Below are 144,179 nucleotides of genomic sequence, written 5' to 3'. Positions count from 1 at the left end.
AGATCAGGGTGCCTCTGAGGGTAGTCTTCGGGTCGGTGTGGATCTGGAAGTGCAGGTGTTCGGCGGTTGTCAGGGTGTCGTCGGTGTTGGTCGTGATGCGGATGGTGTCCCTGTGGATGATGGCGATGCCTCCTCCCATCTGGTTGGCGGAGCGGTCCCTCCGGGTGATCTTGTATCCCTCTGGGATGGCGATGGCGATGTCGGGCGCTGAAGAGGCGTTCATCCAGGTCTCCGTGAGGAAGGCGACGTCAGGGGCTGTGGTGTCGAGGAGGTTCCAGAGTTCGATGGCGTGTCTGTGGACGGAGCGGGTGTTGAGCAAGATGCACTTGAGGTGGTTGCTGATGGTGTTCGGCTTGGCGGGTGCTGGTGCAGGGCAGGTCCGGATGCAGGAGAACTTGCAGGCGTGGCAGCTGAAGGGTCCGTGGGTGCGTCGTGGGGTGGCTCGGTAGCATCCTGGGATTCGTCCGGTGTTGAGTGCGTTGAGGGTGGCGGCGGTGTACGTCAGGCGGGTGGGCAGGGGTCCTCGAGGGCCAGGGGTCCTGGCACTGGGCGCGGTCCAGGCGCGGACGGGCTTACCTTTGGCGCGCCTTCGGCGCACAATCGGCGCGCCCGCTGCGCGTGACCGCTGCGCGTGACCGCTGCGCGTTCGCACGGTCGCCATATATGGCCAAGTGCGAGGGGGGGCGGAGCAGCTGGGAGGCGGGAGCGGGGAGGGTACAGAATGAAGAAAGGGGCGGGGTTAGCGGCGGTGGCGGGAAGCGGGGAGCGGGGAGGGATGAGACGGGGGCAGCCAAGAAAAAAGCAGGCAAACAGGCAATAGGGGGGACAAAATAACAATTTACAACAGTGTACAATTCAAACAGAAAACAATGGTACAAGGCAGGATAGCGAGCACAGACCACGCCGCTCGATGGCAGGGGGCGTGGTCACGCGGCGGCAGCCGGAGCAGAGAGGCAGGCAGGCGGGGAGGCACACGCAGCAGCTGGTGGCCGTGCGGCGCGGGGGGTGTCCTAAACTAGGTCACACTCACCTGTGTCGCACGGTCGCCATATATGGCCAAGTGCGAGGGGGGGCGGAGCAGCTGGGAGGCGGGAGCGGGGAGGGTACAGAATGAAGAAAGGGGCGGGGTTAGCGGCGGTGGCGGGAAGCGGGGAGCGGGGAGGGATGAGACGGGGCAGCCAAGAAAAAAGCAGGCAAACAGGCAATAGGGGGGACAAAATAACAATTTACAACAGTGCACAATTCAAACAGAAAACAATGGTACAAGGCAGGATAGCGAGCACAGACCACGCCGCTCGATGGCAGGGGGCGTGGTCACGCGGCGGCAGTCGGAGCAGAGAGGCAGGCAGGCGGGGAGGCACACGCAGCAGCTGGTGGCCGTGCGGCGCGGGGGGTGTCCTAAACTAGGTCACACTCACCTGCGTCGCACGGTCGCCATATATGGCCAAGTGCGAGGGGGGGCGGAGCAGCTGGGAGGCAGGAGCGGGGAGGGTACAGAATGAAGAAAGGGGCGGGGTTAGCGGCGGTGGCAGGAAGCGGGGAGCGGGGAGCGGGGAGGGATGAGACGGGGGCAGCCAAGAAAAAAGCAGGCAAACAGGCAATAGGGGGACAAAATAACAATTTACAACAGTGTACAATTCAAACAGAAAACAATGGTACAAGGCAGGATAGCGAGCACAGACCACGCCGCTCGATGGCAGGGGGCGTGGTCACGCGGCGGCAGCCGGAGCAGAGAGGCAGGCAGGCGGGGAGGCACACGCAGCAGCTGGTGGCTGTGCGGCGCGGGGGGTGTCCTAAACTAGGCTAGAAATGGTCTGGTTAAAGCTTCTGCTCGTCTTGTCAGACTTCTCTTCAAATTGCAGGAGTATGATCTGGATATCAAATATATCCAAGGTGGAAGGAATATCCGTGCTGATTGCTTATCTCGCATTCCTTTACCCTGTAATTCTTCTGCTTTAGATGACTGTGATGATGACTGTGTTGTGGGTGTCATTGATGTTGTTATTGCTAGTGGTGGTAAATTGTCACACAAGGATTGGATTCTAGCTATGGAAAAAGACAAAAATATGAAGAAAGTCGATTTTTATGTTAGAAACAAATGCCTACTAGTAAGACTTTGTCCAGTGAACTGAGAACCTTTGCTCAAGTTAGTGAGGAACTTTCTTTTGAAAATGGTGTTTGTATTCGCAACAGTTTGTTTGTTCCTCCTCATTTACTTAAGGACAAAATTGTCTCCATTGCTCTTGAGGGCCATTTGGGCATGTCTGCCACAGCAAAAAAAAATTAAAGAGGTTTACTGGTGGCCAGGGTTGGACGCCATGGTGGAAAATGTTGTGTCTAGGTGTCCCAAATGTATTGTCTCGGATAAAGGTATTGTCTCGGATAAACACTGGAAACTCAACAAAAAACCTTTGTTTCCTGTTCCCTGTTCCCTTTCCTGAGATGCCTTGGGAGAAAATTGCCCTTGATTTTTCTGGACCCTTCAACCTCCTTCCAACTCGGATAAAATATTTGCCAGTTGGTATTGACTACTTTTCTAAGGGGTTGTGTTACTCTATTGTTGAGGTTGCTAACTCTGCTTCTGTCATTTCGTTTTTGGAGAACATCTTTAAGATTGAAAGTGCACCTTGCTCTTTCGTTACTGACAATGGTGTTTCTTTCGTTTCTAAACAAATGTCTGATTTCCTGGAAAAGTTTGACATTAAGCACTACCAGGTTGCCTTGTACAGCCCTTCTGCGAATGGTTTAGTTGAGAGAGACAATCTTATCCTCAAGGAAGGTATTCAAACTGCTGTGGCTGCTAATGTTGATGTTGCTGATTTCTTGCAGGAAAAGGTTTGGGCCTATCTTAACTCACCTTATTCCACCACTGGAGTCACTCCTTTCAAAGCTCTCAGAGGTAGGGAAGCAAGATCAAAGTTGGTTCCTGAATGGTTTTCTAATTTTAATGATGGTTCATCTTTGAATAACAAGAGGTTTTCTAATGTTGATCTTGAGAGTTTTTTGTAAGCAAATCCAACAAAAGGAGTCGATGACTCTAACTCTAGAGTCAAATCTGATAAATTTTTTGTTAATGATTGGGTTCTTATTCAAGAAACCCTTCAAAGTGTCCAGAGGCCAATGTACCTTTTCCTTTCCTGTACGTGTATTGAGGGTTAGTAAACCTTCTTTATTGATAGATGGGAGAGGATGGTGGAACAAGGATAGAGTTGTTAAACTCACTAATGAGCAAGCTAACATTTTCAAACCTATTTTACGATGATAGAGATGAGTACAGTGAATTTTCTTCAGCTTTTGATATGTATACTAGCATCCCCTTGCCACCTCTTGTTTCTGGAGATATTTCTATTGTTCTTCCAGCCTCTGACTGTACTCCAGTTGCATGTGTCCTTGGAAGTTCTTCTTCCACACCAAATCAAGATGTTGGTGTTGGGGAACGGCTTTCTCGTACCCATCGTGCCATCAAGCTGCCATCCAAATTGTTGGACTATGCTTTGGATTAATTGTTTTTTTTCTTTTTCGTTTTTATTGTGGGGAAAGGGGGTGTTGTGGTATGTATTACATGATTACTGTTTGCCTCTGTTTCTTTAATGCCAAACACCTTCCTGTCTCTGGGTTCTGTGCTCTGGAATTTGGAGCTCTGGTTGACGAGCTGAGTTTCAGTTGCTCTCAGCTCGTCTGCCTGCCTGCTGTGTTGCCGTGGGTTCGTCTTACTAAGCCTTTCTTCTACCTAATAAAAGCTTACAACTGAAGGAAACGGTCTAGGATTTATTTACAGCGTAACCCTGTACCATAGTGTGTTTGGGGGGGTGGGGGGGGCAGTTGGCTCTCAGGAAGGTATTCGGGGCAGGTATGATCAGGCCCTGATTACGCTGTGGGACTACATTGTGGTATACACTGCAAAACGCATAACTTATGCTGTGGTCTGATGTAATTAAGCTTTGGGGTATACCTTTCTAAGGTTTATACCCTGTGCGTCACTATGGTGATTTCTACCATGTGCACCCTATGAATGTCTACGAAGGTGCACTGCTACTGAAGTATTATCCTCTGTGGTATGCTGATGATTAGTGTGTATGCCTAATGGGTTCATGCTAAGGATAATGGGACTAGTAGGTACTGGTTGGTTTCCTTACTTGTGAGCTATGATGGTGAGGTGGTGTGCTATAGTGCACAGCTGATAATGTTAGTTACTCCTAACATGGGGTGATAAGTGTATTCCTACAAGAAATTTCTGGTCAGCCTAATGTAATGTTATGACGGTGGCCCGATTGGCCCTGTAATGTATATAATCCCCTATAAAACAATACCTAGTGCCAGGTGGCACAATGTGCATTTGTGATATGCTCTGATGTGTTTTGATGGATAATACAAAGGCTATTTTTTATATAACCTTGTGTGGAGTCTCTTTTGTGGTGTGGCTATTGTGTAGCTGCTGTGTGTGTGTATTGCGCAAACGCTTTACACATTGCCTCTGGGAAAGGCCTGACTGCTCGTGCCAAGTTACCAAGGGGGTGAGCAGGGGTTATCATCAGTGTGTAACTCCCTTGCCCTGACTAGAGTGGTGGTTTCTGCCTGGTTTAGGCGCTTGCCCTAGCCAACCAGAAACCCCATTTCTAACACTAATCTAACAAGCATTTGCAATGAAATAGGCATTTATGTGAGTTTCAGCTATAGACATTGCAAATAACAATGTCTTATTTTTGTTTTAAAAGCTAAATAAAAGGCATTGTCATTTACAATGCCAATAGCTTAAGCTCGCCTAAATGCGAGACCTATTGCACTGCAAATGCTTGTTTTTTCTCTTGCTGTGCATGAAAGTCTGCTGAGGAAAAAAAAACTGGCAGTCCCCAAAACTAAGCGCTGGAGGGCCCGCACCCACCAGCTCAAGTTAAGCACTGCCATTATGCCGTTGGCACAGTAAAGTCTTTTACGTCAGGAGAGCTCAGGCAGGGAGGCATTTCAGAGTTCGGGCCAAGATGGTCAAATATGCCTTCTCGACTGATTATACAAAGTAAACTCAAAACAGTGTCTGAGCTGAGCGGCATGATTTTGAGCCTGTCTACCACATTGCCATGGCAGTGGGCACGTAACTTGCAAATGAGTAATTATGTGTTCTTTGACTATTTGTGCAATGTTTTAACCCGGGTAATCCCCCTGGCGTCTGCCCGAGCCGCTTCACGTAATCTCACACTGCCTCAACTTGACTCCGAACTGCCTTTCAGGTTTGCTGGGAGGTGAGGGGGGGCGAGTTAAGGAAGGGGCGCTTTTGAATGAGGACGCCTCACAACAATTGCAATTATCGCTCTCCTTTACGGGACAGTACTTGAGTTATTTATATATATTTTTTCAAAGTCAGGAAAAGCCACCCTGCGTGGCTTTTCCTGTCCTTGTAAATATGGCCCCTTCTCAAGCAGCACTTTGCGTGAAAGGGGCTATGCATGGGTGTTGCTGTGGGTGTTCCCGCGCAACACCCATGGAACCAGACACATTTCCAGATTTACGAGAAATCGTGAATCTGGGAATGCATCAATTTGCTACGCCACCCAAGAGGTGCGTAGCCAGGCGCCACAAGGAGAAATGTTTTAATTTCTCCTCATTTTTTACTCTTTCAATGCATTCTGCATTCTAAAGCACGCATTGAAAGAGGAAAATGCCTGTAGTGATTGTTTTTGTGCAGGAAGGTGCCCCTTCCTGCACAAAACCCTTCTCCCCATGGCGCAGGCATCCTTGCACAACCTTTTACAACGGTATCAAATACATCGCATACTTTTATAATGCATTGTTTTATCCTAATAACTATCTACATTTTAACCTAACCCCTGTTACGGGATCCTGTGAAAATAGGAGTTTTGGGTGGGGGACTAGCGATACCTCTACTTATTTTTTAATGATACTTTTTAACCCCTTACCTGTACAACGCTCTTCCGTGCTTCTTCTCCTTTGCGCAATTTACCCCAATGAATATATGTCGATACTACGCAAACACATTTTTTTGTTCATGCTTTTTCAACGCCTTCATCATGCTGTCAAACTGGCTTTACTTTACATTTCTCTTTAATAAATACTTTCCTTTTATATTCTTCACAAATACATCATACCACCCTCCTCTCACTTTACATTTACCCGTACCTCTACTAACTTTTAGAATAATCTTTTTTAATCTCTTATTTTTACAATGCTCTTCAGTGCTTCTTCTCCGTTGCGCTATGATCCTCCTTATGACGTTTTTATTACATACGTGCGTCTACGTACTGCATTTTCCCAAAAATAGAAAAAGGACAATTCCCTACAAATCAAGCTATGAAAAACCGTGAGTATATTTTTTTTATTATAAACATTTTTAAATAAATGTTCATCCCTGCAATCGGTAAGGGTGCACTTGGATCAGGCTGAATCTCCTTCTGAGTCACTTTAATTTTTATTCATTGTTCCGCTCCATATGACTTCCCACTTGCCTGCTACTTGTTACCATATATTGTTTTAAAATATGACCAGATGCATTTGCATGGGGAGGGTTTGAGGCCCCGGATTTTAGATTGTATTACCTCTGTGCACAGGCGCAGTTTGCGCATTATTGGCACTTCCCGCAGAGATTTCAGCCGCATGTGGCAGTAGAATCAGATGCGGTCCTCCCGATGCCAGTGCAGGCGATAACTCTTTGTTGGGGGGCACGTGTGACCCGCGGACTGATATAAACCTAGTCCAATGTACAGTGTGGGCTTAGCGTATGCTGGTGGAACGAGCTCAGCTACCCTACCTATATGCTCCTTCACTGCCATTGTTAACGCATCCTTATATTTCTGCGGTGCGTGAGAGGCAGGCTCGCCATGAGCTGGCCAAAGTGGGCATCTTGAGATTGGGGGATCTGTATACGATTGGTCGTTTTAAAACCTACAAGAGGCACAGAAGGGCACTGACCGTGGCTTTATGTTTAGCTTTACCTATGTCCGAGTATGGCAAGCTGTTAAGACTGTATATCCAGACTACCCAGCAGAACCTACTACTCTACGGGCATTGCAGGCAATGCTGGCGGGAGAAGAACGTCACAGACCAATACCTAAACACTATAATGCGTCCTTGCGAGAAAGGGAACAGAGTGATCAGCCCTCCTGTGGTCAATGGCAGACAGCTCTGGGGACCACCCTTTCTTCAGAAGTGTGGACGGCGTGTTGCACCCTGACAGGTCGCCTCACGGCTAATTGTAGCCTCAGAATAATTCCTTTCAAATGTTTACACCAACTATATAATACCCCTGCACAGCTACATAGATACGGCTTGCATGAGACTGCTAATTGCTTGAGGTGTGGAATGTCACACGCAGATTTTTTGCATGTGGCATGGAAGTGCGCGGGCGTGTTTGCCTTTTGGTCTGACTTGACGAACCAACTTACTGATATAATATTGGAACCGGTGCAGTGCGTCCCTGAGATCTGTCTGCTGGGCTACGTAAAGCGCCTCAAGCCCAGTAACAGGCGCATAGTTGCTGTGTCTACCTTGTTTGCCAAGAGAGCTGTGGCGCAATGTTGGGGTGCAAAACATACTCCAACAATAAAAAATGGCTGCGTGAATTGTTGTATTGTAAAACTCAATTATTGGCATCCGAGGAGGAGTTACCTGAAACTTCTCGCCCAAAAGATGTTTGGGCTCTGCTCACAGCATACCTGTTGACCAGGCCGGACTTGCAGTGAACTTGTATATAAGTAATGTCCTCCGTAATGTACTTATTGACTTGCTCCTAATTTGATCTCACTTGCCATCCAGCGTGTATAGTTTTTAATGGGGTCGCCCAATGGGTTTTCACTGGTTGCTTATAATGGTATCTCATTGGGGGAATTTGTCTATGTATAGTGGTGAATTACATATAAACTGTCCAGAATCGGACCTCGGATTCTTCTGCCTAAGGGGGGATGTAGGGTGGGTTGGGTGGGGTTGGTTTACTATTGTTCTATTGTAATAGAATTTGGATCTTTGATGTCATTGCTTTGTTTGAAACTAATAAACACATAAAAAAGTATATATATACGTAACCAGATAACCTCAAACAAATTCTTTCCTTTTACATTATATTCTTTGTGGTTGTCCTTATTCATTGTTCCGCTTCATACTTATTTTTTATTTTTTGTATGTTCTTATATAGCGCTCGATCACCGGGGAGGTATCTCCGCGCTTGCCTTGGGAACCCGTCCTGGCTTTTCCCTGTGAGATAGCCCCTACAGGGCATCCCCAAGGTGAAAGCCAGGCATCCCGCCGCGGGGGCCATTGTGGAGATTAAGCAAGCTTAATGCCCAGAGTTGCAGAGTGTGAACCCATGATTAGGTCAGGCACCGAAGCGAGAATAATCGAGTCCGTGGACATTTGAGCTCAAGACCCTGCCGCGTCGGGAATTGAACCCTGGTCCCGGGTCTGACCTCTGCTTCAGGGTCTGCCTGCTCTAACCAGTGAGCCACACTTCTGTACATGACTTCCCACTTGGCTGCTACTTGTTACTATATATTGTTTTAATATTTGACCAGGTGACCTCAAACAAATTCTTTCCTTTTACATTACATTCTTTGTGTGGTTGTCCTTTTTCCTAAAAAACTGCTTGCAGACAAAACGATCATCCTTTCGACAAATCGATCATCCTTTCGCATGAGAGTTCAACAAGACATTCTGAAATGAGCCAGGTGGCGTACTTAAAAAGTGCTTGCAATAAAACGATCAGCCTGAGAGTTCAATTGTAGCGTACTTACCCGATAATTGCGGAGTAACAGTAATTGCGTTGTAAAAGCATGCGTAAAAAAAATATGCGTTGTAATGATAGCTGCAAAATAAAAGATGCGTTGTAAAAGGCAATTTGTAGCAATATCCGTGTAGTAATGGTAGTTTACCCTACTCTGCACCATGGCATTCTTCGCCACTGACCTTTAACTACTACTTAACACTTTCCGTGCTCATGACGAGCTCAGCTAGTCATGACCATTGGAAAGTTCACACGCAGGGATAATTTCCCCTCTGTGCTGAACATTCCAAAACGGGTGTGGTCGTGACGAGCTCCGCTCGTCATGAGTGCAGCTCCACTGTGCCTCATGACGAGCCGAGCTCATCACAAGCACAGCGGCGCCGCGCGCGGCCCCCTCCCCCCACACAGCAGGTGAAAATGCCCGCAGCGAAGGGGTTAAGCACCCTGAGGGTAAGTCCTGAGGGGTGAAGCAAGTGTTAGGTGAAAGACAGGGAAGGTACACGTGTGTTCCCTGCCCAGGTAGTGAAGAATACCCATGTGTGTTTTCACTACCTAAGAGGTTTGCTTAGGTTAACATGGGGTAATGGGTAAAATTACTTCAAGCTGCAATAGTGGCTTACAATGGAGCAGCCTCATAATGTTTCCTGTCATTTGATTCACAATGACAAACCCTCTCCTGTGGTAAAGAGGGATTTGTCATTAATAGTTTAGAAGTGCCACCTCTAAAAAGAGGGCATTTCTCTGTTCTAAAACTCTTTGTGTGCCTTTTAGTTTGACTCCAGTCCACACTGGAGGCGAGGGAGCACATCTGTGCATTCCCAAAAGACAGCTATAAACATTGGGCATGCAACTGGAACAACAGATGTCTGCCATTTGAGGGCCTGGCTGAATGCAGACTGCAGGGAGAGGTTTACACTTGGCCTCTGGGAAGCCAGATCATGGCCCCACTAAAGATTAAGATCTGGATACATGAACTCATGGCAGACAGGACTTAAATTTTGGGTAGACATCTGTCGTTCAAAGGGAAACCCTCTGAACCACTTCTATCTTCAAAGGCACACTAAAGTATAACTACTGGCGCCATACTCCAGGAGGGCAGAGATGCACATGTGGGGACGTGGGACCAAACATCCTGGAACTGCATGGTGCACACATCCAGAGGATTCTGTTGTGCACAAGGAGGATTACTGCCATTGGAAGAGACCGTGCACACTTCCTGAATAGTGGCTGGCCTGGGCTGACTACCTGCTGCTACGTGGCCCCCTGAAGTGTGCTCTCCAAGAGCTTGTTGGCTTTCCCCCTATTCTCTTGTGGAGGTCTCAGGGATATCACAGACCTCCCAAAAGAGACCCACACCATCTACATGTGACAGCTGGAGAGTGGTGCCCTCTTATGCACCCACATCGTCTGCTGGATCCTAACTGGCAAAACGGTGTGATCGTGGAACTAAGTATTGAGCCTAGAGACCGGATTGCCTTGTGCAGAGCTCCAAAACTACTTCTCTTATCTAAGGAGTGTGGCCCCTGCATCATGGGGCCTCAAAACGTATACGTGTCTTATTGGTGGTGAATGGATTCATAAGCTGTGTGATGCAGCATGGCCCACTTCATCGATTGTGCCTCATATCTCTCATGCGATACGCCGACTGTATGCTCATTGCGTGTGTGAGTTACAGGTTGCGACCCTAGGAGGCAGGGTGTACCCATGATACTGCCTCATTCTACCTCATGCAGCACTACTAAACTTTCGGTTGTGTGTGTGAGTGGAATTTTCTGGTGCATCCCGTGTCAATGCACACTAAGCATTGTGCATTTCCTGGGAGGTATGGAAATTGCAACTCTTCATTGTGTGTGACTGAAACAGCCTGGTGCGCTTTGGATCAACGAGCACTAGGCATTTAGCCTCATTTCCAGGAAGGTACTGAGTTCGCGACTCTTCATTTTATGTGACCGAAATTGGCTGGTGCAGCTCCTATCAACGCACACCAGACATTGTGCCTAATTTCCAGGGAGGTGTGGATCAGGGGATTTGTGTTCTGTTGTGTCTGGATTACCTGGATGCCACTTTGATCAGAGGGTGTCTGACAGTGTGTCTTGTTTTTGCTAGAGGCTCCCCTGCTTCACCCCCAATTAATCGATTGTTCCTTTTGTGCCCTCTGAGTGGTGGATCAACTGCCGTCTCCTCACTTGGCTCGACAACTTCGTATTGCCAGGTAGTATTGCCCTGATCGGGCCTGAGTGGTGAGAGTAATTGACTGGACTGAGGAATGCTTCTGAGAGTGATCAGAAGTGGGTCAAGAGACAGCATGCCCCCCCGTGCTTTGCAGAACTCGGCTTGTGCCAGAAGGCCAATTGTGGAATGCATTTATTGAACGGCTAACACCCTCAGCCCGCTTCTGCTCTGTATACAGTGGGTGAACTTCCCAGGTGGTGGGAAATTCCCAATTTGTCGACTACTGCCAAATGAACCCTGCTACCTACCCCCACCTTCTTCCCTAAGACCCTGAATAAGTGTAACTCCGGCGGAGTATCAGGGTGAGGGTTTATTATCTCCAGCCCGTCGGCGTAGTGTAGTCTGAGTTAGCTGAAAGGTGGAGGAGGGCTTGGGCCAAAGGGTCAGCATTTGTATTAACCGTTGACCTGCTGGATATCAGTTGCTCAGCATTACGGTGCTGTGTGCAAGTGCGCCCCATATAGACCTGCCTAATATCCGTTGCACCGTGTATCGGTACTGAGTGAGTGTGTGGGAGTGACTGCATGAGGACCACCTGTTCTTAATTGCGCCACACAGCGGTGTTGCTTCAGACGTTGATTCCTTGCCAAAAGAATTCTGCGTTTGACATTGGTATTTACCTATGAAGCCTTGGTCCATGGTGCTGGTAAAAAAGGTTGTAATTATCTATGTGTACACATTTCTGATATTGTTGTGATCTGGGTTGCACCCTACAACTGTGGTATTACATTGTAATTATTGCCAGGGTGGGCCTAGTTCTGACAATGTTTCACACCACGTAGGGAGGCTGGGGGGTAAAGTAGGATCTTTCCCAAGTGTGCAAATTACTGATGTCATTTCAACACAGTTGGGCACAGTACTGCTAGTAATATTTCCAAATGTGATTTATGCCCAGAAATACATGATGTTCATGTTGTGTTAATTAATGTGTGTGTTTAATGCAATCTTTATTTACATACACCATGTGTGAAGTCTCTTTTGTGTATTTATTGTGAGTGGTGGGCCAATGCTTTACACATTGCCTCTGTGATAAGACTGACTGCTGAGTGCCAAGCTATCCAAGGGTGAGCGCAGGTTATACAGTGAGTGTAATCACCTACCCCTGATGAGAGTAGTAGGGTCTGCCTGGCTAGGGCATCGCCTCAGCCAACTTAGAAAGTGCCCGTTCCAACAGACTGGTATGCCCAGACATGGGTCCCGTGCTCTCAATACCACCAAATTCAAGCTATTGTGGGTGATGATGGGTGTTACCCCGAAACTGGTCCTAGGATGCTTATTTCTGGTCCAGGGAGGACCTGGCCTGGCAGTTTGGGATGGACTGTTCCCATGGGCTGAATTTCATATAGCTGGATCCAAAGTGGAATGCATAGTGAGCAAAAAAACAATGGATTTAGGCCCCGATCTCTGTACTGGGGGTGAGTGTTTGACATTGTTCAGCATTCCGTCCATCACTTTGTCTTTTTGCAACAATTCTGTATGGCAATGCAGTCTACACTACTTTACTCATAAACAATGCACTCTACATCACTGCACTCTACGCCCATCTACTCAGCACCACTGCAATCTACACCACTCCATTCTACTCCACTGCGCTCTATGCCACTCTACTCTACGCCATTGCACTCTACGCCTCTGCACTCTATGCCTCTCTATTCTACTGTGCACCACTGCTCTCTATGCCACTCCACTACACCACGCTACTCTACCCCAATGCACTCTGCACCATTCTACTCTACACCACTGCACTCAACAACACTCTACTCTACAACACTGCACTCTCCCCCACTGAATTCTACACCACTCTACTCTGCACCCCTGAACTCTATGTCACTGCACTCTACACAACTGCATTCTACTCTGCACCACTCTACTCTAAGCCACTCTACTGCACTCCATGCCAATGTACTCTGTGCCAATACACTCTACGCCACTCTACTCTGCATCACCATACTCTACTCCACCGCGCTCTACCCTGGACCACTCCACTCAACCCTGCACCACTCCCTCTACCCTGCACCTCTTCACTCTTCTCTGAAACAATCTGCTGTACACCACTGCAGTCTGCACCACTCCATTCTATGCCACTGCACTCAATGCCACTGCAGTCTATGCTGTTCTACTCCACTATGTGCTACTATACTCTGTCCCACTGCACTCTAAGCCACTCCGCTCTGCACCACTGCACTCTACACCATTGCACTCTACATCAATTTACTTAAAATCAATCCACTTTACTCTGCTGCACTCTAGGCCAATCTACTCTGCACCACTGCACTCTATACTACAATTCTGTATGCCAGTGCACTCTACACAACTGCACTCTGCGCCACTCTACTCCACACCATTGCATTCTACGTATTTGCAATCTATGTCACTCTATTCTGCTCTATACCACTGTACTCTATGCTACTGCTCTCTACGCCGCTCTGCTCTATGCCACGGCATTCTACGCTAATGCACTGTAAACTAATTCAGTCTACATCACTTTACTGTTCACCATTTCACTGTACGACACTCTACTAAGCAACACTGCACTCTCCTCCACTGAACTCTTTAGCAATCTGTCCTGGACCATTGCAGTCTATGCTATTGCACTCCACTATGCGCCATTCTGCTCTACGCCACTCTGCTGTATTCTGCACCAATGCACTCTTTGCCACTACACTTTAAACTACTGCACTATATGCCCATCTACTCTACACTACTTTAATCTACTCTGCACGACTGCACTCTACGCCACTCTACTCTACATCGCTGTACTCTACCCTGTACCACTCCACTCTACCCTGCTCCACGCCACTTCACTCTAATGTGAAACAATAACCTGTGCTCTATTGCACTCTACTCCACTTAACTCCACTTTGCACAACTCCACTCTTGGACACTCCCCTCCACTCCATGATACTCTACTCTGACACTCCATTAAACTCTATTCCTCCCCATGACACTTTACATCACTCCATTTTCTGTCCCTCCACTCTACGCCCACACTTAATGCCCCTCCACTCGACTCTATGCCGCTTCACTATGACACATTACTCTAGGCTACTCAATTCTATTTCAAGACTGGAGGCTCTAATTATTTTTTCGCTTTCTCTTACTGCAAAAACACAGCAGCCAATGAAAAACTTTTAACATTACATAACCTACGTTTCCCATGATACTCTGCATACAACCACCAATCAAGGTCCAGTAGTCCATATTATAAGAGTGACCTTCGCCATCTTAAGAGCCTCTTTCTTTGCTGCTCTTAGATGAGATACGTGGCTCTTCATTCTATGCTAATTGTGATTGTTCATAACAGTTTTTTCTATATTGGCTTTCTAAGATTGAGCTCCTTCCACGCGCGCTCGAGGCACGAGTGAACGAGCTGTGTGTGAGGTTGTCCGACTTCAGGAATGTTAATAGGCTGTGCGGTTAGGATCAGCAAGCTCACCACATGGTGGTCATTTGCTGCATTAGTGCTTCTCTTCTCCCGTCTCTGAGAGCGTTTGATTTTGGTTCCCCCTTGCTCTTTGGGGCTTAAATAATAGTGAGCACAGGTAGGCTGGGGGGCTCAGTAAAATAATTATTGTTATCATTGTGCATGTGGGGTTGGCTTCCCCCTGAGTGTTCCCTTGTGGATAGACTTGGCCTTTATCCTTCTAACAAGACAAGATATCATTAGTAATGGGAGATTGGGCCCTCTTTGAGGAGGAAGAATATGAGCCCTCTTATGAGGAGCAACAGGGGCCCCATTTTAGAAGATAACTTAGTTGACGATCTGGATTCTTCTGTCCAACAGTCAGTCAATAGGGCAGTTGAGACAGCTGTCCCCATTAAAGTGAATCAGGCTTTAGTCGCTTCCCTTAAACCTATCACTGTGCAATTGGAGAGCTTTGTGACATGCCATGGCCCTAACACCGGATCTCAAGCCAGGGTTTTCTGAGGTACTTCGTAAAAGCTAAAGCCGAGTTTTCCGAATGCCCTCATGCTGATGTTCTGGCTAATATTCCTCAAGGCCTTTTGGGCGACCATGGATACTCGGTCCCCTCTGTTTCCTCAAGTGCGCCTCCGAAGCACAAGGATGGAATATTACTGATACTGACACTACCAATACTGACTCCACCCATTCAGATCATAATAATTCACCCAAGAACAAAATGGCGAAGAAATCTGCCTCAGCCAAACCACATATTTATGATTTGAGCCTCTCCAATCCCTTTACAGTCAATCCTCAAGATATAGTACATCCAAGCTCATCTGACTGGACGCATGTTCCTGAAGTTTCAGAATGCCTTCATGAGAATCTGAGACTTTTGACAAGGAGGTACGTAACCATCTTTGGGCGGAATGTCACAGGCCCGATATCCCTGAAAGTTACCAAGACCCACTGAACTCGACCAGAGCATGTTAACCTTCTTGAATAAAATGGCATAAGTTACTAAGAAGGGTATTGACCGCGCTTGGCGCGGGTGTCAGGATAAGCTCCTGGATTTAACTGGGCTTTGGCGAAGATTTTGGAAATTGCCTTTGTGGCCAAGGAGATGGCCATTCCAGTTGATCCCAATATATCAACTGGCTGGACCCAATGGGCTATATGTCTGTTAGGGAATGCGAATTGTGCTGTGTCAACCGAATGGCAGAAATCACTCCTTATAAGAATGGATTCTAACCTTACTGAACTCGCTTCGACCGAAGGGGGGCCCTTGGGTGAGGGCAATCTATTTGGAGATAAATTTGTCAATGATGTGGGTACCTTTACATCACTGGCTAAAGCTCAATTGAATATCAAACGGTTCCTACAGGCTGGCCTTTTCAATCGGGCCGGGCAAGGCAGGGGCCACTCGCCAGGCTGTTACTACTATCTAGGGCCTCCCAGAGGTGGACACGGTCAAGATAGAGATTAGGACACCACCAGAGATGTCACATTTTCCCCCACCAGACACACATTCTCTAGACGCCGCTTCAACAGAGGCAGCCATAGAGTGGGATTCCAATCCCAAATTTCCGCAGTTAAGACTTCTCGATACTTCAGATATGGCTTTGGGTGGTCGTGTTCAATTCTTCCTTCACAACTGGAGGAGTCTTTCCCATGATGCATGTGTTCTGCAGTCTGTTTAATGGTTTCATCCAGAGTTTTATCAGACTTCTCGACAAGTGTCTCTCCCTCAACAGTTACATTTTTCCCCACAAAAGTCTTCCTTTATCGACGTAGAAGTAGAAGACCTGCTGCAGAAAGATGTGGTGGCGTATTGCGATAACAGCACCCGGGATTTCTGCAGCAATGTCTTCTTGGTTTAAAAACTGGACGTTGGCCACAGGTTGGTTCTGAATTTGAGAGATTTCAATCAGTACACAGCATACATACATTTCAAGATGGAGGCCATCCTCCTTGGCTGGAAAGAGAGACTGACAGCAGGGACAACACTATGGTGTAGCACACTTCTGCCAGAAGTGGGAGGGCTGCACAGATTCCAAGGGTGGAGACTGATTGGAATAGAGCACCTCGGAGATGTCTGGAAAAACCAAATCTACATAACGCTCATTGACATACAAACAAACTTTAATCTACTAGAATCAGAACGTTTCTGACACATTCCGTTGGGACACACAATACACTACCACCTGCCCGCTGGGGACCAACTGCTTGATGCCTCACCACTGGAGGACCAAATACTGATAGAACCTTTGACAAAAAAGGGTATATCGCTAATTTATAAGAAACTAATAAACCATTCCCCCGACCTCCCAGGTCCCTTGAAACTAGCATGAGAAAATGACTTGGTTGAGGCACTGGATGAGGATGAATGGACGGGAGCCCTTCAGGCCCCCCGTGACTTGTCAATCAGAGTGCGATTTGGGTTAATTCAACTCAAGATATTTCACAGAGTATTTTATGTGCCTTATATAGAATAGGAAAGGCAGATTCCTCGCTGTTTAGAAGGGGCTGCATAAGAGAAGGATCTTTCTTTCATACCATCTGGGATTGTCAACAGATTCAGCACTACTGAGCACAAGTTGCAACAGTGATGGCAAAGGTCACAAGTTTGGTGGTCCCTCTGGAACTCAAATAGCTACTCGTAGGAATAAAAGGGGAACAGGATTGGCCTAAGCCCAAAGAGATCTGGCTCAGAGTGGCAACAGGGGTTGCAAAACGAAATATAGCAAGGGCGTGGGGGGCAGTGCATATACCAAAAGTCGAAGACAGGGAGAGGGATCTCGAATGGCATCAAAGGGCAGAGCAAGTAGTCTATGCAGCTAGAGGTAGCCCCAAGAAATGTGAAAGCGTGTGTGGAGACTGGAGAACCTACAGAGAGTAGAAGGTCGGAGACCTGTGTATAGGCAGCAATGCGACATAAGGAGAAAACAAATGTGGAATAGTATGCCGGGACTGGACGGGTTGTAAAAGCAGCGAGTCTGTGAACCTGTATCCCTTGTCAGGGAAGGTAAAGGTGGAGGGTGGCGATACTATGTCACTATTTCTGTATAACAATCTCCTTACGCTGTAACAGCATGATTTGTGAAGCCGATTGATTTGTTACCATTAAAATAAAAAGATTATTAAAAAAATAAAAAAAGATGAAGGCCTTCCATCTTTTAACAGATCTAATACGGAAAGTGGATTGGATGGTCCAGCTCGACCTCAAGGATGCGTATCTCACAGGAGATTTCTTCAATTCCGGTGGAGAGGCAGGTGGTTGAAATATTTGGTCTTTCCTTTTGGGCTTTCTTCGGCGCCGTGGTGTTTAACCAAAGTGATGAAGCCAGTGGTAGCCCATCTCAGGGAGCGGGGAATACACATGATAGTCTATTTAGACGATATTCTCAACATGGCCCAATCCTTGACCAATTTTTACTTAGAGATGACAACTTCTCTCCTGCAGGACTTGGGTTTTGTCAAAACACGCATTATAGTCTATTTGGATGATATTCTCATCATGGCCCAATCCCAATTCTTGTCCAATCTTCACTTACAGATGACAACGTCTCTCCTGCAGTACTTGGGTTTGGTCATCACCAACTCCAAGTCGGTTCTCTGTCCATCTCAGACGAGAGACTTTCTTGGGTTTGTGATTGACTCCCAGTTGGCTCAGCTGAGGCTTCCCAAAAACAAATTGTGCGACATGAAGAAGTAACTGAAATCAGTTCTTTCTCAACCAGTGGTCTCTTTAAGAGTGATTGTCCATTTGGTAGGTCTGTTGGCATCCTCCATCCAAGCCATTTTCCCAGGCTCTTCAATGTCAAAAATTCAACATGTTCAGAAAGGCCTGTCTTATACAGATCAGATTCCCTAGACAGAGGAAGTCAAGGCTGGACAGGCCGTAGTGGGCACCGGCGTTTCCCCGGTGGGCCACCAGGGTGTGGGCCGGATTTGGGCCCCTGGGAGTCTTTTTTGTTACCAGGGTCCTGCAACATCGGCCACCCGTGTAACAAACTTGGCCGAAACTTGCCCTTGCAAACAGCTCTGCCACACCCCCTACTGCCCCCCCCCCACCCCGGGGGGCGGCCAAGCAGTTTGCCGGGCCGGTTTCGGTTCCCAGTCCCGCCCTGGAGGAAGTACGGGAGGAACTCAGCTGGTGGTTGGGACATGTGGATGCCTGGAATGGCTAGGCCATCTTGGATCCCAACCGGAGGTACTAATAGAGTCGGATGCCAGCCAGTGGGGCTGAAGAGCACGCTGCTGCTGAGATATCTCCACTGGCGGAAGGTGGTCTCTCCAAGAATTGTCCCTTCATATCAACTGCATAGAGTGGTTGGCAGGGGCCCTTTATCGATAGAGACCCTTTCCCCATGAAAATATCTTGTTTCATTCTTCTCAGGATGGACAACATATCTGCAGTGGAGTACATCAACAAATTGGGGGGTACAATGTTGTCCCTTTTGGTGTAGATAGCCAAGGACATTTGGCACTATTGCCTGAATCATCTGATATCAATGATAGCGGAGTCCATTCCGGGTCCGTCCAACGATGTGGCGGATTGACACTCCAGGTACCTGACAGATTACAGTGATGGGCAGCTCCATCCGCATCTGTTCTGATGCATACAGACCGTCTGGGGTCCTTGCACGATTGATCTTTTTGCCTCTAGACTGACTCACCGCTAGAGACTTTCTTCAGCTGGTGGTCAGATCTGTTAGCAAAAGCGATGGATGCTTTTTGGCAGGATTGGTCCATGGCTCTGAACTATGCATTTTACCCATTCATTCTCATTCCCAGAGTGGCAATCCAGATCACTCGCCAAATGGCAGCGGTAGTTTTGGTAAGCCCAGTCTTGGGTTCAGATTCTGTTGGAAATGATGTGCGATTATCTCTGGCTCCTGCCTTGGTCGCAGACAATGCTCTGCGGCCCTCATGGAGAAATGCATCATTTGATAATGTCGAGGCATTTGTCCCTAATGGTCTAGAGGCTTTCAGGCAACAGTGGTCATTGCCAGGCATTTCAGACTCTGCTTCGAACTTCATTCAGCAGGCCTGGGCTCCTTCCACAGGAAAAAATATTCCTCAGCGTGGCGATGCTGGATGCATTGGTGCGTAGATGCTGTGGGGGCAGAGTTACCCCATGCTGCAAATTTTCTGTCTGATAAGGCTTCGACTGGTTTGTCTCACAGGTCTGTAAATGACTTTGTCTGCCATTTCTGCAGGGCATGCACAGGTTGATGGTAGGCCGGTAGGTATGCATCCAGTTGTATGTAAACTTTTTAAAGGTACCCAAGTGGCTAACCCTCCCAAGCTAAGTATTCATTTTTGTTGGATGTATCATTGGTACTGGCTCTTTTTGAACAATGGCCGGACAATTCTCCTTTGTCGAGGAAACGGTTGTCAGATAAACTGGCTATTATCTTTTATTTATCCGCCTGTCGATGCACTTCGGATGTGAGTGTTCTGGACTTAACAGCTAGAGTATTTACTCCAGAAGGACTTTCCTTTACCATTACTGGCAGAACAAAAACCTTTTCTCGTTGTATAGAGTACAATGCATTTCCTGCTAATATAAAATTGTGTGTGGTTCAATGCTTGAAAGCTTACAAAGAATGTAATTGTGCTATGCGACCTGAAGGTTCTACACAATTGTTGATTGCTTTGTAAAAGCCATTTTAACCTGTTTCATCTGTCGCAATTGCTAGGTGGTTAAAATTAATCATGGCGGAAGTTGGTATGGATATGCAGGTCTTTGGAGCTCACTCTGTTCGGGGACGAAGGCCTCCAAGTCAATTATGTTGGGTTCTACCATTCAAGATACTATGAAATCGGCTGACTGGTCATCTGAATCTACCTTTAAACAGTATTACTATAAACCTGTGGCTGAAATTACTTCTGTGGCTTTTGATAAGCATTAACCCCAATAATCGGAGCCTCTGGTCCTGAAATAGAATAAAACATTTGCTAGCATTCCCACCAAGAATTTTCAACTCTATTAAGGACACGGAGGCAAGGATTTTCCCGCCCATTATGTAATTATATGATTGTATGACTTGTTGATCCCCCTTAGGTATAGTCTGTGTCTTATGGATTTTACAGGTCTTCTTTTCATTCCAGGTTTGGATCACAAAACAGAATAATCCTATCCAGTATTCATGTCGTGGGTAACACTTCGTGTTCTAGTTCCTGGGTGAGCTGTTGCTCTCATGTTGGATAGCCGTTGGAGTTGGCCGTACAAGTGCTGTTCGTTGTTATCACAGTATGATTGATAGACTGTTCGGAGCAAAGAAAGAGGCTCTTAAGATGGCGATGGTTACTCTTATATGGACCACTGGGCCATGGTTGGTGGTTGTGTGCAGAGTATCATGGGAAATTTATTTTATGTAATGTTAAAACGTTTTTCATTGGCTGCTGTGTTTTGTTTTTGCAGTAAAAGAAAGAGAAGCAATAATCCTCGCCTCTGTGTCTTTAATAGAATTGAAAATTCTTGCAGCGAATGCTAGCAAATTTTTTACTCTACTCCACTCCACGCCACTTAACTCTGACACTTTACTCCATTCTATGCTGCTTAATGCCACTCTACGGCCCATCCACAACACTCTACTCCACTATATACCACTCTACGACACTCTACAGCACTCTACTCCACTCTATGATGCGCTACGCAATTCCCTCTATGCCGCTCCATGCCACTCTACTCCACACCAGTCCACACCATGCCACTCCTCTCTATGACACTCCACTCTACAACACTGTAATCCACTCTAAGACACTCTACAACACTCTAAGACACTATATGCCATTCCATTCTATCACACTACACTACTCTATGCCACTCCCCTCTACAAAAGTCTATTCCACTCTATGTCACTCTACTCTTTGACACTAACCAGCTCCCTCTACGCCACTCCATGTTACTTTACTTTACTCTGTAACACTCTATACCACTCCACTCTACAACACTCTAAGACACTCTACAATAATCTACTCTGCTCTATCCCCCTACACCACTCTACGTTACTTTACTCCACTCTATGCCACTCCACTCTGCTCTACAACACTCTATGCCACTCACTCCACTCGAGGCACCTCAAGTCTATGACACTCTACTCCACTCTAAGTCCTTCTACTCTCTGAAACTCTACTCCCTCCCTGGCACTCTACACCACTCCATGACACTCCACTTCACAACAATCCACTCTGCTTTATGCCACTCTATGCCACTCTACACCATTCTATGCCACTTTGTAACGCTCCACTCTAATCCATGCCACTCTCCGTTATGTCACTAACATTTAGCCATGCTGAACAGTATCCACGCTGGTATATAACATGACTAAAACACATTGGCAAAGCCAAAAGCTCTTGCATAAGTGAGATCTATTGCCTTTGCCAATGACTGTTTCACATTGTTACGGGGCAGCAGAATGAGACCAAACGCTCAGGAATCAGCAAGGATTGCTCAAGAGACTGCAACCATCCTTAACGTAGTAGGGGGTAGTTTGATTTTTTTCCTGATATGCAGGGCTCAGCGTACTTTCATCTTCTACATGCGCTCATTATATGGCCACATTCTAGTCACGACTTCCTGCAATCTGGGACTGATTTGAAAAATGTTGCAATTGCTCATTTTGGCTTAAACCTTGCCCTGCCCAAATGTTGTCCCCTGTAGTGTGCACTGTGCACGTGCTCACTGCGGGACGTTGCCCTCTCCCCATGGTTACCAATACTCATCATGTTGTGTCGTATGTGTTTGTGTGCATATACTCATCCCAGGAAGTAGTCTCCTCTTGGGTGCTCATGCTCAGCTTAGGAAGTTGTCCACAACCTCCCAAAATGGCCGTTTTTGTTGATAATTAGCCAAAGCAGACGGCACATTCCAGTGCTTTGCTGCCTGTGCATTTATGCCCCAAGCAGTTCCCAGCATGCATCAGGATCTTAATACATTAGTATACCATTAAAATACTATCTATATTCCACTACCTGCTAAATAAAAGCAGCCAAACAACTGTTCAGATACCCCTTTCTTCCCAGGAGCCCAGCTGTGTCTCCGAGGTCAGCCGGGATGGGGCTACCCAAGGCGCTGTGTGCAGGGCGCAAGAGCAGGGCCCCACAGGCTCCCGGACGGACAGCCAGCAGATGCCTCTCCCGGGGGCCCTCTAGCAGGCACTTAAATACACGATGCATTCATCGCTGTTGAGCGGGATGACATTTGGCGTTCAATATTCTGTCAGTTTGTTAATTGAAGTAGGCAGAGCCTGGCTTTCCTCACGGGCGACATAACAATGGAAATCTGATCAAGAAAAAGAGGAGACGAGGACTTAGGAGTCCACGAATGCAGCGTTTTACCACAAAGGGTTCTCTAGGCGCTAAAGTAACCACAGCGCTTTCTCAGGACATAGTGATAGCGTGAGGACCTAGAAGCTTTCTTTCTTATTTTGAGCTATCTTTCTCGGAGGGGGACCGTGCAAGAAGTGCGATGTGCTGCATATGTAAACGATGGGACTCTTTTTATGCTTTTTGTAGTCAGTCATGTTGTGCGTTGTCCAGAAGTTAAGAGTTTTTCAAGGATGTGAAAAAGGAACACAGGTGCATATTATCTAGGGTTGGCGATAATTAATGCAGAGCGCATTTTATTATTATTATTCTTAATGCATTTGTTGCGCGCAACAGCTACCCACAAAGGGTTTCCCGGCGCGAGATTTGTAAGGATGTATGAATAAGGTGGATGGAGACGAGAGCCTAGATGTTAAATAGCCAGGTTTTTAGGATTTTGCGGAATTTAAAATAGTTATTTTCGTTGCGTACTGAGAAAGGCAAGGAGTTCCATAACACAGGCCCTTGGTAGCAAAAAAATTTCCTCCCATACGGGACAACTTAATATAACAAACTTTCTTTGTGTAGAGGAATGGAGAGATCAAGGTGGAAGATATGGGCGGACAAGTGAAAGAAGATATTTCGGGGCTTTAGCAGAATTAATTTTGTGCATAAAACAGAGTGCTTTAAATTTGATTCGGTTTTGAACCTTCAACCAATGAAGGTCCCGAAGATATTGGGTGGTAGGGGTGTATCTATGAATATTGCATATTAGTCTGGCCGCTGAATTTTTAATTACCTGTAGTTTACAGGTGGTTGCTTTATTTGAGCCTAAATAAAGGACATTCCCGTAGTCAATCTTTGAGGTGATCAAGGCATTGACTATGGTTTTCTTTGTTGGCTCGGGCAACATCCAGCATATCTTTTTCAACCATTTTAAAATGGCAAAGCACGTGGTTGCGGTTTTTTCAGCTTGCTTGTGCATCTTAAGAGAGTCATCAATGATGACACCTAGATTGCGCGCTTGTGGGACTGGGACAGGAAGCATGCCCATCTCATTTGGCCACTATTGGGGGCCCAACAGGCTTTTGTTTTTGCCTAATATAATAACTTCTGTTTTTTCCCGTTTAATTGGAGAAAGTTGTCCTGCATCCAGCCTGCTATTTTAATTAAACCGTGTTTGAGTGTGGAGGGGGCATCCATGTTCTCAGATGTAAGGGAGAAAATCAACTGTGAGTCATCCGCGTATGAATACATTGTTAGACCCGCTTCTTCTACCACCTTAGCCAAAGGGCTCATATACAAATTAAACAATAGAGGACTCAGTATAGAACCCTGTGGTACACCATGTTCAAAGACATAGGTGTCTGAGCATGCTGTATTAGAAAAGACCTGACACGTCCTTCCAGTCAAAAAGGAGACGAGCCATTCTAATGCTGAACCACAAATGCCTAGAGAGCGAAGCGTATTGATTCAAACAGTATGTGATAGAGAATCAAAGGCGGCACATAAATCCAACAATATAAGGGCCACAGTCTCTCCCTTGTCCAAAAGGCGCTTTGTGCGCTTTTCTTAACCGCATCGCTGCTGCGGCGATTTTTGCGCTGTGCGGCTATTTTCTAATTACCGCGATACATGACGAGCTCAGCTCGTCATCAGCACACGCCACCCGTGGGTGATGACGAGCTGAGCTCGTCATCAGCATCGAAGGGGTTAATCGCCAGCTACTGCTAGAATATCTCACCAAGTTAGCACTGTATTACCAACACTCAGCACTATGGTGATACATATTCCAGCGATAGCAGGCAAATGGCCAAACATCGCCTAAAAACCAGTGATGTCCCTCCCAAAACAGCGATGATCTTGGTGATAAGGCCCTGTTACCTTAACCTCATAATCCACCTCCCATGTTAGGTATGCCTAACACAGGAATTTAGCAGAAGTTAAATTCCTGCGTTAGGCCAGAGGTAGCGCGATTATTATCATCGTTACCCCTCCTTGCTAATATCGCGAAGCTGCCTTCGCGATATTTTCCCATGTTGTTTCTGTCAGCCACGCCTACTTTGCATCTCATTATCGATGCATAGCGAGTGGTGACAGAAACAGGAAATAAATCAAGGATACACACGCTAGCGTGTCCTTGTTTATAATGCGATAGAATTATCGCTGCTTTTTGGCCGAAAACAGCCGCTAAAGCAGCGATAATTCTCTTGATAATATGCCCCATAATTAGTAGGACTGATTTTCTCAAATGATGGAGAAATGAACAGAAAGAGGAAAGCAATCAAGTGGCGGCTCCTCCGCTATGGTGGAGCAGCATCGCCCCACTGCTTTCAAGCAGTATGAGGGGAGAAAACATAAAATTATAATAACGACACACTCCGCCACTTCGGAAACGCAAGGCTGCATCATATTTACAAGAATGTGGTGCAGCCTTGCCTTTCCCCCTGTGATGGCGCTAAGCTTCACAACTTAGCGCCAATGCAGGTAACCTTGCACCAGAGTGCAAGGGTGTCGGTGTGCAGGGGAAGATTGGTTATGAGTAGGAAGGTGTCCCTTGCTGCACATAAACAATCCTAAAATGCCATTTTGCAACTTTCATGTGTTCTGATTCATTCAGTACACATGAAAGTTGCAAAATGGCATTTTTAAAAATGTTTGTTTATCCTTTTCCATGCGTCGGACGGCCCGCGGCCGGCCGACGTCACAGTGGGCGTGTGCGGAGGACGGACGGCCAAACTGCGCATGCGTCATTTTTTTCTGCACCGCGGCAGAATAACCGCTGCGGCGAAGCGGTAAAGTACAGGAAGTGACACCTTCCTGTACATAAACAAACCATGGCATTTTGCATTTTCCATGTGTGCTGCACAAGGCAGCACACATGGAAAAAGCAAAAACGAGGAGAAATAATGCATTTTTTCTCGTTTCGCCACCTTAAGACCAGGGTTTTCCTAGTCTTAATTTTGGCGCTGCCTACAATGTACCCCACCCTTGCACATAGAGGGCAGCGTCAAATACAATGAGTGAAACGCCCACCACAACACCCACTGCACGCCCCTTTCACGCTAAACATAGCGTGAAAGGGTGCCTTATGTACAAGGCAGAGCTAAGCCACGTTAAGTGGCTTAACCCTGTCTTGTACATAAGGCAAGGCTCCTATGGCCACGGGAACGTCCCAAAAAGTGACGTTCCCTTGGGAATAGGTGCTTGTACATATGCCCCAATGTGTTTAACACCAGAAAAATACTAAACCTTGGTCCTTTTTGAGTGACTCTCTATGCTGTGATTCATGACTTCCAGGCCAATAGCTGTGCGCAATGACAGCATGAGAAGTTAAAAGTAAGCATGAGATTTCATTTAAAAAAGTGCACATATGCATTTGTGTTTGTACTATACTGCTAATATTTCCATAGCAGTAAATTATATTATATATTTAGCTGCTTAGTGCTAAAAACCAGACAAGCCTCGGAGTATGAATGCCCAACTATCGCTTAAATGTATGTGGAAATAAACTAGTTGCAACTTGTTTTTTTATGAAACGCAAAATAAATATAGCTACGATGAGTGAAAAATATATATGGATAAATACAAACAGATATGTTTAAAAAAATGACAGCGGGAGCCTTATCAAGAACGAAAAAGTTAATTTGAAGCCCCAGGTAGCCTCACAACGCACTATACAGAGAGGTAAGATCAGAGGAATACACACTTCACACTGAGTGCAACAGAGTATGGAGCAACCATCAATTCTTTCTCCACCCACTGGGAGGGCAACAGGCTGATGAACGAGCACATGCTGATAGTGCTAGCCATAGTCAAAATATCCTTGTAGTAAACTTGTTAATACTGTTTATATCCATATAATAAACGTTAAAGTAATAAATGTATTTTATCTTAGAAATAGGAAGGTTAGATATTTGCTGATGCTGGTAGGGATTCAGACACAACTATGGAAAGAGTAATACAAAATACTCTAGGGCAGATTTACAAGCACTGGTGCATCTCTGCATATTAGCAGAGATGCGTCAACTAAATTGTGTTACGTAAAAAAAGCCTTGCGCCACCATGGAAGCGTCACATTTACAATGTGGCGCAAGGATAGACAGATGCGTGACGCATCTTTTGGCGGAAAGGCAGCACATTGCTGCAGTTGTGTTGTAAGCATGACGCAACTCCAGCAATGCTCAGGAATGCCTATTCCCATTAGGCTGCGTCACTCCTTACGCCTGCTTCAAGCAGGCGCATGGTTTTGACGCAGTGGCGTCGTAAAAGTGACTCTGTGAAATCTTGTAGATTTCACTGTATCACTCTTACGAGGCTTCCTTCTGACGGAACGCCCACCCTGCATATATTATACCTGACGCAGGTATAATGTAGCACAGGGCTTTACAACGTGATGCATGTCCCTAGATGCGTCACGTTATTGCATCATGCCGCATTGTTTACGACACCGATTCTATCACAGAAGTGATGCAACAGCGGCGTAAAGTTGTTGCAAGGGGCTTGTAAATCTGCCCCTAAATCTATCTAGATGGAAGCGTTGGTATTCGCAGCAAGATTCGGACCAGGCTTGCTCATCACTTGAGGTGGATCTGTTTAGAAGGTCTTCCATCAAAGGGCACAAGGAGTGGCGTGCCTAGACCGTTCGCGGCATGTGGCGATTCCTACCTTTGCAGACCCGCGACACTACAGGTAAGAGAGGGGTAGGCCATCGCAACCTCCAACGCCTTGCTACGCCACTGAGCACAACATTCTGAACATAGATAAGAGGTGAATCTACTTTTTATGTTATTTAAAGAAAAAAAGCTATTGTAGGATTTCGGGATGGGTAGTGGTAAAGGGAGGTAAGGGTGACTTAAGGGTTCGGGGGTGAGTAAAGGTAAAAGGAGATGAGGGTGACTTGAGGGTTCAGAGGTGGGTATAGGTAAAGAGAGAGAGGTAAGAGTGGTTTTAGGGCTGGAGTGAGTAGAGACAAAGGGAGGTAAAACTGTCTTTCTGGATATTGGTGGGTAGGAGTAGAGAGAGGTAAGAGTGAATTTAGGGTTTAGGAGTGGATAGGCGTAAAGAGGGGTAAGGATGATTTTAGGGTTAGGTAGAGATACAGGTGAAACCTCAGCCTTTTGAAATCACTGCATGTTCGATGATTATTAAATCATCCTCTAAATTATAAAAATGGTAACCAGCGGCAGTGGTAAATTTTAATTCAGAAAAACACATAGGGCCTTATTTATGAAGGCCTTGCGCCGCTGGTGCGTCACTTTTAACATGGGAAAAAGTGACGCACCGGTGGCGCAAGGCCTTCATAAATAAGGCCCATAGTGTATGACAATAGCTTTAACCAAAGGGAATATGTTTACAGCTTCATGATCTTATAAAGTAACAGTAAGCCAAAAGGTATGTTTCGGACATTGGTCACATGCAAAACGGTTTGTTATTGCTAGCTGTTTGCGTTCAGCTCTTGGCAATACCAGAAAGAGCCAGCTTCAAATCTGATGGTTTTTAAGTGGTCTTGCAAGCAAAAGCAAAAAAAAAACAAAAAAACAAGCAATCCGAGCACAAGCAGCATGGAAGAACACTGAGCAGAAAATCATTCAATACTTGCTCCAGGGAAAAAAACAAACACACAAATCCAAAGTGAAGCCAACAGGCGCGGACCCGTGGTCACCAATGAAAAGAAAGAAAATAAGCTTGTCAATGATCCAACCAATGGTAAGTAGTGGGCAGCAAAAGAGACCCTTTTAGAGTTTTTTTAAGAATTTTATTTTTAGAAAAAAAAGATTGACGCAAATGGTAGCGCATGTGCGGTCTAAAAAACTACCTAAACCAGCGGTGAAACACGTGCTATGTCCAACACCGCATAACGTAATGGAGAAAATCCACCTACGTGGAGCGACATATTCCGTGTCTTTGTGCAAAATAAAATTCACTACCAGAAGACAAAGCAAAACAGGAACTTAACTTTTCCATGTGTGCACAGGCATGTTTACACATACATCAGTTGACACCCCTCCCTAGGCACACTGTATTTGAATGAATACAGCCCGACAGCCCTCTCTCCTCATTTCCTGCCGGCCTCTTTGGATTCACTCCGTGTTGCTGGTGCATGAATTTATAATGCCTTGCAGTAGTGTATGCTGACAGGCTGCACTTCAAGGTATGCTGCACTGCGCTGCAAGCAGCCTCGTGCCCGGCGGAGGGGGCCCTGCAGCATTAATTGTACGGCAGCTCATGCTCGGCAAGGTCGGCTCTGTGGTGTTAACAGAGCTGCAAACCTGGCCTGGGAAAAGGGGAAGGGCAGTCATGCAGTGCTGCAAGCCGGCGTTCGGATGACCTCTATCCTTCTCTATCCTCTCTATCGTCCGGGGCGATATACCCACCAGGCAGCGCAAAGGGGGAGACAGAAGACAACGCCAAGCAAGACTCGGAAAACGGACTTATTTTGAACTATTCGAACTATCCGACTTTTCATACCATTGCAAAGATCGAACTATTGCAGGACAATATTGCTATACCCCTCCCCCCCCCCCCCCCCCTGGCGCCTTCTTTTTCATTCCTTTCTTCTTTTCACTCTCTCCTCTCTCTTTCCTCCACCCATGTATGCTCCGTGTAAATATATATTTTTTTATATACAATAAAAAATTACAGAAATCAAAGAAAAAAAAAAGAAGGGAGCTCTGCAGTGTTGTAAGCCTGACGTCAGAGAGATGGAAAGGCAGCTCTGCAGTGTTGCAAGCCTGACGTCAGAGAGATGGAAGGGCAGCTCTGCAGTGTTGCAAGCCTGACGTCAGAGAGATGGAAGGGCAGCTCTGCAGTGTTGCAAGCCTGACGTCAGAGAGATGGAAGGGCAGTTCGCAAGGCTGCAAGCCTGCCCTCGAAAGTGATTCAGAAAAGGGGGTGGTGATGAACAGAGTGTCTGAATTAAGCAGACCACTCTTACCCAGTCCATAGATCAGGGCTTGATCCATCACCGTTTTTTTAGCTTACTGCACCATCCCAGCTCAGAACTTGGCTATATGCAAATTAGTCTGACCCTGGCCCAGTGCATCATGGGAACAGGGCAGACCAAACTACCAAGCCAATTCTTATACTGGGAAGGAAACAAGCTACCGTGGACCGGTTTCTGGCATTTCAGCCGTCTTCGGCCCGGCTTGCTTGAATCCTGATGGTGCAATGAGCTAGGGACTCACATCTGAGTATACCCTTCCACGCTTATGGTGGACAAAAATGATTCAGAAAAGGGGGTGGTGATGAACAGAGTGTCTGAATTAAGCAGACCACTCTTACCCAGTCCAAAGATCAGGGCTTGATCCATCACCGTTTTTTTAGCTCACTGCACCATCCCAGCTCAGACCTTGGCTATATGCAAATTAGTCTGACCCTGGCCCAGTGCATCATGGGAACAGGGCAGACCAAACTACCAAGCCAATTCTTATACTGGGAAGAAAACAAGCTACCGGGGACCGGTTTCTGGCATTTGAGCCGTCTTCGGCCCGGCTTGCTTGAATCCTGATGGTGCAATGAGCTAGGGACTCACATCTGAGTATACCCTTCCACGCTTATGGTGGACAAAAATGATTCAGAAAAGGGGGTGGTGATGAACAGAGTGTCTGAATTAAGCAGACCACTCTTACCCAGTCCAAAGATCAGGGCTTGATCCATCACCGTTTTTTTTAGCTCACTGCACCATCCCAGCTCAGAACTTGGCTGTAGGAGAGTAGGGTCTGCAATCCTATGATCACCCAGATTTTTTGCTTTTGTTTCACTGGTTTACGACTTTCTCTGGCTGTGGGCCTGCCAATCAGACCCACAGCCTGGCTGTTCTCTTTCTAAATTACGACATGTACCCTAGGTGCATCTACCAATTGGTACTGGGCCACCTTATCAGACCCCGTAACGCAGGGCATAGGTGTACCCAGGGCCGCCAGGGGCTGCAGCATGTATTATGCCACCCCTGGCTGGCCTCCTAAATTTGACACAACTGGCTGCATGACAGCTGGGGCAAAGTCGTGTAATCACCCTTTGCTTTAGGTATAGTAGCTCTATATCTAACCATACAATGGACACCCAAGTTCCTATCAGTCACTCCTATGGCAGGCCTTGACAATCCTGAAGGCAGAGTGCGTGGGCTCGTGTGAACTAGGTTCTGGCCCGAGCCGAGCCCGGTTGCAGCTTGCGGAATCAAGACCCAATGGCTGTTCCATGATAACGCGTACCACATCGGTAACTTCGGTGTCGCGTTATCAAGGCATGTCGAGTAAGGTGTCATACGAATCGGGATGCTGCCCCCTCACCAATTCTGGCGACGAGGTTAGCATTCCGCCCTTCTAGAGGGACACGACATGTACGTAACTGTGAACCCCGGTTAAAGTTAACTAAAGCCTCAGCTCCACAAAATGGATGCTGCCACCACAGACACGAGTCTGACCTCCTGCTGCTGGGAGTCCTTCCAGCGAGGAGAGCTTGGACAAAGGGTTTCCTGTCGAGGGCGGTGTTCGCACCGTCCCAGACAGGGTTTGTGTATTCTGGGTAGGTAGGGCTTTTGCGAGAAGGTGACTGCGGAGTGGCACCCCGGTGCTCACTACGCATCTGCCGGTCAGAACCAGTTCCAGGGGCGCCAGCCCTGGCCTGGGGAAAGTCCGGCAGGGGAGAGGGGTGTAACTACCCCCCTTCCTGGTCCCACCCTTAGGGCAGGACCTAGTCATGTACCCACCCCTTTCTTTAGAATAAAGGCCGGAGCGGGGACCCTTCCAAATTAGATCATCTTTGAATCAAGAACTACTTTCTACGAAAGGACATTCGAGACTCTTCTCAAGATTTCTCCCTTGTGACTAAGGAGTAGTCACCCCGCATCAGCGGGCACCATCTAAGAACTCTGCGGTTTGCTGTAAGTCCTTCCTCAAGGAATCCGACGGCCCAGCTCGACGAGAACCGGCTTCCCTGGCACCTCTGACCTCTACCCACGTCATCAGCTCAGCTGTGATCTGTGGGTGCGACGAGACCTCGAGGGACCGGCCATCATCAAAACCTGCACGCTTTCTTAACCAGCACGACCATCGAAGTAATTCTCTGGTGAGTGCTCTGGGGTCCGAGAAGCCCCGACCCTGAGCCGCTCCAGCACCGAAGTGCAGTCTCCCAGCATCTCCACGATCTGCGTGGGGCCCTTCTGCTCGCTGCTCAGCACGTTGTCTGGTCACTAGCCGCTGGCTTGTGCCCTTCTGTGACGACATCCGACAATCAACACTGCTGGTCTGGTTGCTCCAGACTGGCCCTTGCTTCCATCTTTGCGAGAAGCACCCCGGACCCTCCTGGTCCACTCAAGACGCCATCTTAGGCCCACCACGTGGCCCCGAGATCTGCCAAGGCTTGTTGCCCCATCCTGGGCCCAGCGACGCCGACAGCATCATCCTTCGTGGGACAGCTCGCACCTCCACCATGGTCGCCGACAACGCCTCCTGGTCCGTGAGACTGCAGAGCCTAGCGTCGCCCACTCACCTGGTCGAGGTGACGGCCAACCGGTGCCTTCCTGTACCCTCTGACTACTGGCTAGTAGTACGAACTTGGTCCCCTCTGCTTTCAGGTATCAACGATCTCTGATCCAGGCTTGGATCTCTACGAACTATTCATCACTGGTCGCCGGCCAGCAACTCCTTTTCTTCCGGCTCCTGGCTCGTCAGCGAAGACCCCGACGCCTGTAAGACTTGTGCAGCCACAGCCCTCGTGGCTAGGTAACTCGGCATTTCGGTGCCTGCATAGCCTCTTTACTCTAGGGTCCTGAGTCCCTCGCTTCCGACTTGCCTTATCGGGTCCACCCGAGACCTTAAACTTTCCGTGTCCTCGGACACTTGTTTTAATTGTGCACTTGAAGTATTTTCCTAAGAGATTTGGTTTGTGCTTAGTACCCTGTCCTCATAAAGAGTCCAGGGCTGTTGTGAATCTTAATAAATATCCTGTTTATTTTCATAACACTTGTGTGGTGTCCTTTCACTGGGTGTTCAAGGGGTACATGTGTGGTAAACAGCTGGCTTAACGCGCCCTCTCGAGTCTTTAGCCTTAGACTGCTCGTATCCACGCTACTAGGATAGCTGGTCTATAGGTTGACTTACAACCAAACACCATAAGGGTCGTTGGAACGATACATAGCGGTCGCTAGAATAGCGAACGTTGCATATCGGGCCAACTTCTCACATTGGTGAGCAGCGGTTGGGATTTGAGCTTGCTGTTGTTTTACCACACGTATCCTAAGAATATCTTGTTGAAAGATCACATAAGTACTGTTAGTACATATAACTAAAGCTTAGAATACTCTGAGTTCTACTGAACCAGCTGTTGCAGCTCCTCAAGGCTTAGCACACCTTGGCTGCAACTCTTAGCAAGGGAATAGCAGGTAAACACATAGTGTAGGTAGGTGCATCACTTACACCACACTAGAAACAGTATGTCGGACAAAGGAGGAAACTCTGAGTCTCCCCTTGTGTCAGTTGACCCTCCACAGGTCATTCCTTCAAGATATACTGTGCTGAGCTTCAAGGAGTTAAGACAGGTGTGTCACTCCAGGAAGATCAAGCAGGGGTCTAACCCCACAACGTCCTTTCTGATTGGTCTCTTGGAGACTTATGATGCCAGAAAAGCTGAGACCCGTCTTAGCTCTTCTAATCCAGAAGGAGACATGCCTCCCCCCGAGGGAACCAGAGACGATCCTGACCTCATCCACCTCGCAACTGAGAACGAAGATGTGGAGGATGATGAGGATGAGGATCCCTCTGGGGATGAGGCAGATAAGGGACAGGTAGAAGTCGTTAGACTAAGCAGGTCCAACTTAAGCAAACATGATAGTGGTACTGGGGGACCCCCAGCGCTACTGTCAGGTCCGCTTAACATTGGGAATGGACGAGCCCGATCTCTGTCAAGAGACTCTGGCAGATCCCTTCAAACCAATGGCTCTCACAACTCTTCTCAAAGAGGGATGACGTCCCCTCAGAGGAGAGTGTACGAAGCTAAGGAAAGGGCAGCTAATCTGAGGATTGAAAGGGAAGAACTTGCCCTGGCCAAAGAAAGGCTTGCCTTTGCTAGAGAGCAATAGTTAAGTGGGGTAGTCCCCACTGGTGGCAGCAATGTACCTAGCAATAGGGAAAGGAGTTTTGATACGAAACACCTTGGTAAGATAGTGCCCCCCTTTAAACAAGGGGACGACATCCACAAATGGATAACTGCTTTGGAGAGGGCCTGCACTGTGCAGGGTGTTCCCCAGAGTCAGTGGGCAGCTATCTTGTGGCTCTCCTTTGAAGGAAAAGGAAGAGACAAGCTCCTCACCACAAGGGTAGAGGACGCTAACGATTACCAAGTCTTGAAAAATACACTCGTTGAAGGGTTCGGCCTAACCACTGAGCAGTACAGGGTGCTGTTCAGGGATACCCAGAAAACGCAGTCTCAAGATTGGTCTGACTTTGTCGATTGTGCCACTAAGGCTTTTGAGGGCTGGTTGCTGGGCAGTAAGGTTACTGATTACAAAGGATTGTATAATTTGATGATGAGAGAACAAATTTTAAACAATTGTCAGAACCAGTTGTTGCATCAGCATCTTGTCGACTCGGATCTGACCTCTCCCCAAGAATTGGGAAAGAAGGCAGACAGATGGGTTCGTACAAGAGTTAAACAGAACCAGGGCCAGAATCAAGGTGGTCAGAAGAAAGCAGACCAGAAGGGTAAAGATTCTAAGGGGGAACAAAATGACCAGAAGTCTTCGACAGGTCCCCAACAACCCAAAGAGGGTGGGGGTCAGGCTCCCCAAAAGAAGAAAGAAGGCCAATCCAAAAGATGGTGCCAGTACTGCAAAAGTAAATCTCACTGGTTTAGTGAGTGCACCAAGAAAGGAGGAGGGCAGGCTCCTGCCACTGCAGCCCCTAAGGCACCTGTGCCCCCTAGTACAGCCAGCAGTGGTAGTGCACCTCCCAAGGGTTTAGTAGGGTTAACCCTGGGTTCTGAGGGGCGTGACAACTTAGTTGGCACACTCACTCAGGCTGTCCTTGTCAGTACAGGGGACGTGGACGTGTCCCCTGACGTAAGTCCCAATACTCTGGGCAAATACCGACAGACGCCTTTCATAAATGGAAAGATGGCTCAGGCCTATAGGGACACTTGTGCCAGCATCACCATGGTGACGCCTAACTTTGTGGACCCTGGACAGATCATGCCAGGTACGGAATTCCTGGTGACCAATGCAAGCAATGTCACTACCAATCACAGTATGGCAATTGTAGCTTTCTCCTGGGGAGGGGTAACTGGCCAAAAGAAGGTTGTAGTTAGTTCAGACCTCCCAGTGGATTGTTTGTTGGGCAATGATTTGGAGTCATCACAATGGTCAGAAGTGGAGCACCGGACTCACATGGAAATGTTAGGCTTGCCAGCACATGTGTTCGCTGTGACCAGGTCACAGGTCAGGAAATGCCCCACTGAACAGGTGCTGGATCCTGGAACCACGGACCAGACACCTCCCAAGAAAAAGAGCGGTAGGGTTAAGGCTCCGCCTTCCCCCTTGCCCCAGGTCGTGGATCAAGTCTCAGAGGAGGCTGACCTACAGGAATTGAGGGAAACTGAGCCTAGGGAGTTCGAACTTGATCAAGTTGAATTCTTGGGTTCAGGGGGACCCTCAAGGGAAGACCTGGGGAAGGACCAGTTAGACTGCCCTTCTCTTGAACCCCTCAGACAGCAGGCTGCTGCTGAGGCTGCTGGGAACGCCACAGGTACCCACAAGGTATACTGGGAAGATGGACTCCTGTACACTGAGTCAAGAGACCCCAAGCCTGGCATGACCAGGAGGCTGGTTGTACCCTTGTCTCAGCGTGGTTTCCTACTTACCTTGGCCCACGAGATTCCCTTAGCAGGTCCCTTAGGCCAGACGAAAACGTGGGACAGGCTTGTCTCACACTTTCACTGGCCTCATATGAACGAAGATACCAAGGAGTTTTGCTGCTCCTGTGTCACTTGCCAAGCCAGTGGTAAGTCAGGTGGCACGACAAAGGCCCCCCTTATACCAATGCCTGTGGTGGGGGTGCCCTTTGAACGGGTGGGGATCGACATCGTTGGTCCCATGGAACCACCAACAGCATCAGGGCACAAGTTTATACTGGTGGTAGTGGATCATGCCACCAGGTATCCTGAAGCTATTCCCCTTAGGACCACTACAGCACCTGTTGTGGCAAGAGCCCTAGTTGGAGTATTCTCCAGAGTGGGCTTCCCTAAGGAGGTCGTCTCCGACAGAGGTGCAAACTTTATGTCGAGCTACTTAACTGCTATGTGGAAGGAATGTGGTGTCAACTACAAGTTCACTACGCCCTATCATCCACAATGCAATGGGCTTGTTGAGAGATTCAACAGGACCCTTAAAGGGATGATTCATGGACTATCTGAAAAGCTTCGGCGTAGATGGGACGTCCTGATCCCCTGCCTTTTATTCGCTTACAGAGAAGTCCCACAGAAGGGGGTTGGCTACAGCCCTTTTGAACTTTTGTACGGGCATCCTGTGAGAGGACCCCTATGTTTGGTGAAGGAAGGATGGGAGAGACCTCTCAAAAAGCCTGCAGCCAACATAGTGGACTATGTGCTTGGCCTCCGCTCGCGGATGGCTGAATACATGGAGAAGGCATCTGAAAACCTTAAGGCCAGCCAAGAACTCCAAAAAGCTTGGCATGACCAAAAGGCTGTCTTGACTTTTTACCAGCCCGGTCAGAAGGTGTGGGTGTTGGAGCCAGTGGCCCCAGCAGCACTCAAGGACAAATGGTCCGGGCCCTACACCATCCTGGAGAAAAAGGGAGAGGTCACCTACCTGGTCGACCTGGGAACTCCCCGGAGCCCCCACAGGGTGCTTCATGTCAACAGGCTCAAGGCATATGTCGACAGGAAGGACATGAGTTTGCTCATGGCCCTAGATGAGGGACAGGAGGAGGAGAGTGACCCTCTCCCCGACCTGCTCACTCAGAATCCTGACGATGGTTCGGTAGATGGTGTTGTCTTTTGTGGCAGCCTCTCCGAACATCAACAGAAAGACTGTAAACAGGTTCTTCAGTCTTTCAGACATATGTTTTCTCTAACACCCAGTCAGACCGATTGGTGCACCCATGAGGTTGACACTGGTGACAGCTTGCCCGTCAAGAGTAAAATCTACCGGCAGCCTGATCACGTTAGAGACTGCATCAAGAGTGAAGTGCAGAAAATGTTGGAGCTGGGAGTCATTGAACCCTCGGATAGCCCTTGGGCTAGTCCCGTAGTTCTAGTGCCGAAACCTCACACCCCGGGCGGTAAGAAAGAGATGAGGTTCTGCGTAGACTACAGGGGTCTCAATGCAGTCACTAAGACTGACGCCCACCCAATACCAAGGGCAGACGAGCTTATCGATAGATTGGCTTCGGCCAACTACCTAAGTACGTTTGACCTGACAGCTGGGTATTGGCAAATCAGGTTAGCTGAGGACGCCAAGCCTAAAACCGCATTTTCAACCCCTGGTGGGCATTATCAGTTCGTGGTGATGCCCTTTGGTCTGAAAAATGCGCCTGCCACCTTCCAAAGGTTGGTGAATCAAGTCCTTACTGGGCTGGATGACTTCTGTGCGGCGTATCTTGACGATATTGCTGTCTTTAGCTCCACCTGGGAGGATCACCTGGTCCACCTGCGGAAAGCGTTAGAGGCTCTGCAAGCAGTAGGCCTCACTATCAAGGCCACCAAGTGCCAGATAGGGCAGACACAGGTTGTATACCTGGGCCACCTTGTAGGTGGAGGCCAGGTTCAGCCACTGGAGAGCAAGATACAGTCAATCAGGGACTGGGCTCCTCCAACCACCCAGACTCAGGTTCGAGCTTTCTTGGGCCTGACTGGTTACTATAGGAAGTTTGTCAGGAACTATGGTTCAATTGTGACACCATTAAATGAACTGACAAGTAAGAAAATGCCAAAGAAGGTTCAGTGGACAGCGAGCTGTCAAAAAGCATTCGATGACCTAAAGCAGGCCATGTGCACGGCGCCTATCCTCAAGAGTCCGGACTACTCCAAACCATTCATTGTCCAAACAGATGCTTCTGAGTTGGGTGTGGGAGCTGTACTTTCTCAACTGAATTTTGATGGTCAAGACCAGCCCATTGCTTTTATAAGCAGAAGGCTGACCCCTAGAGAGAAGAATTGGTCAGCTATTGAGAGGGAGGCCTTTGCTGTGGTTTGGGCCCTGAAGAAGCTGAGGCCATACTTGTTTGGCACTCACTTCAAGATTCAGACCGACCATAAGCCCCTCTTATGGCTAAATCAGATGAAGGGTGAAAACCCCAAACTGCTTAGGTGGTCCATTTCCCTACAGGGGATGGACTTTACAGTGGAACATAGACCTGGTACTGATCATGGCAATGCCGATGGGCTCTCCAGATATTTCTACTTAGAACAAGAAGACTCACCTGGTCAAGGTTAGCTTATTGTTCCGACGTTTGGGGGGGGGGGTCATGTAGGAGAGTAGGGTCTGCAATCCTATGATCACCCAGATTTTTTGCTTTTGTTTCACTGGTTTACGACTTTCTCTGGCTGTGGGCCTGCCAATCAGACCCACAGCCTGGCTGTTCTCTTTCTAAATTACGACATGTACCCTAGGTGCATCTACCAATTGGTACTGGGCCACCTTATCAGACCCCGTAACGCAGGGCATAGGTGTACCCAGGGCCGCCAGGGGCTGCAGCATGTATTATGCCACCCCTGGCTGGCCTCCTAAATTTGACACAACTGGCTGCATGACAGCTGGGGCAAAGTCGTGTAATCACCCTTTGCTTTAGGTATAGTAGCTCTATATCTAACCATACAATGGACACCCGAGTTCCTATCAGTCACTCCTATGGCAGGCCTTGACAATCCTGAAGGCAGAGTGCGTGGGCTCGTGTGAACTAGGTTCTGGCCCGAGCCGAGCCCGGTTGCAGCTTGCGGAATCAAGACCCAATGGCTGTTCCATGATAACGCGTACCACATCGGTAACTTCGGTGTCGCGTTATCAAGGCATGTCGAGTAAGGTGTCATACGAATCGGGATGCTGCCCCCTCACCAATTCTGGCGACGAGGTTAGCATTCCGCCCTTCTAGAGGGACACGACATGTACGTAACTGTGAACCCCGGTTAAAGTTAACTAAAGCCTCAGCTCCACAAAATGGATGCTGCCACCACAGACACGAGTCTGACCTCCTGCTGCTGGGAGTCCTTCCAGCGAGGAGAGCTTGGACAAAGGGTTTCCTGTCGAGGGCGGTGTTCGCACCGTCCCAGACAGGGTTTGTGTATTCTGGGTAGGTAGGGCTTTTGCGAGAAGGTGACTGCGGAGTGGCACCCCGGTGCTCACTACGCATCTGCCGGTCAGAACCAGTTCCAGGGGCGCCAGCCCTGGCCTGGGGAAAGTCCGGCAGGGGAGAGGGGTGTAACTACCCCCCTTCCTGGTCCCACCCTTAGGGCAGGACCTAGTCATGTACCCACCCCTTTCTTTAGAATAAAGGCCGGAGCGGGGACCCTTCCAAATTAGATCATCTTTGAATCAAGAACTACTTTCTACGAAAGGACATTCGAGACTCTTCTCAAGATTTCTCCCTTGTGACTAAGGAGTAGTCACCCCGCATCAGCGGGCACCATCTAAGAACTCTGCGGTTTGCTGTAAGTCCTTCCTCAAGGAATCCGACGGCCCAGCTCGACGAGAACCGGCTTCCCTGGCACCTCTGACCTCTACCCACGTCATCAGCTCAGCTGTGATCTGTGGGTGCGACGAGACCTCGAGGGACCGGCCATCATCAAAACCTGCACGCTTTCTTAACCAGCACGACCATCGAAGTAATTCTCTGGTGAGTGCTCTGGGGTCCGAGAAGCCCCGACCCTGAGCCGCTCCAGCACCGAAGTGCAGTCTCCCAGCATCTCCACGATCTGTGTGGGGCCCTTCTGCTCGCTGCTCAGCACGTTGTCTGGTCACTAGCCGCTGGCTTGTGCCCTTCTGTGACGACATCCGACAATCAACACTGCTGGTCTGGTTGCTCCAGACTGGCCCTTGCTTCCATCTTTGCGAGAAGCACCCCGGACCCTCCTGGTCCACTCAAGACGCCATCTTAGGCCCACCACGTGGCCCCGAGATCTGCCAAGGCTTGTTGCCCCATCCTGGGCCCAGCGACGCCGACAGCATCATCCTTCGTGGGACAGCTCGCACCTCCACCGTGGTCGCCGACAACGCCTCCTGGTCCGTGAGACTGCAGAGCCTAGCGTCGCCCACTCACCTGGTCGAGGTGACGGCCAACCGGTGCCTTCCTGGTACCCTCTGACTACTGGCTAGTAGTACGAACTTGGTCCCCTCTGCTTTCAGGTATCAACGATCTCTGATCCAGGCTTGGATCTCTACGAACTATTCATCACTGGTCGCCGGCCAGCAACTCCTTTTCTTCCGGCTCCTGGCTCGTCAGCGAAGACCCCGACGCCTGTAAGACTTGTGCAGCCACAGCCCTCGTGGCTAGGTAACTCGGCATTTCGGTGCCTGCATAGCCTCTTTACTCTAGGGTCCTGAGTCCCTCGCTTCCGACTTGCCTTATCGGGTCCACCCGAGACCTTAAACTTTCCGTGTCCTCGGACACTTGTTTTAATTGTGCACTTGAAGTATTTTCCTAAGAGATTTGGTTTGTGCTTAGTACCCTGTCCTCATAAAGAGTCCAGGGCTGTTGTGAATCTTAATAAATATCCTGTTTATTTTCATAACACTTGTGTGGTGTCCTTTCACTGGGTGTTCAAGGGGTACATGTGTGGTAAACAGCTGGCTTAACGCGCCCTCTCGAGTCTTTAGCCTTAGACTGCTCGTATCCACGCTACTAGGATAGCTGGTCTATAGGTTGACTTACAACCAAACACCATAAGGGTCGTTGGAACGATACATAGCGGTCGCTAGAATAGCGAACGTTGCATATCGGGCCAACTTCTCACATTGGCTATATGCAAATTAGTCTGACCCTGGCCAAGTGCATCATGGGAACAGGGCAGACCAAACTACCAAGCCAATTCTTATACTGGGAAGGAAACAAGCTACCGGGGACCGGTTTCTGGCATTTCAGCCGTCTTCGGCCCGAAAGGGCAGCTCTGCAGTGTTGCAAGCCTGTGCTGGGAAGGGAGGTAGGGTAGCTATCCAGTGTTGCAAGTCTGCCCAGGAAGGGTAGCTCTGCAGTGTTGCAAGCCTGTGCTGGGAAGGGCGGTAGGGTAGCTATCCAGTGTTGCAAGTCTGCCCAGGAAGGGCAGCTCTGCAGTATTGCAAGCCTGTGCTGGGAAGGGAGGTAGGTTAGCTATCCAGTGTTGCAAGCCTGCCCTCGAAAGAGCAGCTCTGCAGTGTTGCAAGCCTGTGCTGGGAAGGGAGGTAGGGTAGCTATCCAGTGTTGCAAGCCTCTCGTCGGAATGGTGTACCTCTGCAGAGTTGCACGTCTGTGCTGAGAAAGGAGGTAGGTTAGCTGTCCAGTGTTGCAAGTCTGCCCAGGAAGGGTAGCTCTGCAGTGTTGCAAGCCTGTGCTAGGAAGGGAGGTAGGGTAGCTATCCAGTGTTGCAAGTCTGCCCAGGAAGGGTAGCTCTGCAGTGTTGCAAGCCTGTGCTGGGAAGGGAGGTAGAGTAGCTATCCAGTCTTTGAAGGGGGTGATGAGTGCGTTTGATCAAATTGTAAATATCCTTAGGCTGAATCCTTGTTCTTGTAATAAGAATCCGGAGTCCAAGCGATGTAGAAAAAATACTTTTATTAAATAAGGTTTAAAACATGAACAGCCGACGCATGTTTCGCCCCCTGTGGCGATTTGCGCCGGGGCTTTTTCAAGGCTATTTACAGTGTCATATATTCGTTTTACAGGTCTTCAGAGAATTAACTTTGTTTTCAAGAACTCTTATTATATGTCAAGTTTCGATTTCTCAGGATATAATCCTCGCTTCTCGTCTACTTCCTCCGCTCGGGAGCGGCCGATCATATGGACACTAAGCACTTTAATTAATTTTTTAATGAATATGAATCTGTTATAGGTAAAATTGAGTCACTTGGTATACAAAGTATGAAGAGACTTTTGTGAATTTACACGCAATGGCATAAACCAACTTCAAACACAATGCACGTGGCCGAGTAACAATTCACCACAGACGTCTATGTAAACTAAAATATACGAGCATAAAATAAAAGAAGCACGAGCTTGAAATAAATTTGAAGTAGACGTTTGTATCCAACCTCGATGTGGGCCAGGATGTAGCGCACAATGACCTTCACAAAATACACCAGATGAATTTCCCAAAACAGACAGTGCACAGACACCGCGTGCACAGTCACCTCACTTTCTATTGGTAGTGCTTGCACTACCTTATCTGCTGGCGGTGCCCTTTCATGCTGGCCTGCTTCTCTGCTGAAAATATATAAACTCTCCTCTGATGGGAAATGAAACATTTCATAACTCTGAGGAGCAACCACAAGAACAGAACAACAACTGCTGCAGCAGCTGCTGGCCTTTCAAAAACAAAACTACTCAGAACTGACGGCAAAAATGTTCAGACTCATAAGGAACAAACGAGGGTTCCTATTTTTCAATACATTTGTTACCTCACAGAACAAGTGCATTCGAATTCGACTTTAAACAATCAGCCTGCGCTTTGGAACACATGATACAGATTGTTTTTGCTGCCGAGCACACGGGGGAACGTTCACATACAAGGCACGTCAGGCTGTGAACAAAGAAACCACATGGCTCTGTGTATTTATTCCAACGGTTTGATGTGCAATGTGCACAGTAGCATTTTTAGTTCACAAAACAAGAATTTGCACTCATCCACCGTTTTACCACATCTAATGTTACACCTAAAAAGTACGATTTCAGGAAGGGTTATTCTGCTTTCAGGGGAAGGAAGTGGGCGTTCCAACCGTACGGCTTTGTTAGCATTCACATACTTGAGAAAGGGACGCTCCCTCACAAGAGTAGAAGTAAACCTAGAGTTGGAAAGGGGTGTACAAATACACAAAATTGGTTGGGATGCAGGAAAAACGGTTACTCCTAGAGGACAAAAACGTAAAACTGCATCTTTTCTAAGCATTTACACTTGCGTGGATGTACACCATGTACTCCGGGAATATTTTGAGTTCTCCCTAAAAATTGTTAATTTACTTTAAATTTTTTTTTTTTTACAACTACCGTAGTAGGTTTACATATATTTGTAATCAGGCCCGGGGCAATGGCCCTGTTACTAGAGTAAAGAAGCTGCGGCTCCATGACCAGGATAAAGAAGGAAAAGATACACAAAAACTGATTTGAATAAAGACTCGTATCTCTAATTTACCCATATCTGTTTAATTCAGAAACACTTGCATGCACTAAGTATCCATGGAGTAACTCATCTAAGACAGTATAAGGAATTCATTAAACAAAGGGCGGGCATCTGAGACCGCGTCAGTTCATATGTTCCATATTTTTTAAAGAAATAATGCCAGAATTTATCCATATATTTAAGAATATTGCATCATAATGCACAATTGAACCACACTTTTGCAGTAAATGTCTGTCTACCAGCTGGTCCACCTCCTTCCCTCCCACAAACACATGCACCCCTCTTAAAGTGTTTTTGCTCATTTACTGCACTCACTTGTCCAGTAACGTCATGATTTTTTTTGAACACCTGGAAGTTTAACTACCTACTGCTCCTGACCAGTACACCCAGTCAAAAAACTGTTCCAGCACCACTATTCAGCTCAGAGTGGCAGATGAGGAGGCTGCATGGAGCATTCTCACCATATGAGGACCCCATGCTACTTCTTCAGATAAGGGTAGGAGCCTCTCTGTTTACAGCAGCCCTTTGCCCCACAGTAGTGATACATTTTAAAAATTTAGTTGGCTAGAATGCTTTTAAAAAGTTCAATTGAAGGTTAGGTCACCAGTCTTTAAAAAGTTGTGTTGCTATTTTCACAACAATTTTTATTTTCTCAACCACTTTATTAATGTTCCTTAAAGTTTAGTCATTAACATTGGAAACTGTGAGGCAGAACTTGATGTGATATTGTTAAAATACCAAATATTGCCCACTCCAGAGCATTTTGATAACTTTATATCTCTGTGTACTGTACACAGGACTGTACAACATGCCTTCACATGCTTCAGATGAGCTGTGCATGTTAGATCTGCTAATCTTTTGCTTAGACGCAGAACCCTTCTACTGGAATAGTCTGTGAGGCCATACTAATGGCAGAACCGCCACTACAGAAACCTCTATCAAATAAAACGACGGTTTCTCCCGGAAGTTATAGGAGGCTCGAGGCAGGCTGGATAAAGCATCCATGTCCATGAATACGGTCTCCACAGCCGGGCACATTTGAGGGCGCCACCGCGTGCTATATGTCTCTGTGAGCTGAGGTCGCCAGTGCTGGACTCGGGAGAACCTTCCAGAACGCCCCGAGAAGTTCATCGCTAATTAGACCATGAGAACGGGCCCTGTCCTCACAGCAGAGACAACGAACAGGAGCCCCAGGGGCCAGCACCAACGCTTCCACAAGATAGGGTAAAGGCAGCAAATAATAACGAAAGGCCTATATATTTCATTATTTCAGTGTATTGGGAGCGCTCCTGCAGGCAAAATTACATTCTGCCTACACAGACAAAATCTACACCTGGGAAGACGCCATGTTCTGCGACAGCTGAGAGGCGGCTCCGGCGTGCCTGGTCTGTAAACGGAGAAAAGCCTGCGAGAAATAAGATATACGGCTTAAGGGGCGAGCTGTGCTCACCTAAGGGGGCTGGATTCCGAATTTACATGACTTCATGACTGGTATGAGAGGCAAAACTGCGTGCAGGGTAATAATGGCATTTATTTTCTTACCAATACAGCATGGTGGTTTGATATATAGCTTGGTATGCAGAACACAGGGAGGGATACCAGGTGACCACATTTCTGTTTGTTTGTGTTACAGCACCCAAGAATCAGTGTCTCTTGCAGTGGCATTTAAAGTGAATTGCCCTGAAGAAATTGCCTGATAGAAACCAAGGCAATGAAACATGTCGGCTGTAAGTAGAGAGTGAATCGATAGGTAGTATTCACTCTCTCCTTTTTTAGTATATGTGTGTTTACTGTTTGCAACAAAGAAAGGAACGAAAGTAAAGTTTATTGTCCTAGTTGCGCAGTGACTTATATGTTAAATGTTACATGTTGTTAGTTGTGTCACATATAAGTTGTGTCCACTGCACCATCCACTGTCTTTTTATTTTTGGGGTTCGAGACACGCTTTTGTTTTAGCTTGATGGCACCAATGATGAGAACAGGGCCATCCTGGTGAGTACCAACCAGGGGTCCCATTGGTGGTGCGCCCGTGAGGTGCCATCTCGCTTTTCACACATTTTTTGTTTGTGCTGTCCTGTTTGTATAGATCAGAGAGGTTGTTGTTTTAAAGAGGCAGTAGATTGAAACATTTTGGATTATCTTGAGATTAAAGAGATCCCTTGGGTAACGAATGTCGACCATTGATGTTTACAGTCCAATAAGTGAATATTGCCACAAGAACTAGGACTGGTGTTGTTGATTTCCAATACGATATACGCCAAGAGACGAAATACACACAGCCAAATGCACCTCGAGGGCTTGGTATGCGCTGGCACATAGAGCACATAAATTACCAGTCTGCGCACAAGCGCTGCCAACGGCGAGACACCCTAAGCTCACAGTAACTCAAGAAAGAAACATTACGGAGATGGGGCTTACCTCTATGGGTCAACTATTCCCCTCATAATACATTCATTAACTGGACAGCCCCCTCTCTATGCATGCACCAACTTCCCCTGATATGTGTATTTAAGACTACGCACAGCACTTAGGTCGCTATACGCTACCTTTCCAGCTGAACCTGAACAATTGAATGCATTACAAATATTACTAACGTCCCCTACTCTGAAAAACCTGGTAACGCGAATATGTAATGCGGCCCAGGATGAGCAGGCTATGAAACCTACAACAGCACTAGGCAGGTGAGAAAAGACATTGGGGGAGCCAATCGAAGAGCAAGACTGGCAATACAGCTGCACACAACTTACGCTCCTCACGTCTAATTGCAACTTACGTAGTATTATACATTTCAAATTCATTCACCAAATATACTACACACCGACCAAACTACATAAACTTGGTCTTAGGGAAACAGACGCTTGCCAGCGGTGCGGTGCTCCAGGAGCAGACTTCTTACATGTCTCATGGGCATGTCCACTATTGCAGACGTACTGGGACAAAGTAACTACCACACTAACTGATATGCTATCGGAACAGATCCCTAACACTCCCTTGACATGCATTTTAGGAGTCAAGAAGCTCAAACATGCCAGGCGCAGGAAATTCCTAGCGGTAACACTACTACTTGCGAAACGACGCATAGCAATGAGATGGGGAAGCAAAAAACCACCCAGGCTTAAAGACTGAATCAGGGACATGACTTATTGCAAAGAAACCCTAGAGACTTATGCAGAAGACATCCCACAAGCTTCAAGACCCAGGGATTTCTGGGAACCACTTACTCAATACTTGCAGGCACATACGGAATCGGAGACATGAACTGCTTCACATTACCAAAGACACTACGGCACCACTCGGCTGAGTGGCACACACAGGGGCTAGGCGGAATGCGTCGAGTACCGACACAACACAGGATGACTGTAGCTATCGCCTGAAGTTTACTAGCTGTTGGCCGGATCTGATATGGAGAAAGTGACCAATGATATGTGTATAGTTAGTATTGTATTTACAAGTGTCATGTGCAACAATACATCTGATCAAATGTACTGTATTATCTGCTATGTACCTGCTGGTTTGGAGGAAAAATAAAATAATTAAAAATATATATATATATATATATATATCTCCAAAGAAATAGCCTGGAGATATCCACGTGTGCATGTCAGTTTCGCCAGCCATGGATGGCCAGCCAAACTGACATGCGCACTTTCAGTGACCACTACTCCTCCTCTACCTGCTGGTCAAGTTGCGACCTGACCCCGCCCTGTCTCAGACTCGGCAGACTCAGCAAACTCTGTCTAGTCAAAGAAAAATAATATGATAACTAAAGTGTTTTATTATCATTTTATTTTTTATTTTCTGCCTTTAAGTAGTGAGGTGATGCTCCTCCGCCACAGCAGAGGAGCCGCCCCTGCTTTACGTACCACAACATGTATTTTGTGAATCATGCCTTGTATCTAAGACCTAGTTCATATGTTCCATATTTTTTAAAGAAAAAATGCCAGAATTTATCCATATATTTAAGAATATTGCATCATAATGCACAATTGAACCACACTTTTGCAGTAAATGTCTGTCTACCAGCTGGTCCACCTCCTTCCCTCCCACAAACACATGCACCCCTCTTAAAGTGTTTTTGCTCATTTACTGCACTCACTTGTCCAGTAACGTCATGATTTTTTTTGAACACCTGGAAGTTTAACTACCTACTGCTCCTGACCAGTACACCCAGTCAAAAAACTGTTCCAGCACCACTATTCAGCTCAGAGTGGCAGATGAGGAGGCTGCATGGAGCATTCTCACCATATGAGGACCCGACCCCATGCTACTTCTTCAGATAAGGGTAGGAGCCTCTCTGTTTACAGCAACCCTTTGCCCCACAGTAGTGATACATTTTAAAAATTTAGTTGGCTAGAATGCTTTTAAAAAGTTCAATTGAAGGTTAGGTCACCAGTCTTTAAAAAGTTGTGTTGCTATTTTCACAACAATTTTTATTTTCTCAACCACTTTATTAATGTTCCTTAAAGTTTAGTCATTAACATTGGAAACTGTGAGGCAGAACTTGATGTGATATTGTTAAAATACCAAATATTGCCCACTCCAGAGCATTTTGATAACTTTATATCTCTGTGTACTGTACACAGGACTGTACAACATGCCTTCACATGCTTCAGATGAGCTGTGCATGTTAGATCTGCTAATCTTTTGCTTAGACGCAGAACCCTTCTACTGGAATAGTCTGTGAGGCCATACTAATGGCAGAACCGCCACTACAGAAACCTCTATCAAATAAAACGACGGTTTCTCCCGGAAGTTATAGGAGGCTCGAGGCAGGCTGGATAAAGCATCCATGTCCATGAATACGGTCTCCACAGCCGGGCACATTTGAGGGCGCCACCGCGTGCTATATGTCTCTGTGAGCTGAGGTCGCCAGTGCTGGACTCGGGAGAACCTTCCAGAACGCCCCGAGAAGTTCATCGCTAATTAGACCATGAGAACGGGCCCTGTCCTCACAGCAGAGACAACGAACAGGAGCCCCAGGGGCCAGCACCAACGCTTCCACAAGATAGGGTAAAGGCAGCAAATAATAACGAAAGGCCTATATATTTCATTATTTCAGTGTATTGGGAGCGCTCCTGCAGGCAAAATTACATTCTGCCTACACAGACAAAATCTACACCCGGGAAGACGCCATGTTCTGCGACAGCTGAGAGGCGGCTCCGGCGTGCCTGGTCTGTAAACGGAGAAAAGCCTGCGAGAAATAAGATATACGGCTTAAGGGGCGAGCTGTTGGGAGTGAAGTGACGCCCCCCATCACTTTCACGATAAGCTGTTCCCGGGACTCCGCATGCTAATGAGTGAAACCGTCATAAATAACCCAGTTACTGCAAATGCTTCTTTCTGAACTGTGCATTAACAAAGCCATCTACTTTTCATAGTTAATGCGTTTTACAGCCGAGCTGTACCCGTGCACATTGTTTTGTGTTACACCTCGTAGCGAAGGGGTGCTCTTAAACGTTCATGTTGTCTTTACCAGCTGCCTCCTTAAAGGACAATGAATGTCATTTCTGGCTTTGATTAAGACATCCTTTCTGCCTCCATAATGAGTGAGGTCTCGCTGGAGTCTCGCAGAACCCCAGACAAGAGTACTGTACCCCAGAGGGGAGTAGAGTACCCCAGAGTTTGTGCTCCAGCGCAGGGGGAAGCACAGAGATGCGACATATTGTTGTAAATATGTTGCATCCATGTGCTCTGAAAGTGACTCAGTGCGGCGTAGCCAAATGGCTTGCAGCCGCATTGAGTCACTTTCCTTGTAAATCTGCCCAAGATATCTGCCATAGAACAAGCAGAGACCTGGGTTTCCAAACCATGAAGCACAAGGACCCTGCTTTGTATGAACTGTGCTGCAAGCAGCCTGCCCTCAAGGCCGGGCCGTTCTATACACTGTGCTAGAAGTAGCCAGCCCTCACGGATGAGCAGTTCTGTTCTATACACTATGCTGTAAGTAGCCTGCCCTCAGGGATGGGCAGAGATGGGCAGTTCTTCTATACACTGTGCTGGAAGTAGCCTGCCCTCAGGGATGGGCAGAGATGGGCAGTTCTTCTATACACTGTGCTGGAAGTAGCCTGCCCTCAGGGATGGGCAGAGATGGGCAGTTCTGTTCTATACACTGTGCTGGAAGTAGCCTGCCCTCAGGGATGGGCAGAGATGGGCAGTTCTGTTCTATACACTGTGCTGGAAGTAGCCTGCCCTCAGGGATGGGCAGAGATGGGCAGTTCTGTTCTATACACTGTGCTGGAAGTAGCCTGCCCTCAGGGATGGGCAGAGATGGGCAGTTCAGTTCTATACACTGTGCTGGAAGTAGCCTGCCCTCAAGGACTGGGAATTCTGCGTGATTCTCGCACCTCAATGTTGCCAATGATTAAGACTAAAGCAGCACAGCTCATCAACTAGTCTCCAAGTCTTCTGGTGAGAGGCAGTTTTGTTATATAATCTGTTGCAATCCGTCAGTCCTCTGGGAGGGAAGGGGTCCTGATGCAAACACTGTGCTTCAAGGAGCCTGGTAGAGGTGAGAAAGCCTTGGAATTTATTGAAAGAGCCGAGCCAGAGCCGGGGTTGGGGTCCAGTTTACCTCTAAATGCCAGAATAAGAGCCAAATAAGGAAAAACATCATCACACTGTGATAGGTGGGAGGATAGCTGGGGCAATAGGGTCCACATGAGCGAGTGGTGGACACTGTGGCAAGTAGTGCACTCTTGGACCTGATACTTGTATGGGAGTGTTTCCGTAAACTTTTTCGATTTTTTTCACCTGGGTTTTGCTGATTTTCCTCTGTGCACTTTCCCACTGTAAATGCATTGTGAAAGTGCGCCCGCCCTTCCTACCCGTGTTGGGGAGTGGCACTGACTCGATGTTCTGAAACTTGGGCCGGTCTGCCAACGCAGGCCGGTGTATGAGCACTGGCATCTATTGTGATTAAACTCATAAGCAGCCTAACATAGCAGGCCACTGTAGGTGCACACCCGCACCCATGGTGCCTGTGACTGTGTGTGCCGGCTGAAATCGCGGGCTACTGTGTGCATACTGATTCCCGTTTAGTTGTTGCAGACTCGGGCGGGCGCCCTTGCACCCCTGTTTTTGGGGACTATGTGTCCAACCTCGGCCTTGAAGCTGAACGGTGCAAAGACCGAGATCATGCTTCTGGGAAACAAATGGACATCCATCCCACCTTCAGTTTGGCCTGACTCCTTTGGCGAAATCCCCGCACCTAAAAAGGAGATCAAAACTCTAGGAGTGTGGTTGGAACCCGACCTAACCATGAAGACGCAGGCGACCAAGACTGCTGGTACGTGCATTGGTCTCTTGCGATCTGTGCGTAAGATTCTTCCCCTTCTCCCCCCGCTATCTAGGAAATTACTGATCCAGGGACTTGTCTTAGCCCGGCTCGATTACAGCAACGCCATCTATCTCGGGGCTCCGGAAAACACCCTGGCCAAACTCCAACGCACCCAAAATGCGGCGGCTAGGCTAATTATGAACCTTCCCCCCAGAGTGTCAGCCAAGCCTGCCCTCAAAGCCCTACACTGGCTTCCTGTCCGCCAGAGAGTAGAATTTAAAGCCCTGTGTACCACCCATAAGCTTATCAATGGAGTTGGCCCAGCCGCACTAAGACACATGGTTATACCATATAAAGCTTCCAGACCCCTTCGCTCTGACGCCGAACATCTGGCCACTGTACCAAAATTCAGGAAGGCTAGAACCGGCGGCCGTCGCTTTGCGGTCAAAGCTTCCAAAGGCTGGAATGCACTCCCTCACGGCCTTCGTCTGGAACCTTCGCACACCCTGTTTCGTAAGAAACTCAAGACCCTTCTGTTTCCCAAATAATCCTTCCCCTCCTTTTCCCCTTTTGGTCTGTACAGATTTATAGCGCGGGGATGCCTACGGGTCACCAGGCGCTCTAGAAATCATAAAATAATAAAATAATAATAATAATAACCTGCCATTTGCAGGTCTGCGTGCACACTAGCACATGTACACCCTGATATAGTGATAAATACTTGTGTGTGTTTCTGCTACCTATGAGGCTTGCTCTTACCATTGGTTAACAAGGGGAAGTAGTTGACATTACTTGGGGCTGTAATAGTGAATTGCAATGGAGCAGCCTCATGATGTTTTCTATCAATGGATTAGCCATGCCAAACCCTGTTCAGTGGTAAAGGGGGTTTTGGCATACCTCGCGTAGAAAGACTTAAAGAATATGGTAATTTCTATGCCCTAAGTGTCTTGTGTGCCATAGTGCATGGCTCAGGTCAACACCAAGTATCGGGGAAGCACATCTGTGCATTCCTCAGTAACAGTCATAAGCCATGGGCATGCACCAGACCTCTGCCATTTGAGGGCCAGAAGGAATAGATTGGAGAGAGAGGTTTTGATACTTAGCCTCTAGGGGCCAGATCATGGCCCCACTAAAGATTGAGATCTACATTTCATGACCCCATGGCAGACATGCCTATGATTTAGGGGAACATTAGTAAACAACTAGGACGGACCTGGCTAGCAGTTTGTCCAATACTGCAGTGCCTGGCACCGCAAGGGTTTCATAGAAGAACCCTCACACACCAACTTAGTTGGTGTCATGTTTCATCATCAGGCTCCCAGCTCAGTAGCCGAATACTACTTAGCTGTGCTGCGACACCTGATTACAGTGGAGCTGTTATTTTTTTTGGTGTGCGTGTGATGAAGTGGTGTATTAAAAATCCCTCTGGGTCTCTACCTGATAATTACTTTATTCCCAGTGGTCCAGGGTATATTATAGCACACGCGCTAAGATGTGCTAATTTATGCTGAGATGACTGACTGTAATTCGTGTCCACCTCTGAAAAATATGTTTGTTTACGAAAATACAACGTTACTCTGGTCCCGGGTAGGAAGAACCTTCTTGTTCCCGTGGAGACCGGATTAGGTGCAGATACGGGTGAGCTCCTAGTAACAAATAGTGAAATAGGGGTTCTCCCCCCCCCCTCCGGGACCAGAGTTTTTTGTATTTGTATTTTTGTAAACAAATGTATTTTTCAAGAGGTGGACGCGAATTACGGTCAGTCCACTCAGCATAAATTAGCGCACCTTAGCGCGTGTGCTATAAAATGCATACACACGTGGCATCACCCACTTTTGCCATTCACTTTTCACTTTTTTACCTACACCACTATTTTAAATTCACTGTGAGAAAGGTCCTGGAGAGAGCCTCACACATTTGTTTACACAGGCTGAAACATGTCGACCTAGCTGATAACTGAGAAGCAACTAATAGTCTTTTTTTTTACTGCCCACGAAGGGGACCAGGTGCTCTCTCTGATTGGTGGCTGGCCTTGGCTGAAGACCTGCTGAAATCTATCGTCCTAAAGTGTGCTCTCCAGGGGCCTGTCAGCAGGCCTCCTGTTTTCTGGAGATCTCAGGGACATCAAAGATCTCCAGTGAAGGACCTACACCATTAAGCTGTGTCATTTGGAGCGCGGTGCCCTCTCGAGAGCCCACATCGGCTACTGAATCTCAACTGGTAGCGCGGTGTGAGCGTGGAAATTAGACATGTGCCTGGAGACTGGATTGTCTAGTGCAGAGCCCCAGAGAACGTGCCCGCATCTCAGGCGTGTGGTTCCTGTACCACAGGGGATCTGACGCTCATAAGCGTCTTGGCGGTGAGCGGATTCACTGGTTGCGGGACTCCGCAGTTCTGTTCTATACACTGTGCTGCATGCACCCTGCCCATGAGGCAGTGGCAGTTCTGTTCTATACACTGTGCTGCATGCAGCCTGCCCTCCTTTGGGGCATAGACAGTTCTGTTATATACACTGTGCTGCATGCAGGGTACGAGTCGGGGGTACATGCGGGTGGATGGCGTCCACCCACTTTTTTCACAGGGTGAAGTCCATTCACTCTGCCAAGAAGTGGGGCCCCACTGAATAATGTGCTGAACTGGTCCAGGTGTCATTTCCAAACATCGGGACACTTTCAGCAGTGCCTGCAAGCTGTCTGCTTTCCATCTGCAACAAGCAACAAAGTGCAGGTGGGGGCGGGGCTTTCTTATTTAAGACTCCTGCTGGGCCCATAACAAAGGTCGAGTTTGAGGGGTCATCAGGCTTCCTTTTGTTCGAATCTCTTGGCTGGGAGCAGTCAGGAGCCTCACACCTGATGCAAATGAAGCAGAGAGGAAACAAAGGTTATCACTTCACATATTCAACTATACTAATATACTGCCCAAATAACTGAATAACATATCTACTACTCAAATTACTTCATATTTATACTATTCTAATTTTCAACACTAATCCTTAATGGGTTCCGTAGTGGCGTGCTATTCGCCAGAAAAGCGCTTCAACACCCATCAGGGATAACAAGTGCTATAGGAATGCTAATCTTTCTTCCCCTTTTATCCCTCCGCTATCCTTCTCACTCCAAGTAACAGACTAATATCCACCACTGAAATTACCTCACATTTTACCATATTAATTAACCACTAATCCTTTATAGGCTTCCTGAATAGCGTGCGTCAACAAGCGATTAATAAATACAAACCTTTGTCCTCCTCTATCCTTCTGCTATCCTTCCAAATCCAAATAACTGACTAACATTTCCACCACTTAAAATGTACTTGCATGTTTCACTACACTAATTCAACACTAATCCTCTATGGGTCCCGGAGTAGCGTGCTACCCGCCGAAAAAGCGCTTTAAGGCCTCGTAAGGGGTAGTAAGCGCTATATAAATGCAATTACAATACAATACAATACATCGAACCTGCTCTCCGAGTGGGAGGAGGGGAGCTCTGCTGTGCTAAATATGTAGAAGGCAGGCTGCACCCAGATTGAGGGGACAGGTCTGTTGTATAAACCGCGCTAGAGAAACGTTGCTGCTAGCATCCTGCACCAGCAGGGAGGGAGGAAGATCAGGGGGGCAGCTCTGCAATTTCACTGCCTCTCCCCTCCTCCCCCGCCCCCTTGCTTGCCTGCTACCTGAGGGACTATCAGACAGAGCTGCAGTACACCTCCCCCCGCCCCACCCTCGGGTCCGGTCTCCTTTCCCTTTCAAAAAGTCAATACATTCATTCTGGAGCCCCGCCCCCGGAGGTCCCTCAGGGGCAGTGAACTGTCTACAGAAGCAGAATTCCCCACCCCCTTGCTGCCTCAGGACTGTAGCTACCCCCTCCCCCCCTCCTGGTCCCAGCGCCCAGCAGGGAAGCAGTGCCACGTCATCACTGGCAGAACAAAGAGCCTGAATAGTGTTCGGCGGACACGCTACTGCGTCATAAATGTGAGGGATATCCAGTTCGGGATATTACACGTGCATTACATCCTCTGCCACGGGTAGTAAAGGTAACTGGGATATCTGGCAGCTTTGTGACGCGGGAACCCGTCTGCAAACCCTAAATCAGGCCAATAGTCTTTACATGGCACTTTGTAACAAGAGATATACAAGATATAGGAGCTATATAATATACGTAAGAAGCGATATTAACGCGTGGTTTCAGTGCTAAATTTGAGTCAGTGGTTGCTGGTGGGGCCCACCGTTAGGGTGACCAGATGTCCCTGTTTTCAGAGGGCTGTCCCTGTGTACCTACTCTTTTATTAATTTTAAATAAATGTCCCAGTTTTGGGAAAAAGTCATGTCCACCTGCAAATCAGAAGTGAAAGGTATGCTTTCCTTTCACGTGCACCTCTAAAGTCTTAAATGATTGAAGTAATGTATTGGTTTCAGTCTGGCAGCACAGGAGGAGGTCCCCAGCCTACTCCCAACAGCAGAGACTGACAGGGGTGGCTCCTTTATTAGGGCGGAGGAGCATCGCCTCACCGTCTTCTCGCAGTGAGACATTGAGAAGCAGAAACATAAAATCGTAAAACGACCATGTTATGTTTCTGCTTCTCGCGCTGCGAGAAAGCAGAAGGGTACAACTGGTTGGGGGCAGGCAGGTCGGGGAGTGGTGGCTTGCCCAATGTTACAGGCCCTGACTGTTTGCCCTCTGGGGTCGGCCAATCAGTCATGCGCACTCTGCCTTTTCTCTATGTAGGCTGCATGCAGCCTACATAGAGAAAATTGCCTCCTCTTAGGCCGTCCCCACCAATCACAATGCTGGCTTTGCATTAACACTGTTCCATCCTGAAGCACACCTTCTATATGCAATCGCACTGTTCCATCCTGAAGCACACCTTCTATATGCAATCACACTGTCCCATCCTGAAGCACACCTTCTATATGCAATCGCACTGTTCCATCCTGAAGCACACCTTCTATATGCAATCGCACTGTTCCATCCTGAAGCACACCTTCTATATGCAATCGCACTGCCCCACCCTGAAGCACACCTTCTATATGCAATTCTATATGCAATCACACTGCCCCACCCTGAAGCACACCTTCTATATGCAATCGCACTGTTCCATCCTGAAGCACACCTTCTTTATGCATTCGCACTGTCCCATCCTGGAGCACACCTTCTATATGCAATCACACTGTCCCATCCTGAAGCACACCTTCTATGTGCAATCGCACTGTCCCATCCTGAAGCACACCTTCTATATGCAATCACACTGCCCCACCCTGAAGCACACCTTCTATATGCAATCGCACTGTCCCATCCTGGAGCACACCTTCTATATGCAATCACACTGTTCCATCCTGAAGCACACCTTCTATATGCAATCGCACTGTCCCATCCTGGAGCACACCTTCTATATGCAATCACACTGCCCCACCCTGAAGCACACCCTCTATATGCAATCACACTGTTCCCTCCTGAAGCACACCTTCTATATACAATCACACTGTTCCATCCTGAAGCACACCTTCTATATGCAATCACACTGTTCCATCCTGAAGCACACCTTCTATATGCAATCGCACTGTCCCATCCTGGAGCACACCTTCTATATGCAATCACACTGTCCCATCCTGGAGCACACCTTCTATATGCAATCACACTGTTCCATCCTGGAGCACACCTTCTATATGCAATCACACTGCCCCACCCTGAAGCACACCTTCTATATGCAATCACACTGCCCCACCCTGAAGCACACCTTCTATATGCAATCACACTGCCCCACCCCGCAGCATACATTTTTCACACTTACACCATCTATTCCCACAGCATACTTTCTCTACACACTGACAGTACCCCCCCACACGATACCTTCACTACATAATGTCTCAGGCTGATCTTGCACAACCCTCTTCTGTACACACTCTTCTCTGCGGATCCCCCTCGCTCTCTACACGCACACAGTCCTGTGCTGCATCACCTTCCTCTCTAGATAATGACAGAGGCCCTACCTCATATCCCCTACACACTCACACCATCCCCCTATGGCATACATTCTCTAGGCACCCTGTCCCATCACACAGCATTCCTTTTATCCAATTTCTTGTAGCATATCTCTACTCACTGACATAGACCCATCTCACAACATACCTTCTCTACACACTGACACAGTCCTATGTTGCATCCTCTCATTCTTTACATAACCACAGTTCCATCACACAACATTCTCTTCTCTGTGCACTCATACATACCTCTGTATCTCCCCTTCCCTCTCTACACACACATTCTATTCTGCACCACCCTCTTCTCTTCACAATAACAGTCCCATACAACAACGTGCCTTCTTTAGACACTCACACAGTACCATCCCACAGCATACCTTCTCCAAATGCTGACTGTTGGAAATGTGCCCTTTCTGCAGGGTCATCACATTTGTTTTGCCTTTTTCCTGAACCAAATTTTTGTTGGCTATAGAACTCTGTGCACTTTGCTATTGCTAACCAACGGTAAAGTGCTTGCGCTCCTCCTTTCAACATGGTGAAACTGGCACACCCCCTACTTGTCATATCTAACTTATCCATAAGCCCCTATATATGGTGCTCAAAGTGTACATAGAGCTGGCAAGGAAAATGTATACAGTGGGCTGCAGCGCTCATTGTGCTACCCACTGCAGTAACAATGCAACCTTGACTGCAGCCCTGTGACCAGTAGCTTAGTTGTGCAGGTTTGAACTTGAAAATAACTTCTTTTGACAGGCCTAAAACCGTCCTTTTAAATATTTATAAGTCACTTCTAAGTAAGCCATAGCATGGGGTTGTATTCTTGTGCCTATGACAAGATGGCATTGTGGGCTGGACCCAAAGACTTCATTAACTTCCAAAAGGGCTACCCTGTCACAGGCAGATATAGCTAATACTCAGATCTGCACCTTTAGTTTATACCTCCAGTCAGACTGGCCACCACATCACGTTGGTCCTCTTGTTGACATCACAGTGTTAGATCCTGCTGAAGTGTCAAGATTTGCTTTACAGGTCTGCTGTTTTTTCCATATGACATTGGGGCAACACTTCAAAGGAGGGAAACAGAAAGCCAGAACAATTTGTGTATATCCACTGGTTGCTGAAAGCTCATCTTTGTCCTGCCAGATTTCTGTCTTGGGGTTTGATGGGGCTACAGAGACTGCCTAAAACTGGATTTTAGTGTTAGCTGTGGGAAGACACGAGAATTACCATAGAACACTTCCAGCATACAGCCCCAGCCTTCAGAGCCCAAGTTTAGTGTGGCCAAGGACTTTGACAATCTTAAAAATGCCCAAAGTGCATGGGATTTGCCCAGGGCACCTTTAGCCCATTGGTTAGGGCTTTCTCAGGGGTCATTTCCACCCACTAGCTCATGCTGGGCATAAATGGGGCATCACTAGGCACCCTCTTCAGAACACTCTTGGACCTACAGGAGGTTAGAAGGAACTGAACCTGCTGCCTGAGACATGAGAATACCCTGAAAGACTGGACCTTCTCTCCAGGACAAAGAAGTGGACTCCAAGGGTCATAAGACCAAACTCCTGTTAAAGCTACAGGGATGCACCAAGCTATCAGAGGCCTTTCCCAACAACTGCACAGCTAACCAGTGGCAAATGGACATGGACGAGACCCTACGGTTGTCCAGTGCCTGCTAATTGCCTCTCTTGAGGTCCCGAAGGACTTTAGAAATGTACTTCTGTGATGGATTGGGACATAGAATTGCAGTCAGAAGGTAAAGTCTTTGACCAAGAAGAACCTGCTTAGTGTATCCGGCCCACACTCCATCACAATCAATATCAAATTGCACCTGGGTCTTGTTCTACAGCAACAATTGATTGTTATTGGCACTTTGTGCGTCTTGGCACTATTGCTACTTAAAACTTTAAAAATCATATCTCTGTTTACCCTTAATGGATGATTGTTATTTTCGTGTCATTTTGTTTACTAAATTCACTCACATTTTCAAATTTATTTTGGGATTTTTATTGTTTTTCATGTTGGCTTTATTGCTGTTTTAGTACTGAATACATATTTTACACATTGGCCCAAGTTAAGTCTGACTGCTCTATGCCATTGCTACAAGGGGGTTGCTCAGATTTATTTAGTGACATTAATGGTTTACTCTGACAAGTATTATGATTATTTCTTAAGGTGGTACCTACTACCCTCAATTATTATTTCTTGAGGTGGGTACCTACTATCCTCAATTAATAACCCAATTTCTTACACCGGCACACTGCTACATGCACGGAGAGTTCCTTCCCGCATCACCCACTTGTTTACACCCTGACAGTCATATTTCCACGGCATAACTTCTCCACACACTGACACGTTCCACCCTGCAGCATATTTTTTCACACGTTCACAAATTCTCATTCCACAGCATCATGTTTCTACACTCTCTCAGCATCCCACCCGCACCATACCTTCCCTAGACTGTCACAATATCCCTTCCTGCAGCGCCTCTTTTTCACATCATTACACACTCCATAGCATGCGTTCTCTACAATAGACACAGTGCTATCGCACAGAATGGATTCCATATACTCACACCCCTCATCGTACAGCAGATATCCATTACACACAGATACAGTCGTACTCCACAGCATACCTTTCCTACACACTCCATGGCCCCACACCACAGCACACCTTCTCTATGCACAGCATCCCCTTCTACACAGGGCCATCCCACAGCATCTCCGAGCTCCGCCAGTCTCCTCCTGCAGCATGCCTTCTCCATACTCACACAGTCCTATGAGGAAGCACACTCTACCTGTCACACCCAGCACTATCCACTCCGCATCCCCTTCTACACAGGGCCATCCCATAGCATCTCCGAGCTCCGCCAGTCTCCTCCTGCAGCATCCCTTCTCCATACTCACACAGTCCTATGAGGAAGCACACTCTACCTGTCCCACCCAGCACTATCCTCTCAGCATCCCCTTGTACACAGGGCCATCCCACAGCATCTCCGAGCTCTGCCAGTCTCCTCCTGCAGCATCCCTTCTCCATACTCACACAGTCCTATGAGGAAGCACACTCTACCTGTCCCACCCAGCACTGTCCAATCATTATCCTCTTGTACACAGGGCCATCCCACAGCATCTCCGAGCTCCGCCAGTCTCCTCCTGCAGCATCCCTTCTCCATACTCACAGAGTCCTATGAGGAAGCTCACTCTACCTGTCACACCCAGCACTATCCACTCAGCATCCCCCTCTACACAGGGCCATCCCACAGCATCTCCGAGCTCCGCCAGTCTCCTCCTGCAGCATCCCTTCTCCATACTCACACAGTCCTATGAGGAAGCACACTCTTCCTGTCCCACCCAGCACTATCCACTCAGCATCCCCTTCCACACAGGGCCATCCCATAGCATCTCCGAGCTCCGCCAGTCTCCTCCTGCAGCATCCCTTCTCCATACTCACACAGTCCTATGAGGAAGCACACTCTACCTGTCACACCCAGCACTATCCTCTCAGCATCCCCTTCCACACAGGGCCATCCCATAGCATCTCCGAGCTCCGCCAGTCTCCTCCTGCAGCATCCCTTCTCCATACTCACAGAGTCCTATGAGGAAGCACACTCTACCTGTCACTCCCAGCACTATCCACTCAGCATCTCCTTCTACACAGGGCCATCCCACAGCATCTCCGAGCTCCGCCAGTCTCCTCCTGCAGCATCCCTTCTCCATACTCACACAGTCCTATGAGGAAGCACACTCTACCTGTCACACCCAGCACTATCCACTCAGCATCCCCTTCTACACAGGGCCATCCCATAGCATCTCTGAGCTCTGCCAGTCTCCTCCTGCAGCATCCCTTCCATACTCACACAGTCCTATGAGGAAGCACACTCTCCCTGTCCCACCCAGCACTATCCACTCAGCATCCCCTTCTACACAGTGCCATCCCACAGCATCTCCGAGCTCCGCCAGTCTCATCCTGCAGCATCCCTTCTCCATACTCACACGGTCCTATTAGGAAGGAAGCACACTCTACCTGTCCCACCCAGCACCATCCACTCAGCATCCCCTTGTACACAGGGCCATCCCACAGCATCTCCGAGCTCCGCCAGTCTCCTCCTGCAGCATCCCTTCTCCATACTCACACAGTCCTATGAGGAAGCACACTCTACCTGTCCCACCCAGCACTATCCACTCAGCATTCCCTTCTACACACGGCCATCCCACAGCATCTCCGAGCTCCGCCAGTCTCCTCCTGCAGCATCCCTTCCATACTCGCACAGTCCTATGAGGAAGCACACTCTACCTGTCACACCCAGCACTATCCACTCAGCATCCCCTTCCACACAGGGCCATCCCACAGCATCTCCGAGCTCCGCCAGTCTCCTCCTGCAGCATCCCTTCTCCATACTCACACAGTCCTATGAGGAAGCTCACTCTACCTGTCACACCCAGCACTGTCCAATCAGCATCCCCTTGTACACAGGGCCATCCCACAGCATCTCCGAACTCTGCCAGTCTCCTCCTGCAGCATCCCTTCTCCATACTCACACAGTCCTATGAGGAAGCACACTCTACCTGTCACACCCAGCACTATCCACTCAGCACTCCCTTCTACACAGGGCCATCCCCCAGCATCTCCGAGCTCCGCCAGTCTCCTCCTGCAGCATCCCTTCTCCATACTCACACAGTCCCATGAGGAAGCACACTCTACCTGTCCCACCCAGCACTATCCACTCAGCATCCCCTTCTACACAGGGCCATCCCACAGCATCACCGAGCTCCGCCAGTCTCCTCCTGCAGCATCCCTTCTCCATACTCACACAGTCCTATGAGGAAGCACACTCTACCTGTCCCACCCAGCACTATCCACTCAGCATCCCCTTCTACACAGGGCCATCCCACAGCATCTCCGAGCTCCGCCAGTCTGCTCCTGCAGCATCCCTTCTCCATACTCACAGAGTCCTATGAGGAAGCTCACTCTACCTGTCACACCCAGCACTATCCACTCAGCACTCCCTTCTACACAGGGCCATCCCACAGCATCTCCGAGCTCCGCCAGTCTCCTCCTGCAGCATCCCTTCTCCATACTCACACAGTCCTATGAGGAAGCACACTCTACCTGTCCCAGCCAGCACTGTCCAATCAGCATCCCCTTGTACACAGGGCCATCCCACAGCATCTCCGAGCTCCGCCAGTCTCCTCCTGCAGCATCCCTTCTCCATACTCACACAGTCCTATGAGGAAGGAAGCACACTCTACCTGTCCCACCCAGCACTATCCACTCAGCATCCCCTTCTACACAGGGCCATCCCACAGCATCTCCGAGCTCCGCCAGTCTCCTCCTGCAGCATCCCTTCTCCATACTCACACAGTCCTATGAGGAAGCACACTCTACCTGTCCCACCCAGCACTATCCTCTCAGCATCCCCTTCTACACAGGGCCATCCCACAGCATCTCCGAGCTCCGCCAGTCTCCTCCTGCAGCATCCCTTCTCCATACTCACACAGTCCTATGAGGAAGCACACTCTACCTGTCACACCCAGCACTATCCACTCAGCACTCCCTTCTACACAGGGCCATCCCACAGCATCTCCGAGCTCCTCCAGTCTCCTCCTGCAGCATCCCTTCTCCATACTCACACAGTCCTATGAGGAAGCACACTCTACCTGTCCCACCCAGCACTATCCACTCAGCATCCCCTTCTACACAGGGCCATCCCACAGCATCTCCGAGCTCCGCCAGTCTCCTCCTGCAGCATCCCTTCTCCATACTCACACAGTCCTATGAGGAAGCACACTCTACCTGTCACACCCAGCACTATCCACTCAGCACTCCCTTCTACACAGGGCCATCCCACAGCATCTCCGAGCTCCTCCAGTCTCCTCCTGCAGCATCCCTTCTCCATACTCACACAGTCCTATGAGGAAGCACACTCTACCTGTCCCACCCAGCACTGTCCACTCAGCATCCCCTTCCACACAGGGCCATCCCACAGCATCTCCGAGCTCCTCCAGTCTCCTCCTGCAGCATCCCTTCTCCATACCACACAGTCCTATGAAGAAGCACACTCTACCTGTCACACCCAGCACTATCCACTCAGCATTCCCTTCTACACAGGGCCATCCCACAGCATCTCCGAACTCCTCCAGTCTCCTCCTGCAGCATCCCTTCTCCATACTGACGTAAATATATAATTTACTCTCTTAATTACGCGTAGTTTCCATCTAACTGATGGCAGGGGACAGAGCTTGCAACGCACCAACCGGCGCGTGAGGTGGGGGAGGGGTCCCTATTCGGGCGCCAAAATGACGTAAATATATAATTTACTCTCTTAATTTCTATGCAAGTAAGTACTTAATCAATAATAACTCAAATCGGAAAGAAAGAACCAGAGTCCGTGGTGTTAGAGTTCTTAGGGGTTTTATTCCTCAAAAAGGAATGGTCAGGACCATAATATCATGTTCTTCCCACCGCAGGGGTGGAAGAAGGGATAGAGCGCTGCATTTTATTGACAGTACATAGCTTATATACTTAATTCATGTCATAGGAAACAGTATAGTAGGCGTAACAGCTGAGAGAAGACAAGATAACAGTATACACGTGTTACTAGTACGTAATCAGAAGGCGTGGACTAGGCGTGAACTGGAGGTGTGTGCTAGAAACGTCACAGATGGGTGTCACAAAGGGGTGGCACTAACAGAAATGTTGCAATGTCAGCAGAAATCGGAAGCTTGGATGCGCGCGCAGCTGCATGACGTGTGATAGACGTGAAACTGGAGGGGTGCAGGGGACTTGACATTTACACTGACGGAAAGAGACAGAAGTCTGGCATGTCAGGTCAACTTGTACTTCTATCATATCTGATATCTGATGTTTAGGAACCATATTATCTGGACGGAAAGGTCTCTAGGGCAGGAGCTATTCTATACTAACTGTGGATGCGTGTATAAGCGCCTAAGTGTCTGCATGAGAAGCGTGGGGGCACGGGGCCTTCCATGGAAGCATGGAAACAGAAGCTATGAATTACTTGCACTGAGACAGGTCGGCCCTTTGGCTCTGCAGCTGGGGAGGATGTTTACTGAAGCTAGTAGGCAGGAATGCATTTTCGAAGAGCGGAACAGATAACTCGAAGGTTATAGTCAGTCTTGGCAGAAAGCAGGCTGAACTGAGCGCGAGGGGCCGCGCTGGAAGTAAGTCAGAGTTCACGGGTACAGAGGCAGCCTGGGCTGAGGCTGTCAGAGTCAGAAGCCAGAAAAGAGGCTCGATGGCAGAAATTCAGGGCCTACTTTGCCAGAGCAGGAAAACATGTAAAGTACACTACAAAAAGACGTTGGCATAGCATACTTAGGAACGGGTTATTTAATCCATTCAGGGTGGATCTGAAAGAGGACAAGTTAACGTTGGACGCAAATGTATTTGCGTCTTCATAGCTGACACAGGAGGGAAGTTACATGCTCTTTAAGCTGGTACATGGAGTCGGTGGGGTACGCGCTAGGGAACACAACTTGACCATAAAATTTATATTTCCTCATTCCCTCCTTGTTCCCTACGGACCCTTCATGATATATCGATCCTCATGAATCGATCAGTTTGTTCTTGTAACATCATTTGTTCTTCTTTCTTTTGTTTACGTTTTGAGAGAAAACTGGAATGTTCAATACAAGAGGTGGCACACAGTCCACAAATCGCTGGCCCGCACTGCAGGCACAGGCAGCAACTGAATACTAGGACTAGGCCAATGCCTAGGAAGGATAGGATCTTCCATCCCCAAGCGGTTAACGTTGTCCAGAACCAACCGGACCAAGTCCAGGTGCCTGGATTCTGATGTATCTGATTTGCAATTTTATGGAGACGTGTAATAGCTTGATATACAGATGGTGCGTTTTGTGGTATGAAAACACAGCAACTTGACCCGATGACCTTACAGGCTCCACCTCTATCTGCCAAGATGACGTCAATAACAAGACGATTCTGAAGAACAACAACCCGCATGGCGGACTGTTCTTCTGTTAAGTTACCTAGAGCGGAGGCAGTTTCATTCACTACTGCTTCAAGTGTTCTAGTTAATCTGTGTATTAATTTACTATTTTGGACAGGTCCTAAGAAGAAAAAGAATCCTTTATTAAAATCGGTGTACTGTTCCCATGCCGTTTCTGTGTAGTCGACAAGTGGGATATCTCTTCTGGGTCTATTCTTTACTAGATTTGTATTTCTGTGGTAATCAGGAGGAGCTAAGAAAACAGGTGGCAGAAGGAATGCAATGTAACAGGTACCATCCCAATCTGGAGGTAGGCGTATGTATGCGGTATGACCACAAACAAAATAAGAATGACTAGTAGCTTTAAAAGACGATTTACCATGATCACTGAATTCGACCACAGTAGTGCATTTACTATGACCTAAGTTTACTGAACCTTTCTTCCTGACACATAATTCACCCGTGACGGGTAATACTGACATAGTGGGTATAACAGGTGCGGCTTCGGATTCAACAGTAAGAATCATAAGGCTAATTGTATAATTACCTATTCCATACACTTCATTTTCTAGGTCAGTTCCTATTCTAGTGGGAAGTCCCTCCTTATCAGGGTAACAGACGTCGAGCAGGACCAAGTTCAGGTTTCCCCAAACCCAGCCCCCGTCGAAAACAGCAATATCAGGATCTAAGGAATTAATTATTTTAAACCATGCACCACAGGAGCCATTGTGAGTGAACGGGTACGGAAAGAGGGGCAGAGCTCCCTTGTAATTCTGGTAGGGAGGGAGTCGGCCACATATCCAGCAGTCTGTAGCATTGTTAGTTTGATGGGAATGGTGTAGCATACTAATGAATGTGTTGTTGCGCAGCGCAAGTCTGTAGGAGAGTTCGTGTGGAGGTAACTCGCTAAAAGTGTGTTCAGCAGAGACATTGTAATCAGATTGTTCACGCTTGAAAATAGGGTAGTAGAGAGGGAGAAGTATACTTGCAACTATTATCAGAAGACTTAGAAAAAACATTATTAACAATGTCACTATACAGTGACTACGCAGTGATTTACAGTATGTACGTTTCTTGAATTCCCTCTCTCTATCTCGATCTAGGGGATACATGTCAGAAACTATTTAACCGATTCACCTAGGGGAGGACTTAAACAATTAAACTGTCTGACTTGCTAGATCGGAGTTTCGATCGGTACTCCTCTTGGGGAGTTTTTTCTCGTTCAGATACTGTAAAGTCTTTTGGCTCAACACAGTCTTTGGTGGGGGTGGACGAGTCTCGGTCTGGTTTCAGTTCATGGAATTTTTTCACATGACTCGTATGGACCCACCCCTTTCTCCCTTCGATCTTCACGGCGGTCCTCGTGGTGAGAAGGACGGTCTTCGGCGATTTCCAGCGGGGCTCCAGCGGGCTCTTCCTATCAAAGTTTCGCACCAATACTAGGTCCCCGGGACGGACATCATGTGGCTTTACATCAGTGTTGTCAGGGAAGGCTGCGGCAACCTGTGAACGACATGATTGGAGTGCAGACATCAAGGAGGCAAGGTAATCTGTCAGCATATTGCAATCAACATCAGTAATTTTTTTTGGAATGGGCGTCCCCCACATATTCGGTGGTCTACCAAAAACCACCTCGTACGGGGATAGCCCTGATCTCGAATGGGCAACCATTCTCATATAGAATAGTGCCACTGGCAGGGCGACTATCCAGTCGACCCCTTTCTCTTTACATATTTTAGCAAGTCGTGTTTTTAATGTCTGATTATGCCTCTCTACAAGGCCTGCGGCTTCGGGGTGTCGGACACAATGGAATTTCCACTGGTATCCTAGTAATAAAGAAACTTCTTTCATCAATGCGGATGAGAATGGCTGACCGTTATCTGAGTACACGACACGAGGCAAGCCGTACCGTGGGAAGAATTCACGAACCAACTGCCTGGCAGTGGTCGGAGCAGTGTAATCTGGGACTGGGTATGCTTCGGTCCAGCGGGACAGAGCACAAACAACTACGAGAACATATTTAAATCCTCGACAACAGTCCATCTGGATATAATCCATCTGGAGGACTTCAAAAGGGTGATCGGGAGGATGAAATCCACCTTGCTCTACAGGGACGCTTTTACCTGGATTGAACTGACAACAGATCATGCAAGTACGCACTTTCTGTTTCGCTGCTGCTCGTAAGTGTTTATTGTTCCAAAGATTTTGTAAACTGTCTAACATCGCTTTCTCTCCTAGATGTGCTGGACTATGTGCTGTATTAATCATGACTTGAACCATAGAGTCAGGGAGAAACCATGTAGATTTTCCCTTCGTCATCCAACCTTGATCTGTCTGGATCCCTCCTAGTTCAATCCATTTCTTTATTTCTTCTGGGGTAGCATGTGTCTGAATATCAATAACATCTAGTGTGGGATCTCTGACTGTCATACAATGTGTTGGTCCTGTTGTCTTTGTCATGTCAGTTGTCAGAGTGTGAGTCAATGCTGTATGTTTTGCTGTCTGATCTGCCAGGTCGTTACCCTGGGAAACAGAATCTGTGACTTTAGTATGTGCTTTACACTTCATGACAGATATTCCTGAAGGCAGATGTATTGCTTCTAACAGTGCTTGAATGAGGGGACCATGTTGAATCTTGGCACCGTGAGAGGTCAGAAAACCTCGTTCTTGCCATAACATGCCGAAGTCGTGTACAACTCCGAACGCATAACGGGAATCAGTGTATATGTTGACATTTCTGTTCTTGGCTAGAATACAGGCTCGGGTCAGAGCAATAAGCTCTGCCGCTTGAGCAGACAGTGTATCAATACGATGTGTTTCTTTAACTTCGGTTTCAGTGGTCACAGCATATGCGGCCACTAATTCTCCTGTATTTGTTCTCAGGCATGAACCGTCCACATAAAGTGTCAGGTCTGGATTTGTCAATGGAACATCTGTTAAGTCTCGTCGGGGCTTTGTTACTGCATTAATGATCTCTATGCAATCATGCGGGGCTGGATCTGTCATAATTGTAGGTAACAGTGTTGCGGGGTTCAGAATGTTGCAGCGTCTGATCTCTATGTGTGGCTGGAATAGTGTTAATTCGTAACCTGTCAGTCGTGCTATAGTCAAGTGTTGAGTCTGGGTTCTGTTTAACAGAACCTCTACAGAATGTGGAACTTGTACTGTTAACTGATGGCCTAAAACAATTGAATCGCTCTGTCTTATTGCTAACGCTGTTGCTGCTACTGACTTTAAGCACGCAGGGAGTGCCTGGGCTACTGAATCCAATGTACTTGAAAAATAAGCGCAAGGCTTATGTGAACCTGCTTGATCTTGAGTGAGGACAGACAATGCTGTACCATCACGTTCTGTAACAAAAAGTGTAAACGGTTTGCTGTAACATGGTGTCGCTAAAACTGGTGCTTGGCATAATGCTTTCTTTAATTCCTCAAAGGCTTGTGTATGTTCCTGAGTCCAAGGGAGGGCAGTCGAAGTTGCTGCCTCCTGCGTCGTTAACTGGATGAGTGGTTTAGCTACAAATGCATATTGAGGAATCCATTGTCTGCAGTACGAGGTGAGGCCTATGAAGGCCCGCACTTCCTTTTGTGTCTGGGGTCGTGGCATATTTACAATTAACTGAATGCGATCGGGAGTGAGCTGTCTCCCCACTTTGGACAGCAAGTGACCCAAGTACACAACTTGCTGAACACAGAATTGCAGCTTCGAAGGAGACACCTTGTGTCCCTTGTCTGCCAGAAAATGTAGAGCTGTCAGTGATGCTTGTTCACATTCGGGCTCACTTCGTGCGGTGATCAACAGATCATCGACGTATTGCAGTAAAGCTGTGTTAACTGGCATTTGAATACAATCTAGTTGCCTTTTCAGTGCTTGACTATAGATGCTGGGGCTTTCTGTGAATCCTTGAGGTGCGCGGGAAAATTTGAAACTTCGTCCATTTAAACTGAATCCGAAGAGATATTGGCTCTCCGGATCAATAGGTACACTGAAGAAAGCGTTCTTGAGATCAATTACAGTAAAGAACGTTGCTTCTGAATCAATAGCAGTCAATAGGGAAGAGATATCGGGGATCACAGGGTACTGTGGTACAATACATTTGTTCAGTTCTCGAAGATCAATCACCAGCCGATATACTGGCGGTGCATTGGGGTCAGTACGTTTAAGAATTGGGATGATAGGTGAGTTACAGATATTGGAGTCAGTCTCGACGACCACTCCTTGTGCTATAAGCTCTTCAATGATTTCCAGTAAAGCCACTACAGCATCGGGTGGTAACTTGTATTGTCTGATTCGTGGTAGAACAACTCCTGTCTTGAGTGTAACACGGTATGGTGTGATATGCATACAACCTACATCAGTTGGGCCTTTTGCCCATAGGTGATCTGGTACATTTTTCAATCTGACATCGAATTCTCGCAATACATAGTGACCCTTGAAATCCCGTAGAAAGAGTCTAACTCCCTCCGGGGAACAGCAGATTATAGCTCCTAGAGCCTTCAATGTTTTAATTCCTAACAGATTTTCTGGGCATGAGTTCGTAAGTAACAAATCTGTAACCCGTGATAATGGACCCACAGCCAAGGGTACTGGTTCCGATACTTCATTTACAATAGGCTGTCCTGAAAAACCAAGGGAAACATTCTGTGAGCCTGAGAGGGGTGCCCCTGGGACTTCATTATGGCTGATTGTGGTGCGGCTTGCCCCTGTGTCAATTAAAAACTTTCTGTCTTTTCCCAATACGTGACTGTGTACATAAGGACCTTCTTGATCTACAGGAATTTCAATAAGAGGCAAGCCACCTTCCCTCTCTAGGCTGTTTCATGTATATCGGGGGTAATCTGGATATGCAGATTGGGCATACTGGTACATCTGTTGTGAAACTTGCTGAGTCGCGGCAATGGGCTGTGGTACTGCTACTGTATGTGCTGTATGAGATGGGGCATGCATAGGCTGTGTATTCTGCATGGGCTGTACATTTTGTGAGGTCTGTTGCTGGACCTGATCTTGTCTAGACGGATGCGGTCTCTCTTTAGTTTTCCCTGTTGCTATGTTATGTTTCAGAACTGGACATTCATGTACGTAATGACCTGGCTGCTTGCAATAATTGCACGTTCCTTTAACGGGAGCTGTAGTGTGACTTGTCTGGGTCCCACCCTTTCTTTGACCGTCGGCTGGGACCGTCTGAGCTACTAACATTTTCATCTTTGTGTCTTTCATGCGCTTCTGTTCTTGATCCTGTTCTTCTCTAATTCTATTCTGATGGTATTGTAACATTTGTAACATCTGGGATGGCGTATTTGCCTGCCAAGTACTTTCAACTTTGTACACTCGGTTTTTAACTAATGGTAGGGAGTTCTCGACTAGTTTTGATACAAAAAGGTGTGGGTATGACTCGCTACTTGGTTTTAGGCCACTATTAATAATGAAACATTTCTCGAATCTTGAATAGAAGTCACTAGTATCTTCATCATGTTTCTGTTTACAGGACGAGATGGCGTCCCAATCTTCCTTTCTAGTTGTCAATAATCTTGGCAGGACCTGTACTATCAAACCGGGTAATGCTTTAGTCTTATCCCCAAGGCCTACCCCTGGGACACGTTTGCTTTCTTCGTCTTCTATTTCTGCCCATACAATCTTCTTCTCTCCCACCTCCCATTCCTTTTCCTTTAGTTTCTCGTAGATGCCCGTGGGCAGCAGTACCTTTAACATTTTCATGATATCCTCATACGTGTAATCCCCCATCAGTAACATGTCTTTAAGCTCTCTGTGAAAACCTGCAGGGTCTTTATCATGACACGGGACTAGTTTCTTCATTTCTAACAGTTCTAACTTAGTCAGTGGCGTGTGTACATATACACGTTTCAAGAGGTGATCCGCACCCATAACTGGGTGTACTTCTCGTAAGGGGTTCTGGCTTTCAATGCCACTCCTGCATTGCATGTGGTACATTTTCCTTTCTGGAGGCGGGGCGGGAACATATTCAGAGCTTACGAAAGTGTTATATTTATGTCGTTGTTCTAGAATTATTTGTATTAACTTGGTACTGAAACCTCTCCATCTATCCATGAGTAGTGCTTCTAATGTTTCGTGTAAGGGACCTGGATCAGAATGTTGGTTTCTGTATTTCGTGAGGAGGTGCTGAATCATGTATACACCTGCTAATTTCTGTTCGTCTGGGGAAAGGTTCAGAAACGTCTGTGCTAAGGTGTCATCATTATATATGTCTGGATTTTCGGCCCATAATATGGCTGACCGGGCTAGTTCTTGTTCATCCATCGAATTGAGTACATGGTACCCCATTCTTTCTCGTAGTCTTTTATCAGTCTCCTGGAACTGATGTTCAGAAGAATTCGGGTTTGTTAAAGCAGAGAGAAAAACTCTCTTGCTTTCTGGACTGATGCCCTTCCTAAGGTAAGTTCCCTTACCTACATACGCTATAGTATCTGTAGTCCTTTCTGGTTCTTCAAGTTCTTCTTCCTCCTCGGTGGAAGCTTTTTCTTTCTCTTTTTGGTGTACTGCTATCACTGCCTTTCTAATTTTCTTGTACATACTGGCTATGCAAGTCCCCTTGTCATGTTTTCCTTCAGCTATATTTTGACCCCACTTGTTCAGTGCATCTAATTCACTCTGATCTGTTCCAGGCCTGTCTCGTTCTCTTATTAGACAATTTATGAAAAATCGTAGTATCTGTGCTTGAACGTCAACTTTCTGTTTCTCCATGGCATCCTTGATACTGTCAGGGTCTTTCCCTGTCTGAACAAACTCATATATTCTATCTAGACGGTCCTTCATTCCTACATAGCACAGCAAGATATCAGTAGCAGATCTTAACCGTAGTGATGCCAATATCATTAGATCGTCTTTTCCGGGTACTGGATCATATCGGCAAACTGAAAGGTTTTCTTTTAATGCGTCAAGGCGGGGTGACCTGAACGTGAGAGGACTCTGCATATCCCTGAGATTGAATCTGTGTGTTAATGGCGGGGTCCGAAGACCCGCGGTCGCACCTCCTGAAGCGGATGCTTGGGCATTATCTCCCTGTGGAGTCTGTATCTGAACTTGAATTTGTCGTTTAGTAGGATCAGGTAGACGTGGTTTCGGTAGGTCAATTTTGGGTGCGGGAAGTGGCGGGGCTGGCGGAACGGGGGAGGTCTGTCGCGGTACCGGCGGAACATGATCTGGGGGCGGGGTGCCACCCCCGTCCCTGTCAGTAGGCAAGGCACGAACAGGCAGATTGGTGTAAGCCGGTGCTACGTCCTCTAGATAAGAATTTAGGAATATGTCTTTAGTAGTCTTATGCATTACCTTAGTTGGAACTAATGGCGGCGGTAAGTTTTTCGGTATTTCTGATAGGGCCTCAGGTGTACCCTCGGCCGCGAGATACATACCGTTCACGAGGTTATTTCGGGCACGGTCTATTTGTTCTGTTTTTACTCGGATCCCTTCAGTAACTAATTCGTTTTCTTGGGCTTTTTCTGATTCTTTAAGTCTGTCTTCTCTACGGAGTGCTTTCTCAGCACGCTTATGTGATTCCTTACGCCAGAATTCTATGGCGTCTTTCTGAGATTGTCTAGCTTTCTTTTTCCATAATGCTTCTTCTACCTTCATGATGCACTCGGCATCCCATGTTCCGGTAACAGGCCATCTGTGTCTTTCGTCTAGATGCTTGGTATAGTCGGCCCATAACTCCAAATACAATATGGCATCTACGCCATGTTTGTGATACATAAAGTTACCTGGAGTGTCCCTAGGGGGAATAGGAATTTCTTCCTCTAGTATCCCTTTCCTAGTTCCTATCTGCTTTAACTTGTTGAAAAACGGCATCTTGTTTACTTATTACTGAATACTCAATCCTTACTACTTAATACTGGATACAGCTAGTTTATACAAGAAACACAATAATGCACATTAAAACGGTCACATTCATACCACGACATTAATCACATGAAAAGACATTTGAGACATAGATGACTACCCCCTATACTGGATGTACTGCTAAACAGTACAGATACACTGGTGTAACAGTGCAGAAATTCAGAAATTCAGAATACTAGATATACTGCTAAACAGTACAGATACACTGCCTAAAAACAGTGCAGACCGGACTTGTGTACCCAAACCCGTCTAGATACGTCCCAGCAATGGTACTCACCGGGAAGCACGGAAACAGAAGGCCTCGGAAAACTCGACTGGACTCGACTCGACTCGGCTCGACTTCGGAAAACTTCGGAAAACTTCGGAAAACTGGTGGGCCTCTTGACACCTCGGACCTTGCTTCTTTCGGCTAGGCTCTGGTCGGGATCCTCCGCACTCCTCACCGCCTCGTCTGGGCACTGATCGCAGTCTTCGTCACCTCCGTGGGTCAGAGGGAGATGCAGGAAATCCTGCCGGTACGCGTAGTTTCCATCTAACTGATGGCAGGGGACAGAGCTTGCAACGCACCAACCGGCGCGTGAGGTGGGGGAGGGGTCCCTATTCGGGCGCCAAAATGACGTAAATATATAATTTACTCTCTTAATTTCTATGCAAGTAAGTACTTAATCAATAATAACTCAAATCGGAAAGAAAGAACCAGAGTCCGTGGTGTTAGAGTTCTTAGGGGTTTTATTCCTCAAAAAGGAATGGTCAGGACCATAATATCATGTTCTTCCCACCGCAGGGGTGGAAGAAGGGATAGAGCGCTGCATTTTATTGACAGTACATAGCTTATATACTTAATTCATGTCATAGGAAACAGTATAGTAGGCGTAACAGCTGAGAGAAGACAAGATAACAGTATACACGTGTTACTAGTACGTAATCAGAAGGCGTGGACTAGGCGTGAACTGGAGGTGTGTGCTAGAAACGTCACAGATGGGTGTCACAAAGGGGTGGCACTAACAGAAATGTTGCAATGTCAGCAGAAATCGGAAGCTTGGATGCGCGCGCAGCTGCATGACGTGTGATAGACGTGAAACTGGAGGGGTGCAGGGGACTTGACATTTACACTGACGGAAAGAGACAGAAGTCTGGCATGTCAGGTCAACTTGTACTTCTATCATATCTGATATCTGATGTTTAGGAACCATATTATCTGGACGGAAAGGTCTCTAGGGCAGGAGCTATTCTATACTAACTGTGGATGCGTGTATAAGCGCCTAAGTGTCTGCATGAGAAGCGTGGGGGCACGGGGCCTTCCATGGAAGCATGGAAACAGAAGCTATGAATTACTTGCACTGAGACAGGTCGGCCCTTTGGCTCTGCAGCTGGGGAGGATGTTTACTGAAGCTAGTAGGCAGGAATGCATTTTCGAAGAGCGGAACAGATAACTCGAAGGTTATAGTCAGTCTTGGCAGAAAGCAGGCTGAACTGAGCGCGAGGGGCCGCGCTGGAAGTAAGTCAGAGTTCACGGGTACAGAGGCAGCCTGGGCTGAGGCTGTCAGAGTCAGAAGCCAGAAAAGAGGCTCGATGGCAGAAATTCAGGGCCTACTTTGCCAGAGCAGGAAAACATGTAAAGTACACTACAAAAAGACGTTGGCATAGCATACTTAGGAACGGGTTATTTAATCCATTCAGGGTGGATCTGAAAGAGGACAAGTTAACGTTGGACGCAAATGTATTTGCGTCTTCATAGCTGACACAGGAGGGAAGTTACATGCTCTTTAAGCTGGTACATGGAGTCGGTGGGGTACGCGCTAGGGAACACAACTTGACCATAAAATTTATATTTCCTCAATACTCATACAGTCCTATGAGGAAGCACACTCTACCTGTCCCACCCAGCACTATCCACTCAGCATTCCCTTCTACACACGGCCATCCCACAGCATCTCCGAGCTCCGCCAGTCTCCTCCTGCAGCATCCCTTCTCCATACTCACACAGTCCTATGAGGAAGCACACTCTACCTGTCACACCCAGCACCATCCACTCAGCATCCCCTTCTGCACAGTGCATCCCACAGCATCTCAGAGCTCCTCCAGTCTCCTCCTGCAGCATCCCTTCTCCATACTCACACAGTCCTATGAGGAAGCACACTCTTCCTGTCCCACCCAGCACTATCCACTCAGCATCCCCTTCTACACAGGGCCATCCCACAGCATCTCCGAGCTCCGCCAGTCTCATCCTGCAGCATCCCTTCTCCATACTCACACAGTCCTATGAGGAAGCACACTCTACCTGTCCCACCCAGCACTATCCACTCAGCATCCCCTTCCACACAGGGCCATCCCACAGCATCTCCGAGCTCCTCCAGTCTCCTCCTGCAGCATCCCTTCTCCATACTCACACAGTCCTATGAGGAAGCACACTCTACCTGTCACACCCAGCACTATCCACTCAGCATTCCCTTCTACACAGGGCCATCCCACAGCATCTCCGAACTCCTCCAGTCTCCTCCTGCAGCATCCCTTCTCCATACTCACACAGTCCTATGAGGAAGCACACTCTACCTGTCCCACCCAGCACTATCCACTCAGCATTCCCTTCTACACACGGCCATCCCACAGCATCTCCGAGCTCCGCCAGTCTCCTCCTGCAGCATCCCTTCTCCATACTCACACAGTCCTATGAGGAAGCACACTCTACCTGTCACACCCAGCACCATCCACTCAGCATCCCCTTCTGCACAGTGCATCCCACAGCATCTCAGAGCTCCTCCAGTCTCCTCCTGCAGCATCCCTTCTCCATACTCACACAGTCCAATGAGGAAGCACACTCTACCTGTCACACCCAGCACTGTCCAATCAGCACTCCCTTCTACACAGGGCCATCCCATAGCATCTCTGAGCTCCGCCAGTCTCCTCCTGCAGCATCCCTTGTCCATACTCACACAGTCCTATGAGGAAGCAGACTCTACCTGTCACACCCAGCATTATCCACTCAGCATCCCCTTCTACACAGGGCCATCCCACAGCATCTCCGAGCTCCGCCAGTCTCCTCCTGCAGCATCCCTTCTCCATACTCACACAGTCCTATGAGGAAGCACACTCTACCTGTCCCACCCAGCACTATCCACTCAGCATTCCCTTCTACACAGGGCCATCCCACAGCATCTCCGAGCTCCGCCAGTCTCCTCCTGCAGCATCCCTTCTCCATACTCACACAGTCCTATGAGGAAGCACACTCTACCTGTCACACCCAGCACTATCCACTCAGCATCCCCTTCTACACAGTGCATCCCACAGCATCTCCGAGCTCCGCCAGTCTCCTCCTGCAGCATCCCTTCTCCATACTCACACAGTCCTATGAGGAAGCACACTCTACCTGTCACACCCAGCACTATCCACTCAGCATCTCCTTCTACACAGGGCCATCCCACAGCATCTCCGAGCTCCGCCAGTCTCCTTCTGCAGCATCCCTTCTCCATACTCACACAGTCCTATGAGGAAGGAAGCACACTCTACCTGTCACACCCAGCACTATCCACTCAGCATTCCCTTCTACACAGGGCCATCCCACAGCATCTCCGAACTCCTCCAGTCTCCTCCTGCAGCATCCCTTCTCCATACTCACACGGTCCTATGAGGAAGGAAGCACACTCTACCTGTCCCACCCAGCACTATCAACTCAGCATTCCCTTCTACACAGGGCCATCCCACAGCATCTCCGAACTCCTCCAGTCTCCTCCTGCAGCATCCCTTCTCCATACTCACACAGTCCTATGAGGAAGCACACTCTACCTGTCCCACCCAGCACTATCAACTCAGCATTCCCTTCTACACACGGCCATCCCACAGCATCTCCGAGCTCCGCCAGTCTCCTCCTGCAGCATCCCTTCTCCATACTCACACAGTCCTATGAGGAAGCACACTCTTCCTGTCCCACCCAGCACTATCCACTCAGCATCCCCTTCTACACAGGGCCATCCCACAGCATCTCCGAGCCCCGCCAGTCTCCTCCTGCAGCATCCCTTCTCCATACTCACACAGTCCTATGAGGAAGCACACTCTACCTGTCCCACCCAGCACTATCCACTTAGCATCCCCTTCCACACAGGGCCATCCCACAGCATCTCCGAGCTCCTCCAGTCTCCTCCTGCAGCATCCCTTCTCCATACTCACACAGTCCTATGAGGAAGCACACTCTACCTGTCACACCCAGCACTATCCACTCAGCATTCCCTTCTACACAGGGCCATCCCACAGCATCTCCGAACTCCTCCAGTCTCCTCCTGCAGCATCCCTTCTCCATACTCACACAGTCCTATGAGGAAGCACACTCTACCTGTCCCACCCAGCACTATCCACTCAGCATTCCCTTCTACACACGGCCATCCCACAGCATCTCCGAACTCCTCCAGTCTCCTCCTGCAGCATCCCTTCTCCATACTCACACAGTCCTATGAGGAAGCACACTCTACCTGTCCCACCCAGCACTATCCACTCAGCATCCCCTTCCACACAGGGCCATCCCACAGCATCTCCGAGCTCCTCCAGTCTCCTCCTGCAGCATCCCTTCTCCATACTCACACAGTCCTATGAGGAAGCACACTCTACCTGTCACACCCAGCACTATCCACTCAGCATTCCCTTCTACACAGGGCCATCCCACAGCATCTCCGAACTCCTCCAGTCTCCTCCTGCAGCATCCCTTCTCCATACTCACACAGTCCTATGAGGAAGCACACTCTACCTGTCCCACCCAGCACTATCCACTCAGCATTCCCTTCTACACACGGCCATCCCACAGCATCTCCGAGCTCCGCCAGTCTCCTCCTGCAGCATCCCTTCTCCATACTCACACAGTCCTATGAGGAAGCACACTCTACCTGTCACACCCAGCACCATCCACTCAGCATCCCCTTCTGCACAGTGCATCTCAGAGCTCCTCCAGTCTCCTCCTGCAGCATCCCTTCTCCATACTCACACAGTCCTATGAGGAAGCACACTCTACCTGTCACACCCAGCACTGTCCAATCAGCACTCCCTTCTACACAGGGCCATCCCATAGCATCTCTGAGCTCCGCCAGTCTCCTCCTGCAGCATCCCTTCTCCATACTCACACAGTCCTATGAGGAAGCGCACTCTACCTGTCACACCCAGCATTATCCACTCAGCATCCCCTTCTACACAGGGCCATCCCACAGCATCTCCGAGCTCCGCCAGTCTCCTCCTGCAGCATCCCTTCTCCATACTCACACAGTCCTATGAGGAAGCACACTCTTCCTGTCCCACCCAGCACTATCCACTCAGCATCCCCTTCTACACAGGGCCATCCCACAGCACCTCCGAGCTCCGCCAGTCTCATCCTGCAGCATCCCTTCTCCATTCTCACACAGTCCTATGAGGAAGCACACTCTACCTGTCCCACCCAGCACTATCCACTCAGCATTCCCTTCTACACAGGGCCATCCCATAGCATCTCGGAGCTCCGCCAGTCTCCTCCTGCAGCATCCCTTCTCCATACTCACACAGTCCTATGAGGAAGCACACTCTACCTGTCACACCCAGCACTATCCACTCAGCATCCCCTTCTACACAGGGCCATCCCACAGCATCTCCGAGCTCGGCCAGTCTCCTCCTGCAGCATCCCTTCTCCATACTCACACAGTCCTATGAGGAAGCACACTCTTCCTGTCCCACCCAGCACTATCCACTCAGCATCCCCTTCTACACAGGGCCATCCCACAGCATCTCCGAGCTCCGCCAGTCTCCTTCTGCAGCATCCCTTCTCCATACTCACAGAGTCCTATGAGGAAGGAAGCACACTCTACCTGTCCCACCCAGCACTATCCATTCAGCATCTCCTTCTACACAGGGCCATCCCACAGCATCTCCGAGCTCCTCCAGTCTCCTCCTGCAGCATCCCTTCTCCATACTCACACAGTCCTATGAGGAAGCACACTCTACCTGTCACACCCAGCACTATCCACTCAGCATTCCCTTCTACACAGGGCCATCCCACAGCATCTCCGAGCTCCGCCAGTCTCCTCCTGCAGCATCCCTTCTCCATACTCACACAGTCCTATGAGGAAGCACACTCTACCTGTCCCACCCAGCACTATCAACTCAGCATTCCCTTCTACACAGGGCCATCCCACAGCATCTCCGAACTCCTCCAGTCTCCTCCTGCAGCATCCCTTCTCCATACTCACACAGTCCTATGAGGAAGCACACTCTACCTGTCCCACCCAGCACTATCCACTCAGCATTCCCTTCTACACACGGCCATCCCACAGCATCTCCGAGCTCCGCCAGTCTCCTCCTGCAGCATCCCTTCTCCATACTCACACAGTCCTATGAGGAAGCACACTCTACCTGTCACACCCAGCACCATCCACTCAGCATCCCCTTCTGCACAGTGCATCCCACAGCATCTCAGAGCTCCTCCAGTCTCCTCCTGCAGCATCCCTTCTCCATACTCACACAGTCCAATGAGGAAGCACACTCTACCTGTCACACCCAGCACTGTCCAATCAGCACTCCCTTCTACACAGGGCCATCCCATAGCATCTCTGAGCTCCGCCAGTCTCCTCCTGCAGCATCCCTTGTCCATACTCACACAGTCCTATGAGGAAGCAGACTCTACCTGTCACACCCAGCATTATCCACTCAGCATCCCCTTCTACACAGGGCCATCCCACAGCATCTCCGAGCTCCGCCAGTCTCCTCCTGCAGCATCCCTTCTCCATACTCACACAGTCCTATGAGGAAGCACACTCTACCTGTCCCACCCAGCACTATCCACTCAGCATTCCCTTCTACACAGGGCCATCCCACAGCATCTCCGAGCTCCGCCAGTCTCCTCCTGCAGCATCCCTTCTCCATACTCACACAGTCCTATGAGGAAGCACACTCTACCTGTCACACCCAGCACTATCCACTCAGCATCCCCTTCTACACAGTGCATCCCACAGCATCTCCGAGCTCCGCCAGTCTCCTCCTGCAGCATCCCTTCTCCATACTCACACAGTCCTATGAGGAAGCACACTCTACCTGTCACACCCAGCACTATCCACTCAGCATCTCCTTCTACACAGGGCCATCCCACAGCATCTCCGAGCTCCGCCAGTCTCCTTCTGCAGCATCCCTTCTCCATACTCACACGGTCCTATGAGGAAGGAAGCACACTCTACCTGTCACACCCAGCACTATCCACTCAGCATTCCCTTCTACACAGGGCCATCCCACAGCATCTCCGAACTCCTCCAGTCTCCTCCTGCAGCATCCCTTCTCCATACTCACACGGTCCTATGAGGAAGGAAGCACACTCTACCTGTCCCACCCAGCACTATCAACTCAGCATTCCCTTCTACACAGGGCCATCCCACAGCATCTCCGAACTCCTCCAGTCTCCTCCTGCAGCATCCCTTCTCCATACTCACACAGTCCTATGAGGAAGCACACTCTACCTGTCCCACCCAGCACTATCAACTCAGCATTCCCTTCTACACACGGCCATCCCACAGCATCTCCGAGCTCCGCCAGTCTCCTCCTGCAGCATCCCCTCTCCATACTCACACAGTCCTATGAGGAAGCACACTCTTCCTGTCCCACCCAGCACTATCCACTCAGCATCCCCTTCTACACAGGGCCATCCCACAGCATCTCCGAGCCCCGCCAGTCTCCTCCTGCAGCATCCCTTCTCCATACTCACACAGTCCTATGAGGAAGCACACTCTACCTGTCCCACCCAGCACTATCCACTTAGCATCCCCTTCCACACAGGGCCGTCCCACAGCATCTCCGAGCTCCTCCAGTCTCCTCCTGCAGCATCCCTTCTCCATACTCACACAGTCCTATGAGGAAGCACACTCTACCTGTCACACCCAGCACTATCCACTCAGCATTCCCTTCTACACAGGGCCATCCCACAGCATCTCCGAACTCCTCCAGTCTCCTCCTGCAGCATCCCTTCTCCATACTCACACAGTCCTATGAGGAAGCACACTCTACCTGTCCCACCCAGCACTATCCACTCAGCATTCCCTTCTACACACGGCCATCCCACAGCATCTCCGAACTCCTCCAGTCTCCTCCTGCAGCATCCCTTCTCCATACTCACACAGTCCTATGAGGAAGCACACTCTACCTGTCCCACCCAGCACTATCCACTCAGCATCTTCTTCCACACAGGGCCATCCCACAGCATCTCCGAGCTCCTCCAGTCTCCTCCTGCAGCATCCCTTCTCCATACTCACACAGTCCTATGAGGAAGCACACTCTACCTGTCACACCCAGCACTATCCACTCAGCATTCCCTTCTACACAGGGCCATCCCACAGCATCTCCGAACTCCTCCAGTCTCCTCCTGCAGCATCCCTTCTCCATACTCACACAGTCCTATGAGGAAGCACACTCTACCTGTCCCACCCAGCACTATCCACTCAGCATTCCCTTCTACACACGGCCATCCCACAGCATCTCCGAGCTCCGCCAGTCTCCTCCTGCAGCATCCCTTCTCCATACTCACACAGTCCTATGAGGAAGCACACTCTACCTGTCACACCCAGCACCATCCACTCAGCATCCCCTTCTGCACAGTGCATCTCAGAGCTCCTCCAGTCTCCTCCTGCAGCATCCCTTCTCCATACTCACACAGTCCTATGAGGAAGCACACTCTACCTGTCACACCCAGCACTGTCCAATCAGCACTCCCTTCTACACAGGGCCATCCCATAGCATCTCTGAGCTCCGCCAGTCTCCTCCTGCAGCATCCCTTCTCCATACTCACACAGTCCTATGAGGAAGCGCACTCTACCTGTCACACCCAGCATTATCCACTCAGCATCCCCTTCTACACAGGGCCATCCCACAGCATCTCCGAGCTCCGCCAGTCTCCTCCTGCAGCATCCCTTCTCCATACTCACACAGTCCTATGAGGAAGCACACTCTTCCTGTCCCACCCAGCACTATCCACTCAGCATCCCCTTCTACACAGGGCCATCCCACAGCACCTCCGAGCTCCGCCAGTCTCATCCTGCAGCATCCCTTCTCCATTCTCACACAGTCCTATGAGGAAGCACACTCTACCTGTCCCACCCAGCACTATCCACTCAGCATTCCCTTCTACACAGGGCCATCCCATAGCATCTCGGAGCTCCGCCAGTCTCCTCCTGCAGCATCCCTTCTCCATACTCACACAGTCCTATGAGGAAGCACACTCTACCTGTCACACCCAGCACTATCCACTCAGCATCCCCTTCTTCACAGGGCCATCCCACAGCATCTCCGAGCTCCGCCAGTCTCCTCCTGCAGCATCCCTTCTCCATACTCACACAGTCCTATGAGGAAGCACACTCTTCCTGTCCCACCCAGCACTATCCACTCAGCATCCCCTTCTACACAGGGCCATCCCACAGCATCTCCGAGCTCCGCCAGTCTCCTTCTGCAGCATCCCTTCTCCATACTCACAGAGTCCTATGAGGAAGGAAGCACACTCTACCTGTCCCACCCAGCACTATCCATTCAGCATCTCCTTCTACACAGGGCCATCCCACAGCATCTCCGAGCTCCTCCAGTCTCCTCCTGCAGCATCCCTTCTCCATACTCACACAGTCCTATGAGGAAGCACACTCTACCTGTCACACCCAGCACTATCCACTCAGCATTCCCTTCTACACAGGGCCATCCCACAGCATCTCCGAGCTCCGCCAGTCTCCTCCTGCAGCATCCCTTCTCCATACTCACACAGTCCTATGAGGAAGCACACTCTACCTGTCCCACCCAGCACTATCAACTCAGCATTCCCTTCTACACACGGCCATCCCACAGCATCTCCGAGCTCCGCCAGTCTCCTCCTGCAGCATCCCTTCTCCATACTCACACAGTCCTATGAGGAAGCACACTCTACCTGTCACACCCAGCACTATCCACTCAGCATCCCCTTGTACACAGGGCCATCCCACAGCATCTCCGAGCTCCGCCAGTCTCCTCCTGCAGCATCCCTTCTCCATACTCACACAGTCCTATGAGGAAGCACACTCTTCCTGTCACACCCAGCACTATCCACTCAGCATCCCCCTCTACACAGGGCCATCCCACAGCATCTCCGAGCCCCGCCAGTCTCCTCCTGCAGCATCCCTTCTCCATACTCACACAGTCCTATGAGGAAGCACACTCTGCCTGTCCCACCCAGCACTATCCACTCAGCATCCCCTTCTACACAGGGCCATCCCACAGCATCTCCGAGCTCCGCCAGTCTCATCCTGCAGCATCCCTTCTCCATACTCACACGGTCCTATGAGGAAGGAAGCACACTCTACCTGTCACACCCAGCACTATCCACTCAGCATCCCCTTCCACACAGGGCCATCCCACAGCATCTCCGAGCTCCGCCAGTCTCCTCCTGCAGCATCCCTTCTCCATACTCACACAGTCCTATGAGGAAGCACACTCTACCTGTCCCAGCCAGCACTATCCACTCAGCATCCCCTTCTACACAGGGCCATCCCACAGCATCTCCGAGCTCCGCCAGTCTGCTCCTGCAGCATCCCTTCTCCATACTCACACAGTCCTATGAGGAAGCACACTCTACCTGTCCCACCCAGCACTATCCACTCAGCATCCCCTTCTACACAGGGCCATCCCACAGCATCTCCGAGCACCGCCAGTCTCCTCCTGCAGCATCCCTTCTCCATACTCACACGGTCCTATGAGGAAGGACACTCTACCTGTCACACCCAGCACTATCCAATTAGCATCCCCTTCTACACAGGGCCATCCCACAGCATCTCCGAGCTCCTCCGGTCTCCTCCTGCAGCATCCCTTCTCCATACTCACACAGTCCTATGAGGAAGCACACTCTGCCTGTCCCACCCAGCACTATCCACTGAGCATCCCCTCTACACAGGGCCATCCCACAGCATCTCCGAGCTCCGCCAGTCTCCTCCTGCAGCATCCCTTCTCCATAATCACACAGTCCTATGAGGAAGCACACTCTACCTGTCCCACCCAGCACTATCCACTCAGCATCCCCTTCTACACAGGGCCATCCCACAGCATCTCCGAGCTCCGCCAGTCTCCTCCTGCAGCATCCCTTCTCCATACTCACACAGTCCTATGAGGAAGCACACTCTGCCTGTCACACCCAGCACTATCCACTCATCATCCCCTTCTACACAGTGCATCCCACAGCATCTCCGAGCTCCGCCAGTCTCCTCCTGCAGCATCCCTTCTCCATACTCACACAGTCCTATGAGGAAGCACACTCTACCTGTCACACCCAGCACTATCCACTCAGCATCTCCTTCTACACAGGGCCATCCCACAGCATCTCCGAGCTCCGCCAGTCTCCTCCTGCAGCATCCCTTCTCCATACTCACACGGTCCTATTAGGAAGGAAGCACACTCTACCTGTCCCACCCAGCACTATCCACTGAGCATCCCCTTCTACACAGTGCATCCCACAGCATCTCCGACCTCCTCCAGTCTCCTCCTGCAGCATCCCTTCCCCATACTCACACAGTCCTATGAGGAAGCACACTCTGCCTGTCCCACCCAGCACTATCCACTCAGCATCCCCTTCTACACAGGGCCATCCCACAGCATCTCCGAGCTCCGCCAGTCTCCTCCTGCAGCATCCCTTCTCCATACTCACACAGTCCTATGAGGAAGCACACTCTACCTGTCCCACCCAGCACTATCCACTCAGCATTCCCTTGTACACAGGGCCATCCCACAGCATCTCCGAGCTCCGCCAGTCTGCTCCTGCAGCATCCCTTCTCCATACTCACACAGTCCTATGAGGAAGCACACTCTACCTGTCCCACCCAGCACTATCCACTGAGCATTCCCTTGTACACAGGGCCATCCCACAGCATCTCCGAGCTCCGCCAGTCTCCTCCTGCAGCATCCCTTCTCCATACTCACACAGTCCTATGAGGAAGCACACTCTACCTGTCCCACCCAGCACTATCCACTCAGCATCCCCTTCTACACAGGGCCATCCCACAGCATCTCCGAGCTCCGCCAGTCTCCTCCTGCAGCATCCCTTCTCCATACTCACACAGTCCTATGAGGAAGGAAGCACACTCTTCCTGTCCCACCCAGCACTATCTACTCAGCATCCCCTTCCACACAGGGCCATCCCACAGCATCTCCGAGCTCCGCCAGTCTCCTCCTGCAGCATCCCTTCTCCATACTCACACAGTCCTATGAGGAAGGAAGCACACTCTACCTGTCCCACCCAGCACTATCCACTCAGCATTCCCTTGTACACAGGGCCATCCCACAGCATCTCCGAGCTCCGCCAGTCTGCTCCTGCAGCATCCCTTCTCCATACTCACACAGTCCTATGAGGAAGCACACTCTACCTGTCACACCCAGCACTGTCCAATCAGCACTCCCTTCTACACAGGGCCATCCCATAGCATCTCTGAGCTCCGCCAGTCTGCTCCTGCAGCATCCCTTCTCCATACTCACACAGTCCTATGAGGATGCACACTCTACCTGTCACACCCAGCACTATCCGCTCAGCATCCCCTTCTACACAGGGCCATCCCACAGCATCTCCGAGCTCCGCCAGTCTGCTCCTGCAGCATCCCTTCTCCATACTCACACAGTCCTATGAGGAAGCACACTCTACCTGTCCCACCCAGCACTATCCACTCAGCATCCCCCTCTACACAGGGCCATCCCACAGCATCTCCGAGCTCCGCCAGTCTCCTCCTGCAGCATCCCTTCTCCATACTCACAGAGTCCTATGAGGAAGGACACTCTACCTGTCACACCCAGCACTATCCACTCAGCATCTCCTTCTACACAGGACCATCCCACAGCATCTCCGAGCTCCGCCAGTCTCCTCCTGCAGCATCCCTTCTCCATACTCACACGGTCCTATGAGGAAGCACACTCTACCTGTCACACCCAGCACTATCCAATCAGCATTCCCTTCTACACAGGGCCATCCCACAGCATCTCCGAGCTCCGCCAGTCTCCTCCTGCAGCATCCCTTCTCCATACTCACACAGTCCTATGAGGAAGCACACTCTACCTGTCACACCCAGCACTATCCACTCAGCATCCCCTTCTACACAGGGCCATCCCACAGCATCTCCGAGCTCCGCCAGTCTCCTCCTGCAGCATCCCTTCTCCAAACTCACACAGTCCTATGAGGAAGCACACTCTACCTGTCACACCCAGCACTATCCAATTAGCATCCCCTTCTACACAGGGCCATCCCATAGCATCTCCGAGCTCCGCCAGTCTCCTCCTGCAGCATCCCTTCTCAATACTTACACAGTCCTATGAGGAAGCACACTCTACCTGTCCCACCCAGCACTATCCACTCAGCATCCCCTTCTACACAGGGCCATCCCACAGCATCTCCGAGCTCCGCCAGTCTGCTCCTGCAGCATCCCTTCTCCATACTCACACAGTCCTATGAGGAAGCACACTCTACCTGTCCCACCCAGCACTATCCACTCAGCATCCCCTTCCACACAGGGCCATCCCACAGCATCTCCGAGCTCCGCCAGTCTCCTCCTGCAGCATCCCTTCTCCATACTCACACAGTCCTATGAGGAAGGAAGCACACTCTACCTGTCCCACCCAGCACCATCCACTCAGCATTCCCTTCTACACAGGGCCATCCCACAGCATCTCCGAGCTCCGCCAGTCTCCTCCTGCAGCATCCCTTCTCCATACTCACACGGTCCTATGAGGAAGGAAGCACACTCTACCTGTCCCACCCAGCACTATCCACTCAGCATCCCCTTCTACACAGGGCCATCCCACAGCATCTCCGAGCTCCGCCAGTCTGCTCCTGTAGCATCCCTTCTCCATACTCACACAGTCCTATGAGGAAGCACACTCTACCTGTCCCACCCAGCACTATCCTCTCAGCATCCCCTTCTACACAGTGCATCCCACAGCATCTCCGAGCTCCGCCAGTCTCCTCCTGCAGCATCCCTTCTCCATACTCACACGGTCCTATGAGGAAGGAAGCACACTCTACCTGTCCCACCCAGCACTATCCACTCAGCATCCCCTTCTACACAGGGCCATCCCACAGCATCTCCGAGCTCCGCCAGTCTGCTCCTGTAGCATCCCTTCTCCATACTCACACAGTCCTATGAGGAAGCACACTCTACCTGTCCCACCCAGCACTATCCTCTCAGCATCCCCTTCTACACAGTGCATCCCACAGCATCTCCGAGCTCCGCCAGTCTCCTCCTGCACCATCCCTTCTCCATACTCACACAGTCCTATGAGGAAGCACACTCTACCTGTCCCACCCAGCACTATCCTCTCAGCATCCCCTTCTACACAGTGCATCCCACAGCATCTCGGAGCTCCGCCAGTCTCCTCCTGCAGCATCCCTTCTCCATACTCACACAGTCCTATGAGGAAGCACACTCTACCTGTCCCACCCAGCACTATCCACTCAGCATCCCCTTCTACACAGTGCATCCCACAGCATCTCCGAGCTCCGCCAGTCTGCTCCTGCAGCATCCCTTCTCCATACTCACACGGTCCTATGAGGAAGGAAGCACACTCTTCCTGTCACACCCAGCACTATCCACTCAGCATCCCCCTCTACACAGGGCCATCCCACAGCATCTCCGAGCTCCGCCAGTCTCCTCCTGCAGCATCCCTTCTCCATACTCACACAGTCCTATGAGGAAGCACACTCTACCTGTCCCACCCAGCACTATCCACTCAGCATTCCCTTCTACACAGGGCCATCCCACAGCATCTCCGAGCTCCGCCAGTCTCCTCCTGCAGCATCCCTTCTCCATACTCACACAGTCCTATGAGGAAGGACACTCTACCTGTCACACCCAGCACTATCCACTCAGCATCCCCTTCTACACAGGGCCATCCCACAGCATCTCCGAGCTCCGTCAGTCTCATCCTGCAGCATCCCTTCTCCATACTCACACAGTCCTATGAGGAAGCACACTCTACCTGTCCCACCCAGTACTGTCCAATCAGCACTCCCCTTCTACATAGGGCCATCCCACAGCATCTCCGAGCTCCGCCAGTCTCCTCCTGCAGCATCCCTTCTCCATACTCACACAGTCCTATGAGGAAGCGCACTCTACCTGTCCCACCCAGCATTGTCCAATCAGCATCCCCTTGTACACAGGGCCATCCCACAGCATCTCCGAGCTCCGCCAGTCTCATCCTGCAGCATCCCTTCTCCATACTCACTCGGTCCTATGAGGAAGGAAGCACACTCTACCTGTCACACCCAGCACTATCCACTCAGCATCCCCTTCCACACAGGGCCATCCCACAGCATCTCCGAGCTCCGCCAGTCTCCTCCTGCAGCATCCCTTCTCCATACTCACACAGTCTTATGAGGAAGCACACTCTTCCTGTCCCACCCAGCACTATCCACTCAGCATCCCCTTCTACACAGGGCCATCCCACAGCATCTCCGAGCTCCGCCAGTCTGCTCCTGCAGCATCCCTTCTCCATACTCACACAGTCCTATGAGGAAGGAAGCACACTCTACCTGTCACACCCAGCACTATCCACTCAGCATCCCCTTCTACACAGGGCCATCCCACAGCATCTCCGAACTCTGCCAGTCTCCTCCTGCAGCATCCCTTCTCCAAACTCACACAGTCCTATGAGGAAGCACACTCTACCTGTCACACACAGCACTATCCACTCAGCATCCCCTTCTACACAGGGCCATCCCACAGCATCTCCGAGCTCCTCCGGTCTCCTCCTGCAGCATCCCTTCTCCATACTCACACAGTCCTATGAGGAAGCACACTCTACCTGTCCCACCCAGCACTATCCACTCAGCATCCCCTTCTACACAGGGCCATCCCACAGCATCTCCGAGCTCCGCCAGTCTCCTCCTGCAGCATCCCTTCTCCATACTCATACAGTCCTATGAGGAAGCACACTCTACCTGTCCCACCCAGCACTATCCACTCAGCATCCCCTTCTACACAGGGCCATCCCACAGCATCTCTGAGCTCTGCCAGTCTCCTCCTGCAGCATCCCTTCTCCAAACTCACACAGTCCTATGAGGAAGCACACTCTACCTGTCACACACAGCACTATCCACTCAGCATCCCCTTCTACACAGGGCCATCCCACAGCATCTCCGAGCTCCGCCAGTCTCATCCTGCAGCATCCCTTCTCCATACTCACTCGGTCCTATGAGGAAGGAAGCACACTCTACCTGTCACACCCAGCACTATCCACTCAGCATCCCCTTCCACACAGGGCCATCCCACAGCATCTCCGAGCTCCGCCAGTCTCCTCCTGCAGCATCCCTTCTCCATACTCACACAGTCTTATGAGGAAGCACACTCTTCCTGTCCCACCCAGCACTATCCACTCAGCATCCCCTTCTACACAGGGCCATCCCACAGCATCTCCGAGCTCCGCCAGTCTGCTCCTGCAGCATCCCTTCTCCATACTCACACAGTCCTATGAGGAAGGAAGCACACTCTACCTGTCCCACCCAGCACTATCCACTCAGCATCCCCTTCTACACAGGACCATCCCACAGCATCTCCGAACTCTGCCAGTCTCCTCCTGCAGCATCCCTTCTCCAAACTCACACAGTCCTATGAGGAAGCACACTCTACCTGTCACACACAGCACTATCCACTCAGCATCCCCTTCTACACAGGGACATCCCACAGCATCTCCGAGCTCCTCCGGTCTCCTCCTGCAGCATCCCTTCTCCATACTCACACAGTCCTATGAGGAAGCACACTCTACCTGTCCCACCCAGCACTATCCACTCAGCATCCCCTTCTACACAGGGCCATCCCACAGCATCTCCGAGCTCCGCCAGTCTCCTCCTGCAGCATCCCTTCTCCATACTCACACAGTCCTATGAGGAAGGAAGCACACTCTACCTGTCCCACCCAGCACTATCCACTCAGCATCCCCTTCTACACAGGGCCATCCCACAGCATCTCTGAGCTCTGCCAGTCTCCTCCTGCAGCATCCCTTCTCCAAACTCACACAGTCCTATGAGGAAGCACACTCTACCTGTCACACACAGCACTATCCACTCAGCATCCCCTTTTACACAGGGCCATCCCACAGCATCTCCGAGCTCCTCCGGTCTCCTCCTGCAGCATCCCTTCTCCATACTCACACAGTCCTATGAGGAAGCACACTCTGCCTGTCCCACCCAGCACTATCCACTGAGCATCCCCTCTACACAGGGCCATCCCACAGCATCTCCGAGCTCCGCCAGTCTCCTCCTGCAGCATCCCTTCTCCATACTCACACAGTCCTATGAGGAAGCACACTCTACCTGTCCCACCCAGCACTATCCACTCAGCATCCCCTTCTACACAGGGCCATCCCACAGCATCTCCGAGCTCCGCCAGTCTCCTCCTGCAGCATCCCTTCTCCATACTCACACAGTCCTATGAGGAAGCACACTCTACCTGTCCCACCCAGCACTATTCACTCAGCATCCCCTTCTACACAGTGCATCCCACAGCATCTCCGAGCTCCGCCAGTCTCCTCCTGCAGCATCCCTTCTCCATACTCACACAGTCCTATGAGGAAGGAAGCACACTCTTCCTGTCCCACCCAGCACTATCTACTCAGCATCCCCTTCCACACAGGGCCATCCCACAGCATTTCCGAGCTCCGCCAGTCTCCTCCTGCAGCATCCCTTCTCCATACTCACACAGTCCTATGAGGAAGCACACTCTACCTGTCCCACCCAGCACTATCCACTCAGCATTCCCTTGTACACAGGGCCATCCCACAGCATCTCCGAGCTCCGCCAGTCTGCTCCTGCAGCATCCCTTCTCCATACTCACACAATCCTATGAGGAAGCACACTCTACCTGTCCCACCCAGCACTATCCACTCAGCATCCCCTTCTACACAGGGCCATCCCACAGCATCTCCGAGCTCCGCCAGTCTCCTCCTACAGCATCCCTTCTCCATACTCACACAGTCCTATGAGGAAGGAAGCACACTCTACCTGTCCCACCTAGCACTATCCACTCAGCATTCCCTTGTACACAGGGCCATCCCACAGCATCTCCGAGCTCCGCCAGTCTGCTCCTGCAGCATCCCTTCTCCATACTCACACAGTCCTATGAGGAAGCACACTCTACCTGTCCCACCCAGCACCATCCACTCAGCATTCCCTTGTACACAGGGCCATCCCACAGCATCTCCGAGCTCCGCCTGTCTGCTCCTGCAGCATCCCTTCTCCATACTCACACAGTCCTATGAGGAAGCACACTCTACCTGTCACACCCAGCACTATCCACTCAGCATCCCCTTCCACACAGGGCCATCCCACAGCATCTCCGAGCTCCGCCAGTCTCCTCCTGCAGCATCCCTTCTCCATACTCACACAGTCCTATGAGGAAGCACACTCTACCCTGTCACACCCAGCACTATCCACTCAGCATTCCCTTGTACACAGGGCCATCCCACAGCATCTCCGAGCTCCGCCAGTCTCCTTCTGCAGCATCCCTTCTCCATACTCACACAGTCCTATGAGGAAGGAAGCACACTCTACATGTCCCACCCAGCACTATCCACTTAGCATCCCCTTCTACACAGGGCCATCCCACAGCATCTCCGAGCTCCGCCAGTCACCTCCTGCAGCATCCCTTCCATACTCACACAGTCCTATGAGGAAGGAAGCACACTCTACCTGTCACACCCAGCACTATCCACTCAGCATCCCCTTCTACACAGGGCCATCCTACAGCATCTCCGAGCTCCGCCAGTCTCCTCCTGCAGCATCCCTTCTCCATACTCACAGAGTCCTATGAGGAAGCACACTCTACCTGTCACACCCAGCACTATCCAATCAGCATTCCCTTCTACACAGGGCCATCCCACAGCATCTCCGAGCCTCGCCAGTCTCCTCCTGCAGCATCCCTTCTCCATACTCACACAGTCCTATGAGGAAGCACACTCTACCTGTCACACCCAGCACTATCCACTCAGCATCCCCTTCTACACAGGGCCATCCCACAGCATCTCCGAGCTCCGCCAGTCTCCTCCTGCAGCATCCCTTCTCCATACTCACACAGTCCTATGAGGAAGCACACTCTACCTGTCACACCCAGCACTATCCAAGTAGCATCCCCTTCTACACAGGGCCATCCCATAGCATCTCCGAGCTCCGCCAGTCTCCTCCTGCAGCATCCCTTCTCAATACTTACACAGTCCTATGAGGAAGCACACTCTACCTGTCCCACCCAGCACTATCCACTCAGCATCCCCTTCTACACAGGGCCATCCCACAGCATCTCCGAGCTCCGCCAGTCTGCTCCTGCAGCATCCCTTCTCCATACTCACACAGTCCTATGAGGAAGCACACTCTACCTGTCCCACCCAGCACTATCCACTCAGCATCCCCTTCCACACAGGGCCATCCCACAGCATCTCCGAGCTCCGCCAGTCTCCTCCTGCAGCATCCCTTCTCCATACTCACACAGTCCTATGAGGAAGGAAGCACACTCTACCTGTCCCACCCAGCACCATCCACTCAGCATTCCCTTCTACACAGGGCCATCCCACAGCATCTCCGAGCTCCGCCAGTCTCCTCCTGCAGCATCCCTTCTCCATACTCACACGGTCCTATGAGGAAGGAAGCACACTCTACCTGTCCCACCCAGCACTATCCACTGAGCATCCCCTTCTACACAGTGCATCCCACAGCATCTCCGAGCTCCGCCAGTCACCTCCTGCAGCATCCCTTCTCCATACTCACACAGTCCTATGAGGAAGCACACTCTACTCTCCCACCCAGCACTATCCACTCAGCAGCCCCTTCTACACAGGGCCATCCCACAGCATCTCCGAGCTCCGCCAGTCTGCTCCTGCAGCATCCCTTCTCCATACTCACACAGTCCTATGAGGAAGCACACTCTACCTGTCCCACCCAGCACTATCCTCTCAGCATCCCCATCTACACAGGGCCATCCCACAGCATCTCCGAGCTCCGCCAGTCTCCTCCTGCAGCATCCCTTCTCCATACTCACACAGTCCTATGAGGAAGCACACTCTACCTGTCCCACCCAGCACTGTCCAATCATTATCCTCTTGTACACAGGGCCATCCCACAGCATCTCCGAGCTCCGCCAGTCTCCTCCTGCAGCATCCCTTCTCCATACTCACACAGTCCTATGAGGAAGCTCACTCTACCTGTCACACCCAGCACTGTCCAATCAGCATCCCCTTGTACACAGGGCCATCCCACAGCATCTCCGAACTCCGCCAGTCTCCTCCTGCAGCATCCCTTCTCCATACTCACACAGTCCCATGAGGAAGCACACTCTACCTGTCACACCCAGCACTATCCACTCAGCATCCCCTTCTACACAGGGCCATCCCACAGCATCTCCGAGCTCCGCCAGTCTCCTCCTGCAGCATCCCTTCTCCATACTCACACAGTCCTATGAGGAAGCACACTCTACCTGTCCCACCCAGCACTACCCACTCAGCATCCCCTTCTACACAGGGCCATCCCACAGCATCTCCGAGCTCCGCCAGTCTGCTCCTGCAGCATCCCTTCTCCATACTCACACGGTCCTATGAGGAAGCACACTCTACCTGTCCCACCCAGCACTATCCACTCAGCATCCCCTTCTACACAGTGCATCCCACAGCATCTCCGAGCTCCGCCAGTCTCCTCCTGCAGCATCCCTTCTCCATACTCATACAGTCCTATGAGGAAGCACACTCTACCTGTCCCACCCAGCACTATCCTCTCAGCATCCGCTTCTACACAGTGCATCCCACAGCATCTCCGAGCTCCGCCAGTCTCCTCCTGCAGCATCCCTTCTCCATACTCACACAGTCCTATGAGGAAGCACACTCTACCTGTCCCACCCAGCACTATCCACTCAGCATCCCCTTCTACACAGTGCATCCCACAGCATCTCCGAGCTCCGCCAGTCTCCTCCTGCAGCATCCCTTCTCCATACTCACACAGTCCTATGAGGAAGCACACTCTACCTGTCCCACCCAGTACTGTCCAATCAGCACTCCCCTTCTACATAGGGCCATCCCACAGCATCTCCGAGCTCCGCCAGTCTCCTCCTGCAGCATCCCTTCTCCATACTCACACAGTCCTATGAGGAAGCGCACTCTACCTGTCCCACCCAGCATTGTCCAATCAGCATCCCCTTGTACACAGGGCCATCCCACAGCATCTCCGAGCTCCGCCAGTCTCATCCTGCAGCATCCCTTCTCCATACTCACTCGGTCCTATGAGGAAGGAAGCACACTCTACCTGTCACACCCAGCACTATCCACTCAGCATCCCCTTCCACACAGGGCCATCCCACAGCATCTCCGAGCTCCGCCAGTCTCCTCCTGCAGCATCCCTTCTCCATACTCACACAGTCTTATGAGGAAGCACACTCTTCCTGTCCCACCCAGCACTATCCACTCAGCATCCCCTTCTACACAGGGCCATCCCACAGCATCTCCGAGCTCCGCCAGTCTGCTCCTGCAGCATCCCTTCTCCATACTCACACAGTCCTATGAGGAAGGAAGCACACTCTACCTGTCACACCCAGCACTATCCACTCAGCATCCCCTTCTACACAGGGCCATCCCACAGCATCTCCGAACTCTGCCAGTCTCCTCCTGCAGCATCCCTTCTCCAAACTCACACAGTCCTATGAGGAAGCACACTCTACCTGTCACACACAGCACTATCCACTCAGCATCCCCTTCTACACAGGGCCATCCCACAGCATCTCCGAGCTCCTCCGGTCTCCTCCTGCAGCATCCCTTCTCCATACTCACACAGTCCTATGAGGAAGCACACTCTACCTGTCCCACCCAGCACTATCCACTCAGCATCCCCTTCTACACAGGGCCATCCCACAGCATCTCCGAGCTCCGCCAGTCTCCTCCTGCAGCATCCCTTCTCCATACTCATACAGTCCTATGAGGAAGCACACTCTACCTGTCCCACCCAGCACTATCCACTCAGCATCCCCTTCTACACAGGGCCATCCCACAGCATCTCTGAGCTCTGCCAGTCTCCTCCTGCAGCATCCCTTCTCCAAACTCACACAGTCCTATGAGGAAGCACACTCTACCTGTCACACACAGCACTATCCACTCAGCATCCCCTTCTACACAGGGCCATCCCACAGCATCTCCGAGCTCCGCCAGTCTCATCCTGCAGCATCCCTTCTCCATACTCACTCGGTCCTATGAGGAAGGAAGCACACTCTACCTGTCACACCCAGCACTATCCACTCAGCATCCCCTTCCACACAGGGCCATCCCACAGCATCTCCGAGCTCCGCCAGTCTCCTCCTGCAGCATCCCTTCTCCATACTCACACAGTCTTATGAGGAAGCACACTCTTCCTGTCCCACCCAGCACTATCCACTCAGCATCCCCTTCTACACAGGGCCATCCCACAGCATCTCCGAGCTCCGCCAGTCTGCTCCTGCAGCATCCCTTCTCCATACTCACACAGTCCTATGAGGAAGGAAGCACACTCTACCTGTCCCACCCAGCACTATCCACTCAGCATCCCCTTCTACACAGGACCATCCCACAGCATCTCCGAACTCTGCCAGTCTCCTCCTGCAGCATCCCTTCTCCAAACTCACACAGTCCTATGAGGAAGCACACTCTACCTGTCACACACAGCACTATCCACTCAGCATCCCCTTCTACACAGGGACATCCCACAGCATCTCCGAGCTCCTCCGGTCTCCTCCTGCAGCATCCCTTCTCCATACTCACACAGTCCTATGAGGAAGCACACTCTACCTGTCCCACCCAGCACTATCCACTCAGCATCCCCTTCTACACAGGGCCATCCCACAGCATCTCCGAGCTCCGCCAGTCTCCTCCTGCAGCATCCCTTCTCCATACTCACACAGTCCTATGAGGAAGGAAGCACACTCTACCTGTCCCACCCAGCACTATCCACTCAGCATCCCCTTCTACACAGGGCCATCCCACAGCATCTCTGAGCTCTGCCAGTCTCCTCCTGCAGCATCCCTTCTCCAAACTCACACAGTCCTATGAGGAAGCACACTCTACCTGTCACACACAGCACTATCCACTCAGCATCCCCTTTTACACAGGGCCATCCCACAGCATCTCCGAGCTCCTCCGGTCTCCTCCTGCAGCATCCCTTCTCCATACTCACACAGTCCTATGAGGAAGCACACTCTGCCTGTCCCACCCAGCACTATCCACTGAGCATCCCCTCTACACAGGGCCATCCCACAGCATCTCCGAGCTCCGCCAGTCTCCTCCTGCAGCATCCCTTCTCCATACTCACACAGTCCTATGAGGAAGCACACTCTACCTGTCCCACCCAGCACTATCCACTCAGCATCCCCTTCTACACAGGGCCATCCCACAGCATCTCCGAGCTCCGCCAGTCTCCTCCTGCAGCATCCCTTCTCCATACTCACACAGTCCTATGAGGAAGCACACTCTACCTGTCCCACCCAGCACTATTCACTCAGCATCCCCTTCTACACAGTGCATCCCACAGCATCTCCGAGCTCCGCCAGTCTCCTCCTGCAGCATCCCTTCTCCATACTCACACAGTCCTATGAGGAAGGAAGCACACTCTTCCTGTCCCACCCAGCACTATCTACTCAGCATCCCCTTCCACACAGGGCCATCCCACAGCATTTCCGAGCTCCGCCAGTCTCCTCCTGCAGCATCCCTTCTCCATACTCACACAGTCCTATGAGGAAGCACACTCTACCTGTCCCACCCAGCACTATCCACTCAGCATTCCCTTGTACACAGGGCCATCCCACAGCATCTCCGAGCTCCGCCAGTCTGCTCCTGCAGCATCCCTTCTCCATACTCACACAATCCTATGAGGAAGCACACTCTACCTGTCCCACCCAGCACTATCCACTCAGCATCCCCTTCTACACAGGGCCATCCCACAGCATCTCCGAGCTCCGCCAGTCTCCTCCTACAGCATCCCTTCTCCATACTCACACAGTCCTATGAGGAAGGAAGCACACTCTACCTGTCCCACCTAGCACTATCCACTCAGCATTCCCTTGTACACAGGGCCATCCCACAGCATCTCCGAGCTCCGCCAGTCTGCTCCTGCAGCATCCCTTCTCCATACTCACACAGTCCTATGAGGAAGCACACTCTACCTGTCCCACCCAGCACCATCCACTCAGCATTCCCTTGTACACAGGGCCATCCCACAGCATCTCCGAGCTCCGCCTGTCTGCTCCTGCAGCATCCCTTCTCCATACTCACACAGTCCTATGAGGAAGCACACTCTACCTGTCACACCCAGCACTATCCACTCAGCATCCCCTTCCACACAGGGCCATCCCACAGCATCTCCGAGCTCCGCCAGTCTCCTCCTGCAGCATCCCTTCTCCATACTCACACAGTCCTATGAGGAAGCACACTCTACCCTGTCACACCCAGCACTATCCACTCAGCATTCCCTTGTACACAGGGCCATCCCACAGCATCTCCGAGCTCCGCCAGTCTCCTTCTGCAGCATCCCTTCTCCATACTCACACAGTCCTATGAGGAAGGAAGCACACTCTACATGTCCCACCCAGCACTATCCACTTAGCATCCCCTTCTACACAGGGCCATCCCACAGCATCTCCGAGCTCCGCCAGTCACCTCCTGCAGCATCCCTTCCATACTCACACAGTCCTATGAGGAAGGAAGCACACTCTACCTGTCACACCCAGCACTATCCACTCAGCATCCCCTTCTACACAGGGCCATCCTACAGCATCTCCGAGCTCCGCCAGTCTCCTCCTGCAGCATCCCTTCTCCATACTCACAGAGTCCTATGAGGAAGCACACTCTACCTGTCACACCCAGCACTATCCAATCAGCATTCCCTTCTACACAGGGCCATCCCACAGCATCTCCGAGCCTCGCCAGTCTCCTCCTGCAGCATCCCTTCTCCATACTCACACAGTCCTATGAGGAAGCACACTCTACCTGTCACACCCAGCACTATCCACTCAGCATCCCCTTCTACACAGGGCCATCCCACAGCATCTCCGAGCTCCGCCAGTCTCCTCCTGCAGCATCCCTTCTCCATACTCACACAGTCCTATGAGGAAGCACACTCTACCTGTCACACCCAGCACTATCCAAGTAGCATCCCCTTCTACACAGGGCCATCCCATAGCATCTCCGAGCTCCGCCAGTCTCCTCCTGCAGCATCCCTTCTCAATACTTACACAGTCCTATGAGGAAGCACACTCTACCTGTCCCACCCAGCACTATCCACTCAGCATCCCCTTCTACACAGGGCCATCCCACAGCATCTCCGAGCTCCGCCAGTCTGCTCCTGCAGCATCCCTTCTCCATACTCACACAGTCCTATGAGGAAGCACACTCTACCTGTCCCACCCAGCACTATCCACTCAGCATCCCCTTCCACACAGGGCCATCCCACAGCATCTCCGAGCTCCGCCAGTCTCCTCCTGCAGCATCCCTTCTCCATACTCACACAGTCCTATGAGGAAGGAAGCACACTCTACCTGTCCCACCCAGCACCATCCACTCAGCATTCCCTTCTACACAGGGCCATCCCACAGCATCTCCGAGCTCCGCCAGTCTCCTCCTGCAGCATCCCTTCTCCATACTCACACGGTCCTATGAGGAAGGAAGCACACTCTACCTGTCCCACCCAGCACTATCCACTGAGCATCCCCTTCTACACAGTGCATCCCACAGCATCTCCGAGCTCCGCCAGTCACCTCCTGCAGCATCCCTTCTCCATACTCACACAGTCCTATGAGGAAGCACACTCTACTCTCCCACCCAGCACTATCCACTCAGCAGCCCCTTCTACACAGGGCCATCCCACAGCATCTCCGAGCTCCGCCAGTCTGCTCCTGCAGCATCCCTTCTCCATACTCACACAGTCCTATGAGGAAGCACACTCTACCTGTCCCACCCAGCACTATCCTCTCAGCATCCCCATCTACACAGGGCCATCCCACAGCATCTCCGAGCTCCGCCAGTCTCCTCCTGCAGCATCCCTTCTCCATACTCACACAGTCCTATGAGGAAGCACACTCTACCTGTCCCACCCAGCACTGTCCAATCATTATCCTCTTGTACACAGGGCCATCCCACAGCATCTCCGAGCTCCGCCAGTCTCCTCCTGCAGCATCCCTTCTCCATACTCACACAGTCCTATGAGGAAGCTCACTCTACCTGTCACACCCAGCACTGTCCAATCAGCATCCCCTTGTACACAGGGCCATCCCACAGCATCTCCGAACTCCGCCAGTCTCCTCCTGCAGCATCCCTTCTCCATACTCACACAGTCCTATGAGGAAGCACACTCTACCTGTCACACCCAGCACTATCCACTCAGCATCCCTTTCTACACAGGGCCATCCCACAGCATCTCCGAGCTCCGCCAGTCTCCTCCTGCAGCATCCCTTCTCCATACTCACACAGTCCTATGAGGAAGCACACTCTACCTGTCCCACCCAGCACTACCCACTCAGCATCCCCTTCTACACAGGGCCATCCCACAGCATCTCCGAGCTCCGCCAGTCTGCTCCTGCAGCATCCCTTCTCCATACTCACACGGTCCTATGAGGAAGCACACTCTACCTGTCCCACCCAGCACTATCCACTCAGCATCCCCTTCTACACAGTGCATCCCACAGCATCTCCGAGCTCCGCCAGTCTCCTCCTGCAGCATCCCTTCTCCATACTCATACAGTCCTATGAGGAAGCACACTCTACCTGTCCCACCCAGCACTATCCTCTCAGCATCCGCTTCTACACAGTGCATCCCACAGCATCTCCGAGCTCCGCCAGTCTCCTCCTGCAGCATCCCTTCTCCATACTCACACAGTCCTATGAGGAAGCACACTCTACCTGTCCCACCCAGCACTATCCACTCAGCATCCCCTTCTACACAGTGCATCCCACAGCATCTCCGAGCTCCGCCAGTCTCTTCCTGCAGCATCCCTTCTCCATACTCACACAGTCCTATGAGGAAGCACACTCTACCTGTCACACCCAGCACTATCCACTCAGCATCCCCTTCCACACAGGGCCATCCCACAGCATCTCCGAGCTCCGCCAGTCACCTCCTGCAGCATCCCTTCCATACTCACACAGTCCTATGAGGAAGCACACTCTACCTGTCACACCCAGCACTATCCACTCAGCATCTCCTTCTACACAGGACCATCCCACAGCATCTCCGAGCTCCGCCAGTCTCCTCCTGCAGCATCCCTTCTCCATACTCACACAGTCCTATGAGGAAGCACACTCTACCTGTCACACCCAGCACTATCCACTCAGCATCTCCTTCTACACAGGGCCATCCCACAGCATCTCCGAGCTCCGCCAGTCACCTCCTGCAGCATCCCTTCCATACTCACACAGTCCTATGAGGAAGGAAGCACACTCTTCCTGTCCCACCCAGCACTATCCACTCAGCATCCCCTTCTACACAGGGCCATCCCACAGCATCTCCGAGCTCCGCCAGTCTCCTCCTGCAGCATCCCTTCTCCATACTCACACAGTCCTATGAGGAAGCACACTCTTCCTGTCCCACCCAGCACTATCCACTCAGCATCCCCTTCTACACAGGGCCATCCCACAGCATCTCCGAGCTCCGCCAGTCTCCTCCTGCAGCATCCCTTCTCCATACTCACACAGTCCTATGAGAAAGCACACTCTACCTGTCCCACCCAGCACTATCCACTCAGCACCCCCTTCTACACAGTGCATCCCACAGCATCTCCGAGCTCCGCCAGTCTCCTCCTGCAGCATTTCTTCTCCATACTCACACAGTCCTATGAGGAAGCACACTCTACCTGTCACACCCAGCACTATCCACTCAGCATTCCCTTCTACACAGGCCCATCCCACAGCATCTCCGAGCTCCGCCAGTCTCCTCCTGCAGCATCCCTTCTCCATACTCACACAGTCCTATGAGGAAGCACACTCTACCTGTCACACACAGCACTATCCACTCAGCATCTCCTTCTACACAGGACCATCCCACAGCATCTCCGAGCTCCGCCAGTCTCCTCCTGCAGCATCCCTTCTCCATACTCACACAGTCCTATGAGGAAGCACACTCTACCTGTCACACCCAGCACTATCCACTCAGCATCTCCTTCTACACAGGGCCATCCCACAGCATCTCCGAGCTCCGCCAGTCACCTCCTGCAGCATCCCTTCCATACTCACACAGTCCTATGAGGAAGGAAGCACACTCTTCCTGTCCCACCCAGCACTATCCACTCAGCATCCCCTTCTACACAGGGCCATCCCACAGCATCTCCGAGCTCCGCCAGTCTCCTCCTGCAGCATCCCTTCTCCATACTCACACAGTCCTATGAGGAAGCACACTCTTCCTGTCCCACCCAGCACTATCCACTCAGCATCCCCTTCTACACAGGGCCATCCCACAGCATCTCCGAGCTCCGCCAGTCTCCTCCTGCAGCATCCCTTCTCCATACTCACACAGTCCTATGAGGAAGCACACTCTACCTGTCCCACCCAGCACTATCCACTCAGCATCCCCTTCTACACAGTGCATCCCACAGCATCTCCGAGCTCCGCCAGTCTCCTCCTGCAGCATTTCTTCTCCATACTCACACAGTCCTATGAGGAAGCACACTCTACCTGTCACACCCAGCACTATCCACTCAGCATTCCCTTCTACACAGGGCCATCCCACAGCATCTCCGAGCTCCGCCAGTCTCCTCCTGCAGCATCCCTTCTCCATACTCACACAGTCCTATGAGGAAGCACACTCTACCTGTCACACCCAGCACTATCCACTCAGCATCCCCTTCTACACAGGGCCATCCTACAGCATCTCCGAGCTCCGCCAGTCTCCTCCTGCAGCATCCCTTCTCCATACTCACACAGTCCTATGAGGAAGCACACTCTACCTGTCACACCCAGCACTATCCACTCAGCATCCCCTTCTACACAGGGCCATCCTACAGCATCTCCGAGCTCCGCCAGTCTCCTCCTGCAGCATCCCTTCTCCATACTCACACAGTCCTATGAGGAAGCACACTCTACCTGTCCCACCCAGCACTATCCACTCAGCATCCCCTTCTACACAGGGCCATCCCACAGCATCTCCGAGCTCCGCCAGTCTCCTCCTGCAGCATCCCTTCTCCATACTCACACAGTCCTATGAGGAAGCACACTCTTCCTGTCCCACCCAGCACTATCCACTCAGCATCCCCTTCTACACAGGGCCATCCCACAGCATCTCCGAGCCCCACCAGTCTCCTCCTGCAGCATCCCTTCTCCATACTCACACGGTCCTATGAGGAAGGAAGCACACTCTACCTGTCCCAACCAGCACTATCCACTCAGCATCCCCTTCTACACAGGGCCATCCCACAGCATCTCCGAGCTCCGCCAGTCTGCTCCTGCAGCATCCCTTCTCCATACTCACACGGTCCTATGAGGAAGGAAGCACACTCTACCTGTCCCACCCAGCACTATCCACTCAGCATCCCCTTCTACACAGGGCCATCCCACAGCATCTCCGAGCTCCGCCAGTCTCCTCCTGCAGCATCCCTTCTCCATACTCACACAGTCCTATGAGGAAGCACACTCTACCTGTCCCACCCAGCACTATCCACTCAGCATCCCCTTCCACACAGGGCCATCCCACAGCATCTCCGAGCTCCGCCAGTCTCACCCTGCAGCATCCCTTCTCCATACTCACACAGTCCTATGAGGAAGCACACTCTACCTGTCACACCCAGCACTATCCACTCAGCATCCCCTTCTACACATTGCATCCCACAGCATCTCCAAGCTTCGCCAGTCTGCTCCTTTAGCATCCCTTCTCCATACTCACACAGTCCTATGAGGAAGGAAGCACACTCTTCCTGTCCCACCCAGCACTATCCACTCAGCATCCCCTTCTACACAGGGCCATCCCACAGCATCTCCGAGCCCCGCCAGTCTCCTCCTGCAGCATCCCTTCTCCATACTCACACAGTCCTATGAGGAAGCACACTCTTCCTGTCCCACCCAGCACTATCCACTCAGCATCCCCTTCTACACAGGGCCATCCCACAGCATCTCCGAGCTCCGCCAGTCTGCTCCTGCAGCATCCCTTCTCCATACTCAAACAGTCCTATGAGGAAGCACATTCTACCTGTCCCACCCAGCACTATCCACTCAGCATCCCCTTCTACACAGGGCCATCCCACAGCATCTCCGAGCTCCGCCAGTCTCCTCCTGCAGCATCCCTTCTCCATACTCACACAGTCCTATGAGGAAGCACACTCTACCTGTCCCACCCAGCACTATCCACTCAGCATCTCCTTCTACACAGGGCCATCCCACAGCATCTCGGAGCCCCGCCAGTCTCCTCCTGCAGCATCCCTTCTCCATACTCACACGGTCCTATGAGGAAGGAAGCACACTCTACCTGTCCCAACCAGCACTATCCACTCAGCATCCCCTTCTACACAGGGCCATCCCACAGCATCTCCGAGCTCCGCCAGTCTCCTCCTGCAGCATCCCTTCTCCATACTCACACGGTCCTATGAGGAAGGAAGCACACTCTACCTGTCCCACCCAGCACTATCCACTCAGCATCCCCTTCTACACAGGGCCATCCCACAGCATCTCCGAGCTCCGCCAGTCTCCTCCTGCAGCATCCCTTCTCCATACTCACACAGTCCTATGAGAAAGCACACTCTACCTGTCCCACCCAGCACTATCCACTCAGCATCCCCTTCTACACAGGGCCATCCCACAGCATCTCCGAGCTCCGCCAGTCTCCTCCTGCAGCATCCCTTCTCCATACTCACACAGTCCTATGAGAAAGCACACTCTACCTGTCCCACCCAGCACTATCCAATTAGCATCCCCTTCTACACAGGGCCATCCCATAGCATCTCCGAGCTCCGCCAGTCTGCTCCTGCAGCATCCCTTCTCCATACTCACACAGTCCTATGAGGAAGCACACTCTACCTGTCACACCCAGCACTATCCACTCAGCATCCCCTTCCACACAGGGCCATCCCACAGCATCTCCGAGCTCCGCCAGTCTCCTCCTGCAGCATCCCTTCTCCATACTCACACAGTCCTATGAGGAAGCACACTCTACCTGTCACACCCAGCACTATCCACTCAGCATCCCCTTCCACACAGGGCCATCCCACAGCATCTCCGAGCTCCGCCAGTCTCACCCTGCAGCATCCCTTCTCCATACTCACACAGTCCTATGAGGAAGCACACTCTACCTGTCACACCCAGCACTATCCACTCAGCATCCCCTTCTACACATTGCATCCCACAGCATCTCCAAGCTTCGCCAGTCTGCTCCTGCAGCATCCCTTCTCCATACTCACACAGTCCTATGAGGAAGGAAGCACACTCTACCTGTCCCACCCAGCACTATCCACTCAGCATCCCCTTCTACACAGGGCCATCCCACAGCATCTCCGAGCACCGCCAGTCTCCTCCTGCAGCATCCCTTCTCCATACTCACACGGTCCTATGAGGAAGGACACTCTACCTGTCACACCCAGCACTATCCAATTAGCATCCCCTTCTACACAGGGCCATCCCACAGCATCTCCGAGCTCCTCCGGTCTCCTCCTGCAGCATCCCTTCTCCATACTCACACAGTCCTATGAGGAAGCACACTCTGCCTGTCCCACCCAGCACTATCCACTGAGCATCCCCTCTACACAGGGCCATCCCACAGCATCTCCGAGCTCCGCCAGTCTCCTCCTGCAGCATCCCTTCTCCATAATCACACAGTCCTATGAGGAAGCACACTCTACCTGTCCCACCCAGCACTATCCACTCAGCATCCCCTTCTACACAGGGCCATCCCACAGCATCTCCGAGCTCCGCCAGTCTCCTCCTGCAGCATCCCTTCTCCATACTCACACAGTCCTATGAGGAAGCACACTCTGCCTGTCACACCCAGCACTATCCACTCATCATCCCCTTCTACACAGTGCATCCCACAGCATCTCCGAGCTCCGCCAGTCTCCTCCTGCAGCATCCCTTCTCCATACTCACACAGTCCTATGAGGAAGCACACTCTACCTGTCACACCCAGCACTATCCACTCAGCATCTCCTTCTACACAGGGCCATCCCACAGCATCTCCGAGCTCCGCCAGTCTCCTCCTGCAGCATCCCTTCTCCATACTCACACGGTCCTATTAGGAAGGAAGCACACTCTACCTGTCCCACCCAGCACTATCCACTGAGCATCCCCTTCTACACAGTGCATCCCACAGCATCTCCGACCTCCTCCAGTCTCCTCCTGCAGCATCCCTTCTCCATACTCACACAGTCCTATGAGGAAGCACACTCTGCCTGTCCCACCCAGCACTATCCACTCAGCATCCCCTTCTACACAGGGCCATCCCACAGCATCTCCGAGCTCCGCCAGTCTCCTCCTGCAGCATCCCTTCTCCATACTCACACAGTCCTATGAGGAAGCACACTCTACCTGTCCCACCCAGCACTATCCACTCAGCATTCCCTTGTACACAGGGCCATCCCACAGCATCTCCGAGCTCCGCCAGTCTGCTCCTGCAGCATCCCTTCTCCATACTCACACAGTCCTATGAGGAAGCACACTCTACCTGTCCCACCCAGCACTATCCACTGAGCATTCCCTTGTACACAGGGCCATCCCACAGCATCTCCGAGCTCCGCCAGTCTCCTCCTGCAGCATCCCTTCTCCATACTCACACAGTCCTATGAGGAAGCACACTCTACCTGTCCCACCCAGCACTATCCACTCAGCATCCCCTTCTACACAGGGCCATCCCACAGCATCTCCGAGCTCCGCCAGTCTCCTCCTGCAGCATCCCTTCTCCATACTCACACAGTCCTATGAGGAAGGAAGCACACTCTTCCTGTCCCACCCAGCACTATCTACTCAGCATCCCCTTCCACACAGGGCCATCCCACAGCATCTCCGAGCTCCGCCAGTCTCCTCCTGCAGCATCCCTTCTCCATACTCACACAGTCCTATGAGGAAGGAAGCACACTCTACCTGTCCCACCCAGCACTATCCACTCAGCATTCCCTTGTACACAGGGCCATCCCACAGCATCTCCGAGCTCCGCCAGTCTGCTCCTGCAGCATCCCTTCTCCATACTCACACAGTCCTATGAGGAAGCACACTCTACCTGTCACACCCAGCACTGTCCAATCAGCACTCCCTTCTACACAGGGCCATCCCATAGCATCTCTGAGCTCCGCCAGTCTGCTCCTGCAGCATCCCTTCTCCATACTCACACAGTCCTATGAGGAAGCACACTCTACCTGTCACACCCAGCACTATCCGCTCAGCATCCCCTTCTACACAGGGCCATCCCACAGCATCTCCGAGCTCCGCCAGTCTGCTCCTGCAGCATCCCTTCTCCATACTCACACAGTCCTATGAGGAAGCACACTCTACCTGTCCCACCCAGCACTATCCACTCAGCATCCCCCTCTACACAGGGCCATCCCACAGCATCTCCGAGCTCCGCCAGTCTCCTCCTGCAGCATCCCTTCTCCATACTCACAGAGTCCTATGAGGAAGGACACTCTACCTGTCACACCCAGCACTATCCACTCAGCATCTCCTTCTACACAGGACCATCCCACAGCATCTCCGAGCTCCGCCAGTCTCCTCCTGCAGCATCCCTTCTCCATACTCACACGGTCCTATGAGGAAGCACACTCTACCTGTCACACCCAGCACTATCCAATCAGCATTCCCTTCTACACAGGGCCATCCCACAGCATCTCCGAGCTCCGCCAGTCTCCTCCTGCAGCATCCCTTCTCCATACTCACACAGTCCTATGAGGAAGCACACTCTACCTGTCACACCCAGCACTATCCACTCAGCATCCCCTTCTACACAGGGCCATCCCACAGCATCTCCGAGCTCCGCCAGTCTCCTCCTGCAGCATCCCTTCTCCAAACTCACACAGTCCTATGAGGAAGCACACTCTACCTGTCACACCCAGCACTATCCAATTAGCATCCCCTTCTACACAGGGCCATCCCATAGCATCTCCGAGCTCCGCCAGTCTCCTCCTGCAGCATCCCTTCTCAATACTTACACAGTCCTATGAGGAAGCACACTCTACCTGTCCCACCCAGCACTATCCACTCAGCATCCCCTTCTACACAGGGCCATCCCACAGCATCTCCGAGCTCCGCCAGTCTGCTCCTGCAGCATCCCTTCTCCATACTCACACAGTCCTATGAGGAAGCACACTCTACCTGTCCCACCCAGCACTATCCACTCAGCATCCCCTTCCACACAGGGCCATCCCACAGCATCTCCGAGCTCCGCCAGTCTCCTCCTGCAGCATCCCTTCTCCATACTCACACAGTCCTATGAGGAAGGAAGCACACTCTACCTGTCCCACCCAGCACCATCCACTCAGCATTCCCTTCTACACAGGGCCATCCCACAGCATCTCCGAGCTCCGCCAGTCTCCTCCTGCAGCATCCCTTCTCCATACTCACACGGTCCTATGAGGAAGGAAGCACACTCTACCTGTCCCACCCAGCACTATCCACTCAGCATCCCCTTCTACACAGGGCCATCCCACAGCATCTCCGAGCTCCGCCAGTCTGCTCCTGTAGCATCCCTTCTCCATACTCACACAGTCCTATGAGGAAGCACACTCTACCTGTCCCACCCAGCACTATCCTCTCAGCATCCCCTTCTACACAGTGCATCCCACAGCATCTCCGAGCTCCGCCAGTCTCCTCCTGCAGCATCCCTTCTCCATACTCACACGGTCCTATGAGGAAGGAAGCACACTCTACCTGTCCCACCCAGCACTATCCACTCAGCATCCCCTTCTACACAGGGCCATCCCACAGCATCTCCGAGCTCCGCCAGTCTGCTCCTGTAGCATCCCTTCTCCATACTCACACAGTCCTATGAGGAAGCACACTCTACCTGTCCCACCCAGCACTATCCTCTCAGCATCCCCTTCTACACAGTGCATCCCACAGCATCTCCGAGCTCCGCCAGTCTCCTCCTGCACCATCCCTTCTCCATACTCACACAGTCCTATGAGGAAGCACACTCTACCTGTCCCACCCAGCACTATCCTCTCAGCATCCCCTTCTACACAGTGCATCCCACAGCATCTCGGAGCTCCGCCAGTCTCCTCCTGCAGCATCCCTTCTCCATACTCACACAGTCCTATGAGGAAGCACACTCTACCTGTCCCACCCAGCACTATCCACTCAGCATCCCCTTCTACACAGTGCATCCCACAGCATCTCCGAGCTCCGCCAGTCTGCTCCTGCAGCATCCCTTCTCCATACTCACACGGTCCTATGAGGAAGGAAGCACACTCTTCCTGTCACACCCAGCACTATCCACTCAGCATCCCCCTCTACACAGGGCCATCCCACAGCATCTCCGAGCTCCGCCAGTCTCCTCCTGCAGCATCCCTTCTCCATACTCACACAGTCCTATGAGGAAGCACACTCTACCTGTCCCACCCAGCACTATCCACTCAGCATTCCCTTCTACACAGGGCCATCCCACAGCATCTCCGAGCTCCGCCAGTCTCCTCCTGCAGCATCCCTTCTCCATACTCACACAGTCCTATGAGGAAGGACACTCTACCTGTCACACCCAGCACTATCCACTCAGCATCCCCTTCTACACAGGGCCATCCCACAGCATCTCCGAGCTCCGTCAGTCTCATCCTGCAGCATCCCTTCTCCATACTCACACAGTCCTATGAGGAAGCACACTCTACCTGTCCCACCCAGTACTGTCCAATCAGCACTCCCCTTCTACATAGGGCCATCCCACAGCATCTCCGAGCTCCGCCAGTCTCCTCCTGCAGCATCCCTTCTCCATACTCACACAGTCCTATGAGGAAGCGCACTCTACCTGTCCCACCCAGCATTGTCCAATCAGCATCCCCTTGTACACAGGGCCATCCCACAGCATCTCCGAGCTCCGCCAGTCTCATCCTGCAGCATCCCTTCTCCATACTCACTCGGTCCTATGAGGAAGGAAGCACACTCTACCTGTCACACCCAGCACTATCCACTCAGCATCCCCTTCCACACAGGGCCATCCCACAGCATCTCCGAGCTCCGCCAGTCTCCTCCTGCAGCATCCCTTCTCCATACTCACACAGTCTTATGAGGAAGCACACTCTTCCTGTCCCACCCAGCACTATCCACTCAGCATCCCCTTCTACACAGGGCCATCCCACAGCATCTCCGAGCTCCGCCAGTCTGCTCCTGCAGCATCCCTTCTCCATACTCACACAGTCCTATGAGGAAGGAAGCACACTCTACCTGTCACACCCAGCACTATCCACTCAGCATCCCCTTCTACACAGGGCCATCCCACAGCATCTCCGAACTCTGCCAGTCTCCTCCTGCAGCATCCCTTCTCCAAACTCACACAGTCCTATGAGGAAGCACACTCTACCTGTCACACACAGCACTATCCACTCAGCATCCCCTTCTACACAGGGCCATCCCACAGCATCTCCGAGCTCCTCCGGTCTCCTCCTGCAGCATCCCTTCTCCATACTCACACAGTCCTATGAGGAAGCACACTCTACCTGTCACACCCAGCACTATCCACTCAGCATCCCCTTCTACACAGGGCCATCCTACAGCATCTCCGAGCTCCGCCAGTCTCCTCCTGCAGCATCCCTTCTCCATACTCACACAGTCCTATGAGGAAGCACACTCTACCTGTCCCACCCAGCACTATCCACTCAGCATCCCCTTCTACACAGGGCCATCCCACAGCATCTCCGAGCTCCGCCAGTCTCCTCCTGCAGCATCCCTTCTCCATACTCACACAGTCCTATGAGGAAGCACACTCTTCCTGTCCCACCCAGCACTATCCACTCAGCATCCCCTTCTACACAGGGCCATCCCACAGCATCTCCGAGCCCCACCAGTCTCCTCCTGCAGCATCCCTTCTCCATACTCACACGGTCCTATGAGGAAGGAAGCACACTCTACCTGTCCCAACCAGCACTATCCACTCAGCATCCCCTTCTACACAGGGCCATCCCACAGCATCTCCGAGCTCCGCCAGTCTGCTCCTGCAGCATCCCTTCTCCATACTCACACGGTCCTATGAGGAAGGAAGCACACTCTACCTGTCCCACCCAGCACTATCCACTCAGCATCCCCTTCTACACAGGGCCATCCCACAGCATCTCCGAGCTCCGCCAGTCTCCTCCTGCAGCATCCCTTCTCCATACTCACACAGTCCTATGAGGAAGCACACTCTACCTGTCCCACCCAGCACTATCCACTCAGCATCCCCTTCCACACAGGGCCATCCCACAGCATCTCCGAGCTCCGCCAGTCTCACCCTGCAGCATCCCTTCTCCATACTCACACAGTCCTATGAGGAAGCACACTCTACCTGTCACACCCAGCACTATCCACTCAGCATCCCCTTCTACACATTGCATCCCACAGCATCTCCAAGCTTCGCCAGTCTGCTCCTTTAGCATCCCTTCTCCATACTCACACAGTCCTATGAGGAAGGAAGCACACTCTTCCTGTCCCACCCAGCACTATCCACTCAGCATCCCCTTCTACACAGGGCCATCCCACAGCATCTCCGAGCCCCGCCAGTCTCCTCCTGCAGCATCCCTTCTCCATACTCACACAGTCCTATGAGGAAGCACACTCTTCCTGTCCCACCCAGCACTATCCACTCAGCATCCCCTTCTACACAGGGCCATCCCACAGCATCTCCGAGCTCCGCCAGTCTGCTCCTGCAGCATCCCTTCTCCATACTCAAACAGTCCTATGAGGAAGCACATTCTACCTGTCCCACCCAGCACTATCCACTCAGCATCCCCTTCTACACAGGGCCATCCCACAGCATCTCCGAGCTCCGCCAGTCTCCTCCTGCAGCATCCCTTCTCCATACTCACACAGTCCTATGAGGAAGCACACTCTACCTGTCCCACCCAGCACTATCCACTCAGCATCTCCTTCTACACAGGGCCATCCCACAGCATCTCGGAGCCCCGCCAGTCTCCTCCTGCAGCATCCCTTCTCCATACTCACACGGTCCTATGAGGAAGGAAGCACACTCTACCTGTCCCAACCAGCACTATCCACTCAGCATCCCCTTCTACACAGGGCCATCCCACAGCATCTCCGAGCTCCGCCAGTCTCCTCCTGCAGCATCCCTTCTCCATACTCACACGGTCCTATGAGGAAGGAAGCACACTCTACCTGTCCCACCCAGCACTATCCACTCAGCATCCCCTTCTACACAGGGCCATCCCACAGCATCTCCGAGCTCCGCCAGTCTCCTCCTGCAGCATCCCTTCTCCATACTCACACAGTCCTATGAGAAAGCACACTCTACCTGTCCCACCCAGCACTATCCACTCAGCATCCCCTTCTACACAGGGCCATCCCACAGCATCTCCGAGCTCCGCCAGTCTCCTCCTGCAGCATCCCTTCTCCATACTCACACAGTCCTATGAGAAAGCACACTCTACCTGTCCCACCCAGCACTATCCAATTAGCATCCCCTTCTACACAGGGCCATCCCATAGCATCTCCGAGCTCCGCCAGTATGCTCCTGCAGCATCCCTTCTCCATACTCACACAGTCCTATGAGGAAGCACACTCTACCTGTCACACCCAGCACTATCCACTCAGCATCCCCTTCCACACAGGGCCATCCCACAGCATCTCCGAGCTCCGCCAGTCTCCTCCTGCAGCATCCCTTCTCCATACTCACACAGTCCTATGAGGAAGCACACTCTACCTGTCACACCCAGCACTATCCACTCAGCATCCCCTTCCACACAGGGCCATCCCACAGCATCTCCGAGCTCCGCCAGTCTCACCCTGCAGCATCCCTTCTCCATACTCACACAGTCCTATGAGGAAGCACACTCTACCTGTCACACCCAGCACTATCCACTCAGCATCCCCTTCTACACATTGCATCCCACAGCATCTCCAAGCTTCGCCAGTCTGCTCCTGCAGCATCCCTTCTCCATACTCACACAGTCCTATGAGGAAGGAAGCACACTCTACCTGTCCCACCCAGCACTATCCACTCAGCATCCCCTTCTACACAGGGCCATCCCACAGCATCTCCGAGCACCGCCAGTCTCCTCCTGCAGCATCCCTTCTCCATACTCACACGGTCCTATGAGGAAGGACACTCTACCTGTCACACCCAGCACTATCCAATTAGCATCCCCTTCTACACAGGGCCATCCCACAGCATCTCCGAGCTCCTCCGGTCTCCTCCTGCAGCATCCCTTCTCCATACTCACACAGTCCTATGAGGAAGCACACTCTGCCTGTCCCACCCAGCACTATCCACTGAGCATCCCCTCTACACAGGGCCATCCCACAGCATCTCCGAGCTCCGCCAGTCTCCTCCTGCAGCATCCCTTCTCCATAATCACACAGTCCTATGAGGAAGCACACTCTACCTGTCCCACCCAGCACTATCCACTCAGCATCCCCTTCTACACAGGGCCATCCCACAGCATCTCCGAGCTCCGCCAGTCTCCTCCTGCAGCATCCCTTCTCCATACTCACACAGTCCTATGAGGAAGCACACTCTGCCTGTCACACCCAGCACTATCCACTCATCATCCCCTTCTACACAGTGCATCCCACAGCATCTCCGAGCTCCGCCAGTCTCCTCCTGCAGCATCCCTTCTCCATACTCACACAGTCCTATGAGGAAGCACACTCTACCTGTCACACCCAGCACTATCCACTCAGCATCTCCTTCTACACAGGGCCATCCCACAGCATCTCCGAGCTCCGCCAGTCTCCTCCTGCAGCATCCCTTCTCCATACTCACACGGTCCTATTAGGAAGGAAGCACACTCTACCTGTCCCACCCAGCACTATCCACTGAGCATCCCCTTCTACACAGTGCATCCCACAGCATCTCCGACCTCCTCCAGTCTCCTCCTGCAGCATCCCTTCTCCATACTCACACAGTCCTATGAGGAAGCACACTCTGCCTGTCCCACCCAGCACTATCCACTCAGCATCCCCTTCTACACAGGGCCATCCCACAGCATCTCCGAGCTCCGCCAGTCTCCTCCTGCAGCATCCCTTCTCCATACTCACACAGTCCTATGAGGAAGCACACTCTACCTGTCCCACCCAGCACTATCCACTCAGCATTCCCTTGTACACAGGGCCATCCCACAGCATCTCCGAGCTCCGCCAGTCTGCTCCTGCAGCATCCCTTCTCCATACTCACACAGTCCTATGAGGAAGCACACTCTACCTGTCCCACCCAGCACTATCCACTGAGCATTCCCTTGTACACAGGGCCATCCCACAGCATCTCCGAGCTCCGCCAGTCTCCTCCTGCAGCATCCCTTCTCCATACTCACACAGTCCTATGAGGAAGCACACTCTACCTGTCCCACCCAGCACTATCCACTCAGCATCCCCTTCTACACAGGGCCATCCCACAGCATCTCCGAGCTCCGCCAGTCTCCTCCTGCAGCATCCCTTCTCCATACTCACACAGTCCTATGAGGAAGGAAGCACACTCTTCCTGTCCCACCCAGCACTATCTACTCAGCATCCCCTTCCACACAGGGCCATCCCACAGCATCTCCGAGCTCCGCCAGTCTCCTCCTGCAGCATCCCTTCTCCATACTCACACAGTCCTATGAGGAAGGAAGCACACTCTACCTGTCCCACCCAGCACTATCCACTCAGCATTCCCTTGTACACAGGGCCATCCCACAGCATCTCCGAGCTCCGCCAGTCTGCTCCTGCAGCATCCCTTCTCCATACTCACACAGTCCTATGAGGAAGCACACTCTACCTGTCACACCCAGCACTGTCCAATCAGCACTCCCTTCTACACAGGGCCATCCCATAGCATCTCTGAGCTCCGCCAGTCTGCTCCTGCAGCATCCCTTCTCCATACTCACACAGTCCTATGAGGAAGCACACTCTACCTGTCACACCCAGCACTATCCGCTCAGCATCCCCTTCTACACAGGGCCATCCCACAGCATCTCCGAGCTCCGCCAGTCTGCTCCTGCAGCATCCCTTCTCCATACTCACACAGTCCTATGAGGAAGCACACTCTACCTGTCCCACCCAGCACTATCCACTCAGCATCCCCCTCTACACAGGGCCATCCCACAGCATCTCCGAGCTCCGCCAGTCTCCTCCTGCAGCATCCCTTCTCCATACTCACAGAGTCCTATGAGGAAGGACACTCTACCTGTCACACCCAGCACTATCCACTCAGCATCTCCTTCTACACAGGACCATCCCACAGCATCTCCGAGCTCCGCCAGTCTCCTCCTGCAGCATCCCTTCTCCATACTCACACGGTCCTATGAGGAAGCACACTCTACCTGTCACACCCAGCACTATCCAATCAGCATTCCCTTCTACACAGGGCCATCCCACAGCATCTCCGAGCTCCGCCAGTCTCCTCCTGCAGCATCCCTTCTCCATACTCACACAGTCCTATGAGGAAGCACACTCTACCTGTCACACCCAGCACTATCCACTCAGCATCCCCTTCTACACAGGGCCATCCCACAGCATCTCCGAGCTCCGCCAGTCTCCTCCTGCAGCATCCCTTCTCCAAACTCACACAGTCCTATGAGGAAGCACACTCTACCTGTCACACCCAGCACTATCCAATTAGCATCCCCTTCTACACAGGGCCATCCCATAGCATCTCCGAGCTCCGCCAGTCTCCTCCTGCAGCATCCCTTCTCAATACTTACACAGTCCTATGAGGAAGCACACTCTACCTGTCCCACCCAGCACTATCCACTCAGCATCCCCTTCTACACAGGGCCATCCCACAGCATCTCCGAGCTCCGCCAGTCTGCTCCTGCAGCATCCCTTCTCCATACTCACACAGTCCTATGAGGAAGCACACTCTACCTGTCCCACCCAGCACTATCCACTCAGCATCCCCTTCCACACAGGGCCATCCCACAGCATCTCCGAGCTCCGCCAGTCTCCTCCTGCAGCATCCCTTCTCCATACTCACACAGTCCTATGAGGAAGGAAGCACACTCTACCTGTCCCACCCAGCACCATCCACTCAGCATTCCCTTCTACACAGGGCCATCCCACAGCATCTCCGAGCTCCGCCAGTCTCCTCCTGCAGCATCCCTTCTCCATACTCACACGGTCCTATGAGGAAGGAAGCACACTCTACCTGTCCCACCCAGCACTATCCACTCAGCATCCCCTTCTACACAGGGCCATCCCACAGCATCTCCGAGCTCCGCCAGTCTGCTCCTGTAGCATCCCTTCTCCATACTCACACAGTCCTATGAGGAAGCACACTCTACCTGTCCCACCCAGCACTATCCTCTCAGCATCCCCTTCTACACAGTGCATCCCACAGCATCTCCGAGCTCCGCCAGTCTCCTCCTGCAGCATCCCTTCTCCATACTCACACGGTCCTATGAGGAAGGAAGCACACTCTACCTGTCCCACCCAGCACTATCCACTCAGCATCCCCTTCTACACAGGGCCATCCCACAGCATCTCCGAGCTCCGCCAGTCTGCTCCTGTAGCATCCCTTCTCCATACTCACACAGTCCTATGAGGAAGCACACTCTACCTGTCCCACCCAGCACTATCCTCTCAGCATCCCCTTCTACACAGTGCATCCCACAGCATCTCCGAGCTCCGCCAGTCTCCTCCTGCACCATCCCTTCTCCATACTCACACAGTCCTATGAGGAAGCACACTCTACCTGTCCCACCCAGCACTATCCTCTCAGCATCCCCTTCTACACAGTGCATCCCACAGCATCTCGGAGCTCCGCCAGTCTCCTCCTGCAGCATCCCTTCTCCATACTCACACAGTCCTATGAGGAAGCACACTCTACCTGTCCCACCCAGCACTATCCACTCAGCATCCCCTTCTACACAGTGCATCCCACAGCATCTCCGAGCTCCGCCAGTCTGCTCCTGCAGCATCCCTTCTCCATACTCACACGGTCCTATGAGGAAGGAAGCACACTCTTCCTGTCACACCCAGCACTATCCACTCAGCATCCCCCTCTACACAGGGCCATCCCACAGCATCTCCGAGCTCCGCCAGTCTCCTCCTGCAGCATCCCTTCTCCATACTCACACAGTCCTATGAGGAAGCACACTCTACCTGTCCCACCCAGCACTATCCACTCAGCATTCCCTTCTACACAGGGCCATCCCACAGCATCTCCGAGCTCCGCCAGTCTCCTCCTGCAGCATCCCTTCTCCATACTCACACAGTCCTATGAGGAAGGACACTCTACCTGTCACACCCAGCACTATCCACTCAGCATCCCCTTCTACACAGGGCCATCCCACAGCATCTCCGAGCTCCGTCAGTCTCATCCTGCAGCATCCCTTCTCCATACTCACACAGTCCTATGAGGAAGCACACTCTACCTGTCCCACCCAGTACTGTCCAATCAGCACTCCCCTTCTACATAGGGCCATCCCACAGCATCTCCGAGCTCCGCCAGTCTCCTCCTGCAGCATCCCTTCTCCATACTCACACAGTCCTATGAGGAAGCGCACTCTACCTGTCCCACCCAGCATTGTCCAATCAGCATCCCCTTGTACACAGGGCCATCCCACAGCATCTCCGAGCTCCGCCAGTCTCATCCTGCAGCATCCCTTCTCCATACTCACTCGGTCCTATGAGGAAGGAAGCACACTCTACCTGTCACACCCAGCACTATCCACTCAGCATCCCCTTCCACACAGGGCCATCCCACAGCATCTCCGAGCTCCGCCAGTCTCCTCCTGCAGCATCCCTTCTCCATACTCACACAGTCTTATGAGGAAGCACACTCTTCCTGTCCCACCCAGCACTATCCACTCAGCATCCCCTTCTACACAGGGCCATCCCACAGCATCTCCGAGCTCCGCCAGTCTGCTCCTGCAGCATCCCTTCTCCATACTCACACAGTCCTATGAGGAAGGAAGCACACTCTACCTGTCACACCCAGCACTATCCACTCAGCATCCCCTTCTACACAGGGCCATCCCACAGCATCTCCGAACTCTGCCAGTCTCCTCCTGCAGCATCCCTTCTCCAAACTCACACAGTCCTATGAGGAAGCACACTCTACCTGTCACACACAGCACTATCCACTCAGCATCCCCTTCTACACAGGGCCATCCCACAGCATCTCCGAGCTCCTCCGGTCTCCTCCTGCAGCATCCCTTCTCCATACTCACACAGTCCTATGAGGAAGCACACTCTACCTGTCCCACCCAGCACTATCCACTCAGCATCCCCTTCTACACAGGGCCATCCCACAGCATCTCCGAGCTCCGCCAGTCTCCTCCTGCAGCATCCCTTCTCCATACTCATACAGTCCTATGAGGAAGCACACTCTACCTGTCCCACCCAGCACTATCCACTCAGCATCCCCTTCTACACAGGGCCATCCCACAGCATCTCTGAGCTCTGCCAGTCTCCTCCTGCAGCATCCCTTCTCCAAACTCACACAGTCCTATGAGGAAGCACACTCTACCTGTCACACACAGCACTATCCACTCAGCATCCCCTTCTACACAGGGCCATCCCACAGCATCTCCGAGCTCCGCCAGTCTCATCCTGCAGCATCCCTTCTCCATACTCACTCGGTCCTATGAGGAAGGAAGCACACTCTACCTGTCACACCCAGCACTATCCACTCAGCATCCCCTTCCACACAGGGCCATCCCACAGCATCTCCGAGCTCCGCCAGTCTCCTCCTGCAGCATCCCTTCTCCATACTCACACAGTCTTATGAGGAAGCACACTCTTCCTGTCCCACCCAGCACTATCCACTCAGCATCCCCTTCTACACAGGGCCATCCCACAGCATCTCCGAGCTCCGCCAGTCTGCTCCTGCAGCATCCCTTCTCCATACTCACACAGTCCTATGAGGAAGGAAGCACACTCTACCTGTCCCACCCAGCACTATCCACTCAGCATCCCCTTCTACACAGGACCATCCCACAGCATCTCCGAACTCTGCCAGTCTCCTCCTGCAGCATCCCTTCTCCAAACTCACACAGTCCTATGAGGAAGCACACTCTACCTGTCACACACAGCACTATCCACTCAGCATCCCCTTCTACACAGGGCCATCCCACAGCATCTCCGAGCTCCTCCGGTCTCCTCCTGCAGCATCCCTTCTCCATACTCACACAGTCCTATGAGGAAGCACACTCTACCTGTCCCACCCAGCACTATCCACTCAGCATCCCCTTCTACACAGGGCCATCCCACAGCATCTCCGAGCTCCGCCAGTCTCCTCCTGCAGCATCCCTTCTCCATACTCACACAGTCCTATGAGGAAGGAAGCACACTCTACCTGTCCCACCCAGCACTATCCACTCAGCATCCCCTTCTACACAGGGCCATCCCACAGCATCTCTGAGCTCTGCCAGTCTCCTCCTGCAGCATCCCTTCTCCAAACTCACACAGTCCTATGAGGAAGCACACTCTACCTGTCACACACAGCACTATCCACTCAGCATCCCCTTTTACACAGGGCCATCCCACAGCATCTCCGAGCTCCTCCGGTCTCCTCCTGCAGCATCCCTTCTCCATACTCACACAGTCCTATGAGGAAGCACACTCTGCCTGTCTCACCCAGCACTATCCACTGAGCATCCCCTCTACACAGGGCCATCCCACAGCATCTCCGAGCTCCGCCAGTCTCCTCCTGCAGCATCCCTTCTCCATACTCACACAGTCCTATGAGGAAGCACACTCTACCTGTCCCACCCAGCACTATCCACTCAGCATCCCCTTCTACACAGGGCCATCCCACAGCATCTCCGAGCTCCGCCAGTCTCCTCCTGCAGCATCCCTTCTCCATACTCACACAGTCCTATGAGGAAGCACACTCTACCTGTCCCACCCAGCACTATCCACTCAGCATCCCCTTCTACACAGTGCATCCCACAGCATCTCCGAGCTCCGCCAGTCTCCTCCTGCAGCATCCCTTCTCCATACTCACACAGTCCTATGAGGAAGGAAGCACACTCTTCCTGTCCCACCCAGCACTATCTACTCAGCATCCCCTTCCACACAGGGCCATCCCACAGCATTTCCGAGCTCCGCCAGTCTCCTCCTGCAGCATCCCTTCTCCATACTCACACAGTCCTATGAGGAAGCACACTCTACCTGTCCCACCCAGCACTATCCACTCAGCATTCCCTTGTACACAGGGCCATCCCACAGCATCTCCGAGCTCCGCCAGTCTGCTCCTGCAGCATCCCTTCTCCATACTCACACAATCCTATGAGGAAGCACACTCTACCTGTCCCACCCAGCACTATCCACTCAGCATCCCCTTCTACACAGGGCCATCCCACAGCATCTCCGAGCTCCGCCAGTCTCCTCCTACAGCATCCCTTCTCCATACTCACACAGTCCTATGAGGAAGGAAGCACACTCTACCTGTCCCACCTAGCACTATCCACTCAGCATTCCCTTGTACACAGGGCCATCCCACAGCATCTCCGAGCTCCGCCAGTCTGCTCCTGCAGCATCCCTTCTCCATACTCACACAGTCCTATGAGGAAGCACACTCTACCTGTCCCACCCAGCACCATCCACTCAGCATTCCCTTGTACACAGGGCCATCCCACAGCATCTCCGAGCTCCGCCTGTCTGCTCCTGCAGCATCCCTTCTCCATACTCACACAGTCCTATGAGGAAGCACACTCTACCTGTCACACCCAGCACTATCCACTCAGCATCCCCTTCCACACAGGGCCATCCCACAGCATCTCCGAGCTCCGCCAGTCTCCTCCTGCAGCATCCCTTCTCCATACTCACACAGTCCTATGAGGAAGCACACTCTACCCTGTCACACCCAGCACTATCCACTCAGCATTCCCTTGTACACAGGGCCATCCCACAGCATCTCCGAGCTCCACCAGTCTCCTTCTGCAGCATCCCTTCTCCATACTCACACAGTCCTATGAGGAAGGAAGCACACTCTACATGTCCCACCGAGCACTATCCACTTAGCATCCCCTTCTACACAGGGCCATCCCACAGCATCTCCGAGCTCCGCCAGTCACCTCCTGCAGCATCCCTTCCATACTCACACAGTCCTATGAGGAAGGAAGCACACTCTACCTGTCACACCCAGCACTATCCACTCAGCATCCCCTTCTACACAGGGCCATCCTACAGCATCTCCGAGCTCCACCAGTCTCCTCCTGCAGCATCCCTTCTCCATACTCACAGAGTCCTATGAGGAAGCACACTCTACCTGTCACACCCAGCACTATCCAATCAGCATTCCCTTCTACACAGGGCCATCCCACAGCATCTCCGAGCTCCGCCAGTCTCCTCCTGCAGCATCCCTTCTCCATACTCACACAGTCCTATGAGGAAGCACACTCTACCTGTCACACCCAGCACTATCCACTCAGCATCCCCTTCTACACAGGGCCATCCCACAGCATCTCCGAGCTCCGCCAGTCTCCTCCTGCAGCATCCCTTCTCCATACTCACACAGTCCTATGAGGAAGCACACTCTACCTGTCACACCCAGCACTATCCAATTAGCATCCCCTTCTACACAGGGCCATCCCATAGCATCTCCGAGCTCCGCCAGTCTCCTCCTGCAGCATCCCTTCTCAATACTTACACAGTCCTATGAGGAAGCACACTCTACCTGTCCCACCCAGCACTATCCACTCAGCATCCCCTTCTACACAGGGCCATCCCACAGCATCTCCGAGCTCCGCCAGTCTGCTCCTGCAGCATCCCTTCTCCATACTCACACAGTCCTATGAGGAAGCACACTCTACCTGTCCCACCCAGCACTATCCACTCAGCATCCCCTTCCACACAGGGCCATCCCACAGCATCTCCGAGCTCCGCCAGTCTCCTCCTGCAGCATCCCTTCTCCATACTCACACAGTCCTATGAGGAAGGAAGCACACTCTACCTGTCCCACCCAGCACCATCCACTCAGCATTCCCTTCTACACAGGGCCATCCCACAGCATCTCCGAGCTCCGCCAGTCTCCTCCTGCAGCATCCCTTCTCCATACTCACACGGTCCTATGAGGAAGGAAGCACACTCTACCTGTCCCACCCAGCACTATCCACTGAGCATCCCCTTCTACACAGTGCATCCCACAGCATCTCCGAGCTCCGCCAGTCACCTCCTGCAGCATCCCTTCTCCATACTCACACAGTCCTATGAGGAAGCACACTCTACTCTCCCACCCAGCACTATCCACTCAGCAGCCCCTTCTACACAGGGCCATCCCACAGCATCTCCGAGCTCCGCCAGTCTGCTCCTGCAGCATCCCTTCTCCATACTCACACAGTCCTATGAGGAAGCACACTCTACCTGTCCCACCCAGCACTATCCTCTCAGCATCCCCATCTACACAGGGCCATCCCACAGCATCTCCGAGCTCCGCCAGTCTCCTCCTGCAGCATCCCTTCTCCATACTCACACAGTCCTATGAGGAAGCACACTCTACCTGTCCCACCCAGCACTGTCCAATCATTATCCTCTTGTACACAGGGCCATCCCACAGCATCTCCGAGCTCCGCCAGTCTCCTCCTGCAGCATCCCTTCTCCATACTCACACAGTCCTATGAGGAAGCTCACTCTACCTGTCACACCCAGCACTGTCCAATCAGCATCCCCTTGTACACAGGGCCATCCCACAGCATCTCCGAACTCCGCCAGTCTCCTCCTGCAGCATCCCTTCTCCATACTCACACAGTCCTATGAGGAAGCACACTCTACCTGTCACACCCAGCACTATCCACTCAGCATCCCCTTCTACACAGGGCCATCCCACAGCATCTCCGAGCTCCGCCAGTCTCCTCCTGCAGCATCCCTTCTCCATACTCACACAGTCCTATGAGGAAGCACACTCTACCTGTCCCACCCAGCACTACCCACTCAGCATCCCCTTCTACACAGGGCCATCCCACAGCATCTCCGAGCTCCGCCAGTCTGCTCCTGCAGCATCCCTTCTCCATACTCACACGGTCCTATGAGGAAGCACACTCTACCTGTCCCACCCAGCACTATCCACTCAGCATCCCCTTCTACACAGTGCATCCCACAGCATCTCCGAGCTCCGCCAGTCTCCTCCTGCAGCATCCCTTCTCCATACTCATACAGTCCTATGAGGAAGCACACTCTACCTGTCCCACCCAGCACTATCCTCTCAGCATCCGCTTCTACACAGTGCATCCCACAGCATCTCCGAGCTCCGCCAGTCTCCTCCTGCAGCATCCCTTCTCCATACTCACACAGTCCTATGAGGAAGCACACTCTACCTGTCCCACCCAGCACTATCCACTCAGCATCCCCTTCTACACAGTGCATCCCACAGCATCTCCGAGCTCCGCCAGTCTCCTCCTGCAGCATCCCTTCTCCATACTCACACAGTCCTATGAGGAAGCACACTCTACCTGTCACACCCAGCACTATCCACTCAGCATCCCCTTCCACACAGGGCCATCCCACAGCATCTCCGAGCTCCGCCAGTCACCTCCTGCAGCATCCCTTCCATACTCACACAGTCCTATGAGGAAGCACACTCTACCTGTCACACCCAGCACTATCCACTCAGCATCTCCTTCTACACAGGACCATCCCACAGCATCTCCGAGCTCCGCCAGTCTCCTCCTGCAGCATCCCTTCTCCATACTCACACAGTCCTATGAGGAAGCACACTCTACCTGTCACACCCAGCACTATCCACTCAGCATCTCCTTCTACACAGGGCCATCCCACAGCATCTCCGAGCTCCGCCAGTCACCTCCTGCAGCATCCCTTCCATACTCACACAGTCCTATGAGGAAGGAAGCACACTCTTCCTGTCCCACCCAGCACTATCCACTCAGCATCCCCTTCTACACAGGGCCATCCCACAGCATCTCCGAGCTCCGCCAGTCTCCTCCTGCAGCATCCCTTCTCCATACTCACACAGTCCTATGAGAAAGCACACTCTACCTGTCCCACCCAGCACTATCCACTCAGCACCCCCTTCTACACAGTGCATCCCTCAGCATCTCCGAGCTCCGCCAGTCTCCTCCTGCAGCATTTCTTCTCCATACTCACACAGTCCTATGAGGAAGCACACTCTACCTGTCACACCCAGCACTATCCACTCAGCATTCCCTTCTACACAGGGCCATCCCACAGCATCTCCGAGCTCCGCCAGTCTCCTCCTGCAGCATCCCTTCTCCATACTCACACAGTCCTATGAGGAAGCACACTCTACCTGTCACACACAGCACTATCCACTCAGCATCTCCTTCTACACAGGACCATCCCACAGCATCTCCGAGCTCCGCCAGTCTCCTCCTGCAGCATCCCTTCTCCATACTCACACAGTCCTATGAGGAAGCACACTCTACCTGTCACACCCAGCACTATCCACTCAGCATCTCCTTCTACACAGGGCCATCCCACAGCATCTCCGAGCTCCGCCAGTCACCTCCTGCAGCATCCCTTCCATACTCACACAGTCCTATGAGGAAGGAAGCACACTCTTCCTGTCCCACCCAGCACTATCCACTCAGCATCCCCTTCTACACAGGGCCATCCCACAGCATCTCCGAGCTCCGCCAGTCTCCTCCTGCAGCATCCCTTCTCCATACTCACACAGTCCTATGAGGAAGCACACTCTTCCTGTCCCACCCAGCACTATCCACTCAGCATCCCCTTCTACACAGGGCCATCCCACAGCATCTCCGAGCTCCGCCAGTCTCCTCCTGCAGCATCCCTTCTCCATACTCACACAGTCCTATGAGGAAGCACACTCTACCTGTCCCACCCAGCACTATCCACTCAGCATCCCCTTCTACACAGTGCATCCCACAGCATCTCCGAGCTCCGCCAGTCTCCTCCTGCAGCATTTCTTCTCCATACTCACACAGTCCTATGAGGAAGCACACTCTACCTGTCACACCCAGCACTATCCACTCAGCATTCCCTTCTACACAGGGCCATCCCACAGCATCTCCGAGCTCCGCCAGTCTCCTCCTGCAGCATCCCTTCTCCATACTCACACAGTCCTATGAGGAAGCACACTCTACCTGTCACACCCAGCACTATCCACTCAGCATCCCCTTCTACACAGGGCCATCCTACAGCATCTCCGAGCTCCGCCAGTCTCCTCCTGCAGCATCCCTTCTCCATACTCACACAGTCCTATGAGGAAGCACACTCTACCTGTCACACCCAGCACTATCCACTCAGCATCCCCTTCTACACAGGGCCATCCTACAGCATCTCCGAGCTCCGCCAGTCTCCTCCTGCAGCATCCCTTCTCCATACTCACACAGTCCTATGAGGAAGCACACTCTACCTGTCCCACCCAGCACTATCCACTCAGCATCCCCTTCTACACAGGGCCATCCCACAGCATCTCCGAGCTCCGCCAGTCTCCTCCTGCAGCATCCCTTCTCCATACTCACACAGTCCTATGAGGAAGCACACTCTACCTGTCACACCCAGCACTATCCAATTAGCATCCCCTTCTACACAGGGCCATCCCATAGCATCTCCGAGCTCCGCCAGTCTCCTCCTGCAGCATCCCTTCTCAATACTTACACAGTCCTATGAGGAAGCACACTCTACCTGTCCCACCCAGCACTATCCACTCAGCATCCCCTTCTACACAGGGCCATCCCACAGCATCTCCGAGCTCCGCCAGTCTGCTCCTGCAGCATCCCTTCTCCATACTCACACAGTCCTATGAGGAAGCACACTCTACCTGTCCCACCCAGCACTATCCACTCAGCATCCCCTTCCACACAGGGCCATCCCACAGCATCTCCGAGCTCCGCCAGTCTCCTCCTGCAGCATCCCTTCTCCATACTCACACAGTCCTATGAGGAAGGAAGCACACTCTACCTGTCCCACCCAGCACCATCCACTCAGCATTCCCTTCTACACAGGGCCATCCCACAGCATCTCCGAGCTCCGCCAGTCTCCTCCTGCAGCATCCCTTCTCCATACTCACACGGTCCTATGAGGAAGGAAGCACACTCTACCTGTCCCACCCAGCACTATCCACTGAGCATCCCCTTCTACACAGTGCATCCCACAGCATCTCCGAGCTCCGCCAGTCACCTCCTGCAGCATCCCTTCTCCATACTCACACAGTCCTATGAGGAAGCACACTCTACTCTCCCACCCAGCACTATCCACTCAGCAGCCCCTTCTACACAGGGCCATCCCACAGCATCTCCGAGCTCCGCCAGTCTGCTCCTGCAGCATCCCTTCTCCATACTCACACAGTCCTATGAGGAAGCACACTCTACCTGTCCCACCCAGCACTATCCTCTCAGCATCCCCATCTACACAGGGCCATCCCACAGCATCTCCGAGCTCCGCCAGTCTCCTCCTGCAGCATCCCTTCTCCATACTCACACAGTCCTATGAGGAAGCACACTCTACCTGTCCCACCCAGCACTGTCCAATCATTATCCTCTTGTACACAGGGCCATCCCACAGCATCTCCGAGCTCCGCCAGTCTCCTCCTGCAGCATCCCTTCTCCATACTCACACAGTCCTATGAGGAAGCTCACTCTACCTGTCACACCCAGCACTGTCCAATCAGCATCCCCTTGTACACAGGGCCATCCCACAGCATCTCCGAACTCCGCCAGTCTCCTCCTGCAGCATCCCTTCTCCATACTCACACAGTCCTATGAGGAAGCACACTCTACCTGTCACACCCAGCACTATCCACTCAGCATCCCCTTCTACACAGGGCCATCCCACAGCATCTCCGAGCTCCGCCAGTCTCCTCCTGCAGCATCCCTTCTCCATACTCACACAGTCCTATGAGGAAGCACACTCTACCTGTCCCACCCAGCACTACCCACTCAGCATCCCCTTCTACACAGGGCCATCCCACAGCATCTCCGAGCTCCGCCAGTCTGCTCCTGCAGCATCCCTTCTCCATACTCACACGGTCCTATGAGGAAGCACACTCTACCTGTCCCACCCAGCACTATCCACTCAGCATCCCCTTCTACACAGTGCATCCCACAGCATCTCCGAGCTCCGCCAGTCTCCTCCTGCAGCATCCCTTCTCCATACTCATACAGTCCTATGAGGAAGCACACTCTACCTGTCCCACCCAGCACTATCCTCTCAGCATCCGCTTCTACACAGTGCATCCCACAGCATCTCCGAGCTCCGCCAGTCTCCTCCTGCAGCATCCCTTCTCCATACTCACACAGTCCTATGAGGAAGCACACTCTACCTGTCCCACCCAGCACTATCCACTCAGCATCCCCTTCTACACAGTGCATCCCACAGCATCTCCGAGCTCCGCCAGTCTCCTCCTGCAGCATCCCTTCTCCATACTCACACAGTCCTATGAGGAAGCACACTCTACCTGTCACACCCAGCACTATCCACTCAGCATCCCCTTCCACACAGGGCCATCCCACAGCATCTCCGAGCTCCGCCAGTCACCTCCTGCAGCATCCCTTCCATACTCACACAGTCCTATGAGGAAGCACACTCTACCTGTCACACCCAGCACTATCCACTCAGCATCTCCTTCTACACAGGACCATCCCACAGCATCTCCGAGCTCCGCCAGTCTCCTCCTGCAGCATCCCTTCTCCATACTCACACAGTCCTATGAGGAAGCACACTCTACCTGTCACACCCAGCACTATCCACTCAGCATCTCCTTCTACACAGGGCCATCCCACAGCATCTCCGAGCTCCGCCAGTCACCTCCTGCAGCATCCCTTCCATACTCACACAGTCCTATGAGGAAGGAAGCACACTCTTCCTGTCCCACCCAGCACTATCCACTCAGCATCCCCTTCTACACAGGGCCATCCCACAGCATCTCCGAGCTCCGCCAGTCTCCTCCTGCAGCATCCCTTCTCCATACTCACACAGTCCTATGAGGAAGCACACTCTTCCTGTCCCACCCAGCACTATCCACTCAGCATCCCCTTCTACACAGGGCCATCCCACAGCATCTCCGAGCTCCGCCAGTCTCCTCCTGCAGCATCCCTTCTCCATACTCACACAGTCCTATGAGAAAGCACACTCTACCTGTCCCACCCAGCACTATCCACTCAGCACCCCCTTCTACACAGTGCATCCCACAGCATCTCCGAGCTCCGCCAGTCTCCTCCTGCAGCATTTCTTCTCCATACTCACACAGTCCTATGAGGAAGCACACTCTACCTGTCACACCCAGCACTATCCACTCAGCATTCCCTTCTACACAGGGCCATCCCACAGCATCTCCGAGCTCCGCCAGTCTCCTCCTGCAGCATCCCTTCTCCATACTCACACAGTCCTATGAGGAAGCACACTCTACCTGTCACACACAGCACTATCCACTCAGCATCTCCTTCTACACAGGACCATCCCACAGCATCTCCGAGCTCCGCCAGTCTCCTCCTGCAGCATCCCTTCTCCATACTCACACAGTCCTATGAGGAAGCACACTCTACCTGTCACACCCAGCACTATCCACTCAGCATCTCCTTCTACACAGGGCCATCCCACAGCATCTCCGAGCTCCGCCAGTCACCTCCTGCAGCATCCCTTCCATACTCACACAGTCCTATGAGGAAGGAAGCACACTCTTCCTGTCCCACCCAGCACTATCCACTCAGCATCCCCTTCTACACAGGGCCATCCCACAGCATCTCCGAGCTCCGCCAGTCTCCTCCTGCAGCATCCCTTCTCCATACTCACACAGTCCTATGAGGAAGCACACTCTTCCTGTCCCACCCAGCACTATCCACTCAGCATCCCCTTCTACACAGGGCCATCCCACAGCATCTCCGAGCTCCGCCAGTCTCCTCCTGCAGCATCCCTTCTCCATACTCACACAGTCCTATGAGGAAGCACACTCTACCTGTCCCACCCAGCACTATCCACTCAGCATCCCCTTCTACACAGTGCATCCCACAGCATCTCCGAGCTCCGCCAGTCTCCTCCTGCAGCATTTCTTCTCCATACTCACACAGTCCTATGAGGAAGCACACTCTACCTGTCACACCCAGCACTATCCACTCAGCATTCCCTTCTACACAGGGCCATCCCACAGCATCTCCGAGCTCCGCCAGTCTCCTCCTGCAGCATCCCTTCTCCATACTCACACAGTCCTATGAGGAAGCACACTCTACCTGTCACACCCAGCACTATCCACTCAGCATCCCCTTCTACACAGGGCCATCCTACAGCATCTCCGAGCTCCGCCAGTCTCCTCCTGCAGCATCCCTTCTCCATACTCACACAGTCCTATGAGGAAGCACACTCTACCTGTCACACCCAGCACTATCCACTCAGCATCCCCTTCTACACAGGGCCATCCTACAGCATCTCCGAGCTCCGCCAGTCTCCTCCTGCAGCATCCCTTCTCCATACTCACACAGTCCTATGAGGAAGCACACTCTACCTGTCCCACCCAGCACTATCCACTCAGCATCCCCTTCTACACAGGGCCATCCCACAGCATCTCCGAGCTCCGCCAGTCTCCTCCTGCAGCATCCCTTCTCCATACTCACACAGTCCTATGAGGAAGCACACTCTTCCTGTCCCACCCAGCACTATCCACTCAGCATCCCCTTCTACACAGGGCCATCCCACAGCATCTCCGAGCCCCACCAGTCTCCTCCTGCAGCATCCCTTCTCCATACTCACACGGTCCTATGAGGAAGGAAGCACACTCTACCTGTCCCAACCAGCACTATCCACTCAGCATCCCCTTCTACACAGGGCCATCCCACAGCATCTCCGAGCTCCGCCAGTCTGCTCCTGCAGCATCCCTTCTCCATACTCACACGGTCCTATGAGGAAGGAAGCACACTCTACCTGTCCCACCCAGCACTATCCACTCAGCATCCCCTTCTACACAGGGCCATCCCACAGCATCTCCGAGCTCCGCCAGTCTCCTCCTGCAGCATCCCTTCTCCATACTCACACAGTCCTATGAGGAAGCACACTCTACCTGTCCCACCCAGCACTATCCACTCAGCATCCCCTTCCACACAGGGCCATCCCACAGCATCTCCGAGCTCCGCCAGTCTCACCCTGCAGCATCCCTTCTCCATACTCACACAGTCCTATGAGGAAGCACACTCTACCTGTCAAACCCAGCACTATCCACTCAGCATCCCCTTCTACACATTGCATCCCACAGCATCTCCAAGCTTCGCCAGTCTGCTCCTTTAGCATCCCTTCTCCATACTCACACAGTCCTATGAGGAAGGAAGCACACTCTTCCTGTCCCACCCAGCACTATCCACTCAGCATCCCCTTCTACACAGGGCCATCCCACAGCATCTCCGAGCCCCGCCAGTCTCCTCCTGCAGCATCCCTTCTCCATACTCACACAGTCCTATGAGGAAGCACACTCTTCCTGTCCCACCCAGCACTATCCACTCAGCATCCCCTTCTACACAGGGCCATCCCACAGCATCTCCGAGCTCCGCCAGTCTGCTCCTGCAGCATCCCTTCTCCATACTCAAACAGTCCTATGAGGAAGCACATTCTACCTGTCCCACCCAGCACTATCCACTCAGCATCCCCTTCTACACAGGGCCATCCCACAGCATCTCCGAGCTCCGCCAGTCTCCTCCTGCAGCATCCCTTCTCCATACTCACACAGTCCTATGAGGAAGCACACTCTACCTGTCCCACCCAGCACTATCCACTCAGCATCTCCTTCTACACAGGGCCATCCCACAGCATCTCGGAGCCCCGCCAGTCTCCTCCTGCAGCATCCCTTCTCCATACTCACACGGTCCTATGAGGAAGGAAGCACACTCTACCTGTCCCAACCAGCACTATCCACTCAGCATCCCCTTCTACACAGGGCCATCCCACAGCATCTCCGAGCTCCGCCAGTCTCCTCCTGCAGCATCCCTTCTCCATACTCACACGGTCCTATGAGGAAGGAAGCACACTCTACCTGTCCCACCCAGCACTATCCACTCAGCATCCCCTTCTACACAGGGCCATCCCACAGCATCTCCGAGCTCCGCCAGTCTCCTCCTGCAGCATCCCTTCTCCATACTCACACAGTCCTATGAGAAAGCACACTCTACCTGTCCCACCCAGCACTATCCACTCAGCATCCCCTTCTACACAGGGCCATCCCACAGCATCTCCGAGCTCCGCCAGTCTCCTCCTGCAGCATCCCTTCTCCATACTCACACAGTCCTATGAGAAAGCACACTCTACCTGTCCCACCCAGCACTATCCAATTAGCATCCCCTTCTACACAGGGCCATCCCATAGCATCTGCGAGCTCCGCCAGTCTGCTCCTGCAGCATCCCTTCTCCATACTCACACAGTCCTATGAGGAAGCACACTCTACCTGTCACACCCAGCACTATCCACTCAGCATCCCCTTCCACACAGGGCCATCCCACAGCATCTCCGAGCTCCGCCAGTCTCCTCCTGCAGCATCCCTTCTCCATACTCACACAGTCCTATGAGGAAGCACACTCTACCTGTCACACCCAGCACTATCCACTCAGCATCCCCTTCCACACAGGGCCATCCCACAGCATCTCCGAGCTCCGCCAGTCTCACCCTGCAGCATCCCTTCTCCATACTCACACAGTCCTATGAGGAAGCACACTCTACCTGTCACACCCAGCACTATCCACTCAGCATCCCCTTCTACACTTTGCATCCCACAGCATCTCCAAGCTTCGCCAGTCTGCTCCTGCAGCATCCCTTCTCCATACTCACACAGTCCTATGAGGAAGGAAGCACACTCTTCCTGTCCCACCCAGCACTATCCACTCAGCATCCCCTTCTACACAGGGCCATCCCACAGCATCTCCGAGCTCCGCCAGTCTCCTCCTGCAGCATCCCTTCTCCATACTCACACAGTCCTATGAGGAAGCACACTCTTCCTGTCCCACCCAGCACTATCCACTCAGCATCCCCTTCTACACAGGGCCATCCCACAGCATCTCCGAGCCCCGCCAGTCTCCTCCTGCAGCATCCCTTCTCCATACTCACACGGTCCTATGAGGAAGGAAGCACACTCTACCTGTCCCAACCAGCACTATCCACTCAGCATCCCCTTCTACACAGGGCCATCCCACAGCATCTCCGAGCTCCGCCAGTCTCCTCCTGCAGCATCCCTTCTCCATACTCACACGGTCCTATGAGGAAGGGAGCACACTCTACCTGTCACACCCAGCACTATCCACTCAGCATTCCCTTCTACACAGGGCCATCCCACAGCATCTCCGAGCTCCGCCAGTCTCCTCCTGCAGCATCCCTTCTCCATACTCACACGGTCCTATGAGGAAGGGAGCACACTCTACCTGTCACACCCAGCACTATCCACTCAGCATTCCCTTCTACACAGGGCCATCCCACAGCATCTCCGACCTCCTCCAGTCTCCTCCTGCAGCATCCCTTCTCCATACTCATAGAGTCCTATGAGGAAGCACACTCTGCCTGTCCCACCCAGCACTATCCAATTAGCATCCCCTTCTACACAGGGCCATCCCATAGCATCTCCGAGCTCCGCCAGTCTCCTCCTGCAGCATCCCTTCTCCATACTCACACAGTCCTATGAGGAAGCACACTCTACCTGTCACACCCAGCACTATCCAATCAGCATTCCCTTCTACACAGGGCCATCCCACAGCATCTCCGAGCTCCGCCAGTCTCCTCCTGCAGCATCCCTTCTCCATACTCACAGAGTCCTATGAGGAAGCACTCTCTACCTGTCACACCCAGCACTATCCACTCAGCATCTCCTTCTACACAGGACCATCCCACAGCATCTCCGAGCTCCGCCAGTCTCCTCCTGCAGCATCCCTTCTCCATACTCACACGGTCCTATGAGGAAGCACACTCTACCTGTCACACCCAGCACTATCCAATCAGCATTCCCTTCTACACAGGGCCATCCCACAGCATCTCCGAGCTCCGCCAGTCTCCTCCTGCAGCATCCCTTCTCCATACTCACACAGTCCTATGAGGAAGCACACTCTACCTGTCACACCCAGCACTATCCACTCAGCATCCCCTTCTACACAGGGCCATCCCACAGCATCTCCAAGCTCCGCCAGTCTCCTCCTGCAGCATCCCTTCTCCATACTCACACAGTCCTATGAGGAAGCACACTCTACCTGTCACACCCAGCACTATCCAATTAGCATCCCCTTCTACACAGGGCCATCCCATAGCATCTCCGAGCTCCGCCAGTCTCCTCCTGCAGCATTCCTTCTCCATACTCACACAGTCCTATGAGGAAGCACACTCTACCTGTCACACCCAGCACTATCCACTCAGCATCCCCTTCCACACAGGGCCATCCCACAGCATCTCCGAGCTCCGCCAGTCTGCTCCTGCAGCATCCCTTCTCCATACTCACACGGTCCTATGAGGAAGCACACTCTACCTGTCCCACCCAGCACTATCCACTCAGCATCCCCTTCTACACAGGGCCATCCCACAGCATCTCCGAGCTCCGCCAGTCTGCTCCTGCAGCATCCCTTCTCCATACTCACACAGTCCTATGAGGAAGCACACTCTACCTGTCCCACCCAGCACTATCCACTCAGCATCCCCTTCCACACAGGGCCATCCCACAGCATCTCCGAGCTCCGCCAGTCTCCTCCTGCAGCATCCCTTCTCCATACTCACACAGTCCTATGAGGAAGGAAGCACACTCTACCTGTCCCACCCAGCACCATCCACTCAGCATTCCCTTCTACACAGGGCCATCCCACAGCATCTCCGAGCTCCGCCAGTCTCCTCCTGCAGCATCCCTTCTCCATACTCACACGGTCCTATGAGGAAGGAAGCACACTCTACCTGTCCCACCCAGCACTATCCACTCAGCAGCCCCTTCTACACAGGGCCATCCCACAGCATCTCCGAGCTCCGCCAGTCTGCTCCTGCAGCATCCCTTCTCCATACTCACACAGTCCTATGAGGAAGCACACTCTACCTGTCCCACCCAGCACTATCCTCTCAGCATCCCCTTCTACACAGTGCATCCCACAGCATCTCCGAGCTCCGCCAGTCTCCTCCTGCAGCATCCCTTCTCCATACTCATACAGTCCTATGAGGAAGCACACTCTACCTGTCCCACCCAGCACTATCCTCTCAGCATCCGCTTCTACACAGTGCATCCCACAGCATCTCCGAGCTCCGCCAGTCTCCTCCTGCAGCATCCCTTCTCCATACTCACACAGTCCTATGAGGAAGCACACTCTGCCTGTCCCACCCAGCACTATCCACTCAGCATCCCTTCTACACAGGGCCAACCCATAGCATCTCCGAGCTCCGCCAGTCTCCTCCTGCAGCATCCCTTCTCCATACTCACACAGTCCTATGAGGAAGCACACTCTACCTGTCCCACCCAGCACTATCCACTCAGCATCCCCTTCTACACAGTGCATCCCACAGCATCTCCAAGCTTCGCCAGTCTGCTCCTTTAGCATCCCTTCTCCATACTCACACAGTCCTATGAGGAAGGAAGCACACTCTTCCTGTCCCACCCAGCACTATCCACTCAGCATCCCCTTCTACACAGGGCCATCCCACAGCATCTCCGAGCCCCGCCAGTCTCCTCCTGCAGCATCCCTTCTCCATACTCACACAGTCCTATGAGGAAGCACACTCTTCCTGTCCCACCCAGCACTATCCACTCAGCATCCCCTTCTACACAGGGCCATCCCACAGCATCTCCGAGCTCCGCCAGTCTGCTCCTGCAGCATCCCTTCTCCATACTCAAACAGTCCTATGAGGAAGCACATTCTACCTGTCCCACCCAGCACTATCCACTCAGCATCCCCTTCTACACAGGGCCATCCCACAGCATCTCCGAGCTCCGCCAGTCTCCTCCTGCAGCATCCCTTCTCCATACTCACACAGTCCTATGAGGAAGCACACTCTACCTGTCCCACCCAGCACTATCCACTCAGCATCTCCTTCTACACAGGGCCATCCCACAGCATCTCGGAGCCCCGCCAGTCTCCTCCTGCAGCATCCCTTCTCCATACTCACACGGTCCTATGAGGAAGGAAGCACACTCTACCTGTCCCAACCAGCACTATCCACTCAGCATCCCCTTCTACACAGGGCCATCCCACAGCATCTCCGAGCTCCGCCAGTCTCCTCCTGCAGCATCCCTTCTCCATACTCACACGGTCCTATGAGGAAGGAAGCACACTCTACCTGTCCCACCCAGCACTATCCACTCAGCATCCCCTTCTACACAGGGCCATCCCACAGCATCTCCGAGCTCCGCCAGTCTCCTCCTGCAGCATCCCTTCTCCATACTCACACAGTCCTATGAGAAAGCACACTCTACCTGTCCCACCCAGCACTATCCACTCAGCATCCCCTTCTACACAGGGCCATCCCACAGCATCTCCGAGCTCCGCCAGTCTCCTCCTGCAGCATCCCTTCTCCATACTCACACAGTCCTATGAGAAAGCACACTCTACCTGTCCCACCCAGCACTATCCAATTAGCATCCCCTTCTACACAGGGCCATCCCATAGCATCTCCGAGCTCCGCCAGTCTGCTCCTGCAGCATCCCTTCTCCATACTCACACAGTCCTATGAGGAAGCACACTCTACCTGTCCCACCCAGCACTATCCACTCAGCATCCCCTTCCACACAGGGCCATCCCACAGCATCTCCGAGCTCCGCCAGTCTCCTCCTGCAGCATCCCTTCTCCATACTCACACAGTCCTATGAGGAAGCACACTCTACCTGTCACACCCAGCACTATCCACTCAGCATCCCCTTCCACACAGGGCCATCCCACAGCATCTCCGAGCTCCGCCAGTCTCACCCTGCAGCATCCCTTCTCCATACTCACACAGTCCTATGAGGAAGCACACTCTACCTGTCACACCCAGCACTATCCACTCAGCATCCCCTTCTACACATTGCATCCCACAGCATCTCCAAGCTTCGCCAGTCTGCTCCTGCAGCATCCCTTCTCCATACTCACACAGTCCTATGAGGAAGGAAGCACACTCTTCCTGTCCCACCCAGCACTATCCACTCAGCATCCCCTTCTACACAGGGCCATCCCACAGCATCTCCGAGCCCCGCCAGTCTCCTCCTGCAGCATCCCTTCTCCATACTCACACAGTCCTATGAGGAAGCACACTCTACCTGTCACACCCAGCACTATCCACTCAGTATCCCCTTGTACACAGGGCCATCCCACAGCATCTCCGAGCTCCGCCAGTCTCCTCCTGCAGCATCCCTTCTCCATACTCACACAGTCCTATGAGGAAGCACACTCTTCCTGTCCCACCCAGCACTATCCACTCAGCATCCCCTTCTACACAGGGCCATCCCACAGCATCTCCGAGCCCCGCCAGTCTCCTCCTGCAGCATCCCTTCTCCATACTCACACGGTCCTATGAGGAAGGAAGCACACTCTACCTGTCCCAACCAGCACTATCCACTCAGCATCCCCTTCTACACAGGGCCATCCCACAGCATCTCCGAGCTCCGCCAGTCTCCTCCTGCAGCATCCCTTCTCCATACTCACACGGTCCTATGAGGAAGGGAGCACACTCTACCTGTCACACCCAGCACTATCCACTCAGCATTCCCTTCTACACAGGGCCATCCCACAGCATCTCCGAGCTCCGCCAGTCTCCTCCTGCAGCATCCCTTCTCCATACTCACACGGTCCTATGAGGAAGGGAGCACACTCTACCTGTCACACCCAGCACTATCCAATTAGCATCCCCTTCTACACAGGGCCATCCCATAGCATCTCCGAGCTCCGCCAGTCTCCTCCTGCAGCATCCCTTCTCCATACTCACACAGTCCTATGAGGAAGCACACTCTACCTGTCACACCCAGCACTATCCAATCAGCATTCCCTTCTACACAGGGCCATCCCACAGCATCTCCGAGCTCCGCCAGTCTCCTCCTGCAGCATCCCTTCTCCATACTCACAGAGTCCTATGAGGAAGCACACTCTACCTGTCACACCCAGCACTATCCACTCAGCATCTCCTTCTACACAGGACCATCCCACAGCATCTCCGAGCTCCGCCAGTCTCCTCCTGCAGCATCCCTTCTCCATACTCACACGGTCCTATGAGGAAGCACACTCTACCTGTCACACCCAGCACTATCCAATCAGCATTCCCTTCTACACAGGGCCATCCCACAGCATCTCCGAGCTCCGCCAGTCTCCTCCTGCAGCATCCCTTCTCCATACTCACACAGTCCTATGAGGAAGCACACTCTACCTGTCACACCCAGCACTATCCACTCAGCATCCCCTTCTACACAGGGCCATCCCACAGCATCTCCGAGCTCCGCCAGTCTCCTCCTGCAGCATCCCTTCTCCATACTCACACAGTCCTATGAGGAAGCACACTCTACCTGTCACACCCAGCACTATCCAATTAGCATCCCCTTCTACACAGGGCCATCCCATAGCATCTCCGAGCTCCGCCAGTCTCCTCCTGCAGCATTCCTTCTCCATACTCACACAGTCCTATGAGGAAGCACACTCTACCTGTCACACCCAGCACTATCCACTCAGCATCCCCTTCCACACAGGGCCATCCCACAGCATCTCCGAGCTCCGCCAGTCTGCTCCTGCAGCATCCCTTCTCCATACTCACACGGTCCTATGAGGAAGCACACTCTACCTGTCCCACCCAGCACTATCCACTCAGCATCCCCTTCTACACAGGGCCATCCCACAGCATCTCCGAGCTCCGCCAGTCTGCTCCTGCAGCATCCCTTCTCCATACTCACACAGTCCTATGAGGAAGCGCACTCTACCTGTCCCACCCAGCACTATCCACTCAGCATCCCCTTCCACACAGGGCCATCCCACAGCATCTCCGAACTCCGCCAGTCTCCTCCTGCAGCATCCCTTCTCCATACTCACACAGTCCTATGAGGAAGGAAGCACACTCTACCTGTCCCACCCAGCACCATCCACTCAGCATTCCCTTCTACACAGGGCCATCCCACAGCATCTCCGAGCTCCGCCAGTCTCCTCCTGCAGCATCCCTTCTCCATACTCACACAGTCCTATGAGGAAGGAAGCACACTCTACCTGTCCCACCCAGCACTATCCACTCAGCAGCCCCTTCTACACAGGGCCATCCCACAGCATCTCCGAGCTCCGCCAGTCTGCTCCTGCAGCATCCCTTCTCCATACTCACACAGTCCTATGAGGAAGCACACTCTACCTGTCCCACCCAGCACTATCCTCTCAGCATCCCCTTCTACACAGTGCATCCCACAGCATCTCCGAGCTCCGCCAGTCTCCTCCTGCAGCATCCCTTCTCCATACTCATACAGTCCTATGAGGAAGCACACTCTACCTGTCCCACCCAGCACTATCCTCTCAGCATCCGCTTCTACACAGTGCATCCCACAGCATCTCCGAGCTCCGCCAGTCTCCTCCTGCAGCATCCCTTCTCCATACTCACACAGTCCTATGAGGAAGCACACTCTACCTGTCCCACCCAGCACTATCCACTCAGCATCCCCTTCTACACAGTGCATCCCACAGCATCTCCGAGCTCCGCCAGTCTCCTCCTGCAGCATCCCTTCTCCATACTCACACGGTCCTATGAGGAAGCACACTCTACCTGTCCCACCCAGCACTATCCACTCAGCATCCCCTTCTACACAGGGCCATCCCACAGCATCTCCGAGCTCCGCCAGTCACCTCCTGCAGCATCCCTTCCATACTCACACAGTCCTATGAGGAAGCACACTCTACCTGTCACACCCAGCACTATCCACTCAGCATCTCCTTCTACACAGGACCATCCCACAGCATCTCCGAGCTCCGCCAGTCTCCTCCTGCAGCATCCCTTCTCCATACTCACACAGTCCTATGAGGAAGCACACTCTACCTGTCACACCCAGCACTATCCACTCAGCATCTCCTTCTACACAGGGCCATCCCACAGCATCTCCGAGCTCCGCCAGTCACCTCCTGCAGCATCCCTTCCATACTCACACAGTCCTACGAGGAAGGAAGCACACTCTTCCTGTCCCACCCAGCACTACCCACTCAGCATCCCCTTCTACACAGGGCCATCCCACAGCATCTCCGAGCTCCGCCAGTCTCCTCCTGCAGCATCCCTTCTCCATACTCACACAGTCCTATGAGGAAGCACACTCTTCCTGTCCCACCCAGCACTATCCACTCAGCATCCCCTTCTACACAGGGCCATCCCACAGCATCTCCGAGCTCCGTCAGTCTCCTCCTGCAGCATCCCTTCTCCATACTCACACAGTCCTATGAGGAAGCACACTCTACCTGTCCCACCCAGCACTATCCACTCAGCATCCCCTTCTACACAGTGCATCCCACAGCATCTCCGAGCTCCGCCAGTCTCCTCCTGCAGCATTTCTTCTCCATACTCACACAGTCCTATGAGGAAGGAAGCACACTCTTCCTGTCCCACCCAGCACTATCCACTCAGCATCCCCTTCTACAAAGGGCCATCCCACAGCATCTCCGAGCTCCGCCAGTCTCCTCCTGCAGCATCCCTTCTCCATACTCACACAGTCCTATGAGGAAGCACACTCTTCCTGTCCCACCCAGCACTATCCACTCAGCATCCCCTTCTACACAGGGCCATCCCACAGCATCTCCGAGCTCCGCCAGTCTGCTCCTGCAGCATCCCTTCTCCATACTCACACAGTCCTATGAGGAAGCACACTCTACCTGTCCCACCCAGCACTATCCACTCAGCATCTCCTTCTACACAGGGCCATCCCACAGCATCTCGGAGCCCCGCCAGTCTCCTCCTGCAGCATCCCTTCTCCATACTCACACAGTCCTATGAGGAAGCACACTCTACCTGTCCCACCCAGCACTATCCACTCAGCATCTCCTTCTACACAGGGCCATCCCACAGCATCTCGGAGCCCCGCCAGTCTCCTCCTGCAGCATCCCTTCTCCATACTCACACGGTCCTATGAGGAAGGAAGCACACTCTACCTGTCTCAACCAGCACTATCCACTCAGCATCCCCTTCTACACAGGGCCATCCCACAGCATCTCCGAGCTCCGCCAGTCTCCTCCTGCAGCATCCCTTCTCCATACTCACACGGTCCTATGAGGAAGGAAGCACACTCTACCTGTCCCACCCAGCACTATCCACTCAGCACCCCCTTCTACACAGGGCCATCCCACAGCATCTCCGAGCTCCGCCAGTCTCCTCCTGCAGCATCCCTTCTCCATACTCACACAGTCCTATGAGAAAGCACACTCTACCTGTCCCACCCAGCACTATCCACTCAGCATCCCCTTCTACACAGGGCCATCCCACAGCATCTCCGAGCTCCGCCAGTCTCCTCCTGCAGCATCCCTTCTCCATACTCACACAGTCCTATGAGGAAGCACACTCTACCTGTCACACCCAGCACTATCCACTCAGCATCCCCTTCTACACAGGGCCATCCCACAGCATCTCCGAGCTCCGCCAGTCTGCTCCTGCAGCATCCCTTCTCCATACTCACACAGTCCTATGAGGAAGCACACTCTACCTGTCCCACCCAGCACTATCCACTCAGCATCCCCTTCCACACAGGGCCATCCCACAGCATCTCCGAGCTCCGCCAGTCTCCTCCTGCAGCATCCCTTCTCCATACTCACACAGTCCTATGAGGAAGCACACTCTACCTGTCACACCCAGCACTATCCACTCAGCATCCCCTTCCACACAGGGCCATCCCACAGCATCTCCGAGCTCCGCCAGTCTCACCCTGCAGCATCCCTTCTCCATACTCACACAGTCCTATGAGGAAGCACACTCTACCTGTCACACCCAGCACTATCCACTCAGCATCCCCTTCTACACATTGCATCCCACAGCATCTCCAAGCTTCGCCAGTCTGCTCCTGCAGCATCCCTTCTCCATACTCACACAGTCCTATGAGGAAGGAAGCACACTCTTCCTGTCCCACCCAGCACTATCCACTCAGCATCCCCTTCTACACAGGGCCATCCCACAGCATCTCCGAGCTCCGCCAGTCTCCTCCTGCAGCATCCCTTCTCCATACTCACACAGTCCTATGAGGAAGCTCACTCTTCCTGTCCCACCCAGCACTATCCACTCAGCATCCCCTTCTACACAGGGCCATCCCACAGCATCTCCGAGCCCCGCCAGTCTCCTCCTGCAGCATCCCTTCTCCATACTCACACGGTCCTATGAGGAAGGAAGCACACTCTACCTGTCCCAACCAGCACTATCCACTCAGCATCCCCTTCTACACAGGGCCATCCCACAGCATCTCCGAGCTCCGCCAGTCTCCTCCTGCAGCATCCCTTCTCCATACTCACACAGTCCTATGAGGAAGGAAGCACACTCTACCTGTCCCACCCAGCACTATCCACTCAGCATCCCCTTCTACACAGGGCCATCCCACAGCATCTCCGAGCTCCGCCAGTCTGCTCCTGCAGCATCCCTTCTCCATACTTACACGGTCCTATTAGGAAGGAAGCACACTCTACCTGTCCCACCCAGCACTATCCACTCAGCATCCCCTTCTACACAGGACCATCCCACAGCATCTCCGAGCTCCGCCAGTCTCCTCCTGCAGCATCCCTTCTCCATACTCACACAGTCCTATGAGGAAGCTCACTCTTCCTGTCCCACCCAGCACTATCCACTGAGCATCCCCTTCTACACAGTGCATCCCACAGCATCTCCGAGCTCCGCCAGTCTCCTCCTGCAGCATCCCTTCTCCATACTCACACAGTCCTATGAGGAAGCACACTCTACCTGTCCCACCCAGCACTATCCAATTAGCATCCCCTTCTACACAGGGCCATCCCATAGCATCTCCGAGCTCCGCCAGTCTCCTCCTGCAGCATCCCTTCTCCATACTCACACAGTCCTATGAGGAAGCACACTCTACCTGTCCCACCCAGCACTATCCACTCAGCATCCCCTTCTACACAGGGCCATCCCACAGCATCTCCGAGCTCCGCCAGTCTGCTCCTGCAGCATCCCTTCTCCATACTCACACAGTCCTATGAGGAAGCACACTCTACCTGTCCCACCCAGCACTATCCACTCAGCATCCCCTTCTACACAGGGCCATCCCACAGCATCTCCGAGCTCCGCCAGTCTCCTCCTGCAGCATCCCTTCTCCATACTCACACAGTCCTATGAGGAAGCACACTCTACCTGTCACTCCCAGCACTATCCACTCAGCAGCCCCTTCTACACAGTGCCATCCCACAGCATCTCCGAGCCCCGCCAGTCTCCTCCTGCAGCATCCCTTCTCCATACTCACACGGTCCTATGAGGAAGGAAGCACACTCTACCTGTCCCAACCAGCACTATCCACTCAGCATCCCCTTCTACACAGGGCCATCCCACAGCATCTCCGAGCTCCGCCAGTCTCCTCCTGCAGCATCCCTTCTCCATACTCACACGGTCCTATGAGGAAGGAAGCACACTCTACCTGTCACACCCAGCACTATCCACTCAGCATCCCCTTCTACACAGGGCCATCCCACAGCATCTCCGAGCTCCGCCAGTCTGCTCCTGCAGCATCCCTTCTCCATACTCACACGGTCCTATGAGGAAGGAAGCACACTCTACCTGTCCCACCCAGCACTATCCACTCAGCATCCCCTTCTACACAGGGCCATCCCACAGCATCTCCGAGCTCCGCCAGTCTGCTCCTGCAGCATCCCTTCTCCATACTCACACGGTCCTATGAGGAAGGAAGCACACTCTACCTGTCCCACCCAGCACTATCCACTCAGCATCCCCTTCTACACAGGGCCATCCCACAGCATCTCCGAGCTCCGCCAGTCTCCTCCTGCAGCATCCCTTCTCCATACTCACACAGTCCTATGAGGAAGCACACTCTACCTGTCCCACCCAGCACTATCCACTCAGCATCCCCTTCTACACAGGGCCATCCCACAGCATCTCCGAGCTCCGCCAGTCTCCTCCTGCAGCATCCCTTCTCCATACTCACACAGTCCTATGAGGAAGCACACTCTACCTGTCACTCCCAGCACTATCCACTCAGCAGCCCCTTCTACACAGTGCCATCCCACAGCATCTCCGAGCCCCGCCAGTCTCCTCCTGCAGCATCCCTTCTCCATACTCACACGGTCCTATGAGGAAGGAAGCACACTCTACCTGTCCCAACCAGCACTATCCACTCAGCATCCCCTTCTACACAGGGCCATCCCACAGCATCTCCGAGCTCCGCCAGTCTCCTCCTGCAGCATCCCTTCTCCATACTCACACGGTCCTATGAGGAAGGAAGCACACTCTACCTGTCCCAACCAGCACTATCCACTCAGCATCCCCTTCTACACAGGGCCATCCCACAGCATCTCCGAGCTCCGCCAGTCTCCTCCTGCAGCATCCCTTCTCCATACTCACACGGTCCTATGAGGAAGGAAGCACACTCTACCTGTCACACCCAGCACTATCCACTCAGCATCCCCTTCTACACAGGGCCATCCCACAGCATCTCCGAGCTCCGCCAGTCTGCTCCTGCAGCATCCCTTCTCCATACTCACACGGTCCTATGAGGAAGGAAGCACACTCTACCTGTCCCACCCAGCACTATCCACTCAGCATCCCCTTCTACACAGGGCCATCCCACAGCATCTCCGAGCTCCGCCAGTCTGCTCCTGCAGCATCCCTTCTCCATACTCACACGGTCCTATGAGGAAGGAAGCACACTCTACCTGTCCCACCCAGCACTATCCACTCAGCATCCCCTTCTACACAGGGCCATCCCACAGCATCTCCCAGCTCCGCCAGTCTCCTCCTGCAGCATCCCTTCTCCATACTCACACAGTCCTATGAGGAAGCACACTCTACCTGTCCCACCCAGCACTATCCACTCAGCATCCCCTTCCACACAGGGCCATCCCACAGCATCTCCGAGCTCCGCCAGTCTCATCCTGCAGCATCCCTTCTCCATACTCACACAGTCCTATGAGGAAGCACACTCTTCCTGTCACACCCAGCACTATCCACTCAGCATCCCCTTCCACACAGGGCCATCCCACAGCATCTCCGAGCTCCGCCAGTCTCACCCTGCAGCATCCCTTCTCCATACTCACACGGTCCTATGAGGAAGGAAGCACACTCTTCCTGTCCCACCCAGCACTATCCACTCAGCATCCCCTTCTACACAGGGCCATCCCACAGCATCTCCAAGCTTCGCCAGTCTGCTCCTGCAGCATCCCTTCTCCATACTCACACAGTCCTATGAGGAAGCACACTCTACCTGTCACACCCAGCACTATCCACTCAGCATCCCCTTCTACACATTGCATCCCACAGCATCTCCAAGCTTCGCCAGTCTGCTCCTGCAGCATCCCTTCTCCATACTCACACAGTCCTATGAGGAAGGAAGCACACTCTTCCTGTCCCACCCAGCACTATCCACTCAGCATCCCCTTCTACACAGGGCCATCCCACAGCATCTCCGAGCCCCGCCAGTCTCCTCCTGCAGCATCCCTTCTCCATACTCACACGGTCCTATGAAGAAGGAAGCACACTCTACCTGTCCCACCCAGCACTATCCACTCAGCATCCCCTTCTACACAGGGCCATCCCACAGCATCTCCGAGCTCCGCCAGTCTCCTCCTGCAGCATCCCTTCTCCATTCTCACACAGTCCTATGAGGAAGCACACTCTTCCTGTCCCACCCAGCACTATCCACTCAGCATCCCCTTCTACACAGGGCCATCCCACAGCATCTCCGAGCTCCGCCAGTCTCCTCCTGCAGCATCCCTTCTCCATACTCACACAGTCCTATGAGGAAGCACACTCTACCTGTCACACCCAGCACTATCCACTGAGCATCCCCTTCTACACAGTGCATCCCACAGCATCTCCGACCTCCTCCAGTCTCCTCCTGCAGCATCCCTTCTCCATACTCACACAGTCCTATGAGGAAGCACACTCTGCCTGTCCCACCCAGCACTATCCACTCAGCATCTCCTTCTACACAGGGCCATCCCACAGCATCTCCGAGCTCCGCCAGTCTCCTCCTGCAGCATCCCTTCTCCATACTCCCACAGTCCTATGAGGAAGCACACTCTACCTGTCACACCCAGCACCATCCACTCAGCATCTCCTTCTACACAGGGCCATCCCATAGCATCTCCGAGCTCCGCCAGTCTCCTCCTGCAGCATCCCTTCTCCATACTCCCACAGTCCTATGAGGAAGCACACTCTACCTGTCACACCCAGCACCATCCACTCAGCACCCCCTTCTACACAGGGCCATCCCACAGCATCTCCGAGCTCCGCCAGTCTCCTCCTGCAGCATCCCTTCTCCATACTCACACAGTCCTATGAGAAAGCACACTCTACCTGTCCCACCCAGCACTATCCACTCAGCATCCCCTTCTACACAGGGCCATCCCACAGCATCTCCGAGCTCCGCCAGTCTCCTCCTGCAGCATCCCTTCTCCATACTCACACAGTCCTATGAGGAAGCACACTCTACCTGTCACACCCAGCACTATCCACTCAGCATCCCCTTCTACACAGGGCCATCCCACAGCATCTCCGAGCTCCGCCAGTCTGCTCCTGCAGCATCCCTTCTCCATACTCACACAGTCCTATGAGGAAGCACACTCTACCTGTCCCACCCAGCACTATCCACTCAGCATCCCCTTCCACACAGGGCCATCCCACAGCATCTCCGAGCTCCGCCAGTCTCCTCCTGCAGCATCCCTTCTCCATACTCACACAGTCCTATGAGGAAGCACACTCTACCTGTCACACCCAGCACTATCCACTCAGCATCCCCTTCCACACAGGGCCATCCCACAGCATCTCCGAGCTCCGCCAGTCTCACCCTGCAGCATCCCTTCTCCATACTCACACAGTCCTATGAGGAAGCACACTCTACCTGTCACACCCAGCACTATCCACTCAGCATCCCCTTCTACACATTGCATCCCACAGCATCTCCAAGCTTCGCCAGTCTGCTCCTGCAGCATCCCTTCTCCATACTCACACAGTCCTATGAGGAAGGAAGCACACTCTTCCTGTCCCACCCAGCACTATCCACTCAGCATCCCCTTCTACACAGGGCCATCCCACAGCATCTCCGAGCTCCGCCAGTCTCCT

This window comes from Lissotriton vulgaris, chromosome 7 (assembly GCF_964263255.1).
Source record: "Lissotriton vulgaris chromosome 7, aLisVul1.2, whole genome shotgun sequence".
In the NCBI taxonomy this organism is placed as follows: domain Eukaryota; kingdom Metazoa; phylum Chordata; class Amphibia; order Caudata; family Salamandridae; genus Lissotriton; species Lissotriton vulgaris.
This window is presented reverse-complemented; position numbering follows the sequence as displayed.